This window comes from Heptranchias perlo, chromosome 27, assembly GCF_035084215.1.
Source record: "Heptranchias perlo isolate sHepPer1 chromosome 27, sHepPer1.hap1, whole genome shotgun sequence".
NCBI classification, from domain to species: domain Eukaryota; kingdom Metazoa; phylum Chordata; class Chondrichthyes; order Hexanchiformes; family Hexanchidae; genus Heptranchias; species Heptranchias perlo.
Window position 1 is genome coordinate 5498222 of NC_090351.1, and position 144179 is coordinate 5642400.

A 144179-nucleotide genomic window follows, 5' to 3' on the forward strand; every position below is an offset into this window, starting at 1 on the left:
CAGACAGACAGGTGTTACCTGCCAGGTCTCAGAATATACAAATCACCAAAAAAAACAACAAACAAAAAAAAAACAGAGATAGAGAGGTAGAAACATAGAAAAGACAGCAACTGACCCGTTATATTAAAAACAGATAACATTTGTTCGCTGGTGGGGTAACGTGTAGCGTGACATGAACCCAAGATCCCGGTTGAGGCCGTCCTCATGGGTGCGGAACTTGGCTATCAATTTCTGCTCGACGATTTTGCGTTGTCGTGTGTCTCGAAGGCCGCCTTGGAGTACGCTTACCCGAAGGTCGGTGGATGAATGTCCATGACTGCTGAAGTGTTCCCCGACTGGGAGGGAACCCTACCATAAGGCAGTTGTGTTGAAGGAGAGATGTTTGAAGGGAGCCTGCACCTGGGATGGATACAGACACCAGGGTGAAGAGAAGTGTAAATGCCACTCAGCTTCCTTCTGTGCTTTCTCCCTATAAACGAAAAGAATTCACACAACCAGAGACAGAGAAACACAACTCAATCACCTAAAGGGGCAAGGGAGGAATTTTCCAGATTTTTCCACCCTAATTGGCCTGATATTTTGTCTGCATCAGCCAGTAGATCTAATGGGTCCAGGTGGGGTGAGGGATGTCAGTATTGTGATTCCCTAATCCTCATAATGATATGTGACAGGCTAGATAGACCAGTGAGTCTTTCCCTGTACGTCATTTGTGTGTGTTCAAAAAGGACCACCCACTTTCCTCGGAGGAGGCTGATGAGGAACTGCAAACAGCTGTTCGTGCCTCCAGCTAAGGCCCTCCTCTGCTCTTAAGGGCCGATTAAGTAGGGTCAGCAGTCATGGATGCAGAGGAGAGCCCTCATCTTCTCAGAGCCACCCACCCAGTGCTTTCTGGAGAGCAGCATTAATGTGCATGATGATGTGTCTGTGGTCAGAGATCATTGGAACATGAATTGAGTGCAAACCGTTTCTCTTCATGAAGACCGTGGGGTTGATATGAAGACCACTGATGCCTAAGTGGGTCCCATGTGAGACTCTGCACTCCAGCGAACCCTGCCAGCCATTGGAAGCTGGGTGTCCTGTCGACCTGATACCTCCTTTTCACAGGGAAAGTGGTGATGATATTTCCCCTTTAAATATAATTTGATACGTGTATGTATTGTAGACTGCCTGATGTGGTGGATATCTCCTAGGGTGGCTCGAGAGGAAGCAGTGGTGCAGAGGTTTCATGATATGGCAACATTCACTTCTGTGGGAAGAGCCGTCCTGGATCCAGATGTTCTGTGCAGATCATTGGGCAACAGATGGCACAATTCTGTGGCAGTCTGTCAGGTGAAGTGGAGGTGGCAAAGACAGACTCCTCTGACATGACTAGGTGCAGGTCCTGTGATGGGCATGGCTGGAATGCCTGTAGGACCATTGCATTGTTGGGCACTAAACTCCTCTTCCTAATTTCTGTTATTTCGCATGTTTGGAACTCCCAAGATATACTCACCCTCACTTCTTTGAAAGGTGCCATGTCAAAGCAAATAGAAGCCAAGAATAATGATTGAGAAAAAAACATAAATGGAGGCCTTCTCAGCAAAACCAATTAATGCACAGAACAAAATGCAGCCAAGGGAACGTAAAAAAAACAAACAAACCCTGAGAAAAACCCTAAATCCTTAGCTTTCCTCTTTAAGAAGCCTGCTAAGTAGGCCTCACTGGTTCTGCTGCCTCTGCAGTCAGTTTTTCTGGGTAAGGCTTTCACTGTGGATGGAGCCTCCCCCAACTTTCGAAACTGTGGTTTTGACTCATTAAACCCTTATTTAAATAAAATGAAGTGCCTGCTGCATGCCAGTAGCACAGGCCTCCAAAAAGAGCCCAAAAAGTCAATCAGAAAATCGAACCCAACCGAGTTGGAGGCCCTGCTCCTGATGGTTGAAGCCTTGATAATAGGGCCCTAAATACCTACTCCAGGTCTGTATCTCCTTTATAAAACCAACTTTGTACAACTTTCAGAAAAATCAATGATATTTATCAAAATTACATTAAGAAAATGATTCATTATTTCCTTTAAGATACTATTGGAGGCCCCAAAAGATGCAGCAAGGAGAATTAGGGGATGTAATTTCATATTCACAATCCTTTAGGTCCTGACCTTCCATCCTTAGTCAGCGAACAAAGGCTTCCTGCGGAGAGGGACTGAGAATCACCAGGCTGCTCCCACACATCACTCTGCAGTTGATTATACAGCAGCCTGGGCAGAGGTCTGAGAGCAGGGCACAGACAGGAAGAATAAATACTTCACAAAAATAAATGTTTGCTCTCTTTATTTAAGATGCATTTCCCTACATTACAACACTGACTACACTTCAAAAGTATTTTGTTGGCTGTAAAGTGCTTTGGGACATCCTGAGGTCATGAAAACACAAGTTCTTAAGGAATAGGAGTTCAAAGGCACCCATTGGCATTTATAAATCACAAGGACGTGCTCTCCCGAATTTTGAGACTGCAGCAGAACTTCTCCACGAATTTACTGCTGTAAATCCAGCACTTAATGGGACATTTGAGACATACGGAACAGAAAAAGCCCACATCCCGTCCCTGGCCTGTGCAGAGTGCGCTGACCCCTGTTAGGGCAGTGGTGGGGTGGGGTGGGTGTGGGAGGTGGGCATTGCAATTGGCATCAGTGGGTTGGGGTCTGTAACTAACATAAATCACCATTTTCAGGAGGCGAGGGGAGGGAATGGGACGAGGGGATCACGTACTGCTGAGCAACTGCTTTCAGAGGTCTGTTATCTGACGCTGTCAAGAATCGAAGGACCGATTACAAAGAAGCAGTGTGTTACCATGAGCGAAGCTGAGAGGGTGAAGCCCAGAACATCCTTTGTTGTGATTCCAGAGCTGTATATTCAAATATTTACCTAAAAATGAGGTGCCAACCTGGTGAAGCTACAATTCAGGACTACTTGCATGCTAAACAACGGAAGCAACATGCTATAGACAGAGCTAAGCGATTCCACAACCAACGGATCAGATCAAAGCTCTGCAGTCCTGCCACATCCAGTCGTGAATGGTGGTGGATAATTAAACAACGAACGGGAGGAGGAGGCTCTGCAAACATCCCCATCCTCAATGATGGCAGAGTCCAGCACGTGAGTGCAAAAGACAAGGCTAAAGCGTTTGCAACCATCTTCAGCCAGAAGTGCCGAGTGGATGATCCATCTCAGCCTCCTCCCGATATCCCCACCATCACGGAAGCCAGTCTTCCGCCAATTCGATTCACTTCACGCGATATCAAGAAACGGCTGAGTTCACTGGATACAGCAAAGGCTATGGGCCCCGACAACATCCCAGCTGTAGTGCTGAAGACTTGTGCTCCAGAACTAGCTGTGCCTCTAGCCAAGCTGTTCCAGTACAGCTACAACACTGGCATCTACCCGACAATGTGGAAAATTGCCCAGGTATGTCCTGTCCACAAAAAGCAGGACAAATCCAATCCAGCCAATTACCGCCCCATTGGTCTACTCTCAATCATCAGCAAAATGATGGAAGATGTCATCGACAGTGCTATCAAGCAGCACTTACTCACCAATAACCTGCTCACCGATGCTCAGTTTGGGTTCCGCCAGGACCACTCGGCTCCAGACCTCATTACAGCCTTGGTCCAAACATGGACAAAAGAGCTGAATTCCAGAGGTGAGGTGAGAGTGACTGCCCTTGACATCAAGGCAGCATTTGACCGAGTGTGGCACCAAGGAGCCCTAGTAAAATTGAAGTCAATGGGAATCAGGGGGAAAACTCTCCAGTGGCTGGAGTCATACCTAGCACAAAGGAAGATGGTAGTGGTTGTTGGAGGCCAATCATCTCAGCCCCAGGACATTGCTGCAGGAGTTCCTCAGGGCAGTGTCCTCGGCCCAACCATCTTCAGCTGCTTCATCAATGACCTTCCCTCCATCATAAGGTCAGAAATGGGGATGTTCGCTGATGATTGCACAGTGTTCAGTTCCATTCACAACCCCTCAAATAATGAAGCAGTCGAGCTCGCATGCAGCAAGACCTGGACAACATCCAGGCTTGGGCTCATAAGTGGCAAGTAACATTCGCGCCAGATAAGTGCCAGGCAATGACCATCTCCAACAAGAGAGAGTCTAACCACCTCCCCTTGACATTCAACGGCATTACCATCACCGAATCCCCCACCATCAACATCCTGGGGGTCACCATTGACCAGGAACTTAACTGGACCAGCCATATAAATACTGTGGCTACGAGAGCAGGTCAGAGGCTGGGTATTCTGCGGTGAGTGACTCACCTCCTGACTCCCCAAAGCCTTTCCACCATCTACAAGGCACAAGTCAGGAGAGTGATGGAATACTCTCCACTTGCTTGGATGAGTGCAGCTCCAACAACACTCAAGAAGCTCGACACCATCCAAGATAAAGCAGCCCGCTTGAGTGGCACCCCATCCACCACCCTAAACATTCACTCCCTTCACCACCGGCGCACTGTGGCTGCAGTGTGTACCACCCACAGGATGCACTGCAGCAACTCGCCAAGGCTTCTTCGACAGCACCTCCCAAACCCACAACCTCCACCACCTAGAAGGACAAGGGCAGCAGGCACATGGGAACAACACCACCTGCACGTCCCCTCCAAGTCACACACCATCCCGACTTGGAAATATATCGCCGTTCCTTCATCGTCGCTGGGTCAAAATCCTGGAACTCCCTTCCTAACGGCACTGTGGGAGAACCTTCACCACATGGACTGCAGCGGTTCAAGAAGACGGCTCACCACCACCTTCTCAAGGGCAATTAGGGATGGGCAATAAATGCCGGCCTCGCCAGCGACGCCCACATCCCATGAATGAATAAAAAATATATTTACATTGGATAAACTATCTTGAATTCGAGATTGGCCCGTGGTTCCGTTCTGACATAAATATAAATACAATTAGTGATGGTTAATTATTTACTAAAATCGAGAGTTCAGAAAATGACATCAGTTGGAAATAGTTATAAATCAAAGTTAAGTCAATGGTTTCATTGTGAACAGCCCCTGAAGGAGGTAAGGTGACTTGTCAATCAGTCCCTCAGGTGAAGTACAAAGATTTTCTTTGAGCTGTGCTGCAGAGTGGTCCAGACACTGATAAGCAGTCTCTCTCTTTCTCTCGCTCTCTATCCATTATAACTGTTACAAAGTCTTTTTACCATTTGGCACTTTCACCGAATGTAGTGAAAATTTTTATCCAATTCCTTTTTTTGGCATTGGTGTGGATTTGTTTTTCTATTTTTCTCGACAAGATTTTTTCAGAGGTTTGTGTGTTTTTTTTAAACTTGTTTTGGTAATTAAAACTTTTGGAAATCTTTTGTATTTATTTTTAAACAGCTTTCCCTTCTCTGAAGTTTGTGTCTCCCGCTTTGCTCCTGCCTGGAAATGTCCATCTCCGTCACTCCCGTGGCTCAGTTCGTTGTGTGGGATTACGTGGTGTTCGTGGTCATGCTGCTCATTTCCGTCTCCATTGGAGTCTATCATGCGGTCAAGGCCAGGGGCCAGCAATCCAACAGCCAGTTCCTGCTGGGGGATAGGCAGCTGAGAGCAGTGCCTGTGGCCATGTCCCTTACCGCCAGCTTCATGTCTGCGGTTACGGTGATTGGGACACCGGCAGAGGTTTACCATTATGGTGCCATCTTCTTGACCTTCTGCATCAGCTACCTCATCGTGACCATCGTCAGTGCTGAAATCTTCCTGCCTATCTTCTACAGACTCAACATCACCAGTACCTATGAGGTAAGGACAAAAAAAAATCATTTGTAAATCTTACTGAACAAATCTTACTTGTTTGACAAGGGGTATTGGATGAGTAGAAATTTCTTCCAACAAAATATTGGGAAGATCGAAGCCGTTGTCTTTGGTCCCCGCCACAAACTCCGTTCCCTAGCCACCGACTCCATCCCTCTCCCTGGCCACTGTTTGAGGCTGAACCAGACAGTTCACAATCTTGGCGTCCTATTTGACCCTGAGATAAGCCTCCAACCTCATATTTTCTCCATCACCGAGACCGCCTACTTCCACCTCCGTAATATTGCTTGTCTCCGCTCCTGCCTCGGCTCATCTGATGCTGAAACCCTCGACTTGACTATTCCAATGATTTCCTGGCCGGTCTCCCATCTTCCACCCTTCGTAAAACTTGAGCTCATCCAAAGCTCTGCTACACGCACCAAATCCCGTTCACCGATCACCTCGAGCTCGCTGACCTACATTGTCTCCCGATCTGGCAAGGCCTCCATTTTTAAATTCTCATCCTTGTTTACAAATCCCTCCATTACCTCGCCCCTCCCTATCTCTGTAACCTCCTCCAGTCTTACAACCCTCTAAGGTCTCTGCGCTCCTCCAATTCTGGCCTCTTGCACATTCCTGATTTTCCTTGCTCCACCATTGGTGGCCGTGCCTTCAGCTGCCTAGGACCTAAGCTCTGGAATTCCCTCCCTAAACCTCTCTACCTCTCTCTCCTCCTTTAAGGCACTCATTAAAACCTATGTCTTTGACCAAGCTTTTGGTCACCTGTCCTAATATCTCTTTATGTGGCTAGCTGTCAAATTTTTGTCTGATGTCGCTCCTGTGAAGCGCCTTGGGACGTTTTACTATGTTAAAGGCGCTACATAAATGCAAGTTGTTGTTGTTGTTGAACAAGCAAGTACCCTTTTATATAGAAAGAAAAGAACTTGTATTTATATACCTCCTTTCACGACTCAGGATGTCCCAAAGCGCTTTACAGCCAATTAAGTACTTTTGAAGTGTAGTCATTGTTGTAATGTAGGAGAAGCAGCAGCCAAATTGCGCACAGCAAGGTCCCACAACGGCAATGTGATAATGATGGTTGAGGTATAAATATTGATCAGGGCACCAGGGAGAACTCCCCTGCTCTTCTTCAGAATAATGCCATGGGATCTTTTGTGTCCACCTGAGAGGGCAGACAGGGCCTTAATTTAACATCTCATCCAAAAGACAGCACCTCCGACAGTGCAGCACTCCCTCAGCATTGCACTGAAATGTCAGCCTAGACTTTGTGCTCAACAATAACAACAACAACTTGCATTTATATAACCCTTTAACATAGTAAAACGTCCCAAGGCGCTTCACAGGAGTGTTATCAGAGTAAATTTGACACCGAGCCACATAAGGAGATATTAGGACAGATGACCAAAAGCTTAGTCAAAGAGGTAGGTTTTAAGGAGCGTCTTATGGGAGGAGAGCGAGGTGGAGAGGTTTAGGGAGGGAATTCCAGAGCTTAGGGCCTAGGCAGCTGAAGGCACGGCTGCCAATGGTGGAGCGATTAAAATCGGAGATGCGCAAGAGGCCAGAATTGGAGGAGCGAAGAGATCTTTGAGGGTTGTAGGGCTGGAGGAGGTTACAGAGATAGGGAGGGGCGAGGCCATGGAGGGATTTGAAAACAAGGATGAGAATTTTAAAATCACTGCGTTCCCAGACCAGAGCCAATGTAGGTCAGCGAGCACAGGGATGATGGGAGAACGAAACTTGGTGCAAGTTAGGGTACGGGCAGCAGAGTTTTGGATGAGCTCAAGTTTATGGAGGGTGGAAGATGGGAAGCCGGCCAGGGGAGTATTGGAATAGTCAAGTCCAGAGGTAACAAAAGCATGGATGAGGGTTTCAGCAGCAGATGAGCTGAGGCAGGGTGGAGACGGGCGATGTTACTGAGGTGGAAGTAGGCGGTCTTGGTGATGGAGCAGATATGTGGTCAGACGCTCATTTCAGGGCCAAATAGGATGCCAAGGTTGCGAACAGTCTGGTTCAGCCTCAGACAGTGGCCAAGGACAGGGCTAGAGTTGGTGGTTAGGTATGGAGTTTGCAGCAGGGACCAAAGACAATGGCTTCATTCTTTATATGGACTTCCAGAAGGCATTTGATAAGGTTCCACATAAGAGACTGTTAGCTAAGATAGAAGCCCATGGAATCAAGGGAAATGTACAGACTTGGTTAGGAAGTTGGCTGAGCGAAAGACGACAGAGAGTAGGGATAATGGGTAGGTACTCACATTGGCAGGATGTGACTAGTGGAGTCCCGCAGGGATCTGTCTTGGGGTCTCAATTATTCACAATACTTATTAACGACTTAGATGAAGGCATAGAAAGTCCCATATCTAAGTTTGCCGATGACACAAAGATTGGTGGCATTGTAAGCAGTGTAGATGAAAACATAAAATTACAAAGCGATATTGATAGATTAGGTGAATGGGCAAAACTGTGGCAAATGGAATTCAATGTAGACAAATGTGAGGTCATCCACTTTGGAACAAAAAAGGATAGAACAGGGTACTTTCTAAATGGTAAAAAGTTAAAAACAGTGGATGTCCAAAGGGACTTAGGGGTACAGGTATATCGATCAATGAAGTGTCAAGAACAGGTGCAGAAAATAATCAAGAAGGCAAATGGAATGCTGGCCTTTATATCTAGAGGACTAGAGTACAAGGGGGCAGAAGTTATGCTGCAGCTATACAAAACCCTGGTTAGACCGCACCTGGAGTACTGTGAGCAGTTCTGGGCACTGCATCTTCGGAAGGACATATTGTCCTTGGAGGGAGTGCAGCGTAGGTTTACTAGAATGACACTCGGACTTCAAGGGTTAAGTTACGAGGAGAGATTACACAAATTGGGGTTGTATTCTCTAGAGGTTAAGGAGTGATCTGATCGAAGTTTATAAGATATTAAGGGGAACAGATAGGGTGGATAGAGAGAAACTATTTCTGCTGATTGGGTATTCTAGGAGTAGGGGGCACAGTCTAAAAATTAGAGCCAGACCTTTCAGGAGTGAGATTAGAAAACATTTCTACACACAAAGGGTGGTAGAGGTTTGGAACTCTCTTCCGCAAACGGCAATTGATACTAGCTCAATTGCTAAATTTAATTGTGAGATAGATAGCTTTTTGGCAACCAAAGGTATTAAGGGATATGGGCCAAAGGCAGGTATATGGAGTTAGATCACAGATCAGCCATGATCTTATCAAATGGCGGAGCAGGCACGAGGGGCTGAATGGCCTACTCCTGTTCCTATGTTCCTATGTTCCCAATATTTAGAGTTGGAAGAAATTTTTACTCATCCAGTCGGACAAGCGGTGTGACAAATGAGAGACAGTGGAGGGGTCGAGAGAGATCGTGGTGAGGCAAATGTCAGTCTAAATGTGGAATCTGACATGTTTTCGGATGATGTCGCCGAGGGGCAGCATGTAGATGAGAAATAGGAGGGGGCCGAGGATAGATCCTCGGGGGACTCCAGAGGTAACGGTGCGGGAGCGGGAAGAGAAACCATTGCAGGTGATTCTCTGGCTACGACTGGATAGATAGGATGGAACCAGGACAGGGCAGTCCAACCCAACTGGACAACGGAGGAGAGGCGTTGGAGGAGGATGGTGTGGTCAACCATGTCAAAAGCTAAAGATAGGTCAAGAAGGATGAGGAGGGATAGTTTACCATGGCCACAGTCACTTAGATAAAGACCGTTTCAGTACTGTGGCAGGGGCAGAAACCTGATTAGAGGGATTCCAACATGGTGTTGTGGGAAAGATGGGAACAGATTTGGGAAGTGACAACACGTTTAAGGTTTTTGGAGAGGAAAGGGAAGTGGAGATGGGGTGATAGTTTGCAAGGACAGACAGGTCAAAGGTGGGTTTTTTGAGGAGGGGTGTGCTGATGGCAGATTTGAAGAGGGTAGGGGACAGTACCTGAGGAGAGGGAACCATTAACAATATCAGCTAACATGGGAGCCAGGATGGGATGTCTCTGGAGTGGGAATTGAACCCACAACCTTCTGACTCAGAGGTGAGAGTGCAAGCGACTAAGCCACAGCTGACACCACCTGCCACGGGACTGACCCGAGGGACCTGTGAGTCGATGGTTCGATTCCTGGTCTGTGCTGAGTTAGCCAACCTCAGTCAGGAAGGTCCTATTCACAGTCAAATTACCCCATTTTGGAGCAAGACCCCAACAAGCCATGTCCCTGTCTGTCTTTTTCCCTTCCTGTGGAATTTCCGGCACCTTTGTGGGCCAGCACGTGCAGCTGTGAGAATGACATCATACGGCAGGATTCCCGCTTACGTCCTTAGCAACATCGGTCACATGGGTCGCGTATGGGCCCCAGCATACCCTAGGGCCGGGGGCCGTTCCCTCAGGTCCCTGGTGGCGTCCTCCTGCTGCCCGACATCAGGCTCCCCACTGGCCTCCTCACCATTCCCATCGGGTTCGGGTAGGAGCCAGCTCTCCATCAATTAAACGAGGCCTGGGTGTTAAAATTGCCCGGGCCTCCCGCTGATGGGGGTTTCCCGCCTGCCTCGGCCCCCACCTGCTCCCTGCCCAGAGATAAAATCGGGTCTCAGGTTCGTATGTACATGTTTTGCTGTCATCACAGCCTTCAATGGCTTTCATCCATGAGTTGATTGGGAAGCACCTTCCAATCTTCATATGTGCCATTAGGCTTTTGAACATTGTGCGTTTCCCATGTGAGGGGCGTGGTGGAAAGTTTTAAATTGGCCCTCCCACAGAGGCTTACTAGTAGATATCTTGCTGTTTATATTGTAAACTCCTTCCCTTTCTTCATTCGAAATCTCAGCCCCCATGCATTTTTCTTCGCCTCAAGGAAAAGAGAGAAGAAACCTCGGAAATCTCCTTACCCTTATAAGAATATAAGAATGTAAGAAATAGGAGCAGGAGTAGGCCACATGGCCCCTCGAGCCTGCTCCACCATTCAATCAGATCATGGCTGATCTTCGACCTCAACTCCACTTTCCTTCCCGATCCCCATAGCCCTTGATTCCTCTAGAGTCCAGAAATCTGTTTATCTCAGCCTTGAATATATTCAACGACTGAGCATCCACAGCCCTCTGGGGTAGAGAATTCCAAAGATTCACAACCCTCTGAGTGAAGAAATTCCTCCTCATCTCAGTCTTAAATGGCCGACCCCTTATCCTGCGACTATGCCCCCTGGTTCTAGATTCTAGCCATGGGAAACACCATCTCAGCATCTACCCTGTCAAGCCCCCTCATAATCTTATATGTTTCAATGAGATCACCTCTCATTCTTCTAAACTCCAGAGAGTAAAGGCCCATTCTACTCAACCTCTCCTCATAGGTCAACCCTCTCATCCAGGAATTAATCAAGTTAACCTTTGTTACACCGCCTCTAAGGCAAGTATATCCTTCCCTAGATAAGGAGACCAAAACTGTACACAGTACTCCAGGTGAGGTCTCACCAAAGCCCAGTACAATTGTAGTAAGACTTCCTTACTCTTGTACTCCAACCCCATTGCAATAAAGGTCAACATGCCATTTGCCTTCCAAATTGCTTGTACCTGCATGCTAACTTTTTGTGTTTCATGTACAAGGACACCCAAGTCTCTCTCTGAATACCAACATTTAATAGTTTCTCACCATTTAAACAATATTCTGTTTTTCTATTCTTCCTACCAAAGTGAATAACCTCACATTTCCCCACATTATTCTCCATCTGCCACTTTCTTGCCCACTCATAATCTGTCCATATCCCTTTGCAGACTCTTTTTGACCTCCTCACAGCTTACTTTCCCACCTAGCTTTGTATCTTCAACAAACTTGGATACATTACACTCGGTCCCCTCATCTAAGTCATTAATATAGATTGTAAATAGCTGAGGCCCAAGCACTGATCCTTGCGGCACCCCACTAGTCACAGCCTGCCAACCTGAGAATGACCCGTTTATCCCTACTCTCTGTTTTCTGTCCGTTAACCAATCCTCTATCCATGTTAATATATTACCCCCCAACCCCATGAGCCCTTATCTTGTGTAACAACCTTTTGTGTGGCACCTTATCGAATGCCTTTTGAAAATCCAAATATACTACATCCACTGGTTCCCCTTTATCTACCCTGCTAGTTACATCCTCAAAAAATTCTAATACGTTTGTCAAACATGATTTCCCTTTCATAAAACCATGTTGACTCTGCCTAATCATATTATGATTTTCTAAGTGCCCTGTTACCACTTCCTTAATAATGGATTCCAGCATTTTCCCGACGACTGATGTCAGTGTAACTGGCCTGTAGTTCCCTGTTTTCTCTCTTCCTCCTTTCTTGAATAGCCGGGTCAGATTTACTACCTTCCAATCGCTGGGATCATTCTAGAATCTAGGGAATTTTGGAAGATCATAACCAATGCATCCACTCTCTGCAGCCACCTCTTTTAGAACCCTAGGATGTAGGCCATCAGGTCCAGGGGATTTATCAGCTTTTAGTCCCATTAGTTTCTCAAGTACTTTTTCTCTACTGATATTAATTACTTTAAGTTCCTCACTCTCATTTGACCTTTGGTTCCCTTGGTTAAAGATTAAAGCAGACAGTAAGTGGCGTCTTGGAGATATCAAGGGAAGTTATCACCCTAATGATATGCAGAGTCACATGAAGCCAACTCCTGAAAGCTTGGCAAAGCATTAGAGGCTCATATCTTATCTTCAAAATCCCCTCACTGCGTCAGAGGGAATCTCACTGCGGAGAGCGTAGGAACAGGAGTAGGCCATTCAGCCCCTCAAGCTTGTTCTGCCATTCAATTAGATCATGACTGATCTGTACCTCAACTTCATCTACCTGCCTTTGCTCCATATTCTTGATACCTTTACTTAACAAAAATCTATTGATCTCAGTCTTGAAAATTACAATTGTCCCCCAGCATCCACAGCCTCTTGGTCGGGGTGGGTGGGGGGAGAGTTCCAGATTTCCACCACTCTTTGTGTGAAGAAGTGCTTTCTGATTTCACTCCTAAATGGTCGAGCTCTATTTTTAAGATTATGCCCTCTTATTCTGGATTCCCCCACCAGAGGAAATATTTTCTTTGTATCTAACGTATCGAATCCTTTAATCATTTTAAAATCTCGATAAGATCACTCCTCAACCTTCTAAACTCAAGGGATTTACAAGCCAAGTTTATGCAACCTGTCCTTGTGATTTAACTCTTTAAGCCCTGGTATCATTCTGCGTCATACCCCCTCCAAGGCCAATATATCCTTCCTGAGGTGCAGTGCCCAAAACTGAACGCAGTACTAGCAGGAAGGAAGGCCACGGAGAATAGGAGAAAAACAACAATCATCCCGTGAGACTCATACACAGGCACAGCCCCAGTCTCCCCTCTGGCCTGTGATAACACACAGAGCAGCTGGGAACAGATACTCAAGTTTCCTGCTGAAAGGGAAAAAAAGGGATTTCTGAGGAGAGTTGAGGAGAGTAAACCTTTGATTCCTGGTGTTTGCCCAATTCATCCATTTGTACGACCTATACGTGTATGTACACAATAAAACATTCCATACAAACCCAACCTAGTCTTTAGGCCAATAAAACCACCATAACAAATAGCTGCACATAATGCTTTGTAACTAATCCTCTCCCCGCCCTGCCTCCCATCTGAAAGCTGCACTGAATAAAAAGAGAGGTCAAACCTGATCTATAGGGAACGGTCGACACAGAGACTGACTGATGTTATAAAAGTGATCGCTATCTGCATTCGAAACATGTGGAGCACAATCTGAATTACCCAGAGTGTCAACAAAAACAACACATAAAATTTGTTAATCACTGCTTTAAGCAGGTAAGTACAACGGTTAAATAACTTGTCCACACTCAGTGTCTATGTACACAGGTGAGCAATGGTCACTTGGATGAGTTACTGGGGAGCTCCTTGCACCTGTGGAACTTCAATTCAGCAAGTGTCGCGCAGCCTTCAAGAGAGGAGGGGAGAAAACTCGAGGGGAGGCGGAGGGAGGGCACAATGGGGAAACTGAATGCTAAACAGCGAAAGACAGTGTTCATTAAGAAGAAGACTGCTATTAAAGAGTATCCAACCGTACCCAATCCACACCTGTACCCAATCCACACCTGTACCCAATCCACAACCGTACCCAATCCACACCTGTACCCAATCCACACCTGTACCCAATCCACAACCGTACCCAATCCACACCTGTACCCAATCCACACCTGTACCCAATCCACACCTGTACCCAATCCACAACCGTACCCAATCCACACCTGTACCCAATCCACAACCGTACCCAATCCACAACCGTACCCAATCCACACCTGTACCCAATCCACAACCGTACCCAATCCACAACCGTACCCAATCCACACCTGTACCCAATCCACAACCGTACCCAATCCACACCTGTACCCAATCCACAACCGTACCCAATCCACACCTGTACCCAATCCACAACCGTACCCAATCCACACCTGTACCCAATCCACACCTGTACCCAATCCACACCCGTACCCAATCCACACCTGTACCCAATCCACACCTGTACCCAATCCACAACCGTACCCAATCCACACCTGTACCCAATCCACACCTGTACCCAATCCACAACCATACCCAATCCACAACCGTACCCAATCCACACCTGTACCCAATCCACACCTGTACCCAATCCACAACCATACCCAATCCACAACCGTACCTAATCCACACCTGTACCCAATCCACACCTGTACCCAATCCACAACCGTACCCAATCCACACCTGTACCCAATCCACAACCGTACCCAATCCACAACCGTACCCAATCCACACCTGTACCCAATCCACAACCGTACCTAATCCACAACCGTACCCAATCCACACCTGTACCCAATCCACAACCGTACCCAATCCACAACCGTACCCAATCCACACCTGTACCCAATCCACAACCGTACCCAATCCACACCTGTACCCAATCCACAACCGTACCCAATCCACACCTGTACCCAATCCACACCTGTACCCAATAAACAATTGTACCCAATCTACACCTGTACCCAATCCACAACTGTACCCAATCTACACCTGTACCCAATCCACAACTGTACCCAATCCACAACTGTACCCAATCCACAGCTGTACGTAAACAACAACTCTATACAACCCACAACAGTTCACAATCTACAGCTGTACCTAATCCACAACTGTGCCAATTCACAACTGTACTGAATCTTCAACTGCACACAATCTGCACTGCACACAATCCGCAGCAGTACACACTCCACAGCTGTACCCAATCCAAAACTGTACCTAATATACAACTGGACCCAATCCACAACTGTAACAATGCAAAACTGTACACAATCCACAACCTTACCCAGGCCACAACTGTACCTATTCTACAACAATAAACATACCACAGCTGTACCCAATCCATAACTCTACACAACCCACAACGGTATCAATTCACAAACGTACCAAATCTACAACTGTACCCTATCCACAACTGTACCCAATCCACAACTGTAACAAACCACAACTGTACCCAATCCACAACTGTACCCTATCCACAACTGTACCCAATCCACAACTGTAACAAACCACAACTGTACCCAATCCACAACTGTACACAATCCACATCTGTACCCAATCCACAACTGTAACAAACCACAACTGTACCCAATCCACAACTGTACACAATCTACAACTGTACACAATCCACAACTGTAACAAACCACAACTGTACCCAATCCACAACTGTACACAATCTACAACTGTAACAAACCACAACTGTTACAATGCACAACTGTACCCAATCCAGAACTGTACACAATCTACAACTGTAACAAACCACAACTGTACACAATCTACAACTGTAACAAACCACAACTGTACCCAATCTACAACTGTAACAAACCACAACTGTAACAATGCACAACTGTATACAATCCACAGCTGTACACACTCCACAGCTGTATCCAATCCACAACTGTACGCTTTATACAACCGTACCCAATCTACAACTTTTACATAATCCATAACTGTACCCAATCTACAACTGTACCTGAGCCACACCTGTACGCAATCTACAACTTTACACAATCCACATCTGTATGTAATCTAAAACTGTACATAATCTGTAACGATACCCGATCTACTCCTGTATCCAATCTACAACTATACACGATCCATAACTGTGCAAAATCTACAATTGTACCCGATCTACACACGTATCCAATCTACAACTGTACACAAGCCACAACTGTACTCAATCAATGTAGCAAATCCACAGCTGTACACAATCCACAACGCTTCCTGATCTAGAACTGATCCCAATCCACAAATGGAGCAAATCCACAAATGTACACAATCCACAGCTGTATGAAATTGACAACTGCACCCAATCCACAACTGTACCTAATCTACAACAGTACCTAATCCACAACTCTACCTAATCTACAACTGTACACAACCCACAACTATAAACAATCTACAGCTATACATGACACACAACTGTTCACATCTACAGCTGTAGCCAATCTATAACAGTATCCAATCATCAACTGTACCGAATCTACAACTGTTCCCAATCCGCAACTGTAACAATCCAGAACTGTACCCAATCCACAGCTGTACTCAATCTAAAACTGAACCCAATCCACAAATGTAGCAAATCCACAGCTGTACACAATCCACAGCTGTATCCAATCCACAACTGTACACAATCCACAACTGTACCCAATCCACAGCTGTACACAATCCACAACAGTACCTAATCTATAACTGTACTTAATCTACAACTGTGCCAATCCACGACTATACCTAATGTACAACTGTACCCAATCTACAACTGTAAACAATACACAACAGTAACAAGCCATAACTTTACCCAATCCACAACTTTACCAAATCCACAACTGTACACAACCCACAATTGTACAGAACCCACAAATGTCCTGAATCCACATGTGTACTCAATCCACAACTGTACACAACCCACAACTGTACACAACCCACAACTATACAGAACCCACAACTGTAGACAATCCACAGCTATAACCAATCTACAGCTGTACATGACACACAACTGTTCACAATCTACAGCTTTACCCAATCAACAAACTGTACCCAATCCACAACAGTACCCAATCCACAACTGTATCCAATCTCAAACTGAACCCAATCCACAAATGTAGCAAATCCACAACTGTTCACAATCCACAGCTGCATCCAATCCACACCTGTTCCAAATCCACAACTGTACACAATCCACAGCTGTACCCAATCCACACTTGTAATCTACAACTGTACCCGATCGACACCGGTATCCAATCTACAACTGTACACAAAGCACAAGTGTACACAAACCACAATCACAGCTGTACCCAATCCACAACTGTACTCAATCCACAACTGTACCCAATCTAAAACTGAACCCAATCCACAAATGTAGCAAATCCACAACTGTACACAATCCACAGTTGCATCCAATCCACACCTGTTCCAAATCCGCAACTGTACACAATCTACAGCTGTGCAAAATCCACAACTGTACCAATCCACTACTGTACCCAATCCACAGCTGTACACAATCCACAACTGTACCAAAACTACAGCTGAACTTAATCTACAACTGTACCAATCCACAACTGTACCTAATCTACAACTGTACCCAATCTATAAACTGTAATCAATCAACAACTGTACCCAATCTACAACTATTCCCATCCACAACTGCACGCAAACCACAACTGTACCCAATCTATAAACTGTATCCAATCCACAACTGTACCCAATCTATAACTATGCCAAATCCACAACCGTACCCAATCTACAACTGCACCAAATCCACAACTGTACGCAACCCACAACTGTACACAATCTAAAGCTGTGCCCTATCTAAACTATAGCCAATCCACAGCTGTATCCAATCCACTGCTGCACAGAATCTACAGCTGTACCCAAACCACAACTGTACACAATCCACAACTGTAACAATCCACAACTGCACCCAATCTACAACTGTGCACAATCTGTAACTGTACACAATCTATATCTGTACACAATCCGCAACTGTAGACAATCTACAACTGTACACAATCCACAACTGTATACAATCTACAACTGTACACAATCCACAACTATACCCAATCTGCAACTGTACACAATCTGCAAACTGTACACAATCTGCAACTGTGTACAATCTACAACTTTACCAAATGCTCAACTGTAGAAAATCTGCAACTGTACAAAATCCAATCCACTACTGTACACAAGCCACAAAAGTACACAATCCACAACTGTACCAATCCACATCTGTACCTAACTGTACCGATCCACAGCTGTACCCAACTGTATCTAATCCACAACTGTACCCAATCCACAACTGTACCCAACTGCACTCAATCCACAACTGTACCGAATGCACAACTGTACCCAAATCCACAACTGTACCTAATCAGCAGCTGTACAAAATCCTCAACTGTACCCAATCTACAACTATACCCAATGAACAACTGTACACAATCCACAATGTACCTAATGCACAACTGTACCCAATGCACAGCAGTTCCCAAACTACAATTGTACACAATCCACAACTGTATCCAATCCACTACTGTACAGAATCTACAACTGTACCCAAGCCACAAATGTACACAATCTACAACTGTTCCAATCCGCACCTGTACCCAAGCCACAACCGTTCCCTATCCACAACTGTACCCAATCCATAGACGTACCGAATCCACAACTGTACACAATCCGATGGAAAATAATGTGAACTGGAATAAACTCAAAATCCTTGAACATTAACCTTTACAATATCTGGTGGTCAGCTGCTAATATCCAGCTGACCATGCATGGAGTCTTTTTGATTATCTATAGTTCTCCGATGAGTTCAGGCATACCACTCCATTTGAAGACGACAGGCTGAGAAATGCTTTTCAAAAACTGTCCAAGACAAAGGAAATTTAAATATTTCTCTTAAACAGCTACCAAACCCACAGGTTTATTGTATTAAATGCCTTGGCCCATCCCTCAGATACAGGCATAACATCTCTCTGTGGCAGTCCCTCAGGGTCAAGGACAACTTGGTAGAAGATGCCTGTGCATGGATTCTCTTAACATGGGGTGGTCCTTACACACCAACCATCACACAGTCCCAGCAGACCAAAGTCTTGGACCAATGGCAGGGAAATCCAAGACAATTGGAGAGCAGGCTCTGCTGTCGAACAGGGAGAGCACAGCACTTCACTAGAGTGTTAGCTTAGATTTTTGGACGCAAGTTTCTGGAGTGGGACTTGAACCCACTAACCTTCTGATTTCAGCAGCAAGAGTGCTACCTTCTGCGCCACAGCTGACACTGCCAGCATAGCATCAATTAGTCTGGGACTATAGTACATCAAATCAAACTGGACATTTTCTGTTAGTGAATCTGATTTTTCCCCTATATCAGTGACTGCATTTCAAAAGTATTTAATTGGCTTTGGGATTTCCTGAGATTGTGAAAGACGCTATATAAATGCAAATTCTTTCTCTTTAACCCCCGTTGGCACACAAAGAGAAAAGCCAATACTATGATACATCATAGAGAAGAAATGTTTCATTTTTGCTACATTTGGCAACACACAATCCCTATTGACTCCTGCTGGGATCCCACCACATGTTATATTCCAGTCAGGCTGTGAAAACATCTCATTTAATAATGAAAGAGTGCACATGATTTCCTACATAGATGACAGAATTGATCTGCCTCCCAGCTGAAGTGGAAATAAAGAGAAGTTCCATTTGTAAAGGAGTTTCTAAAGGAGCAGAGGCATTTTAAGCCATTTTTCTTCAATGGCTTTTAATTACTGCTAATTGATATTAATTTTCTGTTTTTTTCTCTCGGTTTATTTTGGATTGTTTGGGGTTTTGGGCCTCACAACATGTTCAGAGTGATAATTTGGAAACAAAAACAGCAGTAAGTTGACAGTAAAATACCAGGAAGCTTTCTGTATTTGATATCTTTACAAGAGCTGAGCAGAACAGGAAAAAGGTAAAAGTTTGGTTATGAAAAGGGGTTTTTACAAAATAACTGCTCCAGCTCAGGAGTGCCAAGCTAACTCACCGCATGCTACAGAATCCCGTGCTGATTCACAGGGCAATTTGGGTTCATTTAAAACATCCATATGGTAAAGGGAAACTGCCTCCGCAGGCTTTGGGTCAGCACCAAGCTTTGCCATCTACTGTAAGGGCACCATCGCCCAGCTCTAACATGGAGATGATACTGCCAGTAGCAGAGAAGGTCACCACTGCTCTCAACTTTTCTGCTTAGGCCTCCTTTCAAGTTAGCACGAGGGTCAACTGCGGTATCAGTCAATGAGGAGCCTACACATTTCTCAAGCAAGTGACTGATTCCTAGCTCAGCACGGCCAACACTTCCATTTCCTTTTCCACTGACTAGTAACAGCAACCTGACATGGCTGCCCAATGTCACCACACTGCTGCATTTCCCAAAGGGGCCACCACGATTTGGTCTTCGTCACCTGTGCATTGTGACTCACTCTATGCTACCTCCTGAATGTCAGGATGTACGTCGTTGTGCTGATGCTTGCACCTTTTGGTGAGAGGATGCTGTCATCAGATTGAGTGTCATGCTGCACCTCTTCCCTGGGTCAGTCACTACCCTCTCCATTAGACTGGCCAGAGCTCTCTCATTACTGTCGTCTGCGGGTGAGATTGGAAAACGACACTCATCACCGGCCCTGATCAGGAATTTGTTGTGTTTGACTGATGGAGAGAGATTTGTACACAGATCAATCTCAATCTCTTATTGCAGTGACAATAAACCAAGGGCAGAAAAACAAGCAAACCATTCAACCAAACGTTTCACCATTCTTGGAACATTTAGTGAATCATGTCCCGTTGTAAATATAAATTACAGGACACTAACAGGCTTTTTTTCTCCAGTATTTAGGTATGAGATTCCATAAAACTGCTCGCTACATTGGGACCTCTTTCTACATCGTTCAAACAGTGAGTACCAAATCTGACCTCACACAGCACCAATTACACCAAAGACACTTTAGATTTTACTTTGTCTGGGTTAGTGAGGGGAAAACCAGCCACGATTCCAAAACTGCCCATTTCAGTCAAATACCATGCTGACACTCACTATCTAGACTCACTCATAATGACTGACCAACTGGGCAAGAGACCAGGAGACAGGCAAGCTGAGTCAACACCTTCCAGAAAGCAAGTGAGGAGAAAATTGGAGGTTTGCAACTAACTCCTCATATTTCAATCAGCTCTCCCACCTCCAGCACTGAGCCTATGGCACAGTCTAGTGAGGCCTCATTAATATTGTCGAGTGGGTGAAGTCATTGATTTAATATCAGGTATGGCTGTGGGTGAATTGATTGATTAATAATATTGGATGTCTTGTTACAGGTCCTGTACACTGGGATTGTCATTTATGCCCCTGCATTAGCATTGAATCAGAGTAAGTACAGGTTTACTGTTAAATAATGCCAGGATTCCATACATATCTGTTAACCAGTTACTGCACAATCAAGCCTCAGCTCTACTCTACTTCATTATGTCTCTTACAATTGCTCCCACCTTGGAAATCAATGTCTAGACATGGGATGAGAAGTAAATCAACTACTGTGACATTATAACAGCAAACCCCAGCCCTGCAACACTTTCAATGTAGAGCTGGGTTCCACAAAGACAGGGTTATATTCACCCCACCCTGAGAGAATGGGCTATATTCACCTCTCCCTGAGAGACAGGGCTATATTCACCTCTCCCTGAGAGACAGGACTATATGCACCCCACCCTGAGAGACAGGGCTATATTCACCCCACCCTGAGAGACAGGGCTATATTCACCCTACCCTGAGAGACAGGGCTATATTCACCCCACCCTGAGAGACAGGACTATATTCACCCCACCCTGAGAGACAGGGCTATATTCACCCCACCCTGAGAGACAGGGCTATATTCACCCCACCCTGAGAGACAGGACTATATTCACCCCACCCTGAGAGACAGGACTATATTCACCCCACCCTAGGAAGCATGGACATGGGCTTGGGATATTATCACCTCAGCTCTGGGACCTCTGTGTTGCTGCCATGAGGGAAAACAGACTCAGCTACTTTGTTCTGCTTGAGCTGCATTCTATCTTAATCAGCTACTTTGCAGTTCTCTTGTGGGAAAGTGGGAGTTGGAGAAGAGACTGAAGAATGCATAGGAATATTAAATAAGAAAAAGCATACGTTCTCACAAACCCGCTGCAGGGACAGTGCCCCCCACAGCTCCATCCCCAACTGCCAGGTCAGAGTTGAAGCCAATGATTGCCATTCCTCTTCAGAAAGTGTTAAATGTTGGATGTTGGCCTTCCTCCCTCAGTGACTGCCGTTCCCTGGCATTGTGTGGCATCTTCTCCTGCTGGAGGAATGCACAGTGTTAATTGGCTGCTGCAGTCTCCAGATCCTACACTCATAATCTATCGGGATTGGTGGGATAGTTGGTACTAATGGTGGGTGTAAGGGAGCAGGGACCTTCAATGTACTAGCAGGCATTGCAGGATGTGAGACAATTGGCATGAGTGATGTCAAGTGTCTTTGATTCTGGGACAAGGAACACGTGATAAGGGGCAATGTTTGACTATTGTTCTAGGGAAAACCCATTTGTTTCTCCATGATTCAGTTATCTGCCTGTAATTCATCTGAAAACACTCTGACCTTTGCTGACCTAGTGAAGTCATTAAATTTCTTTTGACACTATAAACGGGTCCTTGGGGTTAAGGAGGTCCCACTCACTGCCACAGTCGTCTCCTTCCACATGGCCCACGCTGCTGCATGTGATAGCTTCTTCCCTGACCCTTCAACAATTAAAACCTTCCTTTCTCTAATTTGTGGCAACAGAACTTCCATATCAGCTTCAGAGAATTTAGATGCTTTTCTTTTCCCTTCTGCTGCACAAGCCATTTCACTCCCTCTTCCAAGAGCCTGCTCAGCCCTTTCAATTGCCTTTTTTAAAATGTGTGTGGCATGTCTGGAGTGCTGTTAATGCACTCTGAACGCAATGTTGGACCTGGCCCTAATTCACATTGTTACAGTTCTCCAATGAGCACAACAGGTATGTAGTGTTGGATAATCCTTATCCTTTTTAAGAACAGATTCAAAAAGGTAGAGACAGTAAAATGTCTGATAATTAACTACATTTCTTATTGTTTCAATACATTCATCTTAAAACTACATACAGAGTAGGATACGCAGTCCTAGGTGTAGAAACCTACGTATATCGAGTCTCCTGTTGACACAACTGCTGTCGTTTAGTTTATCAGCTGTTCCTCCTATTGTGTATACCCCTGATGTCCTTTATGACCTCTTTAAAACCTACCTCTTTGACCAAGCTTTTGGCCGCCTTATCTAATATCTCCTTATGTGGCTCGTTGTCCTATTTTGTTTGATGATCGCTCCTGTGAAGCTCCTTGGGACATTTTACTACATTAAAGGCGCTATGCAAATGCAAATTGTTGTTGTTGTTGTCTTATCTCTCTCAATCTTTATTGCAAAGGAAATGATTCCTCTTATCTACACTGACAATTGAGATTCCTTCTTCATAATCAGCCCTGCTGCAATAAAAGCCTGCCTCTTTTAACTGGATGTGTTTCTTTCTTTTAACCTAGCTCAATATTACATAATTTTATATAATGCCAATTAGCTTATTCTATTTAATAATCTACAAGTGTCTATCCTTACAGAGTACAATGTCTTTGGCCCTGACATTCTGCCACTTTGCCATCTCAGCAACCTTTGCTTCCTATGTTATCAGTTGTAAACAATTTTACAACACCAAGTTATAGTCCAACAATTTTTATTTGAAATCTACAAGCTTTCGGAGGCTTCCTCCTTCCTCAGGTAAATGTTCAGCAGCTCCTCGAAGCCTACGCATTTATACATATAGAACAATACATGGTGTTTACAGACTGCCCCTGCAACTGCCCGTTGCCAAGGCAATCACTGTGTTCAGACAGAGAGGTGTCACCTACAGAACCCCCGAATACACATTCAACAAAAAAACAAACAGGAATAAAAAACAGAGAGAGAGAGAGAGAGGCAGAAACATCCGGAAGGCAGAGAAAGCCAGCAAATGACCCATTATATTAAAAACTGATAGCTTTTGTTCGCTGGTGGGGTAACGTGTAGCGTGACATGAACCCAAGATCCCGGTTGAGGCCGTCCTCATGGGTGCGGAACTTGGCTATCAATTTCTGCTCGACGATTTTGCGTTGTCGTGTGTCTCGAAGGCCGCCTTGGAGAACGCTTACCCGAAGATCGGTGGCTGAATGTCCCTGACTGCTGAAGTGTTCCCCGACTGGGAGGGAACCCTCCTGTCTGGCGATTGTTGCGCGGTGTCCGTTCATCCGTTGTCGCAGTGTCTGCATGGTCTCGCCAATGTACCATGCTCCGGGGCATCCTTTCCTGCAACGTATGAGGTAGACAACGTTGGCCGAGTCACAGGAGTATGAACCATGCACCTGGTGGGTGGTGTCCTCTCGTGTGATGGTGGTATCTGTGTCGACGATCTGGCATGTCTTGCAGCGGTTACCGTGGCAGGGTTGTGTGGTGTCGTGGACGCTGTTTTCCTGAAAGCTGGGTAATTTGCTGCGAACGATAGTCTGTCTGAGGTTGGGTGGCTGTTTAAAGGCGAGTAGTGGAGGTGTGGGGAAGGCCATAGCGAGGTGTTCGTCGTCATTGATGACATGTTGAAGGCTGCGGAGAACATGGCGTAGTTTCTCCGCTCCGGGGAAGTACTGGACGTCGAAGGGTACTCTGTTGGTTGCGTCCCGTGTTAGTCTTCTGAGGACGTCTATGCGATTTTTCGTTGTGGCCCGTCGGAACTGTCGATCGATGAGTCGAGCGTCATATCCCGTTCTTACCAGGGCGTCTTTCAGAGTCTGTACGTGTCCATCCCGTTCCTCCTCGTCTGAGCAGACCCTGTGTATTCGCAGGGCCTGTCCATAGGGGATGGCCTCTTTGACGTGGTTAGGGTGGAAGCTGGAAAAGTGGAGCATTATGAGATTGTCCGTGGGCTTGCGGTAGAGTGAGGTGCTGAGGTGCCTGTCTTTGATGGAGATTCGTGTGTCCAAGAAAGAAACTGATTCTGAGGAGTAGTCCATGGTGAGCTTGATGGTGGGATGGAACTTGTTGATGTTATCGTGTAGTCTCTTTAGTGATTCTTCGCCGTGGGTCCATAGAAAGAAAATGTCGTCGATGTATCTGGTGTATAGTGTTGGTTGGAGGTCCTGTGCAGTGAAGAAGTCGTGCTCGAACTTGTGCATGAAAATGTTGGCGTATTGGGGTGCAAATTTGGTCCCCATGGCTGTTCCATGTGTTTGGGTAAAGAACTGGTTATCGAAGGTGAAGACATTGTGATCCAGGATGAAGCGGATGAGTTGTAGGATGGCGTCTGGAGATTGGCTGTTGTTGGTGTTGAGTATTGATGCTGTCGCAGCGATGCCGTCATCGTGGGGGATACTGGTGTAGAGTGCCGAGACGTCCATCGTGGTGAGAAGTGTTCCTGGTTCAACTGGTCCGTGGGTACTGAGTTTTTGTAGGAAGTCTGTAGTGTCGCGACAGAAGCTGGGGGTTCCCTGTACGATGGGTTTCAGGATGCCCTCAATGTATCCAGAGAGGTTCTCACACAGGGTTCCGTTGCCTGATACGATAGGACGTCCGGGTGTGTTGGCTTTGTGTATCTTTGAGAGGCAGTAGAAGTCTCCCACGCGGGGAGTACGTGGGATGAGAGTGCGTAGGATGCTTTGAAGGTCTGGATCGAAGGTCTTGATCAGTTTGTTGAGCTGGTGGGTGTGTTCTTTGGTCGGATCTGCGGGTAACCGTCTGTAGTGTTCCAGGTTGTCCAGTTGTCGGTATGCTTCTTTGCAATAGTCCGTTCTGTTCTGTATGACGATGGCTCCTCCTTTGTCCGCTGGTTTGATGACGATGTTGTGGTTGGTCTTGAGAGCGTTGATGGCGTTGCGTTGTGCTCGGGTGACATTCTGGACTGTCTTCTGAGTGCGCCTGATGAATCTGGCATTGACGCATTTCCTGACAGCTTGGGCATACATGTCAAGCAATACATGTTATCAGTGTCATTGTGATCAAAAGATAGGATTTGCGAACACACAGTTTAAACCAGTTCTGCCTACATTACTATTCTGTCCTCATCCTGTATTAAAATGATGTAAAAAACATATCTGTATTCTTACATGCAGGCATTTGTGGGGTATGTTATCGTGTGCCATGTGCACATCTGCCTTTTTCTATCTCTCTATATGTTTTTCTGTCTTTCTTTTTGTCTTTATCTCTCTATCTCTCAGTACTTCCTGTCTCTGTTACACTCTCTCTCTCTATTTTTCTGTCTCTCTTTTTGTTTCTATTAGTTTCTGCTTCTGTTTGTTGATTTTCCCATCGCTGTCTCTAAATCACTCTCTGCCCCTAACTTTCTGTCTGCCTCTCTCTCTACGTCTCTGTGTTACTTTCTCTGTCCTTTAGTCTGCCTCTCTATGTTTCCCTGCATGTCTCTCTGATGTTTCATTCTCTCTGTCGTCCTCTCTCCATCCATCTCTCTGAATTGCTCTGTTTTCCTCTCTTTCTCGCTCTGTTTCTTGTTCAATCAATTGCTTGTCCCTCAGTCTGCTCATCTGTTTTTATTACTTTCAATGTCTCTAAGTTTCCTTCTACCTCTGGTATGAGTGCCAATTCATTTATTATTTTATAAATCTATTTTATAAGGTAAGAATATTACTATGTAAAAGTTGGATCAACTCTAATTTTTTTCAGTAACTGGATTTGATCTCTGGGGAGTGCTTGTTGCAACAGGCCTTGTCTGCACCTTTTACTGTACTCTGGTAAGTTTACTGCAGTTACATTGCTACATGCTTGTTAGTGCATGTGTGTACTATGTGTGTTGGTGCAGATGGGACATACACGTGTGTTGGTAAAAATATGTAGGTATGTACTGGTGTGTTTGCACAGGTATTTTGGACAGGTGTCTTGGTGCTTCGTCCCAGACTCTTCCATCACCATCCCTGGGTATGTCCTGTCCTTCCGGCAGAATAGACCTATCAGAGGTGGCGGTACAGTGATATACAGTCAGGAGGGAGTGGCCCTGGGAGTCCTCAACATTGACTCCGGACCCCATGAAATCCCATGGCATCAGGTCAAACATGGGCAAGGAAACCTCCTGCTGATTACCACCTACCGCCCTCCCTCAGCTGATGAATCAGTCCTCCTCCATGTTGAGCACCACTTGGAGGAAGCACTGAGGGCAGCAAGGGCACAAAATGTACTCTGGGTGGGGGATTTCAATGTCCATCACCAAGAGTGGCTTGGTAGCACCACTACTGACCAAGCAGGCTGATTCCTGAAGGACATAACTGCCAGACTGGGCCTGCGGCAGGTGGTGAGAAAACCAACACAAGGTAAAAACCTACTTGACCACGTCCTCACCAATCTATCTGTCGCAGACTGTCCATGACAGTATTGGTAGGAGTGACCACCGCACAGTCCTCGTGGAAACTAAGTCCTGTCTTCGCACTGAGGACACCATCCAACGTGTTGTGTGGCACTATCACCGTGCTAAATGGGATAGATTCAGAACAGATCTAGCAGCTCAAATCTGGGTATCCATGAGGCGCTGTGGGCCATCAGCAGCAGAAGATTTGTATTCCAGCACAATCTGTAACCTCATGGCCCGGCACATTCCTCACTGTGCAATTACCAACAAGCCAGAGGATCAATCCTGGTTCAATGAGGAGTGTAGAAGAGCATGCCAGGAGCAGCACCAGGCGTACCTAAAAATGAGGTGCCAACCTGGTGAAGCTACAACTCAGGACTACGTGCATGCTAAACAGCGAGCAACATGCTATAGACAGAGCAAAGCGATTCCACAACCAACGGATCAGATCAAAGCTCTGCAGTCCTGCCACATCCAGTCGTGAATGGTGGTGGACAATTAAACAACTAACGGGAGGAGGAGGCACTGTGAACATCCCCATCCTCAATGATGGCGGAGTCCAGCACGTGAGTGCAAAAGACAAGGCTGAAGCGTTTGCAACCATCTTCAGCCAGAAGTGCCGAGTGGATGATCCATCTCGGCCTCCTCCCGATATCCCCACCATCACAGAAGCCAGTCTTCAGCCAATTCGAATCACTCCACGTGATATCAAGAAACAGCTGAGTGCACTGGATACAACAAAGGCTATGGGCCCTGACAACATCCCGGCTGTAGCACTGAAGACTTGTGCTCCAGAACTAGCTGCGCCTCTAGCCAAGCTGTTCCAGTACAGCTACAACACTGGCATCTACCCGACAATGTGGAAATTGCCCAGATATGTCCTGTCCACAAAAAGCAGGACAAATCCAATCCGGCCAATTACCACCCCATCAGTCTACTCTCAATCATCAGCAAAGTGATGGAAGGTGTCGTTGACAGTGCTATCAAGCGGCACTTACTCACCAATAACCTGCTCACTGATGCTCAGTTTGGGTTCTGCCAGGACCACTCGGCTCCAGACTTCATTACAGCCTTGGTCCAAACATGGACAAAAGAGCTGAATTCCAGAGGTGAGGTGAGAGTGACTGTCCTTGACATCAAGGCAGCATTTGACCGAGTGTGGCACCAAGGAGCCCTAGTAAAATTGAAGTCAATGGGAATCAGGGGGAAAACTCTCCAGTGGCTGGAGTCATACCTAGCACAAAGGAAGATGGTAGTTGGAGGCCAATCATCTCAGCCCCAGGACATTGCTGCAGGAGTTCCTCAGGGCAGTGTCCTAGGCCCAACCATCTTCAGCTGCTTCATCAATGACCTTCCCTCCATCATAAGGTCAGAAATGGGGATGTTCGCTGATGATTGCACAGTGTTCAGCTCCATTTGCAACCCCTCAAATAATGAAGTAGTCCGAGCCCGCATACAGCAAGACCTGGACAACATCCAGGCTTGGGCTGATAAGTGGCAAGTAACATTCACACCGGACAAGTGCCAGGCAATGACCATCTCCAACAAGAGAGAGTCTAACCACCTCCCCTTGATATTCAATGGCATTACCATCGCTGAATCCTCCGCCATCAACATTCTGGGGCTCACCGTTGGCCAGAAACTGAACTGGAACAGCCACATAAATACAGTGGCTGCGAGAGCAGATCAGAGGCTGGGTATTCTGTGGCGAGTGACTCACCTCCTGACTCCCCAAAGCCTTTCCATCACCTACAAGACACAAGTCAGGAGTGTGATGGAATACTCTCCACTTGCTTGGATGAGTGCAGCTCCAACAACACTCAAGAAGCTTGACACCATCCAAGATAAAGCAGCCCGCTTGATTGGCACCCCATCCACCACCCTAAACATTCACTCCCTTCACCACCGGCGCACCATGGCTGCAGTGTGTACCATCCACAGGATGCACTGCAGCAACTTGCCAAGGCTTCTTGAACAGCACCTCCTAAACCCGCGACCTCTACCACCTAGAAGGACAAGTGCAGCAGGCACATGGGAACAACAGCACCTGCACGTTCCTCTCCAAGTCACATAGCACCCCAATTTGGAAATATATCATCATTTCTTCATCGTCGCTGGGTCAAAATCCTGGAACTCCCTACCTAACAGCTCTGTGGGAGAACCTTCACCACATGGACTGCAGCAGTTCAAGAAGGCGGCTCACCACCATCTTCTCAAGGGCAATTAGGGATGGGCAATAAATGCAGGCCTTGCCAGAGACGCCCACATCCCATGAACGAATAAAAAAATACAGCGTTGTTACAAGTAGGTGTCTTGTTGCAGCTATGTTGGTCCAGGTGAGTCAGTGCAGGTGTGCTGGTGTAAGTGTGGCAGGGTAGGTGTGTTGGTACAAAGGGCAGTTGCGTTGGTTGTGGCGTGTTTGTGGGCTGCATTGGATGTATGTTTGTGGAGAGATGCTGGTGCAGATGTGTTGGTGTAATTATGTTCGTCATGTATGTGGAGGTGTGTTGTGGAGGTGAGTTGTGGAGGTGAGTTGTGGAGGTGTGTTGTGGAGGTGAGATGTGGAGGTGAGATGTGGAGGTGTGTTGTGGAGGTGTGTTGTGGAGGTGAGATGTGGAGGTGTGTTGTGGAGGTGAGATGTGGAGGTGAGATGTGGAGGTGAGATGTGGAGGTGTGTTGTGGAGGTGTGTTGTGGAGGTGAGTTGTGGAGGTGAGATGTGGAGGTGTGTTGTGGAGGTGAGATGTGGAGGTGAGATGTGGAGGTGAGATGTGGAGGTGTGTTGTGGAGGTGTGTTGTGGAGGTGAGATGTGGAGGTGAGTTGTGGAGGTGAGATGTGGAGGTGTGTTGTGGAGGTGAGATGTGGAGGTGAGATGTGGAGGTGTGTTGTGGAGGTGTGTTGTGGAGGTGAGTTGTGGAGGTGAGTGTTGTGGATCCACCCGATCAAGCCCCTTCACAATCTTATATGTTTCAATAAGATCGCCTCTCATTCTTCTGAACTCCAATGAGTAGAGTCCCAATCTACTCAACCTCTCCTCATATGTCCACCCCCTCATCCCCGGGATTAGCCGAGTGAACCTTCTTTGTACTGCCTCGAGAGCAAGCATGTCTTTCCTTAAGTATGGAGACCAAAACTGTATGCAGTATTCCAGGTGCGGTCTCACCAATACCTTATATAACTGCAGCAATACCTCCCTGTTTTTATATTCTATCCCCCTAGCAATAAAAGCCAACATTCCATTGGCCTTCTTGATCACCTGCTGCACCTGCATACCAACTTTTTGATTTTCTTGCACTCGGACCCTCAGATCCCTTTGTACTGCAGTACTTTCCAGTTTCTCGCCATTAAGATAATAACTTGCTCTCTGATTTTTCCTGCCAAAGTGCATAACCTCATATTTTCTAATATTGTATTGCATCTGCCAAATCTCCGCCCACTCACCCAGCCTGTCTAAATCCCCCTGTAGGTTTTTTATGTCCTCCTCACTCTCCACTTTCCCTCCCATCTTTGTATCATCTGCAAACTTTGATATGTTACACTCGGTCCCCTCCTCCAAATCGTTAATATAGATTGTAAAGAGTTGGGGACCCAGCACCGACCCCTGCGGAACACCACTGGCTACTGGTTGCCAGTCCGAGAATGAACCATTTATCCCAACTCTCTGCTTCCTGTTAGATAACCAATCCTCCACCCATGCCAGAATATTACCCCCAATCCAGTGATTCTTTATCTTGAGCAATAATCTTTTATGTGGCACCTTGTCGAATGCCTTCTGGAAGTCTAAATACACTACGTCCACTGGTTCCCCTTTATCCACCCTGTACGTTATGTCCTCAAAGAACTCAAGCAAATTTGTCAGACATGACTTCCCCTTCGTAAAGCCATGCTGACTTTGTCCTATTAAATTATGTTTATCCAAATGTTCCGTTACTGTCTCCTTAATAATAGACTCCAAAATTTTACCCATCACAGATGTTAGGCTAACTGGTCTATAATTTCCAGCCTTCTGCCTACTACCCTTTTTAAATAAGGGTGTTACATTAGCAGTTTTCCAATCTGCCGGAACCTTTGCTGAGTCCAGAGAATTTTGGAAAATTATTACCAAAGCATCCACAATCCCTACTGCCACTTCCCTCAAGACCCTAGGATGTAAGCCAGCAGGTCCAGGGAATTTATCCGCCTTGAGTCCCATTAATTTACTGAGTACCAATTCCTTAGTGATTTTAATCATATTTAACTCCTCCCCCCTTGAGCCTCCTGTTTGTCCAGTGTTGGGATATTCTTAGTGTCCTCTACTGTAAAGACTGAAACAAAATATTTGTTCAGCATTTTTGCCATCTCCATGTTTCCCACCATTAATTTCCCAGTCTCATCCTCTAAGGGACCTACGTTTGCCTTAGCCACCCTTTTTCTTTTTATATAACTATAGAAGCTCTTGCTATCTGTTTTTATATTTTTTGCTAATTTATTTTCATAATCAATCTTCCCTTTCTTAATCAATCCTTTAGTTACTTTTTGCTGTCTTTTGAAGGCTTCCCAATCTTCTATCCTCCCACTAAGTTTGGCTACCTTATATGTCCTTGTTTTTAGTCGGATACTATCCTTAATTTCTTTACTTAGCCACGGATGGCTGTCATCTCTTTTACACCCTTTTTTCCTCAGTGGAATATATATTTTTTGAAAGTTGTAAAATAACTCCTTAAATGAACACCACTGCTCATGTACCGTCTTACCCTTTAATCTATTTTCCCAGTCCACTTTAATCAATTCCGCTCTCATACCATCATAGTCTCCTTTATTCAAGCTCAATACGCTTGTTTGAGAACCAACCTTCTCACCCTCTAATTGGATATGGAATGTAACCATGTTATGGTCACTCATTCCAAGGGGATCCTTAACTAGGACATTATTAATCAATCCTGGCTCATTACACAGGGTCCAAGGTTGCTTGCCACCTTGTAGGATCAGTTACATACTGCTCAAGAAATCCATCCCTAATACACTCAATAAACTCTTCCTCAAGGCTGCCCTGCCCAATTTGATTTGTCCAGTTAATATGATAGTTAAAATCCCCCATAATTATAGCTGTTCCCTTATTACATGCCCCGACTATTTCCTGATTAATACATCTTCCAGCAGATTTGCAACTATTAGGAGGCCTATATATTATGCCCACTCGTGTTTTTTTCCCCTTATTATTCCTTATCTCTACTCAAACTGTTTCATTATCCTGATCCTTATCCTGATGTATTACAGTGATTCCTTCCTCCCCTTCCTTCCTGCCTGTCCTTCCTGATTGTTAAATACCCTGGCATATTTAATTCCCAGTCGTTGTCACCCTGCAGCCATGTTTCTGTAATGGCCACAAGATCATACCCATACGTAGTTATTTGTGCCGTTAACTCGTCCATTTTGTTACGAATGCTACGTGCACTCAGATAAAGAACTTTCAAATATGTTTTGTGACACTTAGTTCCTGCTTTTCCTTTTTTAACACTTTACCTTTTACTCCATACCTTCTGTCCCTTCCTGACACGCTTTCCTCTGTCTCCCTGCTCAGGTTCCCAACCCCCTGCCACAGCTTTCATGCTGGGTTAATCGCCTTACGCCTTCTAGTTTTTATTTTATCTGTCGTGCCTAAAGTACACTTTCTTTCTGCTGCTCTACACTTTTCCCTTTCACTTGTTCTTGAACAACTGTTTGTACTATTTGTATTGTAGATTTCCCCTGGGTCTTCCCCTCTCTTGCTGCTCTCAACTTTATTCTCTTCTGACTCCCCGCTCAGGTTCCCATCCCCCTGCCACTCTAGTTTAAACCTTCCCCAACAGCACTAGCAAACACCCCCGCGAGGACATTGGTCCTGATCCTGCTCGGGTGTAACCAGTCCCACTTGTACAGGTCCCACCTTCCCCAGAACCAGTCCCAATGTCCCAGGAATCGAAATCCCTCCCTCCTACACCATCCCTGCAGCCACGCATTCATCCTGTCTATTCTCCTGTTCCTATACTCACTAGCACATTGTGTTGTGGACGTGTGTGCTGTGGAGGTGAGATGTAGACGTGTGTGTTGTGGAGGTGTGTTGTGGAGGTGTGTGTTGCGGAGGTGTGTGTTGTGGAGGTGTGTGTTGTGGAGGTGTGTGTTGTGGAGGTGTGTTGTAGAGGTGTGTGTTGTGGAGGTGTGTTGTGGAGGTGTGTGTTGTGGAGGTGTGTTGTAGAGGTGTGTGTTGTGGAGGTGTGTGTTGTGGAGGTGTGTTGTAGAGGTGTGTGTTGTAGAGGTGTGTTGTAAAGGTGTGTGTTGTGGAGGTGTGTTGTAAAGGTGTGTGTTGTGGAGGTGAGTTGTGGAGGTGTGTTGTAAAGGTGTGTGTTGTGGAGGTGTGTGTTGTGGAGGTGTGTGTTGTGGAGGTGTGTGTTGTGGAGGTGTGTGTTGTGGAGGTGTGTGTTGTGGAGGTGTGTGTTGTGGAGGTGTGTTGTAGAGGTGTGTGTTGTGGAGGTGTGTGTTGTGGAGGTGTGTTGTAGAGGTGTGTGTTGTAGAGGTGTGTTGTAAAGGTGTGTGTTGTGGAGGTGTGTTGTAAAGGTGTGTGTTGTGGAGGTGTGTTGTAAAGGTGTGTGTTGTGGAGGTGTGTTGTAAAGGTGTGTGTTGTGGAGGTGAGTTGTGGAGGTGTGTTGTAAAGGTGTGTGTTGTGGAGGTGTGTTGTAGAGGTGTGTTGTAAAGGTGTGTGTTGTGGAGGTGTGTTGTGGAGGTGTGTTGTGGAGGTGTGTTGTAAAGGTGTGTGTTGTGGAGGTGTGTTGTAAAGGTGTGTGTTGTGGAGGTGTGTTGTAGAGGTGTGTGTTGTGGAGGTGTGTTGTGGAGGTGTGTTGTGGAGGTGTGTTGTAAAGGTGTGTGTTGTGGAGGTGTGTTGTAAAGGTGTGTGTTGTGGAGGTGTGTTGTAAAGGTGTGTGTTGTGGAGGTGTGTTGTAAAGGTGTGTGTTGTGGATGTGTGTTGTAGAGGTGTGTGTTGTGGAGGTGTGTTGTAGAGGTGTGTTGTGGAGGTGTGTTGTAGAGGTGTGTGTTGTGGAGGTGTGTGTTGTGGAGGTGTGTTGTAGAGGTGTGTGTTGTAGAGGTGTGTTGTAGAGGTGTGTGTTGTAGAGGTGTGTTGTAGAGGTGTGTGTTGTGGAGGTGTGTTGTAGAGGTGTGTGTTGTGGAGGTGTGTTGTAGAGGTGTGTTGTGGAGGTGTGTTGTAAAGGTGTGTGTTGTGGAGGTGTGTGTTGTGGAGGTGTGTTGTGGAGGTGTGTTGTGGAGGTGTGTTGTAAAGGTGTGTGTTGTGGAGGTGTGTTGTAAAGGTGTGTGTTGTGGAGGTGTGTGTTGTGGAGGTGTGTTGTGGAGGTGTGTGTTGTGGAGGTGTGTTGTAGAGGTGTGTGTTGTGGAGGTGTGTTGTGGAGGTGTGTGTTGTGGAGGTGTGTTGTGGAGGTGTGTGTTGTGGAGGTGTGTTGTAGAGGTGTGTGTTGTGGAGGTGTGTTGTAGAGGTGTGTTGTGGAGGTGTGTTGTAGAGGTGTGTGTTGTGGAGGTGTGTTGTAGAGGTGTGTGTTGTAGAGGTGTGTTGTAGAGGTGTGTGTTGTAGAGGTGTGTTGTAGAGGTGTGTGTTGTGGAGGTGTGTGTTGTGGAGGTGTGTTGTGGAGGTGTGTTGTGGAGGTGTGTTGTAGAGGCGTGTGTTGTGGAGGTGTGTGTTGTGGAGGTGTGTTGTGGAGGTGTGTTGTGGAGGTGTGTTGTAAAGGTGTGTGTTGTGGAGGTGTGTTGTAAAGGTGTGTGTTGTGGAGGTGTGTTGTAGAGGTGTGTGTTGTGGAGGTGTGTTGTAGAGGTGTGTGTTGTGGAGGTGTGTTGTAGAGGTGTGTTGTGGAGGTGTGTTGTGGAGGTGTGTTGTAAAGGTGTGTGTTGTGGAGGTGTGTTGTAAAGGTGTGTGTTGTGGAGGTGTGTTGTAGAGGTGTGTGTTGTGGAGGTGTGTTGTGGAGGTGTGTGTTGTGGAGGTGTGTTGTAGAGGTGTGTTGTGGAGGTGTGTTGTGGAGGTGTGTTGTAGAGGTGTGTGTTGTAGAGGTGTGTTGTGGAGGTGTGTTGTGGAGGTGTGTTGTAGAGGTGTGTTGTGGAGGTGTGTTGTGGAGGTGTGTGTTGTGGAGGTGTGTTGTAGAGGTGTGTTGTGGAGGTGTGTTGTGGAGGTGTGTGTTGTGGAGGTGTGTTGTAGAGGTGTGTTGTGGAGGTGTGTTGTGGAGGTGTGTTGTAGAGGTGTGTGTTGTGGAGGTGTGTTGTAGAGGTGCGTGTTGTGGAGGTGTGTTGTAGAGGTGTGTGTTGTAGAGGTGTGTTGTAGAGGTGTGTGTTGTAGAGGTGTGTTGTAGAGGTGTGTGTTGTGGAGGTGTGTTGTAAAGGTGTGTGTTGTGGAGGTGTGTTGTGGAGGTGTGTTGTGGAGGTGTGTTGTAGAGGTGTGTGTTGTGGAGGTGTGTTGTAGAGGTGTGTGTTGTAGAGGTGTGTTGTAGAGGTGTGTGTTGTAGAGGTGTGTTGTAGAGGTGTGTGTTGTGGAGGTGTGTTGTAAAGGTGTGTGTTGTGGAGGTGTGTTGTGGAGGTGTGTTGTGGAGGTGTGTTGTAGAGGTGTGTGTTGTGGAGGTGTGTTGTAGAGGTGTGTGTTGTAGAGGTGTGTTGTAGAGGTGTGTGTTGTAGAGGTGTGTTGTAGAGGTGTGTGTTGTGGAGGTGTGTTGTAAAGGTGTGTGTTGTGGAGGTGTGTTGTAAAGGTGTGTGTTGTGGAGGTGTGTTGTGGAGGTGTGTGTTGTGGAGGTGTGTTGTAGAGGTGTGTTGTGGAGGTGTGTTGTGGAGGTGTGTTTGTTGTTGGAGGCAGATGCAGTCAAAGAAGAGACAAGGTCGTTGCAAAGAGACAGTAAAGAAGAGCACACAATTTCAGCGATACAGACCTCCCACTATCCATTGAGTGGAATCACCCTAAATTGCCCGGATGCTTCCTGTCCCGTCTGAACTGATGGTGGAAAATTGGACAGGTGCAAATAGAAAGATCAGAATCCCATCGGAAGATTGGGCACTGCCCAATCGGAGAAGCCAGACTTATTAGGCAGTCAATGAAATGGTCTTTCCTAAATCTCTGCTGCACCATTTTATAAAAGCCATCACAGTCCGCAGCTGATGAAATCCCTCCTCGTCATTTACACCGATCGTAAAGTGTGAATGGAATGATATAACAACTGGGCTATTTTTGGTCAGTTTCCTTTCATTCTCACTCATGGATTTTCATTGCAAGAATTAATCTGTGGCAAAATCTCATCCACCCACCATTTTGATTTGGTAAGATGGGAAGATTCCACAAATGGGACTATTTTGCTGGAATTTGCCATAGATTACCCAGGGAATACACATGTAAAGATGTTTAGGCCCGTTCCATCCGGTGAGAACTGCCCGTACGTGTACATTAAGTTTCTCACAAAGCTGCAGATATTAAAGGAGATCAGAAAGTTGACTGACCTGCACTTTCTGTTTAGACTCGAGGTGGATCAGATACCATGCTCACAACCTCTTGTGTTTTTAGGGTGGTCTAAAAGCGGTGGTATGGACTGATGTGTTCCAGATGGGGATTATGATCTCTGGATTTTTGGCGGTGATCATCCGAGGCGCGGTGATCCAGGGAGGCTTCGAACGGATCTGGAATATCTCTTATCATGGAGGGAGACTCAACTTCTGGGAGTAAGACAGTAATTTATCTTTGGGGGTTTGGGAATAAGCTTTCAGGGAGAGGAGAGTGGTTTCATCAGAGGGGTTTGGTGATTTTGTATTCAGACTTGTACCTGTCTGGGACTGGGTTAGGGACAGGCAGTGCCTGTACTCAGACTTGTACCTGTCTGAGACTCAGTTAGGGACAGGCAGTGCCTGTACTCAGACTTGTACCCGTCTGTCTGAGACTCAGTTAGGGACAGGCAGTGCCTGTACTCAGACTTGTACCCGTCTGTCTGAGACTCAGTTAGGGACAGGCAGTGCCTGTACTCAGACTTGTACCCGTCTGTCTGAGACTCAGTTAGGGACAGGCAGTGCCTGTACTCAGACTTGTACCCGTCTGTCTGAGACTCAGTTAGGGACAGGCAGTGCCTGTACTCAGACTTGTACCCATCTGTCTGAGACTCAGTTAGGGACAGGCAGTGCCTGTACTCAGACTTGTACCCGTCTGTCTGAGACTCAGTTAAGGACAGGCAGCCCTGGTGTAAAGCGTTCACTACTCAGAGGCACGGTTTTAAATAACAGAAACTGGACGTGTTTCCGATGAACTGGAACTGGGAGCACAATGACTGATAAGTGAAAGAACAATGCTTACCGACCTGTGAGTGGTGTCAGAAGCTATAAATTCTGAACTCACCAGGTGTACAGGATGTTGATGTCACTTTGCTACTGTTTTCAGCCCTCTAACCAGTCACTCATCCACGTGATGATTCCCTTCGGAAGTTGGCCAGATCTCTCCATGAACCCTGCAGTGATGCTGCTGATTGACCAGGACAAGGGGCCTGTTTCCTACCCTACCCTTTGACCCAGCATAATGTGGGCGCTGCACATTTCGTGTGCACCCGATCTGGCCTCAGCTGGACCTGGCTGGTTTCTCAAGTTCGGCTAACCGCCGTGTGTTGGCTGAATGCACTATTGGAGGAGCTTTTGCCTCAGGACCTGCTCTCTCACCAGACACGGGGTGGGGGGAGGTTCAGGAAACACAAACCTGAGCCCATAGCACAGAACTGCCCATAATCCACCACAACGGAACTGACCCTGGCCATGAGGATGGGTGGGGGTGGGAGGTGAAAGGTCACATTGGTATGGTAGAGGTTCTTTAGAGATTGGGGATTAAGATATACTATTGGGCAGAAGTGTGCAAACCAAGACTCACACGGTGCACGTGACTCAGAGACCCTGGCTATCCAATCCGCTGAGACAGATTCTGATACCCGGTGTCTCCCCGCTCTATAATTCCACTCTCCGCTACGTGTCTCTCAGACCCTATAATCCACTCCACACTGTCTTCAGACCACCTGAACACTGGTTTTCAATTTCCTTGAAAGGAGACGGCTGAGAGGGAACCTCATAGAGAAACGTATGAAATATCAAACAGTGTAGGAAAAGGTAAACCCAGAATCCTGCTGCAAACTGAACCATGACAGTAGAATAAGAGGTCATTGGTCCAACTTAGAACTAACATCAGGAAGTCTTTCCTCACACAAAGACTGCTGAGTACATGGAATGGAGTCCCTGGTAATGTACGGTGGCAAAAAACCTTAGAATCATTTTGGAAACATTTGGAAGGTGGGATGTTGGCTCTCTTTGATTGGATGTGTGAGGTTGGGCTGAACGAAGTTGCTCATCTTAATTTCTCATTTAATCTTGTTCAATATCAATAAATAAATGGCAACAGCAGGATTCAGAACCTTGTCAGGTGTAGGGAAACAGGTGGACAATGCATTGCTGGCTGGGGTGTGGAGGATGATGAGATAACATTCACTGCCATTGATAGTGTGATCTGTTAAAGTTCAAAGTTTGCTTGCAGTTCACAGCACCTGATGTAAAACCAGTTAGGCCTGTTCACACATGGAGAATAGTTCCCACATAAGATTGTTAAAAGAATTTTAATTGCACTAAATTAGATCTGCCCTGGAGCCAAGGTTGTATGGAAATTGTCCAGGATAAGAGCAGAGTCTGGTCCAGGATAAGAGCAGAGTCTCCTCACAGACTTTGGGGCCGACGATATAATGGGATGGTTAGGGTAGTGTGGAGAGGATATAATGGGGGTGTTAGGTCACTGGAGGAATTATATAATGTGAGAGTTAGGGTATTGGAGGGATGATATAATGGTTGCGGTAGGGTATTGGAGGGATGATATAATGGTTGAGGTAGGGTATTGGAGGGATGATATAATGGTTGCGGTAGGGTATTGGAGGGAGGATCTAATGGTTGAGGTAGGGTATTGGAGGGATGATATAATGGTTGAGGTAGGGTATTGGAGGGATGATATAATGGTTGAGGTAGGGTATTGGAGGGATGATATAATGGTTGCGGTAGGGTATTGGAGGGATGATATAATGGTTGAGGTAGGGTATTGGAGGGATGATATAATGGTTGAGGTAGGGTATTGGAGGGATGATATAATGGTTGAGGTAGGGTATTGGAGGGATGATATAATGGTTGCGGTAGGGTATTGGAGGGATGATATAATGGTTGAGGTAGGGTATTGGAGGGATGATATAATAGTTGAGGTAGGGTATTGGAGGGAGGATCTAATGGTTGAGGTAGGGTATTGGAGGGATGATATAATGGTTGAGGTAGGGTATTGGAGGGATGATATAATGGTTGAGGTAAGGTATTGGAGGGAGGATATAACTGGAGAGTTAGGACGCTGGAGAGATGATATAATGGGAAAGTTAGGGTCGTGGAGGGAGGATATAATGGGAAAGTTAGGGCACTAGAGAGAGGATATAATGGGAGAGTTAGGGTAGTGGAAGGAGGATATATTGGGAGAGTTAGGGTATTCCATAGAATTACATAGAATGTACAGCACAGAAACAGGTCATTCCACCCAATAAGTCCATGCCAGTATTTATGTTCCACACGAGCCTCCTTCCTCTCTACTCCATCTAACCCTATCAGCATAACCTTCTATTCCTTTCTCCCTCATGTGTTTATCTAGCTTCCTCTTAAATGCATCTCTGCTATTTGCCTCAACTATTCCTTGTGGTAGCGCATTCCACATTTTAACCACTCTCGGGGTAAAGATGTTTCTATTGGATTTATTAGTGACTATCTTATATTTATGGCCCCTAGTTCTGGTCTCTCCCGCAAGTGGAAACATCTTCTCTACATCTACCCTATCAAACCCTTTCATAACTTAAAGACCTCAATCAGGTCACCCCTCAGTCTTCTCTTTTCTATAGAAAAGAGCCCCAGCCTGTTCAATCTTTCCTGATAAGTATAATCTCTCAGTTCTGGTATCATTCTAGTAAATCTTTTTTGCACCTTCTCCAGTGTCTCTATATCCTTTTTATAATATGGAGACCAGAACTGTTCACAATACTCCAAGTGTGGTCTAACCAAGGTTCTATACAAGTTTAACATAACTTCTTTGCTTTTCAATTCTATTCCTCTAGAAATGAACCCCAGTGCTTGGTTTTGCTTTCTTTTTTGGCCTTATTAACCTGTGTCGCTACTTTTAGTGATTTGTGTATCTGTATCCCCAGATCACTCTGCTCCTCTACCCCATTTAGACCCTTATTATCTAAGCAGTATTTGGCCCCCTTATTCCTCCTATCCCTAACTCTAACCCTAACCCTTGTCTATATTGAAATTCATTTGCCAATTACATGTTCATTCTGCAAGTTTATTAATGTCTTCCTGTATTTTGTCACAGTCCTCCTCAGTATTAACTATTCCCCCCAATTTGGTGTCATCCGCAAATTTTGAAATTGTACTTCCGGTTCCCGAGTCCAAAACATTTATGTAAATTGTGAACAACAGTGGTCCCAGCACCGATCCTTGTGGGACATCACTTCCCACTTTTTGCCAGTCTGAGTAACTATCTTTAACCCCTACTTTCTGTTTTCTGTTTTGTAGCCAGCTTGCTATCCATTCTGCTACTTGTCCCCTGACTCCACATGCTCTGACCTTAGTCATGAGTCTACAATGCGCTACCTTATCGAAGGCCTTTTCCAAATTCAAATATGTTACATTTACTTCACTGCCCTTTTCTACCCTTTCTGTTACTTGTTCAAAGAATTCAATAAGTTTGGTCAAGTATGACCTTCTCTTTTGAAATCCGTGCTGACTATTCTTTATTATATTTTTGGTTTCTAGATGTTTTTCTATCACATCTTTGAGTAAGGATTCCATTATCTTTCCTACAACATTAAGCTAATTAGTCTATATTTCCCTGGACTGCTTCTATCTCCCTTTTTAAATACTGGAATCACATTAGCTGTCCACCAGTCCTCTGGCACTATTCCCTTTCCTAGTGAATTTTTATGTATATGTAACAGTGCCTCTGCTATCTCTTCCCTAACTTCTTTTAATATACACAGATGCAATTCATCCGACCAAGGGTTTTATCCTCTCTAAGTTTGATTAGTTTATCAATTATCTCCCCCCATTTTATAGAATCATAGAATGGTTACAGCACAGAAGGAGGCCATTCGGCCCATTGAGCCCATGCTGGCTCTCTGCAAGAGCAATCCTGCTAGTCCCACTCCCCCTGCCCTATCCCCGTAGCCCTGCAAATTTTTTCCTTCAAGTACTTATCCAGTTCCCTTTTGAAAGCCACGGTAGAATCTGCCTCCACCACCCCCTCAGGCAATACATTCCAGATCATAATCACTCGCTGCGTAAAAAAGTTTTTCCTCATGTCGCCTTTGGTTCTTTTGCCAATTACCTTAAATCTGTGTCCTCTGGTTCTCGAACCTTCTGCTAATGGGAACAGCTTCTCTCTATCTACTCTGTCTAGACCCCTCATGATTTTGAATACCTCTATCAAATCTCTTCTCAACCTTCTCTGCTCTAAGGAGAACAACCTCAGCTTTATGCCTTTATATCTTTTTTGATCTCGTCTTCTAATGTCATGCCCATCATGTTAGTCTCCCTGGTAAATATTGAGTCAAAGTAATTATTTAATATTTCTGCCATTTCACTGTTATTACCTGTCAATTTGTCATGTCTATCCCTTAATGGCCCTATCCCTATCCTGATAAGTACTGGAGAGATGGCATAATGGGAGAGTTAGGATACTAGAGAGATGGTATAATGGGAGAGTTAGGGTACTAGAGAGATGGCATAATGGGAGAGTTAGGATACTGGAGGGATGGTATAATGGGAGAGTTAGGATAGTGGAGGGATGGTATAATGGGAGAGATAGGGTACTGGAGGGATGGTATAATGGGAGAGTTAGGATACTGGAGGGATGGTATAATGGGAGAGATAGGGTACTGGAGGGATGGTATAATGGGAGAGTTAGGATACTGGAGGGATGGTATAATGGGAGAGTTAGGATACTGGAGGGATGGTATAATGGGAGAGATAGGGTACTGGAGGGATGGTATAATGGGAGAGTTAGGATACTGGAGGGATGGTATAATGGGAGAGATAGGGTACTGGAGGGATGGTATAATGGGAGAGTTAGGATACTAGAGAGATGGTATAATGGGAGAGTTAGGATACTGGAGGGATGGTATAATGGGAGAGTTAGGATACTGGAGGGATGGTATAATGGGAGAGTTAGGGTACTGGAGGGATGGTATAATGGGAGAGTTAGGATACTGGAGGGATGGTATAATGGGAGAGTTAGGATACTGGAGGGATGGTATAATGGGAGAGTTAGGATACTGGAGGGATGGTATAATGGGAGAGTTAGGATACTGGAGAGATGGCATAATGGGAGAGTTAGGATACTGGAGAGATGGTATAATGGGAGAGATAGGGTACTGGAGGGATGGTATAATGGGAGAGATAGGATACTGGAGGGATGGTATAATGGGAGAGATAGGGTACTGGAGGGATGGTATAATGGGAGAGATAGGATACTGGAGAGATGGTATAATGGGAGAGATAGGGTACTGGAGGGATGGTATAATGGGAGAGATAGGGTACTGGAGGGATGGTATAATGGGAGAGTTAGGATACTGGAGGGATGGTATAATGGGAGAGATAGGGTACTGGAGGGATGGTATAATGGGAGAGATAGGGTACTGGAGGGATGGTATAATGGGAGAGTTAGGATACTGGAGGGATGGTATAATGGGAGAGTTAGGATACTGGAGGGATGGTATAATGGGAGAGATAGGATACTGGAGAGATGGTATAATGGGAGAGATAGGGTACTGGAGGGATGGTATAATGGGAGAGATAGGGTACTGGAGGGATGGTATAATGGGAGAGTTAGGATACTGGAGGGATGGTATAATGGGAGAGATAGGATAGTGGAGAGATGGTATAATGGGAGAGATAGGATACTGGAGGGATGGTATAATGGGAGAGTTAGGATACTGGAGGGATGGTATAATGGGAGAGATAGGGTACTGGAGGGATGGTATAATGGGAGAGTTAGTGTACTGGAGGGATGGTATAATGGGAGAGATAGGGTACTGGAGGGATGGTATAATGGGAGAGTTAGGGTACTGGAGGGATGGTATAATGGGAGAGATAGGATACTAGAGAGATGGTATAATGGGAGAGTTAGGATACTGGAGGGATGGTATAATGGGAGAGATAGGGTACTGGAGGGATGGTATAATGGGAGAGATAGGATACTAGAGAGATGGTATAATGGGAGAGTTAGGATACTGGAGGGATGGTATAATGGGAGAGATAGGGTACTGGAGGGATGGTATAATGGGAGAGATAGGATACTGGAGGGATGGTATAATGGGAGAGTTAGGGTACTGGAGGGATGGTATAATGGGAGAGATAGGATACTGGAGAGATGGTATAATGGGAGAGTTAGGATACTGGAGGGATGGTATAATGGGAGAGATAGGGTACTGGAGGGATGGTGTAATGGGAGAGATAGGATACTGGAGGGATGGTATAATGGGAGAGATAGGGTACTGGAGGGATGGTATAATGGGAGAGATAGGATACTGGAGGGATGGTATAATGGGAGAGTTAGGATACTGGAGGGATGGTATAATGGGAGAGATAGGATACTGGAGGGATGGTATAATGGGAGAGATAGGATACTGGAGGGATGGTATAATGGGAGAGTTAGGATAGTGGAGGGATGGTATAATGGGAGAGATAGGGTACTGGAGGGATGGTATAATGGGAGAGATAGGGTACTGGAGGGATGGTATAATGGGAGAGATAGGGTACTGGAGGGATGGTATAATGGGAGAGTTAGGATAGTGGAGGGATGGTATAATGGGAGAGTTAGGGTACTGGAGGGATGGTGTAATGGGAGAGATAGGATACTGGAGGGATGGTATAATGGGAGAGATAGGATACTGGAGGGATGGTATAATGGGAGAGATAGGATACTGGAGGGATGGTAAAATGGGAGAGTTAGGATACTGGAGGGATGGTATAATGGGAGAGATAGGATACTGGAGGGATGGTATAATGGGAGAGTTAGGATAGTGGAGGGATGGTATAATGGGAGAGATAGGGTACTGGAGGGATGGTATAATGGGAGAGATAGGATACTGGAGGGATGGTATAATGGGAGAGATAGGATACTGGAGGGATGGTATAATGGGAGAGTTAGGATACTGGAGGGATGGTATAATGGGAGAGTTAGGATAGTGGAGGGATGGTATAATGGGAGAGATAGGGTACTGGAGGGATGGTATAATGGGAGTGTTAGGGTACTGGAGGGATGGTATAATGGGAGAGATAGGGTACTGGAGGGATGGTGTAATGGGAGAGATAGGATACTGGAGGGATGGTATAATGGGAGAGATAGGGTACTGGAGGGATGGTATAATGGGAGAGATAGGATACTGGAGGGATGGTATAATGGGAGAGATAGGGTACTGGAGGGATGGTATAATGGGAGAGATAGGATACTGGAGAGATGGTAGAATGGGAGAGATAGGATACTGGAGAGATGGTATAATGGGAGAGATAGGATAGTGGAGAGATGGTATAATGGGAGAGATAGGGTACTGGAGAGATGGTATAATGGGAGAGATAGGGTACTAGAAGGATGATTTCATGGATATATTCTATGTTCCTATAAGTAACTGAACCAACCAAAACCTTGTTCCCCCTTCCTAGGCAGTCTGGTCTCTATAAGTCAAGCCAGTCATACGTAAGCACCCATGTTGACCCATATTGAGGCAAACTGACCCACACTAATGCAGACTGACACATATTCGCCCAAATCATCCGCTATTATACTTTATAAATGTGAGATTTAAGCTGATTTTAAATGTATTCATTCTTTCAGACACTGAGTTAGAACATGAGCACAGTTAGATGTCTCCAAATTCTTGGCTCCTTTTCCTTTCACATTCCATTCTATGTTCTGTTAACACGGGTATCTTTCATTGTAACATAAAGGGAAACAAAGAAAGACTTACATTGATATGGTGCCTTCTCTGATCCCTCAGAACCATCCACATTTAATTAGTTTGAAGTGCAATGAATGTTGTCATGTCGGCAAATATAGCAGCCATTTTGTACACAGCAAGATCCCACAATCAGTAAATTGAGGAAATGATCTGAGGGACAGAATCTACAGGCATTTGGAGAGGCAGGGACTAATTAGGAACAGTCAGCATGGTTTTGTGAGAGGAAAATCATGTCTCACGAATTTGATTGAGTTTTTTGAAGGGGTAACCAAGAAGATAGATGAGGGCTGTGCAGTCGACGTGGTCTACATGGACTTCAGCAAAGCATTTGACAAGGTACCACATGGTAGGTTGTTACATAAGGTTAAATCTCATGGGATCCAAGGTGAGGTAGCCAATTGGATACAAAATTGGCTTGACGACAGAAGACAGAGGGTGGTTGTCGAGGGTTGTTTTTCAAACTGGATGCCTGTGTCCAGCGGTGTGCCTCAGGGATCGGTGCTGGGTCCGCTGTTATTTGTTATTTATATTAATGATTTGGATGAGAATTTAGGAGGCATGGTTAGTAAGTTTGCAGATGACACCAAGATTGGTGGCATTGTGGACAGTGAAGAAGGTTATCTAGGATTGCAACGGGATCTTGATAAATTGGGCCAGTGGGCCGATGAATGGCAGATGGAGTTTAATTTAGATAAATGTGAGGTGATGCATTTTGGTAGATCGAATCGGGCCAGGACCTACTCCGTTAATGGTAGGGCGTTGGGGAGAGTTATAGAACAAAGAGATCTAGGAGTACAGATTCATAGCTCCTTGAAAGTGGAGTCACAGGTGGATAGGGTGGTGAAGAAGGCATTCAGCATGCTTGGTTTCATTGGTCAGAACATTGAATGCAGGAGTTGGGATGTCTTGTTGAAGTTGTACAGGGCATTGGTGAGGCCACACTTGGAGTACTGTGTACAGTTCTGGTCACCCTATTATAGAAAGGATATTATTAAACTAGAAAGAGTGCAGAAAAGATTTACTAGGATGCTACCGGGACTTGATGGTTTGACTTACAGGGAGAGGTTAGACAGACTGGGACTTTATTCCCTGGAGAGTAGGAGGTTAAGGGGTGATCTTATAGAAGTCTATAAAATAATGAGGGGCATAGATAAGGTCGATAGTCAAAATCTTTTCCCAAAGGTAGGGGAGTCTATAACGAGGGGGCACAGATTTAAGGTGAGAGGGGAGAGATACAAAAGGATCCAGAGGGGCAATTTTTTCACTCAAAGGGTGGTGAGTGTCTGGAACGAGCTGCCAGAGGCAGTAGTAGAGGCGGGTACAATTTTGTCTTTTAAAAAGCATTTGGACAGTTACATGGGGAAGATGGGTATCGAGGGATATGGGCCAAGTGCAGGCAATTGGGACTAGCTTAGTGGTATAAACTGGGCGACATGGACATGTTGGGCCGAAGGGCCTGTTTCCATGTTGTAACTTCTATGATTCTATGATTCTATGATTCTTAACACTGGGAGATATTCCTGTCAATATTCAAATTGTGTTATGTGATCGTGTCCCACTCCAGAGAATTTAGCTTGTAATCCGGGCTGACACTCCAGTGCAGTACTGCGGGAGTGCTGCACTGTCGGAGGTGCCTTCTTTCAGATGAGACGATAAACTGAGGCTCCATCTGCCTTCTCAGGTGGACGTAAAAGATCCCATTGTGCTATTCAAAGAAGAGCAGGGGAGTTCTCCCCGCTGTCCTGGCCAATATTTATCCCTCAACCAACATCACTAAAAACAGATGACCTAGTCATTATCACACTGCTGTTTGTGGGACCTTGCTGTGCGTGAATTGGCTGCCGCATTTCCTACATTACAGCAGTGACTGCACGTCAAAAGTACTTAATTGGCTGCAAAGCACTTTGGGACGTCCTGAGGTCATGAAAGATGCTAAATAAATGCAAGTCCTTTCTTTTAATGTCCACCTGAACTGTCAGAACAGGAGATAGGGCCTCAATTAAATGTTGCATCGGAAGGACAGCCCTTTGAACAAAGCAGCACTCCCTCAGTACTGCACTGGAGTGATAGCCGAGATCATACGCTCATGTCCTGGACTATAAAGGACTTGGCTGCTGTGATCGTTTTCTAGTAAGGGTGGTTGTAGCACTTTGCTTGTCCCTACTGTCTTACTGTTACATCAGTAAAAAGAAATGAACCTAAAGCAATTCCAGGCAAAGGCCCCTCACCACTGCGTCCTTGTCTCTTCCCAGCTTTGACCCAAATCCGTTACGACGACACACCTTCTGGACGATCGTGGTCGGTGGGAGTTTTATGTGGACGGCGGTTTATGGCATCAATCAATCTCAGGTGCAGCGGTACATCGCCTGTAAAAACCAGTGTGAGGCTAAGCTGTAAGTACCAGGACAGCACTTGCCTGGCTTTAGCGGAGAGTGAGGTACAGTGCCTGGAGGAGCTCTGCTGTAACTAGTGGGTTTCTCACAGGCCCTCAGGCAGAATGTTATATGGTAGAAATAAACAAAAACACCTTGTGTTGCACACAATCTCCACAAGTCCCCCACAACAGCCCTCCTCTGCCCGCGAACTCTTTCCTGTTTGTAATACAGTGCAGGAGATGCTGGAAACTCCAGCCCATGAATTGATTCAATTGGACTGCTTTGCCCTTGTGTTATGAATACAGAAACACACTCTTGTTTAAGGTTACACACACATTACCCTCAAGTCCGAACTGATGGACATTTGAAAAGCTTCAAACTGTTGCTTTAAAGATGTACAGCAGGGAGTAAACCTTCTGCTAACATTACTGTTACTTTTTATTTTACATCAACAAAAAAAGGGAAAGTTGGGGGACGGTATCCAGCGATATAAATAACTGAAGTCCAGTGGGGGCAGAATTTTCCACGAGGTGGATGAGGACATTGTGGTTCAGTCTCATAGAGCAATTGATCAGGACTCACTACTATGAGAGATCTGCACACAACACACATATTGATCAGGACTCACTATTTTGATGGATTACACACAACACACATATTGATCAGGACTCACTATTTTGATGGATTACACACAACACACATATTGATCAGGACTCACTACTGTCACAGATCTACACATAACACACATATTGATCGGGATTCAGTACTCTGACAAATCTAAACACAACACACATATTGATCAGGACTCACTACTACCTCAGATCGACACACAACACACATATTGATCAGAATTCACTGCTGTGATAGATCAACACAACTCACATATTGATCAGGACTCGCTTCCGTGACAGATCTACTTGCAACATACCTATTGATCAGGACTCACTTCTGTCACAGATTTACACACAAGACACATATTGATCAGGCCTCTTCCACTGACACACAAATTGATCAGGACTCACTTTCTGATAGATCTACACACAACACACATATTGATCAGGAATCATTACTTTTTTTATTCGTTCATGGGATGTGGGCGTCGCTGGCAAGGCCAGCATCTATTGCCCATCCCTAATTGCCCTTGAGAAGGTGGTGGTGAGCTGCAATCTTGAACCGCTGCAGTCCGTGTGGTGAAGGTTCTCCCACAGTGCTGTTAGGAAGGGAGTTCCAGGGTTTTGACCCAGCCACGATGAAGGAACGGCGATATATTTCCAAGTCGGGATGGTGTGTGATTTGGAGGGGAACGTGCAGGTTGTGGTGTTGCCATGTGCCTGCTGCCCTTGTCCTTCTAGATGATGGGAAGTGCTGTTGAAGAAGCCTTGGCGAGTTGCTGCAGTGCATCCTGTGGATGGTACACACTGCAGCCACAGTGCGCCGGTGGTGAAGGGAGTGAATGTTTAGGGTGGTGGATGGGGTGCCAATCAAGGGGGCTGCTTTGTCCTGGATGGTGTCGAGCTTCTTGAGTGTTGTTGGAGCTGCACTCACCCAGGCAAGTGGAGAGTATTCCATCACACTCCTGACTTGTGCCTTGTAGATGGTGGAAAGGCTTTGGGAAGTCAGGAGGTGAGTCACTTGCTACAGAATACCCAGCCTCTGACCTGCTCTTGTAGACACAGTATTTATGTGGCTGGTCCAGTTAAGTTTCTGATCAATGGTGACCCCCCCCCAGGATGTTGATGGTGGGGGATTCGGCGATGGTAATGCCGTTGAATGTCAAGGGGAGGTAGTTAGACTCTCTCTTGTTGGAGATGGTCATTGCCTGGCACTTGTCTGGCGCGAATGTTACTTGCCACTTATCAGCCCAATCCTGGATGTTGTCCAGGTCTTTCTGCAAGCGGGCTCGGACTGCTTCATTATCTGAGGGGTTGCGAATGGAACTGAACACTGTGCAATCTTCAGCGAACATCCCCATTTCTGACCTTATGATGGAGGGAAGGTCATTGATGAAGCAGCTGAAGATGGCTGGGATGAGGACACTGCCCTGAGGAACTCCTGCAGCAATGTCCTGGGGCTGAGATGATTGGCCTCCAACAGCCACTACCATCTTCCTTTGTGCTAGGTATGACTCCAGCCACTGGATAGATTTCCTCCTGATTCCCATTGACTTCAATTTTACTAGGGCTCCTTGGTGCCACACTCGGTCAAATGCTGCCTTGATGTCAAGGGCAGTCACTCTCACCTCACCTCTGGAATTCAGCTCTTTTGTCCATGTTTGGACTAAGGCTGTAATGAGGTCTGGAGCCGAGTGGTCCTGGCGGAACCCAAACTGAGCATCGGTGAGCAGGTTATTGGTGAGTAAGTGCCACTTGATAGCACTGTCAACGACACCTTCCATCACTTTGCTGATGATTAAGAGTAGACTGATGGGGCAGTAATTGGCTGGATTGGATTTGTCCTGCTTTTTGTGGACAGGACATACCTGGGCAATTTTCCACTTTGTCGGGTAGATGCCAGTGTTGTAGCTGTACTGGAACAGTTTGGCTAGAGGTGCAGTTCTGGAGCGCAAGTCTTCAGCACTACAGCCGGGATGTTGTCAGGGCCCATAGCCTTTGCTGTATCCAGTGCACTCAGCCGTTTCTTGATATCACATGGAGTGAATCGAATTGGCTGAAAACTGGCTTCTGTGTTGGTGGGGATATTGGGAGGAGGCCGAGATGGATCATCCACTCAGCACTTCTGGCTGAAGATGGTTGCAAACGCTTCAGCCTTGTCTTTTGCACTCACGTGCTGGACTCTGCCATCATTGAGGATGGGGATGTTTACAGAGCCTCCTCCTCCTGTTAGTTGTTTAATTGTCCACCACCATTCACGACTGGATGTGGCAGGACTGCAGAGCTTTGATCTGATCCATTGGTTGTGGAATCGCTTAGCTCTATCTATAGCATGCAGTTTCCTCTGTTTAGCATGCATGTAGTCCTGAGTTGTAGCTTCACCAGGTTGGCACCTCATTTTTAGGTAGCAAGGTGCTGCTCCTGGCAAGCTCTTCTACACTCCTCATTGAACCAGGGTTGCTCTCCTAGCTTGATTGTAATGGTAGAGTGAGGAATATGCCAGGCCATGAGGAGTCAGATTGTGCTGGAATACAATTCTGCTGCTGATGATGGCCCACAGCACCTCATGGATGCCCAGTTTTGAGCTGCTAGATCACAATGGATGGTGTCCTCAGTGTGAAGATGGGTCTTAGTCTCCACAAGGACTGTGCTGTGGTCATTCCTACCAATACTTTCATGGACAGATTGGTGAGGATGAGGTCAAGTAGCATTTTCTCTCGTGTTGGTTTGCTCACCACCTGCCGCAGGCCCAGGCTGGCAGCTGTGTCCTTCAGGAGTCAGCCAGCATGTTCAGTAGTGGTGCTACTGAGCCACCTTTGGTGATGGACATTGAAGTCCCCCACCCAGAGTACATTCTGTGCCCTTCTACCCTCAGTGCTTCCTCCAAGTTGTAAGTGGTTTTCTCGGGAGTACCGAAAACACACCTCTTACTATAAGTTCTGGAACGATAGGGATTCTAAGGACAGATCAGACCCGGACACACGATTTCAGGCTCAACCATATTGTGTTTAATAAGATTAACAATAACACCAGTAAACAGCACAAACAGTACAACCCTGGCTTGTCCAATAAGCCCGACCATGCTCAATTACCACGGCCTAATAAGAGAAACCTCCCCGTGAAATAAACTAACACAGGACCCCCCCCCGGCACTAAAACCCTCTAAGGTTTGGTTGGGACTTACAATCACCCCCTCACACAGCTCAGTGGTCTTGTGGATGTGTAGCGCAGGCAATATGCTCACCCTGATTGCCCATTGTTGATTGCAGTTTTTTCCTGCACGTTTCGCTCCTGGTTCCGTACCCCCGACGCAGTATCCAAGTTCCAGTTTGAGTCGAGGTCCGTTGATGAGGGATGAAGAGCAGCACTCAGCTTCTGGCGATGTTCCGTTGAATCGAGCCGAGCCCCACTCGGGAGACTCACTGTAGATTGATGCCGAGGAGCAGAGAGAAGAAGAGCAGAGCGCAGAGAGCAAAGAGCAGAGAGCGGAGCCGAGCAGAGCTGAGAGCAGAGACAGCAGAGAGCAGAGAGCGGAGCTGAGCAGAGAGCAGAGTGCCGTGAGAGCAGAGCCGAGAGCCATGAGAGCAGAGAGCAGAGCCGAGAGAGCAGAGAGCAGATAGCAGAGCCGAGAGCAGAGACAGCAGAGAGCAGAGAGCTGTGAGAGCAGAGTGGTGAGAGCAGAGAGCAGAGCCGAGAGAGCAGAGAGCAGATAGCAGAGCCGAGAGAGCAGAGGGCAGAGAGAAAAAGAGCAGAGAGAGCCGAGAGCAGAGAGCGCAGAGAGCAGAGAGCAGAGCCCACCAGAGCCGACCCGATACGATACTGATCTGATCAATTTATTGACTCGGGTGATTTGTCTGGCCCCCCACCCCCACCCTGTGGCCTAGAGTGACTCAGAACCTTTGAAATCTTTGTGAAAAATGCGATTTTGTTTTCCCGCTCCCAGGCCTTGCACCTGGAGAGACAGTGGGTGCTGATTACTGGGCGTCTGTCGTTTCCTGAGTTGATGGCCCCCATTAGCAGGTAATGGGTTTCGATTTCAAACCGACCTTGCTTAACTGGCTTCTCTCCTGGAAGACAATGGCCCGGCCATCTCCTGCCTTCCACCAGTTTCGGTTGGGACTGAGTGTCTCTGAGTTCCCTCTCGGGGTATTGTTCCCAATTATCATGTTAAATAGTGATGACGTCAATCGGCCTGGGTTCCCTCCCACCAGCCTGTCAGTGTGAAATGTCTGTTTTGTATATAAATACACCTTAGTCAGGTTAGTCTGGCTCGAAACTCCTGCCAGTCAATCCTGTTCTCTAAGCCACTCCCACAAGTTTGCCAAACAGTACAGTTCTTTCTTGGGGGTATTGGATTTAAAATATGATTCATAAAAATGTCCAGGACGCTGGTTCTACATTCTTTCCTTTGATATTTTGTCATCAAAACCAGAAATATCACAAATTTCATCGTCTGCACTGCGGGAGGTGCATTGTGGGCCTCAACCAAACTGTTAATTACTGATCAATTACACCTGGGGTCCCGTTTCTTATACCAGACAAACAATTCAATTCAACACACTTACAGGCAGAAAAACTCCTGGTTACCCTTTCATTAGGACCTCCCAGGGATTTCAGAGAGCTTTCCATCTCTTTTTACAGGATAACTCTAACAGATACAACACCATGATTAGTTGTACCATTACTATTGTGTGTGAAACTATTCAGATCCATGGCGGGATCTCAACATTCAAACCAAAGTCCCACCAGGACAGGGAAGACATTTCTTTTATTTCCTCCCCCTCTTCCCTGTTCCGTTGCTCGAGGGTGTAGAAGTGTTTTTGAGAGAGTTCAACTTTCCTTCAGCATTGTTGAACACGCCTCTCCTCTGTCTCCTCGAACCAACACAGCTGTTCGTATTCAGTGTATATAAACCCCTCCCGACTCTCATCCCCGTCACTTAGCTCGTAAAACTGGTGGAACATTTCTTTCAACAAGGTCTCGTAAAGTCTCTCCGTTTCTACCGGGGCAGCCCCAGAGCAGAGAGCAGAGCTCAGACCCCACCAGAGCCGAGAGCAGAGCTGAGCCAATACAATACTGTTCGATGTATTGAATCAAGTGATCTGTCTGCCCCCCACCCCCCCCGTGGCCTGGAGTGACTCAGAACCTTTGAAATCTTTGTGAAAAATGCTATTTCGTTATCCCGCTCCCAGGCCTTGCACCTGGAGAGACAGTGGGTGCTGATTACTGGGTGTCTGGGGTTTCCTGAGTTGACGGCCCCCATTAGCAGGTAATGAGTTTCGATCTCAAACCGACCTTGCTTAACTGGCTTCTCTCCTGGAAGACAATGGCCCGGCCATCTCCTGCCTTCCACCAGGAGACTGAGTGTCTCTGAGTTCCCTCTCGGGGTATTGTTCCCAGTTATCATGTTAAATGGTGATGACGTCAATCGGCCTGGGTTCCCTCCCACCAGCCTGTCAGTGTGAAATGTCTGTTTTGTATATAAATACACCTTAGTCAGGTTAGTCTGGCTCGAAACTCCTGCCAGTCAATCCTGTTCTCTAAGCCACTCCCACAAGTTTGCCAAACAGTACAGTTCTTTCTTGGGGGTATTGGATTTAAAATATGATTCATAAAAATGTCCAGGACGCTGGTTCTACATTCCCCCCTTTGATATTTTGTCATCAAATCCAGAAATATCACAAATTTCATCGTCTGCACTGCGGGAGGTGCATTGTGGGCCTCAACCAAACTGTTAATTACTGATCAATTACACCTGGGGTCCCGTTTCTTATACCAGACAAACAATTCAATTCGTGAAACTGGCAGCACATTTCTTTCAACAAGGTCTCGTCCGTAGAGGAAGGTCATCTCGGTGTCTCCTCTCTCCACGTGTCCCGTTCTGACCAGAATTATGAGCACGCTCAGTCTTAGGGTTGTCTCCATTTTACTTCTCCGGTTTCTTCTGATTTCTACCATTAAGACAAACAGATACAGCAACACCGTTCTGTGAGAGGTTTCTCCTCCACAGGTCTGGCTTTCGTTATTTACATATATTTACAGTTCGTTCTGCGCTATCGAGTGCCCCCGGTTAAAACCTTTCCAGCTGGGGCCTCTTGCGGCTCGCGGTTGGTGAGTATGGAGGTGTCCACGGCACCCTAGGCCGTGGTATCTGACTGCTTCTCCTTATTGCCCTGTCCTCCGGGTTATCATCATCGTCCCACACCATGGGAGGAAGGTCCACATTCCCCAGGCTCATTATCGTGCCCTGGTTTCTCTTTGCCTTTGTTTTCCCCTCGGGGTTAAACAACTTGCACTGGTTGATGTGATACCATTTCGTGCATTTCGGGAGTCTCACTGCATATACCATGGGGCTCACCTTATCTACGATGTTATAAGGCCCAATGTACAGTGGCTCGAATGCCCCTACGCGGGTATAGTTCCTGACCATTACCTGGTCTCCCACCTTCCACTCGGGGTTCTCTGGGGCTCCAGCAGCAACCGATTTTTCCGGTGCAGGCTCCCCAGGTACTGGCTGCCTGCCAGGGAATCTGTTTTAAAGTGTCAAACAGATTCTGGACAAACCTGTCCATGTTTACCTCCCTGACCTGAGCTTCTGTGAGGATTGACACCAACACGTGGGTTGGGGGGGGCGCAGAATCCTCCCGGTCATGAGCTGATGTGGGGAGTACCCTGTGCTTCTGGAGGGGCTGGCCCGGACACCCATTAAGACTAGAGGCAAGACCTCGTCCCATCTCTGCGGGAGCGGGCTTATCTCCTTCCTCAGTCTTTCTATCAATGTCCTGTTCATGCGCTCCACAATCCCCGATGACTGGGGGTTGTGAGCCACATGCCACTTCCATTATACTCCCAGAAGTTTTAAGGTGGCCTGCATCACCTTCCCCGTGAAATGGCTCCCTTGGTCGGACTCCATGACCTGTGGCAGTCCCCATCGGGAGGACACTTCCCTCACTAGGATCCTAGCTGTCGCTAGTGCCGTGTCTGCTCGGCATGGGAAGGCCTCCACCCACTTCGAGAATACGTCCACCAGGACTAAGCAGTACTTGTTACCTGCTTTAGTGGTGGGTAGTGGTCTGATGAAATCAACCTGCAGGGACCGCCATGGTCCCTCTACCATCTGGTGCGTCCTGTGGGGGCTTTTCTGCGCTGAGGATCGGGGTTGTTAGCTGCACACAGCAAACAATTCGCACAGAATTCCTTGACTTCCTCCCTGAGATGGGGCCACCACCCCGCCTCCTCTACCCTTTGCCAGGTAGTTTCTGGCCCTGGGTGTCCTGCTCCTGGGCCCCTGTGGACCAACTGGAGGAACTCCTCCTGGTGCTGTGCTAGAACTATCCGACGAGCCCCCTTGGAAAGCATCCCCTCCTTAACCGTGATGTCCGCTGCCCCGAACAGACCCTCTACCGGTTCGCCGATCTCCCTTTTTACAAGGACGGCCTTAAGTACGGGATCCTGCGCTTGGACTTGTGTTAAGTCTGGGACCAAAGCTACCCCCTGTGTGCCTCCCTTGTCCCGGATTGCTGCTACCGGACCTGCTCTGTACAGATCCCAGAATACTCTTTCCCTGGCCCCCTGTTTGGCCAGCTCATCTGCTCTTTGGTTGCCCTCCCACTTGGGCTCTGTCTTTGAATGGGCTTTGACCTTGTGTATGTAGTAATCTCCTCGGGTGCCCGTGACTTCTAAAATTCTCCCTAGCAACGGTGCTGTTGCTAGGGGCTTCCCATCTGTGGCGTTGAAACCGCGCCTGGCCCAAATGGCCAAATACTCGGTGCACGAATTACAGGTGAACATGGAATCCGAGCAGATGGTATGGGGGTGGGGAATTTGTCGGGGTGGGTAACCATGTACGCCACCGACGACAGTTCGGCGTGCTGAGTGCTCAGCGTGCCGGGGAGTTTAATGGCCTTCACTACCTCAGCTGTGGGGTCATAAATCCCGCACCCGGTGAGACCCTCCCCGTTCACCACCGAACTGGACCCGTCTACGTAGATGTCCTGGTCTGTCGGGTGTATCCCGGCCTGGAATCCCACATCTACATCCCACACCCCTTCTACAGTACGTGCATGGGCAGTCTCTGGGTAGATTAAGTTCATAGCCAGCTTTGGCTCTTTCAACCCCTGCACTCTCAGATTCATTTGTTCGAGCAATAAAATCCAGCGAGCAATACGGGCACTGCTCACTGTTCCATCCTTTATCCTCCCGTCTAACAACATGAGTGGGGGTGTGGTGAGTTAGTAAAGTTATCGGGGATGATCCTGTAAAGAGCCAGGAGTGCTTTACGGCCCAGTGAGTGGCTAGGAGATCCTCTCGCAGTTGGAGTATTCCCTTTCTACCTCAGTGAGAACTATTGAGGAGTAGCCCACGGGTCGTAGCTTGCCGTGCCGCTCCTGGAGCTCAAGCTATCCCCGCTGGCTGCTACCTCCAAAAAGAATTCCTCACTACTGTTAATGGCTCCCAATGCGGGAGCCGTCTGTAAATTCTCCTTGAGGCGGGTGAACGCTTCCTGGCAGTTCTGGTCCCACTCCCACCCGACTCCCTTGCGGAGGAGCTGTGGCAGAGGGGCTGCCATGGCTGTGTAACCCTCTATAAAGACCCTGTAGTACCCTGTGTGTCCCAAGAAGGATCTTACCCCGGTTACATCCTTGGGGACGGTAACTCCTGGACTGCCTTTCTTTTTGCCTCATCTATCGCTCGCTCACCAGCTCTTACAGTCAGCTCGAGGAATTTGACTTCCTCTCGACCGATCTGGGCTTTCTTTGGGTTCACTTTAAACCCTGTCTCCCGCAACAGCCTCAACAGCTCATCCAGCAGTGGCCCGTACTCCTCCCCCTCCCCCTGCGGAGAACAAAAGCAAGCCTTCCACATACTGGATTAACCGGTTGGGTTGGCTGAAGTCTTTGAGTGGGTTTGCTACACACTGGTGAATATAGAGGGGCTGTTATGAAACCCCTGGGGAAGGCATGTCCAGGTGGACTGTTCCCCTTTAAATGTAAAGGTAAATTTGTACTGGTCTTCCTGTTTAAGGGGAATCGACCAGAACCCAGTGGAGATATCGAGCACCGTGAAAGTGGTTGCGGTCGCTGGAATGCTCCCTATGAGGTCAGCAACAGCCGCGACTGTGGGCGCACAGGCTGGGACATTTTTATTGAGCACACGATAGTTCACGGTGACTCTCCACGACTGGTCGGGCTTCTTAACCGGTCAAAGTGGTGAGTTTACGTGGGTGGCGATCGGCCTCAACACCTCTTGTTCTATGAGGGATCCCAGTGCCATCTCTAAGTCAGCTTCTGCCTCTCTGAGGAAACTGTACCGTTTCAGTGGCCGTGACATGGGGTCCCCTCGTACCCTGACTTCAGCCCCTGTCACCCTGCCACAGTCGTGCTTGTGAGTGGTGAATGAGGCGAGGTTGTCCCACACGTTGGCCTGATATTTGGCTGGGGTATTACTGACCAACTGCTCTAGGTCGTAATTCTCCTTGGGCTTCATAGTACACACATTACCCCTTCCTCCCTGTCTCTTGGGATCACTAGCACCTCCTCGGCTCTATCTGAATCCACTGCCCCCTATAGGCAGTGATTCCTTAAATCCACAATCACTCGGTTGGTTAACATAAAGTCAGCCCTGAGGACTCCAGTTCCTGGCTGTTCCCATTGCACCAGGATGCACTCCCACGTGGTCTGGAGGGATCCTAGTTCTATGGCCAGGGGTTTTGAGATTGCCCGAGCCTGCTCATTCCCTGTGAACCCCACGAGGCTGAATGGGACCCTGCTAGACCAGGGTGAGTTGGTCGGGTTTTTTGAATGGACCACCGTGCTGGAAGCCCCGGTGTCCACCAGATAATTCCCCTGCACCATCACCACCCCCATCCTTACACAGGGCCTGCCCCACTCATCATACGTGAGCGGACACAGGTACTCAGGCTGGGCGCGTTCTATTCAGGGTGGGGGGCATACGGGTGCAGTGGGCACTTCACTGCTCACAGCAGCGTCTAACTTGCCTTTGTCCTTCCCCATAGCCTCCCATAGGGCGGCCACCAGAAGCTCGAACGACTCGTCAGTCGTCCCCTCTGCCTCTGTACACGTGGCTTTTGTACTGGAGGACCCTCTTGTGGCCTCCCCGCTTTTGGGAACGGGCAGTCCCGCCTCCAGTGTCCGTCTTCCCACACCTGAAACAAGTCCTGGACTTGTCGATACTAATCCCTTCCTGTCACCATTCCTTCCTATTACCCTCACTGGCTTTCATTTCATGGATCCTCCCATTTGGTTTGACCTCCTCCCCGGAACCGGCCTTAAATGCTGGACTCAGCTTTCCGAGCACGCCTGCCTCCATATTTGCGAGGGGTCAAACCATGCTTCTGTCCTGACCCTGATCCTTGGCAAGCTGTTTGCCACAAGGACCCTGAGCCAGTGATTCCTGGGGGCCCCCATTAACTGTGCGCGGTCGAGCATCCCTCCAGTTGCCTTTACGTACACGGGCCATAGCCTGTCCACGAATGCATCAGGTGCCTTGCCGGCCAGCTGACTAGTCCATTCTACTTGTAAGAATGGGCTACCCTGGGTATGCCCCATGGCCCTCAGGATCTCGTCTTTCAGCCCCTCTGTGGTGCCTCCTCCTGGCTTTGTGGCTGCGGATAAGCTCTGATACAATCTCCCGTCAAGGGAGAACAGCATCAGCCTCACTACATCCGTTGACCCCCCTATCTGTTCTACTTCCATAAAGTGAACTGAGGGGTCCCCATCCTGTTTGAGCTTGGGTGGTAGAGGTCGCGGGTTTGGGAGGTGCTGTCGAAGAAGCCTCGGTGAGTTGCTGCAGTGCATCCTGTGGATGGTACACACTGCAGCCACAGTTTGCCGGTGGTGAAGGGAGTGAATGTTTAGGGTGGTGGATGGGGTGCCAATCAAGCGGGCTGCTTTGTCCTGGATGGTGTGGAGCTTCTTGACAGGAGGATAGGAGGGCAGGAGAACAGGCAGGCAGGACAGGCGGACAGGAGGACAGGCGGACAGGCGGACAGGCTGGCAGGAGAACAGGTGGGCAGGAGGACAGGCGGGCAGGACAGGAGGGTGGGAGGACAGGCGGGCAGGAGGACAGGCTGGCAGGAGAACAGGTGGGCAGGAGGACAGGCGGACAGGCGGGCAGGAGGACAGGCGGACAGGAGAACAGGTGGGCAGGAGAACAGGTGGGCAGGAGGACAGGCGGGCTGGAGGACAGGCGGACAGGAGGACAGGCGGACAGGCGGACAGGCTGGCAGGCGAACAGCCCAACATTCGAGCTCTCTCTCAGCCTCTGAGAAGTGACTTTTCCCAGGATATGAAGCTAGTGTCTGGAGACTGTATACGAATGCCCCAGAGCTGAGGCTCCCTCTTTCTGTCCCTCCACTCCTGTTCTATCTTGGGTTTTTTGGTCTGTATTGGGTTGAACAAGCAGTGTTTCCCTAGCATTTGCGAGACATTCACTTTCTGTCCCTTAAAGCCATTGTTTCTCAGACAGTTTCTTTGAAATCTTTCAGATCTCTCTACTTCAACATGATTGGCCTGTGGATAACAGCCACATGCGCGGTGTTGACTGGGCTCACTATGTACTCAATTTATTACCAGTGCGACCCCTTGACATCGAAACAAGTCAGAGCTCTGGACCAGGTAAGCTCCCATCAGTGAAGTGGAAATTCATCTCCACTGCTCTGCCACAGGGTGTCCCGCGGGGCTCTACTGTTAGGGGTGGAGAAATCGGACCTCGTTGTGCCCATTTTTTGGGCACAAAAAAGAGCATTGGGGTGACAGATTTCTGGTTGCGATCTCTCATGCCCGAGCTGCCAAATTTGATGCTGGCCATTTCCAAGTGTCCCGGTCGCCCACCTGAAAGAGGTGATAGGGTGCCATCAATATTCAATTTGGGCTCCTAACGCCTGTTTTAGGACATGCTCGAAATTTGTCCACAACTGGGCGGAGCTTACCCCGTATTTTTCTCCTTGCAGTTAACCCGTGTCTTCAGCGGCTCTTAAAGGGACCACTGGAGGCCTCCCACAAAAACGCAGCTGAGCCTATTTTATGGTTTTGTTTCTGTAGAGCCAGAAGGAGCAGATGTGCCCCTCCTGGCCCCACAAAAATACGGCGGATTGCTGCCGGCCTAGGGTCACCTCCCCCTCCACTCTGGTTCGCCTCCCCATGTTCCCGCCATAGGGTGCATCTATGGGCTGACTTGGCTTCAATGCTGACTAAAATTCCGAAAGTCCCCGAATGTCGAGCTACCCAGGAATGTCCCTTGAGTACCGACGGCATAGACAGTATTTCCCCACGGATGTCCCTTCAGAACAGACTGGGATGGACAGGATTTCCCAGGGAAGACCCTTGTAAAGATTGAGATGGACAGTATTCCCAGGGATGTCCCTTTAGAACAGATAGGGTTGGACAATGTTCCTTTGGGATGTCTTTTGGAAAGACTTGGTCGGACAGTATTCCCCAGGAATGTCCTTTGGAAAGACTGGGATGGACAGAATTCCCAAGGAATAGCGCTATAATGTCAAGGATGGGCAGAGTTCCCTGACGATGTGTCTAAGAGTGCGCTGTCTCTGATTATGTTGTGTTGCTGTGTTTTAGTTGCTCCCGTACCTGGTGATGGATATTCTACGTGATTACCCTGGTGTCCCAGGACTGTTTGTTGCAGCAGCGTACAGTGGAACTTTGAGGTATGTCTGTCCCCATCAAGCAATCCCCAATTTCAATGCACTGATTCCATCCCATTGGTCTGTCTCTAGTACTGTCCCCTCCAGTATTAATGTACTGATTCCATCCCATTGGTCTGTCTCTAGTACTGTCTCCTCCAGTATTAATGTACTGATTCTATCCCATTGGTCTGTCTCTAGTACTGTCTCCTCCAGTATTAATGTACTGATTCTATCCCATTGGTCTGTCTCTAGTACTGTCTCCTCCAGTATTAATGCACTGATTCTATCCCATTGGTCTGTTTCCATTACTGTCCCCTCCAGTATTAATGCACAGATTCTATCCCATTGGTCTGTCTCTAGTACTGTATCCTCCAGTATTAATGCACTGATTCTATCCCATTGGTCTGTCTCTAGTACTGTCTCCTCCAGTATTAATGTACTGATTCTATCCCATTGGTCTGTCTCTAGTACTGTCTCCTCCAGTATTAATGTACTGATTCCATCCCATTGGTCTGTCTCTAGTACTGTCTCCTCCAGTATTAATGTACTGATTCTATCCCATTGGTCTGACTCTAGTACTGTCCCCTCCAGTATTAATGCACTGATTCTTTACTATTGGTCTGTCTCTAGTACTCTCTTCTCCAGTATTAATGCACAGATTCTATCCCATTGGTCTATCTCTAGTACTGTCTCCTGCAGTATTAATGCACTGATTCTATCCCATTGGTCTGTCTCTAGTACTGTCCCCTCCAGTATTAATGCACTGATTCAATCCCATTGGTCTGTCTCTAGTACTGTCCCCTCCAGTATTAATGCACTGATCCTATCCCATTGGTCTATCTCTAGTACTGTCTCCTGCAGTATTAATGCACTGATTCTATCCCATTGGTCTGTCTCTAGAACTGTCCCCTCCAGTATTAATGCAGTGTTTCCTTCCCATTGGTCTGTCTCTAGTACTGTCCCCTCCAGTATTAATGCACTGATTCTATCCCATTGGTCTGTCTCTAGTACTGTCCCCTCCAGTATTAATGCACTGATTCTATCCCATTGGTCTGTCTCTAGTACTGTCCCCTCCAGTATTAATGCACTGATTGTATCCCATTGGTCTGTCTCTAGTACTGTCTCCTCCAGTATTAATGCACTGATTGTATCCCATTGGTCTGTCTCTAGTACTGTCTCCTCCAGTATTAATGCACTGATTCTATCCCATTGGTCTGTCTCTACTACTGTCCCCTCCAGTATTAATGCACTGATTCTATCCCATTGGTCTGTCTCTAGTACTGTCTCCTCCAGTATTAATGCACTGATTGTATCCCATTGGTCTGTCTCTAGTACTGTCCCCTCCAGTATTAATGCACTGATTGTATCCCATTGGTCTGTCTCTAGTACTGTCCCCTCCAGTATTAATGCACTGATTCTATCCCATTGGTCTGTCTCTAGTACTGTCTCCTCCAGTATCAATGCACTGATTCTATCCCATTGGTCTGTCTCTAGTACTGTCCCCTCCAGTATTAATGCACTGATTGTATCCCATTGGTCTGTCTCTAGTACTGTCTCCTCCAGTATTAATGCAGTGATTCTATCCCATTGGTCTGTCTCTAGTACTGTCTCCTCCAGTATTAATGCACTGATTGTATCCCATTGGTCTGTCTCTAGTACTGTCTCCTCCAGTATTAATGCACTGATTCTATCCCATTGGTCTGTCTCTAGTACTGTTCCCTCCAGTATTAATGCACTGATTCTATCCCATTGGTCTGTCTCTAGTACTGTCTCCACCAGTATTAATGCACTGATTCTATCCCATTGGTCTGTCTCTAGTACTGTCTCCTCCAGTATTAATGCACTGATTCTATCCGATTGGTCTGTCTCTAGTACTGTCTCCTCCAGTATTAATGTACTGATTCTATCCCATTGGTCTGTCTCTAGTACTGTCTCCTCCAGTATTAATGCACTGATTCTATCCCATTGGTCTGTCTCTAGTACTGTCTCCTCCAGTATTAATGCACTGATTCTATCCCATTGGTCTGTCTCTAGTACTGTCTCCTCCAGTATTAATGCACTGATTGTATCCTATTGGTCTGTCTCTAGTACTGTCTCCTCCAGTATTAATGCACTGATTGTATCCCATTGGTCTGTCTCTAGTACTGTCTCCTCCAGTATTAATGCACTGATTGTATCCCATTGGTCTGTCTCTAGTACTGTCTCCTCCAGTATTAATGTACTGATTCTATCCCATTGGTCTGTCTCTAGTACTGTCTCCTCCAGTATTAATGCACTGATTGTATCCCATTGGTCTGTCTCTAGTACTGTCTCCTCCAGTATTAATGCACTGATTGTATCCCATTGGTCTGTCTCTAGTACTGTCTCCTCCAGTATTAATGCACTGATTGTATCCCATTGGTCTGTCTCTAGTACTGTCCCCTCCAGTATTAATGCACTGATTCTATCCCATTGGTCTGTCTCTAGTACTGTCTCCTCCAGTATTAATGCACTGATTCTATCCCATTGGTCTGTCTCTAGTACTGTCTCCTCCAGTATTAATGCACTGATTGTATCCCATTGGTCTGTCTCTAGTACTGTCTCCTCCAGTATTAATGCACTGATTCTATCCCATTGGTCTGTCTCTAGTACTGTCTCCTCCAGTATTAATGCACTGATTGTATCCCATTGGTCTGTCTCTAGTACTGTCCCCTCCAGTATTAATGCACTGATTCTATCCCATTGGTCTGTCTCTAGTACTGTCTCCTCCAGTATTAATGCACTGATTGTATCCCATTGGTCTGTCTCTAGTACTGTCTCCTCCAGTATTAATGCACTGATTCTATCCCATTGGTCTGTCTCTAGTACTGTCTCCTCCAGTATTAATGCACTGATTGTATCCCATTGGTCTGTCTCTAGTACTGTCCCCTCCAGTATTAATGCACTGATTCTATCCCATTGGTCTGTCTCTAGTACTGTCTCCTCCAGTATTAATGCACTGATTGTATCCCATTGGTCTGTCTCTAGTACTGTCTCCTCCAGTATTAATGCACTGATTGTATCCCATTGGTCTGTCTCTAGTACTGTCTCCTCCAGTATTAATGCACTGATTCTATCCCATTGGTCTGTCTCTAGTACTGTCTCCTCCAGTATTAATGTACTGATTGTATCCCATTGGTCTGTCTCTAGTACTGTCTCCTCCAGTATTAATGCACTGATTGTATCCCATTGGTCTGTCTCTAGTACTGTCTCCTCCAGTATTAATGCACTGATTCTATCCCATTGGTCTGTCTCTAGTACTGTCTCCTCCAGTATTAATGCACTGATTCTATCCCATTGGTCTGTCTCTAGTACTGTCTCCTCCAGTATTAATGTACTGATTCTATCCCATTGGTCTGCCTCGAGTACTGTCTCCTCCAGTATTAATGCACTGATTCTATCCCATTGGTCTGTCTCTAGTACTGTCTCCTCCAGTATTAATGTACTGATTCTATCCCATTGGTCTGTCTCTAGTACTGTCTCCTCCAGTATTAATTCACTGATTCTATCCCATTGGTCTGTCTCTAGTACTGTCTCCTCCAGTATTAATGCACTGATTCTATCCCATTGGTCTGTCTCTAGTACTGTCTCCTCCAGTATTAATGTACTGATTCTATCCCATTGGTCTGTCTCTAGTACTGTCTCCTCCAGTATTAATGCACTGATTCTATCCCATTGGTCTGTCTCTAGTACTGTCTCCTCCAGTATTAATGCACTGATTCTATCCCATTGGTCTGTCTCTAGTACTGTCTCCTCCAGTATTAATGCACTGATTGTATCCTATTGGTCTGTCTCTAGTACTGTCTCCTCCAGTATTAATGCACTGATTGTATCCCATTGGTCTGTCTCTGGTACTGTCTCCTCCAGTATTAATGCACTGATTGTATCCCATTGGTCTGTCTCTAGTACTGTCTCCTCCAGTATTAATGTACTGATTCTATCCCATTGGTCTGTCTCTAGTACTGTCTCCTCCAGTATTAATGCACTGATTGTATCCCATTGGTCTGTCTCTAGTACTGTCTCCTCCAGTATTAATGCACTGATTGTATCCCATTGGTCTGTCTCTAGTACTGTCTCCTCCAGTATTAATGCACTGATTGTATCCCATTGGTCTGTCTCTAGTACTGTCTCCTCCAGTATTAATGCACTGATTGTATCCCATTGGTCTGTCTCTAGTACTGTCCCCTCCAGTATTAATGCACTGATTGTATCCCATTGGTCTGTCTCTAGTACTGTCTCCTCCAGTATTAATGCACTGATTCTATCCCATTGGTCTGTCTCTAGTACTGTCTCCTCCAGTATTAATGCACTGATTGTATCCCATTGGTCTGTCTCTAGTACTGTCTCCTCCAGTATTAATGCACTGCTTGTATCCCATTGGTCTGTCTCTAGTACTGTCTCCTCCAGTATTAATGCACTGATTGTATCCCATTGGTCTGTCTCTAGTACTGTCCCCTCCAGTATTAATGCACTGATTCTATCCCATTGGTCTGTCTCTAGTACTGTCTCCTCCAGTATTAATGCACTGATTGTATCCCATTGGTCTGTCTCTAGTACTGTCTCCTCCAGTATTAATGCACTGATTCTATCCCATTGGTCTGTCTCTAGTACTGTCTCCTCCAGTATTAATGCACTGATTGTATCCCATTGGTCTGTCTCTAGTACTGTCCCCTCCAGTATTAATGCACTGATTGTATCCCATTGGTCTGTCTCTAGTACTGTCTCCTCCAGTATTAATGCACTGATTCTATCCCATTGGTCTGTCTCTAGTACTGTCTCCTCCAGTATTAATGCACTGATTGTATCCCATTGGTCTGTCTCTAGTACTGTCTCCTCCAGTATTAATGCACTGATTCTATCCCTTTGGTCTGTCTCTAGTACTGTCTCCTCCAGTATTAATGCACTGATTGTATCCCATTGGTCTGTCTCTAGTACTGTCTCCTCCAGTATTAATGCACTGATTGTATCCCATTGGTCTGTCTCTAGTACTGTCTCCTCCAGTATTAATGCACTGATTCTATCCCATTGGTCTGTCTCTAGTACTGTCTCCTCCAGTATTAATGCACTGATTCTATCCCATTGGTCTGTCTCTAGTACTGTCTCCTCCAGTATTAATGTACTGATTCTATCCCATTGGTCTGCCTCGAGTACTGTCTCCTCCAGTATTAATGCACTGATTCTATCCCATTGGTCTGTCTCTAGTACTGTCTCCTCCAGTATTAATGTACTGATTCTATCCCATTGGTCTGTCTCTAGTACTGTCTCCTCCAGTATTAATTCACTGATTCTATCCCATTGGTCTGTCTCTAGTACTGTCTCCTCCAGTATTAATGCACTGATTCTATCCCATTGGTCTGTCTCTAGTACTGTCTCCTCCAGTATTAATGCACTGATTCTATCCCATTGGTCTGTCTCTAGTACTGTCTCCTCCAGTATTAATGCACTGATTCTATCCCATTGGTCTGTCTCTAGTACTGTCTCCTCCAGTATTAATGCACTGATTCTATCCCATTGGTCTGTCTCTAGTACTGTCTCCTCCAGTATTAATGCACTGATTGTATCCCATTGGTCTGTCTCTAGTACTGTCTCCTCCAGTATTAATGCACTGATTGTATCCCATTGGTCTGTCTCTAGTACTGTCTCCTCCAGTATTAATGCACTGATTGTATCCCATTGGTCTGTCTCTAGTACTGTCTCCTCCAGTATTAATGCACTGATTGTATCCCATTGGTCTGTCTCTAGTACTGTCTCCTCCAGTATTAATGCACTGATTCTATCCCATTGGTCTGTCTCTAGTACTGTCTCCTCCAGTATTAATGCACTGATTGTATCCCATTGGTCTGTCTCTAGTACTGTCTCCTCCAGTATTAATGCACTGATTCTATCCCATTGGTCTGTCTCTAGTACTGTCTCCTCCAGTATTAATGCACTGATTGTATCCCATTGGTCTGTCTCTAGTACTGTCTCCTCCAGTATTAATGCACTGATTGTATCCTATTGGTCTGTCTCTAGTACTGTCTCCTCCAGTATTAATGCACTGATTGTATCCCATTGGTCTGTCTCTAGTACTGTCTCCTCCAGTATTAATGCACTGATTGTATCCCATTGGTCTGTCTCTAGTACTGTCTCCTCCAGTATTAATGTACTGATTCTATCCCATTGGTCTGTCTCTAGTACTGTCTCCTCCAGTATTAATGCACTGATTGTATCCCATTGGTCTGTCTCTAGTACTGTCTCCTCCAGTATTAATGCACTGATTGTATCCCATTGGTCTGTCTCTAGTACTGTCTCCTCCAGTATTAATGCACTGATTGTATCCCATTGGTCTGTCTCTAGTACTGTCTCCTCCAGTATTAATGCACTGATTGTATCCCATTGGTCTGTCTCTAGTACTGTCCCCTCCAGTATTAATGCACTGATTGTATCCCATTGGTCTGTCTCTAGTACTGTCTCCTCCAGTATTAATGCACTGATTCTATCCCATTGGTCTGTCTCTAGTACTGTCTCCTCCAGTATTAATGCACTGATTGTATCCCATTGGTCTGTCTCTAGTACTGTCTCCTCCAGTATTAATGCACTGCTTGTATCCCATTGGTCTGTCTCTCGTACTGTCTCCTCCAGTATTAATGCACTGATTGTATCCCATTGGTCTGTCTCTAGTACTGTCCCCTCCAGTATTAATGCACTGATTCTATCCCATTGGTCTGTCTCTAGTACTGTCTCCTCCAGTATTAATGCACTGATTCTATCCCATTGGTCTGTCTCTAGTACTGTCTCCTCCAGTATTAATGCACTGATTCTATCCCATTGGTCTGTCTCTAGTACTGTCTCCTCCAGTATTAATGCACTGATTGTATCCCATTGGTCTGTCTCTAGTACTGTCCCCTCCAGTATTAATGCACTGATTGTATCCCATTGGTCTGTCTCTAGTACTGTCTCCTCCAGTATTAATGCACTGATTCTATCCCATTGGTCTGTCTCTAGTACTGTCTCCTCCAGTATTAATGCACTGATTGTATCCCATTGGTCTGTCTCTAGTACTGTCTCCTCCAGTATTAATGCACTGATTCTATCCCATTGGTCTGTCTCTAGTACTGTCTCCTCCAGTATTAATGCACTGATTCTATCCCATTGGTCTGTCTCTAGTACTGTCTCCTCCAGTATTAATGCACTGATTCTATCCCATTGGTCTGTTTCCATTACTGTCCCCTCCAGTATTAATGCACAGATTCTATCCCATTGGTCTGTCTCTAGTACTGTCCCCTCCAGTATTAATGCACTGATTCTATCCCATTGGTCTGTCTCTAGTACTGTCTCCTCCAGTATTAATGCACTGATTCTATCCCATTGGTCTGTCTCTAGTACTGTCTCCTCCAGTATTAATGCACTGATTCTATCCCATTGGTCTGTCTCTAGTACTGTCTCCTCCAGTATTAATGTACTGATTCTATCCCATTGGTCTGTCTCTAGTACTGTCTCCTCCAGTATTAATGCACTGATTGTATCCCATTGGTCTGTCTCTAGTACTGTCTCCTCCAGTATTAATGCACTGCTTGTATCCCATTGGTCTGTCTCTCGTACTGTCTCCTCCAGTATTAATGCACTGATTGTATCCCATTGGTCTGTCTCTCGTACTGTCCCCTCCAGTATTAATGCACTGATTCTATCCCATTGGTCTGTCTCTAGTACTGTCTCCTCCAGTATTAATGCACTGATTCTATCCCATTGGTCTGTCTCTAGTACTGTCTCCTCCAGTATTAATGCACTGATTCTATCCCATTGGTCTGTCTCTAGTACTGTCTCCTCCAGTATTAATGCACTGATTGTATCCCATTGGTCTGTCTCTAGTACTGTCCCCTCCAGTATTAATGCACTGATTGTATCCCATTGGTCTGTCTCTAGTACTGTCTCCTCCAGTATTAATGCACTGATTCTATCCCATTGGTCTGTCTCTAGTACTGTCTCCTCCAGTATTAATGCACTGATTGTATCCCATTGGTCTGTCTCTAGTACTGTCTCCTCCAGTATTAATGCACTGATTCTATCCCATTGGTCTGTCTCTAGTACTGTCTCCTCCAGTATTAATGCACTGATTGTATCCCATTGGTCTGTCTCTAGTACTGTCTCCTCCAGTATTAATGCACTGATTGTATCCCATTGGTCTGTCTCTAGTACTGTCTCCTCCAGTATTAATGCACTGATTCTATCCCATTGGTCTGTCTCTAGTACTGTCTCCTCCAGTATTAATGCACTGATTCTATCCCATTGGTCTGTCTCTAGTACTGTCTCCTCCAGTATTAATGTACTGATTCTATCCCATTGTTCTGCCTCGAGTACTGTCTCCTCCAGTATTAATGCACTGATTCTATCCCATTGGTCTGTCTCTAGTACTGTCTCCTCCAGTATTAATGTACTGATTCTATCCCATTGGTCTGTCTCTAGTACTGTCTCCTCCAGTATTAATACACTGATTCTATCCCATTGGTCTGTCTCTAGTACTGTCTCCTCCAGTATTAATGCACTGATTCTATCCCATTGGTCTGTCTCTAGTACTGTCTCCTCCAGTATTAATGTACTGATTCTATCCCATTGGTCTGTCTCTAGTACTGTCTCCTCCAGTATTAATGCACTGATTCTATCCCATTGGTCTGTCTCTAGTACTGTCTCCTCCAGTATTAATGCACTGATTCTATCCCATTGGTCTGTCTCTAGTACTGTCTCCTCCAGTATTAATGCACTGATTGTATCCTATTGGTCTGTCTCTAGTACTGTCTCCTCCAGTATTAATGCACTGATTGTATCCCATTGGTCTGTCTCTAGTACTGTCTCCTCCAGTATTAATGCACTGATTGTATCCCATTGGTCTGTCTCTAGTACTGTCTCCTCCAGTATTAATGTACTGATTCTATCCCATTGGTCTGTCTCTAGTACTGTCTCCTCCAGTATTAATGCACTGATTGTATCCCATTGGTCTGTCTCTAGTACTGTCTCCTCCAGTATTAATGCACTGATTGTATCCCATTGGTCTGTCTCTAGTACTGTCTCCTCCAGTATTAATGCACTGATTCTATCCCATTGGTCTGTCTCTAGTACTGTCTCCTCCAGTATTAATGCACTGATTGTATCCCATTGGTCTGTCTCTAGTACTGTCCCCTCCAGTATTAATGCACTGATTGTATCCCATTGGTCTGTCTCTAGTACTGTCTCCTCCAGTATTAATGCACTGATTCTATCCCATTGGTCTGTCTCTAGTACTGTCTCCTCCAGTATTAATGCACTGATTGTATCCCATTGGTCTGTCTCTAGTACTGTCTCCTCCAGTATTAATGCACTGCTTGTATCCCATTGGTCTGTCTCTAGTACTGTCTCCTCCAGTATTAATGCACTGATTGTATCCCATTGGTCTGTCTCTAGTACTGTCCCCTCCAGTATTAATGCACTGATTCTATCCCATTGGTCTGTCTCTAGTACTGTCTCCTCCAGTATTAATGCACTGATTCTATCCCATTGGTCTGTCTCTAGTACTGTCTCCTCCAGTATTAATGCACTGATTCTATCCCATTGGTCTGTCTCTAGTACTGTCTCCTCCAGTATTAATGCACTGATTGTATCCCATTGGTCTGTCTCTAGTACTGTCTCCTCCAGTATTAATGCACTGATTCTATCCCATTGGTCTGTCTCTAGTACTGTCTCCTCCAGTATTAATGCACTGATTGTATCCCATTGGTCTGTCTCTAGTACTGTCTCCTCCAGTATTAATGCACTGATTCTATCCCATTGGTCTGTCTCTAGTACTGTCTCCTCCAGTATTAATGCACTGATTGTATCCCATTGGTCTGTCTCTAGTACTGTCTCCTCCAGTATTAATGCACTGATTGTATCCCATTGGTCTGTCTCTAGTACTGTCTCCTCCAGTATTAATGCACTGATTCTATCCCATTGGTCTGTCTCTAGTACTGTCTCCTCCAGTATTAATGCACTGATTCTATCCCATTGGTCTGTCTCTAGTACTGTCTCCTCCAGTATTAATGTACTGATTCTATCCCATTGTTCTGCCTCGAGTACTGTCTCCTCCAGTATTAATGCACTGATTCTATCCCATTGGTCTGTCTCTAGTACTGTCTCCTCCAGTATTAATGTACTGATTCTATCCCATTGGTCTGTCTCTAGTACTGTCTCCTCCAGTATTAATACACTGATTCTATCCCATTGGTCTGTCTCTAGTACTGTCTCCTCCAGTATTAATGCACTGATTCTATCCCATTGGTCTGTCTCTAGTACTGTCTCCTCCAGTATTAATGTACTGATTCTATCCCATTGGTCTGTCTCTAGTACTGTCTCCTCCAGTATTAATGCACTGATTCTATCCCATTGGTCTGTCTCTAGTACTGTCTCCTCCAGTATTAATGCACTGATTCTATCCCATTGGTCTGTCTCTAGTACTGTCTCCTCCAGTATTAATGCACTGATTGTATCCTATTGGTCTGTCTCTAGTACTGTCTCCTCCAGTATTAATGCACTGATTGTATCCCATTGGTCTGTCTCTAGTACTGTCTCCTCCAGTATTAATGCACTGATTGTATCCCATTGGTCTGTCTCTAGTACTGTCTCCTCCAGTATTAATGTACTGATTCTATCCCATTGGTCTGTCTCTAGTACTGTCTCCTCCAGTATTAATGCACTGATTGTATCCCATTGGTCTGTCTCTAGTACTGTCTCCTCCAGTATTAATGCACTGATTGTATCCCATTGGTCTGTCTCTAGTACTGTCTCCTCCAGTATTAATGCACTGATTCTATCCCATTGGTCTGTCTCTAGTACTGTCTCCTCCAGTATTAATGCACTGATTGTATCCCATTGGTCTGTCTCTAGTACTGTCCCCTCCAGTATTAATGCACTGATTGTATCCCATTGGTCTGTCTCTAGTACTGTCTCCTCCAGTATTAATGCACTGATTCTATCCCATTGGTCTGTCTCTAGTACTGTCTCCTCCAGTATTAATGCACTGATTGTATCCCATTGGTCTGTCTCTAGTACTGTCTCCTCCAGTATTAATGCACTGCTTGTATCCCATTGGTCTGTCTCTAGTACTGTCTCCTCCAGTATTAATGCACTGATTGTATCCCATTGGTCTGTCTCTAGTACTGTCCCCTCCAGTATTAATGCACTGATTCTATCCCATTGGTCTGTCTCTAGTACTGTCTCCTCCAGTATTAATGCACTGATTCTATCCCATTGGTCTGTCTCTAGTACTGTCTCCTCCAGTATTAATGCACTGATTCTATCCCATTGGTCTGTCTCTAGTACTGTCTCCTCCAGTATTAATGCACTGATTGTATCCCATTGGTCTGTCTCTACTACTGTCCCCTCCAGTATTAATGCACTGATTGTATCCCATTGGTCTGTCTCTAGTACTGTCTCCTCCAGTATTAATGCACTGATTCTATCCCATTGGTCTGTCTCTAGTACTGTCTCCTCCAGTATTAATGCACTGATTGTATCCCATTGGTCTGTCTCTAGTACTGTCTCCTCCAGTATTAATGCACTGATTCTATCCCATTGGTCTGTCTCTAGTACTGTCTCCTCCAGTATTAATGCACTGATTGTATCCCATTGGTCTGTCTCTAGTACTGTCTCCTCCAGTATTAATGCACTGATTGTATCCCATTGGTCTGTCTCTAGTACTGTCTCCTCCAGTATTAATGCACTGATTCTATCCCATTGGTCTGTCTCTAGTACTGTCTCCTCCAGTATTAATGCACTGATTCTATCCCATTGGTCTGTCTCTAGTACTGTCTCCTCCAGTATTAATGCACTGATTCTATCCCATTGGTCTGTCTCTAGTACTGTCTCCTCCAGTATTAATGCACTGATTCTATCCCATTGGTCTGTCTCTAGTACTGTCTCCTCCAGTATTAATGCACTGATTGTATCCCATTGGTCTGTCTCTAGTACTGTCTCCTCCAGTATTAATGCACTGATTGTATCCCATTGGTCTGTCTCTAGTACTGTCTCCTCCAGTATTAATGCACTGATTCTATCCCATTGGTCTGTCTCTAGTACTGTCTCCTCCAGTATTAATGCACTGATTCTATCCCATTGGTCTGTCTCTAGTACTGTCTCCTCCAGTATTAATGCACTGATTCTATCCCATTGGTCTGTCTCTAGTACTGTCTCCTCCAGTATTAATGCACTCATTCTATCCCATTGGTCTGTCTCTAGTACTGTCTCCTCCAGTATTAATGCACTGATTGTATCCCATTGGTCTGTCTCTAGTACTGTCTCCTCCAGTATTAATGCACTGATTCTATCCCATTGGTCTGTCTCTAGTACTGTCTCCTCCAGTATTAATGCACTCATTCTATCCCATTGGTCTGTCTCTAGTACTGTCTCCTCCAGTATTAATGCACTGATTGTATCCCATTGGTCTGTCTCTAGTACTGTCTCCTCCAGTATTAATGCACTGATTCTATCCCATTGGTCTGTCTCTAGTACTGTCTCCTCCAGTATTAATGCACTCATTCTATCCCATTGGTCTGTCTCTAGTACTGTCTCCTCCAGTATTAATGCACTCATTCTATCCCATTGGTCTGTCTCTAGTACTGTCTCCTCCAGTATTAATGCACTGATTGTATCCCATTGGTCTGTCTCTAGTACTGTCTCCTCCAGTATTAATGCACTGATTCTATCCCATTGGTCTGTCTCTAGTACTGTCTCCTCCAGTATTAATGCACTCATTCTATCCCATTGGTCTGTCTCTAGTACTGTCTCCTCCAGTATTAATGCACTGATTGTATCCCATTGTTCTGTCTCTAGTACTGTCTCCTCCAGTATTAATGCACTCATTCTATCCCATTGGTCTGTCTCTAGTACTGTCTCCTCCAGTATTAATGCACTGATTGTATCCCATTGGTCTGTCTCTAGTACTGTCTCCTCCAGTATTAATGCACTTGCTGCTGTCACTGTGGTGGACTTCATCAAACCTCACGCCACCTTCTCGGAGCAGAAACTTTCTTGGATCACAAAGGGACTCAGTAAGTGAGATTTCATACTTTCCAATAATTTGATGCATGTACGATCGACTTGATTCATTTCTTCACACAAATACAATCAGCACTACAATGTTCTTCCTCCTCTCTGTGTACCCACCACATGGAAATCAACACTTTACATATCAATGCTATTCTTTACCATGACCTCAAAACTGTGGAATTCCTTCTCGCTTTCAGTCTTTCCCTCCCCTTGCAAACTATAGGCTCTTAAAAGCAAACCTCAACCCCATATAATTGTTATTTCCTGATTTAGCTCATTAGCTTTTTTCAGCTTTGATGGTGGTCTGCACAATGTACCTTCACTCATTGGCGAGGTTTTCAATTTTTAAAAACCCTTTTTGAACCATCTTCACATACACACTGTCAGCTCTTGTATGTAGAATGCAGGTGATGTGAACCCTGTGTTATTGTAGATGAACCAGTGGGAAACTCAATATTAACTCAGGAGACCTATTGTTGGAGCCACTGCTAATCGCAATTTTGAATCAATTCAAAATGTCAAGTCTAGTACTGTACTTACTGTTATTCACACACCCTGTTTTAGCTATGGAGTGCTGTATAATGTGCCAGAGGAAGACAGCATCTCATGGAGAAACAGTGAGACCTGAGGTGTCATACTGCAGGAGTTACACTGGAGGGATTAATCTTCCCTGTAACTATGTAGAGTTTCCTATGACACCAATCCCCATAGGCATTTTTCTGTTTGAGTTGAGTTGCTGGTTCTGACTATCTACAATTTGTATATTATAGTGGGTAGGCTGTGCTCCTGATGGTTTTGAGTGGCACTGACTTGGCTCTGACAGATAATTCCCCCCCTCACCAATACTAATATCTCTAAATAAGCATGATGTAAATAGACACCATCATTATCTTTTAATACTGTACACAGACACCTTCATCACCTTCCTTGCTGTAGATGGACACCATTATCATCTTCTATGCTGTAGGAGAATCATAGAATCATAGAAAGGTTACAGCACGAAAGGAGGCCATTTGGCCCATTGAATCTGTGCCGGCTCTATGCAAGAGCAATCCAGCTAGTCCCACTCCCCGCCCTTTCCCCATAGCCCTGCAAATTTTTTCCTTTCAAGTACTTATCCAGTTCCCTTTTGAAGGCCATGATTGAATCTGCCTCCACCACCCCCTCGGGCAGTGCATTCCAGATCCTAACCACTCGATGTGTAAAAAAGTTTTTCCTCATGTCACCTTTGGTTCTTTTTCCAATCACCTCAAATCTATGTCCTCTGGTTCTTGACCCTTCCGCCAATGGGAACAGTTTCTCTCTATCTGCTCTGTCTAGACATTTCATGATTTTGAATACCTCTATCAAATCTCCTTGCAACCTTCTCTGTTCCAAGGAGAACAATCCCAGCTTCTCCAGTCTATCCACGTAACTAAAGCTCTCATCCCTGGAATCATTCTAGTAAATCTTTTCTGCACCCTTTCTAAGGCTTTCACATCTTTCCGGAAGTGTAGTGCCCAGAACTGGACACAATATTCCAGTTGTGGTCGAACCAGCGTTTTATAAAGGTTCATCATGACTTCCATACTTTTGTACTCTGTACCGCTATTTATAAAGCCCAGGATCCCGTATGCTTTTTTAACTGCTTTCTCAATCTGCCCTGCCACCTTCAACGATTTGTACACATATACCCCCAGATCTCTCTGTTTCTGTACCCCTTTTAGAGTTGTGCCCTCTAGTTTATATTGTCTCGCCTCATTCTTCCCACCGAAACGTATCACTTCGAATTTTTTGCGTTAAATTTCATCTGCCACGTGTCCGCCCATGCCACCAGCCTGTCTATATCATCTTGAAGTCTATCACTATCCTCCTCACTGTTTACTACCCCCTTCCAAGTTTTGTATCATCTGCAAATTTGGAAATCGTGCCCTGTACACCCAAGTCCAAGTCATTAATATATATCAAGAAAAGCAGTGGTCCCAGCACTGACCCCTGGGGAACACCACTGTACACCTCCCTCCAGTCCGAAAAACAACTATTCACCACTACTCTCTGTTTCCTGTCACTTAGTCAATTCTGTAACCAATTTGCTACTGACCCCTTTATTCCATGGGCCGCAATCTTGATGATAAGCCTACCGTGTGGCACTTTATCAAATGCCTTTTGAAAGTCCATATACACCACGTCAACCGCATTGCCCTCATCTACCCTCTCTGTTACCTCATCAAAAAACTCTAACAGGTTAGTTAAACACGATTTGCCTTTAATAAATCCGTGCTGGCTTTCCCTAATCAATCCACACTCGTCCAAGTGACTGTTAATTCTGTCCCGAATTATTGTTTCTAAAAGTTTCCCCACCACCGAGGGTTAAACTGACTGGCCAGTAGTTGCTGGGTTTATCCTTACACCCTTTTTTGAACAAGGGTGTAAAATTTACAATTCTCCAGTCCTCTGGCACCACCCTCCTATCTACGGATGTTTGGAAGATTATGGCCAGTACCTCCGCAATTTCCACCCTCAGCAACCTAGGATGCATCCCATCTGGACCATAGATAGTCACCATCATCATTCTTCCAAGCTGATATTGTCAACTCAGAGATAACCCTTTCAGACAACTTTTTGCAATATTGATAAATTTTAACAATAAAAATTATCTACCATTGTGTTTTTTCTAACCATTTGTGGTCCCCTATTCTATACTGACCTCTGATACAATGCATATCGTTTATCACTGCCTCTCTAACAGAGAATGATACAATTCCCATCCCCAAAATGCTTTTTTGCATTATCCCAAAAGAAAGCTTCAAAAAGAGAGAGGTTCATCACTACCCTGATCTGAAGGATTCCTGGCTCAGGTTAACAATAAACCCTGTGGACTCTGGTATTTCTGTTTTCGTTTTGCAGGGTTAACTGATTGGAAGTTGTTTTACAGATAACGGTGGTCATTCCTGCCTGAGGCTGGGGTGGGTTCCCTTGATGGTGTGTCTTGTTGCTAAGTAACCCAGTGCACAAAGACTTTAAACCAGACCTGCCCATTCTGTTTGTTGAGTGTGTACAGTCCGGGCTGTGTGTGGACTCCTGGCCACATTTCCCCACATTACAACAGTGACTACACTTCAAAAGTACTTCATTGGCTGTGAAGAACTTTGGGATGTCCTGAGGTGGTGAAAGATCCGATAGAAATGCATGTTTGTTCTTTCTTTTTCAACTTACCTATTCACCACTCTTGATTAATCAGAAGTGATGCTGTGGGAACACAAGACTCAAAGGTGACCAGTTAATTAATAGTGATTGTTTAATTAATTCAAATTTAGATGGCCTTAAAAGATTCAGTTAATTGGCGCTTTGTGAAGAACCAAAGGAATGTGAAAATATAACACGTGAATGGTTTGTGAGACAAAATCATGGGAATGGCCACTGTTTAACAATGACTCTAATTGGATGGATTTCCTCCCACTATACCTCCCAAAATCAGACAGGCAAGGCTGTCACAACATCCACACCTCGACTTGTCTTCCCCTCCCCCTCTCTCCATCCCAGTAGGGAAGACCAGGCTCCACCCCTTCACATCTAAATGACGGTGGAGAGGCAGCACTCAGCACCCCTATCAAATTCCATGCCTGCTACCGTTGACCTTAGGGACCGTGAGGAGAGGGGTGATGGTAGACCCTGGGACAGGGCAGGATGCCCAATCATGCCCCTTTTGGAGGGAGAGGACGTCCGTCTCTTCAGGCACCTTACCTGCCCCTAGAGGGCTTTTGGGTCAGTAAGAGCCTCTATCCCAGGAGTGCCACAGAAATCTTCAGGGCATTCTTGCCCCTTTATTGATGCCACCTTCTCCACGAGGTGTTGTATTGGGTGCCCTGCTACAGCTCTGCTGTGTCCTGTCCTGCAAAGTAAATGAGGCCCGGGGGTTGGGGCAGGATGCAGAAATCCCACTCTGATGCCCTCCCCCTCGGACAGGAGGAGGGAAATCCAGCCCAGTAACTCAAATTTCATTTTCATTACATTGGATTCCAGGATTTTACCAGTGGATTGAATTCCATCCATTTTTCTAAGAAGTCTTGGTCATGGTGTATGCTGGATTCGTCAGCGAGATGCTCTTCTCTACCAATTACTCATGTGTTTCCGTAGGTTTACTGTTTGGAGTCATCTGTATTGGAATGGCTGCATTATCCTCTCTGATGGGAGGAGTGCTCCAGGTAGGATTCACCAGCGTTACAGATGTGATTGGTTTTTTCGCTTTTCTTTTGGGGAATTTTGGTGTTCACCAACATGAGTGATGTTCGTGCTGGTGAATGGAACATTCTCCCATTTCAGGCAACCAGAGTCAGGTATAGAAAAACCCTGCTGAGGAGTCACAATCATTCTACTCTCCATCAATACACCTGAGACTCTCGCTCGAACAGTTCTCCCTAATGCACCACCCAAAGGGCTCTGCAGATACAGACCCCACCCAAAGGGTTCTGCAGATACAGACCCCACCCAAAGGGCTCTGCAGATACAGACCCCACCCAAAGGGTTCTGCAGATACAGACCCCACCCAAAGGGTTCTGCAGATACAGATCCCACCCAAAGGGCTCTGCAGATACAGGCCCCACCCAAAGGGCTCTGCAGATACAGACCCCACCCAAAGGGTTCTGCAGATACAGATCCCACCCAAAGGGCTCTGCAGATACAGACCCCACCCAAAGGGCTCCGCAGATACAGACCCCACCCAAAGGGCTCTGCAGATATAGACCCCACACAAAGGGCTCTGCAGATACAGACCCCACCCAAAGGGCTCCGCAGATACAGACCCCACCGAAAGGGCTCTGCAGATATAGACCCCACCCAAAGGGTTGTACGGATGCAGACCCCACCCAATGGGCCCTGTAGATACAGACCCCACCCAAAGGGTTGTACGGATGCAGACCCCACCCAAAGGGCTCTGCAGATATAGACCCCACCCAAAGGGCTCTGCAGATACAGACCCCACACAAAGGGCTCTGCAGATACAGACCCCACCCAAAGGGCTCTGCAGATACAGACCCCACCCAAATGGCTCTGCAAATACTGACCCCACCAAAGGGCTCCGCAGATACAGACCCCACCCAAAGGGCTCTGCAGATACAGACCCCACCCAAAGGGCTCTGCAGATACAGACCCCACCCAAAGGGTTCTGCAGATACAGACCCCACCCAAAGGGCTCTGCAGATACAGACCCCACCCAAAGGGCTCTGCAAATACAGACCCCACCCAAAGGGCCCTGTAGATACAGACCCCACCCAAAGGGCCCTGTAGATACAGACCCCACACAATGAGCTCTGCAGATACAGACCCCACCCAAAGGGCCCTGTAGATACAGACCCCACCCAAAGGGCTCTGCAGATACAGACCCCACCAAAGGACTCTGCAGATATAAGCCCCTCACAAGGGGCTCTGCAGATACAAGCCCCACACAAGGGGCTCTGCAGATACAAGCCCCACACAAGGGGCTCTGCAGATACAAGCCCCACAACAGTAGAAACCCATTCACAGAGATTCCTGTGGACTGTATTTCTAGTGATTCACCAAAAATGCCAAGGTTAAGAAATCTTTATGAATGGATTGACACCGTCACTACACAGAGAGCAGAGCCATTACGTCCCTGAATAAAGAAGTACCAGGTCCTGCCGATTGACACTTGCTGGGATGGTTGTGTCTGTTTTACAGACCTGACTGAAGTGTAGTTCAATATCTGTTGTGCAATTAGCAATAAAGTGAATGGGAATATCTAGAAACTGATTTCACCAAGCAACAATCTAACGGATAATGTCTTAAAGCACAGAGCAAAGGCCAGAGCATTTTATCACCATTATTTGAAACCTGAGATTAGATTGGATAACTCAGGGCTATCTCACTTTGTATTTCTGTGGTTTTATTCAGTTCTTTGTTTGTGCTGGGTCCAGCTCTGTACAATCAAATTGATAAAAAATATTATCAATTCTTACCTCAATACTGAATGGTTATCAAGATAAACTTTCTAATTGAGAAATTTCAATCCAATAAATATTCTGGACTATTAGTGGCAGTTACTTCATTGGAGTAAAGTTTATTTAATGGAGAATTGGAAAGTTAATTAACATTCTACAACTCCAGAGCAAGCAGCAGCACTTCAGAGCATGTAATTTATTAAAGGGTTAAAGGCAAGCAATTCTCCTGGTGATATCAGTGGCCATAGGGTTAATGCCAGTGTTAAAATAACAGGCAGAGGAATCTGAAATAAACATGTCCGCTGGTGTCCCCAAAAGCAATTTCTCCCTTTAAAGCTGTTCCACATCTCTCTATCACAGATATAATACAAATATACCAACTCGCCACTTTCTCCTTCCCTGTTTTCCAGGCTGCCCTCACTATTTTTGGAGTCATCGGAGGTCCTCTGCTAGGATTCTTCCTGTTGGGCATGATATTCCCTTGTGCCAATTCAATTGTAAGTACCTCGCACACATGTGATCTTGTGACACATAGGACACTAAATTGGGCCGTGTAGCGCCCGTTGTTTCAGCGCTACACGGCCACTCGAGCATCCAAGATGGCGTCTTGGCTGCACACGCACGTTTCCAGCGAGACCTACGCTGGACGCCATCTTGGTATAGGAGTCAGCGCAGGCGCAAATACCGAACTCTGGAATCATGTAAAGTAAAGAGAAAATGGATACAGTGTGCAATGCTGATTTAAAGTGCTAGACATCATTTTGGCACTTAACGCTCAACTCAACGCACAATCTTAACCACGGCCATCTGAACGTGCCTTAGAGTGCCTGGAGGACCCCCCACCAGCGCTATTTAAAGGGAGCATGCAGGATTTACAAATTAGTCGCTGGATTATTGCTTCTGGCTGCTGATGCATTTGTAACTGTTTATGGAGATCTCCTGTACTTGAATATTAGGACGCAGGGACATAGCCTAACATTTAGAGCCAGGACGTGCAGGAGTGAAGTTAGGAAATGCTTCTACACGCAAAGGGTGGGAGAAGTTGGGAACGCTCTTCTGCAAAAGGCAGGTGATGCTAGCTCACTTGTGAATTCTAAATCTGAGATTGATAGATTTCTGTGAACCAAGGGTATTAAGGGATATGGGGCTAAGACGGGTATATGGAGTTAGGTCACAGGTCCTCCCTGATCTCATTGAATGGTGGAACAGGCTCGAGGGGCTACTTGCTGTCACTTGCTGCCTCCTGATATGTGCCACTTTCTCCTGCAAGAAAGCGGGACGTGTGACTGGAGTGATGTGCCTGTCATAGTTGAATAGCTACCAGAGTGTGTGGCCTGTGAGTTGTGGGTGGGCGGCTTGCATCTGTGGTAATGTGTGAAGGTGAGAGAAAGCATCTGATTGGCAGAGATGAGTACTGATGGAAAGAGTTTGTTGGTATGTGGGTGATGGGGGGTGTAGTGTGTGGTGTAGTTGGTAGGAGACGCCACTTGATAGTTGGCCTCACTCACCTTGACTACTCGAGTCAAAGCGTTGAACTTGTTCCTGCACTGCATCCATGTTCGTGGTGCTGTGCGCCTGGCATTGACTTCATTCCCCGCTGCCTCCGACTGCCTTTTGAGCATATGTCTGGAGGATTTCTTGCAAACCCTCCACCCCCCACACGGATATAGGATGTCCCTCCTTCTGTCCACCTCTTGCACCAAGGCCTCTGGTGCATTATCAGAGAACCTTGGTGCACGCACTCTTCGCAGGCCTGGTACAAACTCAGATCGGCAGATTGGTGAGGTCTGGCATGCAGATTGGAGGATGTGGGATTTAGTAGTGCGCAACCTTTATTCAATGTTTTAACATAACTCATCAGTGTGTAAACATAGGGACAGGACCTGCATCTGTGTTTTACCTGTGCGAAGTCTGATCGCCGTTCAGACTCCGTGCAGACAGCAGACTGTTATTTTTAGCAAATAACAGGTACCGGCTACCTTTAGGAGATTTTAAGAGACATCCTCCCTTTAAGAGATTGGGGCTCCCCCTGCTGATGGAAAGTGCAAATTGCATTGAATCAACGTGCAAGGCCTGGATTTCAATGAAGCTTGATGGTGAGTCCTCAGGCCGGACGAAGTTCTCGTCCTGGCTGTACAGGGGCCACTGGGCGCGGGATAGTAGTGGATCACGCTACCGACACCCAATAATAGGCCCTAATTAATTTATCCCCCATATTGCTTTAGGAAACAAATGGTGTTTCTACTGCAGCACTGGATCCTAGTGAATACACAACCAGCACTACACCCTAGTGAGTAGACAATCAGCACTCACTGCAGTGCATTCGAGTGAATGTACACACACCCAACATTGCACTATATCCTAGTGAATACACAACCAGCACTCACGTCACTGCATTTCAGTGAATATACACACACCCAGCACTCACTGCACTGTATCTTAGTGAATCTACACACCCAGCACTACTGCACTGTATCTTAGTGAATATACACACCCAGCACTCACTGCACTGTATCTTAGTGAATATACACACCCAGCATTCACTGCACTGTATCTTAGTGAATATACATACCCAGCACTCACTGCACTGTATCTTAGTGAATATACACACCCAGCACTCACTGCACTGTATCTTAGTGAATCTACACACCCAGCACTCACTGCACTGTATCTTAGTGAATATACACACCCAGCACTCACTGCACTGTATCTTAGTGAATATACATACCCAGCACTCACTGCACTGTATCTTAGTGAATATACACACCCAGCACTCACTGCACTGTATCTTAGTGAATCTATACACACCCAGCACTCACTGCACTGTATCTTAGTGAATCTACACACCCAGCACTCACTGCACTGTATCTTAGTGAATATACACACCCAGCACTCACTGCACTGTATCTTAGTGAATATACACACCCAGCACTCACTGCACTGTATCTTAGTGAATATACACACCCAGCACTCACTGCACTGTATCTTAGTGAATATACACACCCAGCATTCACTGCACTGTATCTTTGTGAATATACACACCCATCACTCACTTCACTGTATCTTAGTGAATATACACACCCAGCACTCACTGCACTGTATTTTAGTGAATATACACACCCAGCACTCACTGCACTGTATCTTAGTGAATCTACACACCCAGCACTCACTGCACTGTATCTTAGTGAATATACACACCCAGCACTCACTGCACTGTATCTTAGTGAATATACACACCCAGCATTCACTGCACTGTATCTTAGTGAATCTACACACCCAGCACTCACTGCACTGTATCTTTGTGAATATACACACCCAGCACTCACTGCACTGTATCTTAGTGAATATACACACCCAGCACTCACTGCACTGTATCTTAGTGAATATACATACCCAGCACTCACTGCACTGTATCTTAGTGAATATACACACCCAGCACTCACTGCACTGTATCTTAGTGAATCTATACACACCCAGCACTCACTGCACTGTATCTTAGTGAATCTACACACCCAGCACTCACTGCACTGTATCTTAGTGAATATACACACCCAGCACTCACTGCACCGTATCTTCCTGAATGTACACACCCAGCATTCACTGCACTGTATCTTAGTGAATCTACACACCCAGCACTCACTGCACTGTATCTTAGTGAATATACACACCCAGCACTCACTGCACTGTATCTTAGTGAATATACACACCCAGCATTCACTGCACTGTATCTTAGTGAATATACACACCCAGCACTCACTGCACTGTATCTTAGTGAATATACACACCCAGCACTCACTGCACTGTATCTTAGTGAATCTACACACCCAGCACTCACTGCACTGTATCTTAGTGAATTTACACACCCAGCACTCACTGCACTGTATCTTAGTGAATATACACACCCAGCACTCACTGCACTGTATCTTCCTGAATGTACACACCCAGCACTGTATCTTAGTGAATATACACACCCAGCATTCACTGCACTGTATCTTAGTGAATATACACACCCAGCACTCACTGCACTGTATCTTAGTGAATATACACACCCAGCACTCACTGCACTGTATCTTAGTGAATATACACACCCAGCATTCACTGCACTGTATCTTAGTGAATATACACACCCAGCATTCACTGCACTGTATCTTAGTGAATATACATACCCAGCACTCACTGCACTGTATCTTAGTGAATATACACACCCAGCACTCACTGCACTGTATCTTAGTGAATATACACACCCAGCACTCACTGCACTGTATCTTAGTGAATATACACACCCAGCATTCACTGCACTGTATCTTAGTGAATATACACACCCAGCATTCACTGCACTGTATCTTAGTGAATATACACACCCAGCATTCACTGCACTGTATCTTAGTGAATATACACACCCAGCACTCACTGCACTGTATCTTAGTGAATATACACACCCAGCACTCACTGCACTGTATCTTAGTGAATATACACACCCAGCACTCACTGCACTGTATCTTAGTGAATATACACACCCAGCATTCACTGCACTGTATCTTAGTGAATATACACACCCAGCACTCACTGCACTGTATCTTAGTGAATATACACACCCAGCACTCACTGCACTGTATCTTAGTGAATATACACACCCAGCACTCACTGCACTGTATCTTAGTGAATATACACACCCAGCATTCACTGCACTGTATCTTAGTGAATATACACACCCAGCACTCACTGCACTGTATCTTAGTGAATATACACACCCAGCACTCACTGCACTGTATCTTAGTGAATATACACACCCAGCACTCACTGCACTGTATCTTAGTGAATCTACACACCCAGCACTCACTGCACTGTATCTTAGTGAATATACACACCCAGCACTCACTGCACTGTATCTTTGTGAATATACACACCCATCACTCACTTCACTGTATCTTAGTGAATATACACACCCAGCACTCACTGCACTGTATTTTAGTGAATATACACACCCAGCACTCACTGCACTGTATCTTAGTGAATCTACACACCCAGCACTCACTGCACTGTATCTTAGTGAATATACACACCCAGCACTCACTGCACTGTATCTTAGTGAATATACACACCCAGCATTCACTGCACTGTATCTTAGTGAATATACACACCCAGCACTCACTGCACTGTATCTTAGTGAATATACACACCCAGCACTCACTGCCCTGTATCTTAGTGAATATACACACCCAGCACTCACTGCACTGTATCTTAGTGAATATACACACCCAGCATTCACTGCACTGTATCTTAGTGAATATACACACCCAGCACTCACTGCACTGTATCTTAGTGAATATACACACCCAGCACTCACTGCACTGTATCTTAGTGAATATACACACCCAGCACTCACTGCACTGTATCTTAGTGAATATACACACCCAGCATTCACTGCACTGTATCTTAGTGAATCTACACACCCAGCACTCACTGCACTGTATCTTAGTGAATCTACACACCCAGCACGCACTGCACTGTATCTTAGTGAATATACACACCCAGCATTCACTGCACTGTATCTTAGTGAATATACACACCCAGCACTCACTGCACTGTATCTTAGTGAATATACACACCCGGCATTCACTGCACTGTATCTTAGTGAATCTACACACCCAGCACTCACTGCACTGTATCTTAGTGAATCTACACACCCAGCACTACTGCACTGTATCTTAGTGAATATACACACCCAGCACTCACTGCACTGTATCTTAGTGAATATACACACCCAGCATTCACTGCACTGTATCTTAGTGAATATACATACCCAGCACTCACTGCACTGTATCTTAGTGAATATACACACCCAGCACTCACTGCACTGTATCTTAGTGAATCTACACACCCAGCACTCACTGCACTGTATCTTAGTGAATATACACACCCAGCACTCACTGCACTGTATCTTAGTGAATATACATACCCAGCACTCACTGCACTGTATCTTAGTGAATATACACACCCAGCACTCACTGCACTGTATCTTAGTGAATATACACACCCAGCATTCACTGCACTGTATCTTAGTGAATATACACACCCAGCACTCACTGCACTGTATCTTAGTGAATATACACACCCAGCACTCACTGCACTGTATCTTAGTGAATCTACACACCCAGCACTCACTGCACTGTATCTTAGTGAATTTACACACCCAGCACTCACTGCACTGTATCTTAGTGAATATACACACCCAGCACTCACTGCACTGTATCTTCCTGAATGTACACACCCAGCACTGTATCTTAGTGAATATACACACCCAGCACTCACTGCACTGTATCTTAGTGAATATACACACCCAGCACTCACTGCACTGTATCTTAGTGAATATACACACCCAGCATTCACTGCACTGTATCTTAGTGAATATACACACCCAGCATTCACTGCACTGTATCTTAGTGAATATACATACCCAGCACTCACTGCACTGTATCTTAGTGAATATACACACCCAGCACTCACTGCACTGTATCTTAGTGAATATACACACCCAGCATTCACTGCACTGTATCTTAGTGAATATACACACCCAGCATTCACTGCACTGTATCTTAGTGAATATACACACCCAGCATTCACTGCACTGTATCTTAGTGAATATACACACCCAGCACTCACTGCACTGTATCTTAGTGAATATACACACCCAGCACTCACTGCACTGTATCTTAGTGAATATACACACCCAGCACTCACTGCACTGTATCTTAGTGAATATACACACCCAGCATTCACTGCACTGTATCTTAGTGAATATACACACCCAGCACTCACTGCACTGTATCTTAGTGTATATACACACCCAGCACTCACTGCACTGTATCTTAGTGAATATACACACCCAGCACTCACTGCACTGTATCTTAGTGAATATACACACCCAGCATTCACTGCACTGTATCTTAGTGAATATACACACCCAGCACTCACTGCACTGTATCTTCGTGAATATACACACCCAGCACTCACTGCACTGTATCTTAGTGAATATACACACCCAGCACTCACTGCACTGTATCTTAGTGAATCTACACACCCAGCACTCACTGCACTCTATCTTAGTGAATATACACACCCAGCACTCACTGCACTGTATCTTTGTGAATATACACACCCATCACTCACTGCACTGTATCTTAGTGAATATACACACCCAGCACTCACTGCACTGTATTTTAGTGAATATACACACCCAGCACTCACTGCACTGTATCTTAGTGAATCTACACACCCAGCACTCACTGCACTGTATCTTAGTGAATATACACACCCAGCACTCACTGCACTGTATCTTAGTGAATATACACACCCAGCATTCACTGCACTGTATCTTAGTGAATATACACACCCAGCACTCACTGCACTGTATCTTAGTGAATATACACACCCAGCACTCACTGCCCTGTATCTTAGTGAATATACACACCCAGCACTCACTGCACTGTATCTTAGTGAATATACACACCCAGCACTCACTGCACTGTATCTTAGTGAATATACACACCCAGCATTCACTGCACTGTATCTTAGTGAATATACACACCCAGCACTCACTGCACTGTATCTTAGTGAATATACACACCCAGCACTCACTGCACTGTATCTTAGTGAATATACACACCCAGCACTCACTGCACTGTATCTTAGTGAATATACACACCCAGCACTCACTGCACTGTATCTTAGTGAATATACACACCCAGCATTCACTGCACTGTATCTTAGTGAATATACACAGCCAGCACTCACTGCACTGTATCTTAGTGAATATACACACCCAGCATTCACTGCACTGTATCTTAGTGAATATACACACCCAGCACTCACTGCACTGTATCTTAGTGAATATACACACCCAGCACTCACTGCACTGTATCTTAGAGAATCTACACACCCAGCACTCACTGCACTGTATCTTAGTGAATCTACACACCCAGCACTCACTGCACTGTATCTTAGTGAATATACACACCCAGCACTCACTGCACTGTATCTTTGTGAATATACACACCCATCACTCACTGCACTGTATCTTAGTGAATATACACACCCAGCACTCACTGCACTGTATCTTAGTGAATATACACACCCAGCACTCACTGCACTGTATCTTAGTGAATCTACACACCCAGCACTCACTGCACTGTATCTTAGTGAATCTACACACCCAGCACTCACTGCACTGTATCTTTGTGAATATACACACCCAGCACTCACTGCACTGTATCCCTTAGTGAATATACACACCCAGCACTCACTGCACTGTATCTTAGTGAATATACACACCCAGCACTCACTGCACTGTATCTTAGTGAATATACACACCCAGCATTCACTGCACTGTATCTTAGTGAATATACACACCCAGCACTCACTGCACTGTATCTTAGTGAATATACACACCCAGCACTCACTGCACTGTATCTTAGTGAATATACACACCCAGCATTCACTGCACTGTATCTTAGTGAATATACACACCCAGCACTCACTGCACTGTATCTTAGTGAATATACACACCCAGCACTCACTGCACTGTATCTTAGTGAATCTACACACCCAGCACTCACTGCACTGTATCTTAGCGAATATACACACCCAGCACTCACTGCACTGTATCTTTGTGAATATACACACCCAGCACTCACTGCACTGTATCTTAGTGAATATACACACCCAGCACTCACTGCACTGTATTTTAGTGAATATACACACCCAGCACTCACTGCACTGTATCTTAGTGAATCTACACACCCAGCACTCACTGCACTGTATCTTAGTGAATATACACACCCAGCACTCACTGCACTGTATCTTAGTGAATATACACACCCAGCATTCACTGCACTGTATCTTAGTGAATATACACACCCAGCACTCACTGCACTGTATCTTAGTGAATATACACACCCAGCACTCACTGCCCTGTATCTTAGTGAATATACACACCCAGCACTCACTGCACTGTATCTTAGTGAATATACACACCCAGCACTCACTGCACTGTATCTTAGTGAATATACACACCCAGCATTCACTGCACTGTATCTTAGTGAATATACACACCCAGCACTCACTGCACTGTATCTTAGTGAATATACACACCCAGCACTCACTGCACTGTATCTTAGTGAATATACACACCCAGCACTCACTGCACTGTATCTTAGTGAATATACACACCCAGCACTCACTGCACTGTATCTTAGTGAATATACACACCCAGCATTCATGGCACTGTATCTTAGAGAATCTACACACCCAGCACTCACTGCACTGTATCTTAGTGAATCTACACACCCAGCACTCACTGCACTGTATCTTAGTGAATATACACACCCAGCACTCACTGCACTGTATCTTTGTGAATATACACACCCATCACTCACTGCACTGTATCTTAGTGAATATACACACCCAGCACTCACTGCACTGTATCTTAGTGAATATACACACCCAGCACTCACTGCACTGTATCTTAGTGAATCTACACACCCAGCACTCACTGCACTGTATCTTAGTGAATCTACACACCCAGCACTCACTGCACTGTATCTTTGTGAATATACACACCCAGCACTCACTGCACTGTATCCCTTAGTGAATATACACACCCAGCACTCACTGCACTGTATCTTAGTGAATATACACACCCAGCACTCACTGCACTGTATCTTAGTGAATATACACACCCAGCATTCACTGCACTGTATCTTAGTGAATATACACACCCAGCACTCACTGCACTGTATCTTAGTGAATATACACACCCAGCATTCACTGCACTGTATCTTCGTGAATATACACACCCAGCACTCACTGCCCTGTATCTTAGTGAATATACACACCCAGCACTCACTGCACTGTATCTTAGTGAATATACACACCCAGCACTCACTGCACTGTATCTTAGTGAATATACACACCCAGCATTCACTGCACTGTATCTTAGTGAATATACACACCCAGCACTCACTGCACTGTATCTTAGTGAATATACACACCCAGCACTCACTGCACTGTATCTTAGTGAATATACACACCCAGCACTCACTGCACTGTATCTTAGTGAATATACACACCCAGCATTCACTGCACTGTATCTTAGTGAATCTACACACCCAGCACTCACTGCACTGTATCTTAGTGAATATACACACCCAGCATTCACTGCACTGTATCTTAGTGAATATACACACCCAGCACTCACTGCACTGTATCTTAGTGAATCTACACACCCAGCACTCACTGCACTGTATCTTAGTGAATCTACACACCCAGCACTCACTGCACTGTATCTTTGTGAATATACACACCCAGCACTCACTGCACTGTATCTTAGTGAATATACACACCCAGCATTCACTGCACTGTATCTTAGTGAATATACATACCCAGCACTCACTGCACTGTATCTTAGTGAATATACACACCCAGCACTCACTGCACTGTATCTTAGTGAATATACACACCCAGCACTCACTGCACTGTATCTTAGTGAATATACACACCCAGCATTCACTGCACTGTATCTTAGTGAATATACACACCCAGCACTCACTGCACTGTATCTTAGTGAATATACACACCCAGCACTCACTGCACTGTATCTTAGTGAATATACACACCCAGCATTCACTGCACTGTATCTTAGTGAATATACACACCCAGCACTCACTGCACTGTATCTTAGCGAATATACACACCCAGCACTCACTGCACTGTATCTTAGTGAATATACACACCCAGCACTCACTGCACTGTATCTTAGCGAATATACACACCCAGCATTCACTGCACTGTATTTTAGTGAATATACACACCCAGCACTCACTGCACTGTATCTTAGTGAATATACACACCCAGCACTCACTGCACTGTATCTTAGTGAATATACACACCCAGCATTCACTGCACTGTATCTTAGTGAATATACATACCCAGCACTCACTGCACTGTATCTTAGTGAATATACACACCCAGCATTCACTGCACTGTATCTTAGTGAATATACACACCCAGCATTCACTGCACTGTATCTTAGTGAATATACACACCCAGCACTCACTGCAATCTGTACTGCCTGTTTTTCCAATTATAATTTTGTTCTTTCTGATTGGCAATTCTACCAATCCCAAAAACAACCAATCCAATTCTATCAAATGTTCTCCTTTTTGAATTCTCTGCTGCACCAACTGCCTGTTATAAAAAGTGACTGATCCCACTGTCCAAAATGATGCATGGTAATACCCAACTGAACTGATCCTCAAACAAGGGGCATCGCTGCCATGACAGAGCCCTGGCTGTGGTATCATGGTCTCTCACTGGGCTCAGCACCAGGCTACAAAGGACAGTTCAATCTGTGAGCAATGCCACGGGAGACACACTCGCCTTGGAGGAAATGGGCCGCACTTGTTCATCTTGAAACCTCTCACAATCAGTTTAGGGACGTTTGTGGAACTGTGCAGCAGTGAACCCCCAGAGCAGTGCAAACAGGGAATCTTTTTTCACGATAGGCTTTACGGAGGTTCAAGCCTCGTTTTATTCCTATCGCGGTTTGTGGCCTTTGCTCTGCAGCTCAGAATCCATTCATCTAATCTCGCTCTCCCGTTAGATCATCGTTGCACTGTCGACGGGCACAGGGGACACGTCATGCCAGCTGCCACCTATGTGTATGATATAGGTGTTAGCCGTGGCTCAGTGGCAGCACTCTCACCTCTGAGTCACAAGGTTGTAGGTTCAAGTCCCACTCCAGGGACTTTAGCACATAATCCAGGCTGACCCTCCAGTGCAGTACTGAGGGAGTGCTGCATTATCAAAGGTGCTGTCTTTCAGATGAGATTTAAACTGAGGCTCTATCTGTCCTCTCAGGTGGACATAAAAGATGCCATGGCACTATTTCGAAGAAGAAGTTCTCCCAGGTGTCCTGGCAAATATTTATCCCTCAATCAACATCACTAAAACACATTATCTGGTCATAATCTCCTTGCTTTTTGTGGGATCTTGCTGTGTGCAAATTGGTTGCCATGTTTCCTACATTACAACAGTGATTACACATCAAAAGTACTTAATTGGCTGCTAAGCATTTTGGGATGTCCTGAGGATGTGAAAGGCGCTATATAAATGCAAGTCTTTCTTTTTTTTCTGATGGTTTCATACAATCTATCAATGGATGGAGTGCAACCCTTTCCTATTTATAAAAGGCATCGCATTGCTGAAAGGCCGTAGCGAGGTTGATGGAGTCTTTCCATTTTCAGGTTCAGGTTGAAGATGAAGTTTACGTTTTAGACTTCCATCGGGTTGAGGCTGAATTTTGAATTCATTCTGGGGTTGTGGGGTAAAACCCTAAAATCAGAAACCCGGCTAAGTAGAGCAGCAAACGAGACCAGGACTCTTGGCTGGGTTCCTTGATACAGTGAGGGGGTGGAGCCTAGTGGCTGAGGTCAGTTATTGTTTGACACTGTGCGTGTCCAGCACCGCCTGTATCCAGCACCGCCTGTATCCAGCACTGCCCGTGTTCAGCACTGTCCGTGTCCAGCACTGCCCGTGTCCAGCATTGCCCGTGTTCAGCACTGTCCGTGTTCAGCACTGCCTGTGTCCAGCGCTGCCCATGTCCAGTACTGTCCGTGTTCAGCACTGCCCGTGTCCAGCGTTGCCCGTGTTCAGCACTGTCCGTGTTCAGCACTGCCCGTGTCCAGCGTTGCCCGTGTTCAGCACTGTCCGTGTTCAGCACTGCCCATGTCCAGCGTTGCCCGTGTTCAGCACTGTCCATGTTCAGCACTGCCCGTGTCCAGCGTTGCCCGTGTTCAGCACTGTCCGTGTTCAGCACTGCCCGTGTCCAACGTTGCCCGTGTTCAGCACTGTCTGTGTTCAGCACTGCCCATGTCCAGCACTGCCCGTGTTCAGCACTGCCTGTGTTCAGCACTGCCCGTGTCCAGCATTGCCCGTGTTCAGCACTGTCCGTGTTCAGCGCTGCTCACCTCCTGCGACCTGATGATTGTTGCTCTGTTTTTTTCCAGGGTGGGATCTCTGGTCTCGCTGTCAGTTTTGTACTGACACTGTGGGTAGGAATCGGTGGGCATGTCTATCCCCCACTATCTGATCAAACGCGACCTTTACCCCTCAGCATAGCAGGATGTTTATTCAATGAGTCCTCAGACCCAGTGACAGGAAGCCCCTGGACAACACCGATCCCAGTTACAGAGCTGAACTCCAGGTAAAGTGAGACACACTGAGCCTTTGGACCAGGAGCTAATGAGGATTGATATTTCTAGACTGATGTACTTTAGTTCTGCTGTTAGAATGATATCATTTTATTCATTTACTTTTTCCATTTTTTATTTTCGTCTCCTTTCCTTAAATAATCCCCCCTCCCCCCAATAGAGGTCAGGCTGTTCCCACATCTCTGTCAGAGTTACTCTTAAATTAACAACTGGAAGGGTTATGAGAATCATCCAGGCCAGCAAGGCTTCCATTTTCATTTTTCTTTACTCTCTGACATTGAGAGCCAGAACGTGGCGAATTATGGACGCACTCCCCTACTCCCTCACCCCCACGGAGCTGATGCACCGATTGGGTAGAGCTCTCAGGGAAGTTATTATTGACATCCAAAGTCCACCGTTTGCATCTGCCTGTGACCTCTGACACTTGACCCTGCTATGTGGGGTCAGGGGGAGATCACTATGTCTTAATATTACAGGCAGGTGCCCACGTGACTCGGGGCAGTTCTCAGACATTCACCATGGGGCGGGTGGGTTAGAGGCTGGAATTCCTGCTGATGGAATCCCAATGTGGCAGGGAGGGTGCCAGGAAAATGCCCTCGGTTTGCCCATTGTCCCCTTTCATAAAGGGGGCTGAAAAATAATGAGAAAAGTTTTATCAATCTTTGGGGGCCATGACCTTCGACCCACCTCCACCAAATGGTCTCACTCACTGTACTGGCAGTGTTCTCTGTCCAGGCCACGGGCGAGCAAACCCTGGTCTGGAAGCCCCCTCTCTTACTCTGCCGTCCTTGTTTGGGTGGGACAAAGGTTTCAGGTCCTGGCCCCAGTTCGTGGCCCTTTCACCACAATGTTGCCGGTCTTACGGTGGGAGTGTACCAGCACCAGAGTGTACCGAGGAGTTTCAGCACCCCCACCCCTCAATTTCCTGTCGGTGGAAACTATCTGCCACCGAAATCCACAGGAGCCAAGGAGGAGACCCTCCTCCCTCCACCCACATCACACTCCCTTCGATGCTCTCTCGGTCCGACTGCCAAGCAGTCACTCAATGCTGAGTTGTTGTTTTTAAACACCTCGGGGTAAAGTTTCCCCCCGGGCTCTCCCCACGCCTCACCGTAATTTTGGCGGAATCCCTGGAGTAACAACGTTAACACCCATTTACTCTGTTTCTCTGGGGGTCCCGCTGAAGTTACAGCAGGACATCGGGAAAATCCCAGTGGAAATTTTATCCCTGAAGCAGTAATGAACAAGTTACATAGTTACATTGTATTTACAGCTAAAACAGGCCATTCGGCCCAACTGGTCAATGCCAGCATTTATGTTTCACTCAAGCCTCCTCCTACCCCTCTTCATCTAACGCGATCAGCATAACCTTTCTCCCACATGTGTTTATTTAGCTTCCCATAAATGCATCTATACAATTTGCCTCAACTACTCCATGTGGTAACAAGTTCCACATTCTTACCACTCTATGAGTAAAGAAATTTCTCCTGAATTCTCTATTGGATTTATTAGTGACTATTTTATATTTGTGACCTCTAGTTCTGGTCTCCCCCACAAGTGGAAACATCTTCTCTATGTCTACCCTATCGAACCCTTTCATTATCTTAAAGACCTCTATCAGGTCACCCCTCAGCCTTCTCTTTTCTAGCAAAAGGAGCCCCAGCCTGTTCAGCCTTTCCTGACAGTTGTGTCCTCTCAGTTCTGGTATCACCCTTGTGAATCTTTTTTGCACCTTCTCCAATGCCTCTGGATCCTTTCTATAATATAGAGACCAGTATTGCGAGTATTGTCTAACCAAGGTTCGATACAAGTTTAACATAATTTCCCTGCTTTTCAATTCTATCCCTCTGGAAAGGAACCCCATTGCTTTGTTTGCTTTTTTTTGGCCTTATTAACCTGTGTCGCTATTTTTAATGATTTGTGTATCTGTATCCCCAGATCCCTCTGCTCCTCTACCCCATTTAAACTCTTATTATTCAAGCAGTATGTGGCCCCCTTATTCTTTCTTCCAAAATGCACCACCTCACACTTATCTATATTGAAATTCATTTGATAATTACATGTCCGTTCTGCGAGTTTATTAATGTCTTGAGGGGATGTGAGTGCTGCGAATGGAACACTTTCCCACTCCTGCCAGTATCGGTACAAACAGGCCCAGCCCAGTGGATCGACATCTTTTAGGGCTGAATGTTCAAAGTTCATGTGTAAAGAAGGTCGATGGGGGATGGGACCAATCTCCAGAACTGACTGTCTAACCCGGGTACCTGGAGGTTTCAGATCCCAGTCCGTGGTCCAATCCCATTACCTGGAGGTTTCAGATCCCAGCCTGTGGTCCAATCCCAGTACCTGGAGGTTTCAGATCCCAGCCTGTGGTCCAATCCCAGTACCTGGAGGTTTCAGATCCCAGCCTGTGGTCCAATCCCAGTACCTGGTGGTTTCAGATCCCAATCTGTGGTTTAATCCCAGTACTTGGTGATCATAGATTCCAGTCTGTGGTCCAATCCCATTACCTGGAGGTTTCAGATCCCAGTCAGTGGTCCAATCCCAGTACCTGGTGATTTCAGATCCCAGTCTGTGGAACAATCCCATTACCTGGAGGTTTCAGATCCCAGCCTGTGGTCCAATCCCAGTAGCAGGTGATTATAGATCCCAGTCTGTGGTGCAATCCCATTACCTGGTGGTTTCAGATCCCAGTCTGTGGTCCAATCCCAGTACCTGGAGGTTTCAGATCCCAGTCTGTGGTCCAATCCCAGTTCCTGGAGGTTTCAGATCCCAGTCTGTGGTCTAATCCCAGTACTTGGTGATTATAGATCCCAGTCTATGGTCTAATTCCAGTACCTGGAGGTTTCAGATCCCAGTCTGTGGAACAATCCCATTACCTGGAGGTTTCAGATCCCAGCCTGTGGTCCAATCCCAGTAGCAGGTGATTATAGATCCCAGTCTGTGGTCCAATCCCATTACCTGGTGGTTTCAGATCCCAGTCTGTGGTCCAATCTCAGTACCTGGAGGTTTCAGATCCCAGTCTGTGGTCCAATTCCATTATCTGGAGGTTCCAGATCCCAGTCTGTGGTCCAATCCCAGTTCCTGGAGGTTTCAGATCCCAGTCTGTGGTCTAATCCCAGTACTTGGTGATTATAGATCCCAGTCTATGGTCTAATTCCAGTACCTGGAGGTTTCAGATCCCAGTCTGTGGTCTAATCCCAGTACTTGGTGATTATAGATCCCAGTCTGTGGTCCAATCCCAGTACCTGGAGGTTTCAGATCCCAGTCTGTGGTCCAATCCCAGTACCTGGTGATTTCAGATTCCAGTCTGTGGTCTAATCCCAGTACCTGGAGGTTTCAGATCCCAGCCTGTGGTCCAATCCCATTACCTGGTGGTTTCAGATCCCAGTCTGTGGTCCAATCCCAGTTCCCGGAGGTTTCAGATCCCAGTCTGTGGTCCAATCCCAGTTCCTGGAGGTTTCAGATCCCAGTCTATGGTCCAATCCCAGTTCCTGGAGGTTTCAGATCCCAGTCCGTGGTCTAATCCCAGTACTTGGTGATTATAGATCCCAGTCTATGGTCTAATTCCAGTACCTGGAGGTTTCAGATCCCAGTCTGTGGTCCAATCCCAGTACCTGGTGATTATAGATCCCAGTCTATGGTCCAATCCCAGTACCTGGTAATTTCAGATCCCAGTCTGTGGTCCAATCCCAGTACCTGGTGATTATAGATCCCAGTCTGTGGTCTAATCCCAGTACCTGGAGGTTTCAGATCCCAGTCTGTGGTCCAATCCCAGTACCTGGTGATTATAGATCCCAGTCTGTGGTCTAATCCCAGTACCTGGAGGTTTCAGATCCCAGTCTGTGGTCCAATCCCAGTACCTGGTGATTATAGATCCCAGTCTATGGTCCAATCCCAGTACTTGGTGCTTTCAGATACCGGTCTGTGGTCCAATCCCATTACCTGGAGGTTTCAGATCCCAGTCTGTGGTCCAATCCCAGTACCTGGAGGTTTCAGATCCCAGTCTATGGTCCAATCCCAGTACCTGGAGGTTTCAGATCCCAGTCTGTGGTCTAATACCAGTACTTGGTGATTATAGATCCCAGTCTATGGTCTAATCCCAGTATCCAGTGGTTTCAGATCCCAGTCTATGGTCTAATCCCAGTACTTGGTGATTATAGATCCCAGTCTATGGTTTAATCCCAGTACCTGGTGGTTTCAGATCCCAGTCTGTGGTCCAATCCCAGTACCTGGTGGTTTCAGATCCCAGTCTGTGGTCTAATCCCAGTACTTGGTGATTATAGATCCCAGTCCGTGGTCCAATCCCATTACCTGGAGGTTTCAGATCCCAGTCTGTGGTCCAATCCCAGTACCTGGTGGTTTCAGATCCCAGTCCGTGGTCCAATCCCAGTACCTGGAGATTTCAGATCCCAGTCTGTGGTCCAATCCCAGTACCTGGAGGTTTCAGATCCCAGTCTGTGGTCCAATCCCAGTACCTGGTGGTTTCAGATCCCAGTCTGTGGTCCAATCCCAGTACCTGGAGGTTTCAGATCCCAGTCTGTGGTCCAATCCCAGTACCTGGTAATTTCAGATCCCAGTCTGTGGTCCAATCCCAGTACCTGGTGATTATAGATCCCAGTCTGTGGTCCAATCCCAGTACCTGGAGGTTTCAGATCCCAGTCTGTGGTCCAATCCCAGTACCTGGTGATTATAGATCCCAGTCTGTGGTCCAATCCCAGTACCTGGAGGTTTCAGATCCCAGTCTATGGTCCAATCCTAGTACCTGGCGGTTTCAGATCCCTGACCTCCACCTTCAAAAGAAACCTTTCACTGCAGCGGTGACATTTCCATTTCCCTAAAGAGTTATCTCCACAGCCTTTCCAACTAAGGGTGCCCATTCAGTCATGAGCAGTGTTATAAAGTGAACTAGGAGCCAAGTTAAAATTGACCAAACTCAGTTCACGTAGGACACTTACACCAAGCAGGGAGCAAAGACTTCCATCCCATCAGTCTGATCTGGATTTGAACCCAGTACAAGATTTGGAAGAACGATTACTCCCCTCAATCCCCTCTGTCTCCTCATTACTAACACATCCTACTCCATCGTAAAACTCCTTATAGTCTTTCCCATGCTTAAATATTATCCTTAAAACATGCAATCTTCTTCCATTTTAGGCCAGCGATTGCAGACACTTGGTATTCAATCTCCTATCTTTACTTGAGCCCATTAGGAACTATGGTTGCCTTTATTCTTGGGCTCATCATCAGCTTACTAACAGGTTGGTGTTTCCTCTTTAAGTATATGAATGTATAATAGGCAGGTCAGATCATAACACTTTATATTAAAGAGGCATAAAGAAGCAGTAACCCCAATTACAGCGCAATAAGCTACCAATTAAAGGAGCTGAGAGGGTTTGTCTTACCCAGCCCTGTCCATGCGTGAGCTGCTACTAGGTTAGTGAATCCGTCTTCAAACCAGATCCCCATCCCGAGAGGAATGGACTCGGAGCTCCACACTTTGCACCAGATCCCCATCCCGAGAGGAATGGACTCGAAGCTCCACACTTTGCACCAGATCCCCATCCCGAGAGGAATGGACTCGGAGCTCCACACTTTGCACCAGATCCCCATCCCGAGAGGAATGGACTCGGAGCTCCACACTTTGCACCAGATCCCCATCCCGAGAGGAATGGACTCGAAGCTCCACACTTTGCACCAGATCCCCATCCCGAGAGGAATGGACTCGGAGCTCCACACTTTGCACCAGATCCCCATCCCGAGAGGAATGGACTCGGAGCTCCATACTTGCTGTTGAGCCATTCAGCCAGCTCAGTGGGAACAATCTTACCTCCGAGTCAGAAGGTTGTGGGTTCAAGTCCCACTCCCGAGACTTGAGCACATAATCCAAGCTGACCCTCCAGTGCAGTACTGAGGGAGTGCTGCAATGTTGGCGATGATGTCTTTCGGATGAGAATTTAAACCGAGGCCCCGTCTGCCCTCTCAGGTGGACGTAAATGATCCCACAGCACTATTTCGAAGAAGAGCGGGGGAGTTCTCCCTGGTGTCCTGACTGATATTTATCCCTCAACCAATAACACTAAAAAAAGCAGATTATCTGGTCATTATCACATTGCTGTTTGTGGGAGCTTGCTGTGCTCAAAATGGCTGCCATGTTTCCTGCATTACAACAGTCACTATACTTCAAAAGTACGTCATTGACTGTGAAGTGCTTTGGGGCGTCCTGAGGTGGTGATGGTGCCAATATAAATGCAAGTCTTTCTCTTCTTCTTCAACATATTGTTGCTGAAGCCAAGCAGGAGTTAGTGTTTCCATCCAATACAAAGGGTCCCAACAGTGGTGGTGAGGGCTCACTGCACTCGTGAACAGGTTTATTTTAATTACCCATTTTGAGTCTTGAAAGACCCTGTTCATTTAAAACTTGTCTCCTTTCAATATTGTTTTAATGATGCACCAATTTCATTATAAATCAAAGTGTTCCATCATTGCACTATTTGTGTGTGACACCATCACATTAGAAGTGAAACACAACTCTTGTGACTCTCCTCACACCTCAAACAAAAAAAGTTTGTGAAAGTTCTTGTGAAGATGAAGCCCCTTTAAAGGCAGAAAGTGCCCTGTCCCAGGACTTTGCCAAAGCTGTGCTCCAGCTGACTGCTCGACTGTGGCGGAATCGCTCAGCCAGTTTGTTTCCATTCTCCCACGAGAGGGCTCGTTTGGCCTGTACTGCCGGTGATGCGGCTGGGAACGACTGTTTGCTGTGTGCAGACTCAGCCCTGATGTCGGGTCTCTGTTCCCCATTCTACGTGACTTTCAGGAGCTAATTTTGTTCCTGTCGTGAGATTGATGTGCACTGAACCCTGCTATTGATTTTCACAGGAGGGAGGAAAAACAAAGTGGACGAGAAGCTCCTGATCACAAAGAAGGATCTGCTGTGCTGCTTCTGCTTCACCGATCGCTCAGAGGTACTCGGCGAGGATGACAGGACAGTTTGAACTGTGCTTTCCCTTTATAGACTGTGCTTTCCCTTTATAGACTGTGCTTTCCCTTTATAGGTGTTATAGACTACACTAGACATTCTCTCATGTTCAGTGTCACTGGTCTCTCACATAAATGGACACTGTGTCCTTATGATCAGGAGTTGACCTTTACTGCCCAATATCCAATCGTATGATAGTGGGGGGTGGGGGGCTAGGGTTATTACACTGAAGCCCCTTATTGTGTCAACTGAATACTGTAAATTAACACGTGCCCCCACATGCTGATGCTGATAGGGGGAGATGAAGTAGGGAGGGAGGAGGCTTATGTGGAGCATAAACACCGGCATAGGCCTGTTGGGCCAAATGGCCTGTTTCTGTGTTGTAAATTCTATGTAATACGTTTCTCCTATCTTCTGAAAGGCAGTCTGATGAGCGCTTCAGTGAGATGAGGCCAATTATAATTCAACAAGCTGATTTATTTTTCACAGAGTAGGTGAACAGAGTAACGATTAGAATGAATTACAACTTGTTTTGCAATAATCCTCATAACATAGACAGTAATAAAAATACACCACACCATTCCTGCTAGTGCTTGAAATCCACTTTCCAGACCAGCATTCTCACTGAACCCAGTCAGCCTTGTGCTTAAGAAGAGAGTTTTCTCTCTCTAATGTTGGCTTCCTCAGTGAATTTCCCTGCCTGTTTGTGCAAGCTCCTCTTTGTCCTTTCTTAGCTGGACAGGAGGCCAAATGCTTGACCCCCTTACCCTCCCTAGCTCTCCCCCTCCCTAGCTCTCCCCCTCCCTAGCTCTCCCCCTCCCTAGCTCTCCGTGCCTGGGGTTTGACCAGTTGAACTGTGAAACACTGGACACAGTGTTGTCCATTGGGCCTCAGTGTCCAGCATTCGGAGAGTGTCTCCAGGGAGATTCCCAAGGGCAAGAACTGAAGGGGGGGGGGGAGCAGTGACCATTCTCAAAGTGCCCCATCAGCAAAAACTTTCTGAAGTAAAATGCCAGCTTGCTGACCTCCACTGGCGCATCAAATCACTGGGCAGGCATCTGTGTCCCGTCTGTAAACAACCCTGAGCCAGAGATATGGTGAATCTGGGGTGAGAGACATTCGAGCCCTGGAGGCAATTCAGAGAAAAGCCACAAGACTGATCCCGAGTGGTGGAGTTACCAAGTCCCGTTCACCCATCACCCCTGTGCTCGCTGACCTACACTGGCTCCCGGTCCGGGAACGTCTCGATTTTAAAATTCTCATCCTCGTTTTCAACTCCCTCCATGGCCTCGCCCCTCCCTATCTCTGTAACCTCCTCCAGCCCTACAGCCCTCCAAGCACTCCTCCAATTCTGGCCTCGTGCACATCCCCGATTTTAACCGCTCCACCATTGGCGACCGTGCCTCCAGCTGTTTAGCCCCTAAACTCTGGAATTCCCTCCCTAAACCTCTCCACCTCTCTACCTCTCTCTCCTCCTTTAAGGCGCTCCTTAAAACCTCCCTCTTTGACCAAGCACCTGCCCTAATACCTCCCTATGTGATATTTGATAATGCTCCTGTGAAGCACTCTGGGATGCTTTACTAAGTTATATAAATGCAAGTTCTTTTTTTGGAATTTGGGCTTTTCTACCTTGAAAGGAAGATTTATAATAGGCGGCTAATCCTAATCGTGAGTGTACCACAACATTATTTTAACGATATTCCTCACAACACGTGGCAAGTCAGCCCACTCGAGGGCAGTGAAGGGAACCTGATCGAGAGTGAGTGTGAGGGGCTGCAGTACCACCGTGTACCCAATGGTGGTGCTGCTGAGAACACTCGGTGGTACTGCGGTCTGTAATATTGGCTGGAATTTCCTCAGACCTTCTCCCAATCGGGAGAAGAACTTGAGGAAATTCCTGGCAGCATATATTTAGCAGGGCAGATTCCCGAATACCTGAATAGAAGGATCTTGTGGTTGTAAAAGGCTGCACATTGAACCTGATTGCCCACCCTACATGTATGGGCTCAGCGTTGGCCTGCGATGTTGCTCCATTAACCGGTTTCTTCTCTGTGCCCACAGGTGAAGGACACCAAGGAGAAGCTGGATGAAACAGCCGACAGAGGGAAGGCAAACCCCAGCTTCAGTCACCAGGAGCCCACCTATTCCAAGAAACAGGATCACATCCTGTCCATGACAAAATTATAGGGAGCATGTTTACCGTCTTCGATGAATGTGTATTTAACGTGATTCAGGTTATTTACCGGGCTTTGGGGTTTCATTTCCTCTGGGTAGCGCAGTGGGTGACATGCCCGTGTAAAATTGCCTTGTGCACTGTTTCAATGGTCATTTGCTGGAAAATTCCACGGAGCTGTTTCCACTCCCACCCCCGGTGCTAAATTTCCTGAAGTGCGACGTAAGTGGAGTTCTCTGTCACACTTCCAGCAAAGTGGGAGCAGCTTTGCGCAATTTCCCGGCCATTAACTATAAACACAAAGAAACTTTACACAAAGACATTATCGAACATACCGCCTGAGGAAATTCTTGCTCTCTATCCAGACCCTCCCCCCTCTCTCTATCCAGACCCCCCCCGCTCTCTATCCAGACCCTCCCCCCTCTCTCTATCCAGACCCCCCCCGCTCTCTATCCAGACCCCCCCCTCTCTCTATCCAGACCCCCCCCGCTCTCTATCCAGACCCCCCCCCGCTCTCTATCCAGACCCTCCCCCCTCTCTCTATCCAGACCCCCCCCGCTCTCTATCCAGACCCCCCCCTCTCTCTATCCAGACCCCCCCCGCTCTCTATCCAGACCCCCCCCCCCTCTCTATCCAGACCCCCCTCTCTCTATCCAGACCCTCCCCTCTCTATCCAGACCCTCCCCCCACTCTCTATCCAGACCTCCCCACTCTCTATCCAGACCCCCCCTCTCTCTATCCAGACCCCCCCCCCACTTTCTATCCAGAGGCCCCCTCTCTCTATCCAGACCCCCCCACACTCTATCCAGACCCCCCCACTCTCTATCCAGACCCCCCCCCCCTGCTCTCTATCCAGACCTGTCCCCCCTCTCTCTATCCAGACCCCCCCACTCTCTATCCAGACCCCCCCCCCCTGCTCTCTATCCAGACCTGTCCCCCCTCTCTCTATCCAGACCCCCCCTCTCTCTATCCAGACCCCCCCACTCTCTATCCAGACCCCCCCCCCTGCTCTCTATCCAGACCTGTCCCCCCTCTCTCTATCCAGACCCCCCCACTCTCTATCCAGACCCCCCCCCTGCTCTCTATCCAGACCTGTCCCCCTCTCTCTATCCAGACCCCCCCACTCTCTATCCTGACCCCCCCCCTTTCTATCCAGACCCTCACCCCTCTCTCTATCCAGACCCCCCCACTCTCTATCCAGACCCTCACCCCTCTCTCTATCCAGACCCCCCCACTCTCTATCCAGACCCTCACCCCTCTCTCTATCCTGACCCCCCGCTCTCTATCCTGACCCCCCACTCTCTATCCGGACCCCGGTTGGATGCTGCTCGCCCTTTGCCATGACCTGCCCTGTTGGAGATGCTCGTTATTGGTTGAGTTTGCTTTCTTCTGCTGGCCTGGAGTGGTTATTCTGATTAGTCGAGCTGACCACGATGACCGCTCCCCTCTCCATACAATATTTCCATGTCGCTGAAGTCCAGCATTTTCCCCCGTGATACGCCCCATTTTAGCAGATAATCAATAATCAGTAATCAAGGAAGTAAAGTGCACACAACGATTTAAAAAAACACTCACACATTCCGATTTTCATCTTAACACTTTACTGATAAATGCACAAAAAGGTTAAAGTTCACATTCATAAGCTGTGGAGATTTGAGCACTAAGATCACATGCCCAAGGACAGTGTCGAAGACTCATTGGGGCCGATTTTCGGATGGCGGAGCTGGTGCATTGGTGGTGGGAGGAGGCTCCTAAAATCGTAGAAATCCGGAGCGGGTTCGGAGCCCGGCTCCAACTCGCTGTCTTCCGGGTTCCCCAGTGACGCGTTCGAGTGCGAGCGCCTCCCGAATGCGGGACTCCCACCGGCAATGAAAGCCGGCGGGATGATCATTGACGTACCTTGACAGATAGTTAACGTACTTGACAGACCTCATTGAGTAGACATTTTGGCAGGGGTGCAATTTTGAAGGATCCTCAGCGTGTTTCCCGTGCTGTGAGAAACACTCCCTGTTGGAGCAGACGTGTTTCCGCCAGCAGCCAGTGGGAGATGCAAAGGATTATTTGACAGGTGGGGGGGAACCTCATTTAATGCAGCAGGGCACCCTGTCACTTCAGACAAAGTTTTGGCTGCAAGACCTTTGTGTTTTCACTCAAAATTCTTACTTTCCATCCAAAACTCTGCTGTGCAAACACATTTACCTACTTTGTGGACCCCCTCAAACTCTTACCGTCAGGATGGGGGAGCGCCATGGCTGCATTCATCACTACATCCGAGGACGAGCAACATCACCAGCCTCGCCAGGCACGGTGTCCACCTCCGCCACGTGGAGCTCCACAACACAGTGCTGCGCCACAGGCACCTGCACAAGAGCACAGAGGGCAACAACAGAGAGAGCGCGATGTCGCAGGAGGCACTACCCTCGCCACAGGGTCTACAGATCGAGGCTCAGCTTCCTGGACCTCTCTGAGGAGCAGTGCAGACGGAGGCTCAGAGTCAGTTGCCAGGTAGTCGCAGACATCTGCAGCCTCCTTCATGCCGAGCTGCTCCCGGCTGGGCCGAGCGGCATCTTCTTACCTGTTGCTGTCAAAGTCACTTCTGCCCTCAACTTCTTCGCCTCCGGATCATTCCAGGGTGCCACTGGGGACATCGCCGGGGTCTCTCAGTCATCTGCACCCAAGTGCATAAGGCAGGTCACCGACGGCTTGAATCGCAGGGCCTCGCACTACGTCAACTTCCCCATGGACGACCGCAGCCAGATGGAGAGAGCAGTGAGATTCCACGCTGTGGCTGGCTTCCCAAGGGTACAGGGTGGAATTGATTGCACCCATATAGCAATACGAGCACCTTCACACGAGCCAGGACTGTTCATCAACGGGAAGGGCTATTACTCCATCAACACTCAGCTTGTTTGTGACCACCGCAAGAGATTCCTTCACGTGTGCACCAGATACCCTGGCAGCTGCCATGATTCCTTCATCCTCCGGGAGACCAACATCCCGCCCCTCTTCCACGCACTGAACACCCTTAAAGGCTGGCTCCTCGGGGACAAGGGATACCCCCTGCACACGTGGCTTATGACACCTCTGAGGAACCCCATCACCGAGCAACAGCGTCGATTATAATGACAGCCACATCGTTACCAGGTCTACAATTGAGCATGTTATAGGGCTGCTCAAGATGCACTTCAGGTGCCTCGATCGTTCTGGGGGAGCGCTTCAATACGCACCAGACAGAGTGGGACACATTATAGTTGTGTGATGTGCCCTACACAACATGGCACAGCAGAGACGGGTGCCGCTGGAGGAGGCCCCATCCACATCTGCCACCCACATTGGGGAGGAGGAGGAGGAGGAGGAGCAGGAGGAGGAGCAACCCATGGGCTGAACAGCGGCTCACCTGGCTGCTCGTGAGGCCAGGGAGTCACTGATATGTGAACGGTTCTCCTAACATCAGAGAGTGTGAACAGTCCAGTCCTCACCACCTGGATAGAGCAGCGGCCACACCAGCCCCCGCCACCACCCCCGACTCCCTGCACAAAACAGTCCTGTAGAGTAACCCAATGGATGGCATCAAGTGTGGGTGTTCATGGTGAACCTCATGAAAGGGCCTTATTACAGAAGCCAGTCAAGAATGGCCAAGACGTGGCAGTGATGGTGACAATAATAATATTTAATGTGAGTTTAACAAAAATCAAATATAAATAATAAACATGACCAACCGTCAAACACCCTTGTGCATTCCCTTTGTGATCACAAAACCTTCGCCTTTTGCTTCCGACCACTTCTACGTGGTGCATCCCCTGTGGCTGCAGCAGAGGTAGTGGCAGGTTGCTCTTGTTCATGCCCTGACCGATTAGATGCTTTGGGCCTACGCTCTCTGGGTTTCGTTGCCCATGAGGGCCCCTCCAAAGACTGCTCCACCTGCAACTGTGCAGCGGCAGACTCGGCCACCTGGAGAGGAGGCAGCATTGCGGGTACTGGTTGAGAGGGGGACAACAGGTGAGACGTGGGAGCGCTTTGAGTGGTGTCCCCACTTCCATGTCCCCTTTCTCCATCATCCCACCCCTGGGCCAGGCCCACACCACTCCTTCCACTCTGCTGGACGACAGTTTGGAGGACATGTGTGAAGCCTTGTAAGGCCAGTGCTAGTGTATCTGTCTGCCTGTTTAAGGCGGCAGAATGTTGCTCACCCTGAGTATGAACGGCCATTGTCAGGGCCTGAATGGACTCATTGGTGAGCCGTGCTTGAAGCTCCATGGAGGCTAGCCGTCCCTCCACCGCAGACATTCCCGCACTTACCCGCGACACTATCTCAGAGATGCCCTCAGATGCTGTGGAAGCTACATCATTAGATAAATTTAAAACAGAAATAGACAGTTTCCTAGAAGTAAAGGGAATTAGGGGTTATGGGGAGCGGGCAGGAAATTGGACATGAAGCTGAGTTCGGATCGGTCAATGCCCTGTGGGTGGCGGAGAGGGCCCAGGGGCTATGTGGCCGGGTCCTGCTCCGACTTCTTGTGTTCTTTAGATTTGTGGTTGGGATCAGATCAGCCATGATCTTATTGAATGGCGGAGCAGGCTCAAGGGGCCGATTGGCCTACTCCTGCTCCAATTTCTTATGTTCTTATGTTCTTATGTTCCTGTGACAGTATCTCAGAGATTCCCCCCCGTACCTGTGCCACCATTCCACTCATGCAGGAGTTGGACTCCTCCATCCTCTGCGTGATTGCAGAGAGTGCGCATGGCACCTGTTCCAGCACCTCGCAAATGTGCTGCTGCCCCTCGATCGTTCTCCTTTTAAATGATAGCCCCCAGGGTTCAGCATCCGTGTCCAGCTGAGCAGAGCCCGGAGAGGAGTGCTCCCCCTGCAGACTCTCCACGGCTGCCCCTGCCACCAGTGTCTGCTCGTGCTCACATGTGTGTGGTAACTCACCATGTGCGATCTCAACTAACTGCGGACTGGGACCCACTGAGGTGTGTGTATCTGCGTTGGTGGATGGCTCGCTCAGATGTGACGGTGCATCCTCAGAGGCCGGTAGGTCCTCTGAGGAATCGCTCTCTGCCATCACAGTGGTCGCTGAAGTCCCTGTAAGAGAACAGAAGGCAATGTTAAGCATGATCACAGATGTGTCATGCTGAGGTGCTGAAGATGGCAAGGCATGTTAACATCAATTCTTATTGTGAGTGCTGAATGTTAAAGTTCTGTCACCAGACATTCGTCGGGTGCCAGTCTCGGCGTCCCCGACAGGCACTCGAGGGTGCGGCTCAACTCCAGTGCCTCCTTCTCCTCGTCTGTGAGGACAACGATCTGTTGTGGACCCCCTCCGGTCTTTGCCCTCTCCCGTGCATTCTGGGCTCTTCTCCTATAAACGGAGAAAGTACAGACATGTGAGTGAGTGATGGTGACGTGACCAACCGATGAATGCATTGGTTTGGGTGACACTGACCGTGAAAGAGATGCATCAGAGGGTGAGTATGAGACAGAGCCATGATATTGTATGAGGATTGGGTTGAGTGGTAGTGGTGGGGTGAGTAATGGGGAGGTGAGGAAGTGCAGGTAGGTTGAGGATGAGTTTTGAGTGGGTGTGAGGAGTGATGTGATAGAGTAGTGTTGGCACTGCAGAATGAGTTGGGGGGTGGGGGCGGGGATGAGGAAGACGGAATGTAGGAGAATGAGTAAGTGTACTCACTTTGGCTGACCCAGTTAGGTCATTGAAGCGTTTCCTGCACTGGATCCAGGTGCAGGAGATGTTGCTGCTGCTGGTGACCTCCTCTGCCACCTCGAGCCAGGCCTTCTTGGTGGCAGAGGCAGGCCACCTCCTCCCGTCCACCGGGTAGAAGTCATCCCTCCTCCTCCTCACCCCATCCAGTCGCACCTGGAGAGAGGCAACGCTGAATCTAGGAGCAGCCTGGCCCCTGTGCTGCTCCATTGTGGTTTGTAGGTGTTTGCTCCAGGAGCAGCCATTGGAGGATTGCCCCTTTAAATAGAGCTCCTCCAGCTGACAGCCTGTGATGCGGGTGCGCAATCTGCCCACTGCTCAGCTTTCGGACGGCAAACCTGGAAGCCACGTTAAATGGTTCCAATTGACCTGCGATCACGTGGGGAATGGACAGATTTTATTGGGCGGGTTACCCACGCACCCAATCGCCCCCCGCTGCCATCCCGCCTGCCCGCTAATATCGGGGCCATTATTCATTTACTGATCAAAATTGCAATTTGCCACATCTGGATCCTCAATTATCCACATGTGGTTAGTGGTTAATGTATTGGACAATACTGTGATAGATCAAGGTTCAGGCAATAAACTAGCAGACAAATTTACTTAACATTACGTTTCCCATAGAACTTCAAACTTTCTCCCCTTCAAGCATTTTTCCAATTTTTGGTCGTATTGTTTGAGGGAAGAATGTTGGTCAGGACTCTGGAAAACCACAAGTGGGATCTTTAATATGTAATTGAACCACTGAAACAGGCAAACAGTGATTTGGTTCAATGTTACATCTGAAGGATGGCAGTTCTGCCAATGCAGCACTGCCCCAGAATGTTCACCTACGTTCAAGTCCTGAAATAGGACTCAAACCCATTAATAGCTTTACTGTTAGATTGACCCTGTGACTGTCATGTTTCAGGATTTGTGACTATTTGGTCCAGGAGGGATTTCCGACTGATTCATATTAAGTTTACGCTGTTAAGTTAACTTCAACTCACAGGAGGTTAGATCCACAGGACGCACACATTCTGGGAATGCAGATTGGACCCAGTTGAAGCATCGATGGAGGATGGCGTTTCTCATTTACTGTATCAGTGTCAGACAATAATGTTCATTAACACTCCCAGAGAGGAAATTGGACATTATATTAGAATGGCCTCGCCTCAATACACAGCATGGGAGAAGGGGAGGGGCAGTTGCCAGGAGTCCACCACCCCCAGGAGAGGTCGAGCAGGTTTAACTGTCAGCTCAACTGGCCAATCCCTGGGCACAAGAGAGCTATGGGCAGGCCAGAGGTCAATTCTTTGGCTTCCTGTCTATTTGGGATTCTGGAGTAATCTGTGGAGGGAGTCGGACCCAGTGAGAGGGGGTTCCTGTTCTAAATTTTAGCACAAACTAAGTTCAGAGATTTGCTAATCAATAAAGTGAGATTAGCCCACTAACAGGGATAGTGCAGAGTCACTTTTATTTTTTATGTTATGAGGAGTGTCGTGAAATATATTGAAAATTACTGTAAACTTTGATCTGTTCATTCATATATTGGGTATAAAAATAAAGCAGTTTGTTGATTCACTGGTGTGTGTTATCAGGCCACCTTCCAGAAGATAGGAGAATAACATGAGATTATAGTGTCCATTGCACACAAGGGGTGACATTGCTGCAACCTTTGAGTCACGCTATTGTACGACCAGAGATTGGGCAGTAAAAGGTAAACTCCTGATCTTAAGGGATACAGTGTCTGCTTACAGGAAAGGTCAGAGGGCGTTGGGAAAAGGTGGGCACCAAGCAAGAGGGAGAAAAGGAAAAAAAAACGACCGGGAGGGGTGAAAGCAGAGTCAAAGAGAAGGGTCTTTAGAAAGCAGGGTGAGAGTTAACAAGGTTGAAGGAGGGGCTTTCAGAGGGTGGGGGAATAGTGCCTGAAGGAGGAGTGACGGGAGATAAGCCAATGTTGGATGAGAGGAGGGAGTAAGGCTGTAGGAGATTGTTGAGTTCGGGAGGGAGGAGGGAATAAGGCTGTAGGAGATTGTTGAGTTCGGGAGGGAGGAGGGAGTAAGGCTGGAGGAGATTGTTGAGTTCGGGAGGGAGGAGGGAGTAAGGCTGTAGGAGATTGTTGAGTTCGGGAGGGAGGAGGGAATAAGGCTGTTGGAGATTGTTGAGTTCGGGAGGGAGTAAGGCTGTTGGAGATTGTTGAGTTCGGGAGGGAGGAGGGAATAAGGCTGTAGGAGATTGTTGAGTTCGGGAGGGAGGAGGGAGTAAGGCTGTAGGAGATTGTTGAGTTCGGGAGGGAGGGGGGAGTAAGGCTGGAGGAGATTGTTGAGTTCGGGAGGGAGGAGGGAGTAAGGCTGTTGGAGATTGTTGAGTTCGGGAGGGAGGGGGGAGTAAGGCTGGAGGAGATTGTTGAGTTCGGGAGAGAGGAGGGAGTAAGGCTGTTGGAGATTGTTGAGTTCGGGAGGGAGGAGGGAGTAAGGCTGTAGGAGATTGTTGAGTTCGGGAGGGAGGAGGGAGTAAGGCTGTTGGAGATTGTTGAGTTCGGGAGGGAGGAGGGAATAAGGCTGGAGGAGAGTGTTGAGTTCGGGAGGGAGGAGGGAATAAGGCTGTAGGAGATTGTTGAGTTCGGGAGGGAGGAGGGAATAAGGCTGTTGGAGATTGTTGAGTTTGGGAGGGAGGAGGGAGTAAGGCTGGAGGAGATTGTTGAGTTCGGGAGGGAGGAGGGAATAAGGCTGTAGGAGATTGTTGAGTTCGGGAGGGAGGGGGGAGTAAGGCTGGAGGAGATTGTTGAGTTCGGGAGGGAGGGGGGAGTAAGGCTGGAGGAGATTGTTGAGTTTGGGAGGGAGGAGGGAATAAGGCTGGAGGAGATTGTTGAGTTCGGGAGAGAGGAGGGAGTAAGGCTGTTGGAGATTGTTGAGTTCGGGAGGGAGGAGGGAATAAGGCTGTAGGAGATTGTTGAGTTCGGGAGGGAGGAGGGAATAAGGCTGTAGGAGATTGTTGAGTTTGGGAGGGAGGGGGGAGTAAGGCTGTTGGAGATTGTTGAGTTCGGGAGGGAGGAGGGAGTAAGGCTGTAGGAGATTGTTGAGTTCGGGAGGGAGGAGGGAATAAGGCTGTAGGAGATTGTTGAGTTCGGGAGGGAGGAGGGAATAAGGCTGTAGGAGATTGTTGAGTTTGGGAGGGAGGGGGGAGTAAGGCTGTTGGAGATTGTTGAGTTCGGGAGGGAGGAGGGAGTAAGGCTGGAGGAGATTGTTGAGTTCGGGAGGGAGGAGGGAGTAAGGCTGGAGGAGAGTGTTGAGTTCGGGAGGGACTGCATTACTGTGCCACCTAACTTAGTGTCATCAGCAAACTTGGATATACGGCTCTCAGTTCCTTCATCTAAGTCATTTATAAATATGGTGAAATGCTGAGGCCCTAAACAGATCCCTCAGGACACCACTAGTCACATCCTGCCAATTTGAGTACATTCCCAATATCCCTACTCTCTGTCTCCTACCTTCTAACCAATTCCCTACCCATGTCAATAGGTTACCTCCAATTCCATGCGTCTCATTTTTGTTAACAGTCTCTTGTGTGGAACCTTATCGAATGCCTTCTGGAAGTCCATATAAATAACATCCATAGACACTCCCTTTAGTGACCCCCTCAAAAAATTCAATGTTAGTTACTCATGACTTGCCCTTTACAAATCCACGCTGACTCTCTGATCAGCTCATATTTGTCCAAGTGCTCAGTCACTCTGGGCGCTAAATTGGGCCGGCTAGCGCCCGTTGTTTCGGCGCTACACGGCCTCCTGGTGATCCAAGATGGCGTCTTGGATGCGCGTGCATGCTTCTAAAGTGACGTGCGCCGGACACCATCTTGGTAAAGGGTTTAACGCAGGCGCAGAGAACGAACACCCGCATCATTTAAAGTAGGGAGAAAATGCGTGCAATCAATGGACAACACTGATTTAAAGTGATAGACACCATTTTGGGACTTAATGCTCCACTCAATGCACTGTCTTAACCCCGACCATCTGAACATGTCTTAGAGTGTCTGGAGGACCCCCCACCAGTGCTATTTAAAGGGACCATGCAGGATTTACAGGTTAGTTCCTGGATTATTGCTTCTGGCTGCTGATGCATTTGTAACTGTTTTTGGAGGTCTCCAATATTTGAATACTAGGACGCAGGGACATAGCCTAACATTTAGAGCCAGGACGTGCAGGTGTGAAGTTAAGAAATGCTTCTGCACACAAAGGGTGGGAGAAGTTTCTGCAGACGGCAGCTGATGCTGGCTCACATGTGAATATTAAATCTGAGATTGATAGATTTCTGTGAACCAAGGGTATTAAGGGATATGGGGCTAATGCGGGTATATGGAGTTAGGTCACAGGTCAACCATGATCTCATTGAATGGAGGAGGGGCTAAATGCCACTGCCACTTGCTGCCTCCTGATATGCACCGCCTTCTCCTTCAAGAAAGTGGGACATGTGTCTGGGTGATGTGCCTGTCATGGTTGAATAGCTGCCGGTGTGTGTGGCCTGTGAGTTGTGGGTGGGCGGCTTGAAACAGTGGTAATGTGTAAGGGTGAGAGGAAGCATCTGATTGAAAGAGTTTGTTGGTATCTGGGTGATGGGGGGTGTAGTGCACGGAGCAGTGGATGCGGCTAGTGGTGTAGTTGGTCGGAGACACCACTGACAGTTGACCTCACCCACCTTGACCACTCGTGTCAAAGCATTGTGGTGCTATGTGCTTGGCATTGACTGCGTCTCCTGCTGCCATGAACTGTCTTTTGGGCATATATCTGGAGGGCTTCTTCCCCACCACCCCCCGTGGATATAGGATGTCCCTCCTTCTGTGAGAGGGTGAGGTGGTACAGTGGTGAGGTGGTGAGGTGGTGAGAGGGTGAGGTGGTACAGTGGTGAGGTGGTGAGGTGGTGAGGTGGTGAGAGGGTGAGGTGGTACAGTGGTGAGGTGGTGAGGTGGTGAAGTGGTGAGGGGGTGAGGTGGTGAAGGGGTGAGGTGGTGAGGGGGTGAGGTGGTGAGGGGGTGAGGGGGTGAGGTGGTGAGGTGGTGAGGGGGTGAGGGGGTGAGAGGGTGAGGTGGTGAGGGGGTGAGGGGGTGAGAGGGTGAGGGGGTGAGGGGGTGAGGGGGTGAGGTGGTGAGGTGGTGAGAGGGTGAGGGGGTGAGAGGGTGAGGTGGTGAGGGGGTGAGAGGGTGAGAGGGTGAGGTGGTGAAGTGGTGAGGGGGTGAGGGGGTGAGGGGGTGAGAGGGTGAGAGGGTGAGGTGGTGAAGTGGTGAGGGGGTGAGGGGGTGAGAGGGTGAGGTGGTGAAGTGGTGAGGGGGTGAGAGGGTGAGGTGGTGAAGTGGTGAGGGGGTGAAGTGGTGAGGGGGTGAGGGGGTGAGAGGGTGAGGTGGTGAGGGGGTGAGGTGGTGAGAGGGTGAGGTGGTGAGGGGGTGAGAGGGTGAGAGGGTGAGGTGGTGAGAGGGTGAGGTGGTGAGAGGGTGAGGTGGTGAGAGGGTGAGGTGGTGAGGTGGTGAGAGGGTGAGAGGGTGAGGTGGTGAGGGGGTGAGGTGGTGAGAGGGTGAGAGGGTGAGGTGGTGAGGGGGTGAGGTGGTGAGGTGGTGAAGTGGTGAGGTGGTGAGGGGGTGAGGGGGTGAGGTGGTGAGAGGGTGAGGTGGTGAGGGGGTGAGGTGGTGAGAGGGTGAGAGGGTGAGGTGGTGAAGTGGTGAGGGGGTGAAGTGGTGAGGGGGTGAGGGGGTGAGAGGGTGAGAGGGTGAGGTGGTGAGGGGGTGAGAGGGTGAGGTGGTGAGGGGGTGAGGTGGTGAGAGGGTGAGGTGGTGAGGGGGTGAGGTGGTGAGAGGGTGAGGTGGTGAGGGGGTGAGAGGGTGAGAGGGTGAGGTGGTGAGGGGGTGAGGGGGTGAGGTGGTGAAGTGGTGAGAGGGTGAGGTGGTGAGGGGGTGAGGGGGTGAGGTGGTGAGGGGGTGAGAGGGTGAGGTGGTGAGGTGGTGAGAGGGTGAGGTGGTGAGGGGGTGAGGGGGTGAGGTGGTGAGGGGGTGAGGGGGTGAGAGGGTGAGGGGGTGAGGTGGTGAAGTGGTGAGGGGGTGAGGGGGTGAGGTGGTTAGGGGGTGAGGTGGTGAAGTGGTGAGGGGGTGAAGTGGTGAGGGGGTGAGGGGGTGAGAGGGTGAGGTGGTGAAGTGGTGAGAGGGTGAGGGGGTGAGGGGGTGAAGTGGTGAGGGGGTGAAGTGGTGAGGGGGTGAGGGGGTGAGAGGGTGAGGTGGTGAAGTGGTGAGGGGGTGAGGTGGTGAAGGGGTGAGGTGGTGAGGGGGTGAGGTGGTGAGAGGGTGAGGGGGTGAGGTGGTGAGAGGGTGAGGTGGTGAGGGGGTGAGGTGGTGAGAGGGTGAGGTGGTGAGAGGGTGAGGTGGTGAGGGGGTGAGGGGGTGAGGTGGTGAAGTGGTGAGGGGGTGAAGTGGTGAGGGGGTGAGGGGGTGAAGTGGTGAGGGGGTGAGGGAGTGAGGTGGTGAGGGGGTGAAGTGGTGAGGGGGTGAGGTGGTGAGGGGGTGAGGGGGTGAGAGGGTGAGGTGGTGAAGTGGTGAGGGGGTGAGGTGGTGAGGGGGTGAGGGGGTGAAGTGGTGAGGGGGTGAGGGGGTGAGATGGTGAGAGGGTGAGGGGGTGAAGTGGTGAGGGGGTGAGAGGGTGAGGTGGTGAGGGGGTGAGGTGGTGAGGGGGTGAGAGGGTGAGGTGGTGAAGTGGTGAGGGGGTGAGGGAGTGAGAGGTTGAGGGGGTGAGATGGTGAGGGGGTGAAGTGGTGAGGGGGTGAGGGGGTGAGGTGGTGAGGGGGTGAGAGGGTGAGGGGGTGAAGTGGTGAGGGGGTGAGGGGGTGAGAGGGTGAGGGGGTGAGATGGTGAGGGGGTGAGAGGGTGAGGGGGTGAGGTGGTACAGTGGTGAGGGGGTGAGGGAGTGAGATGGTGAGAGGGTGAGGGGGTGAAGTGGTGAGGGGGTGAGGGGGTGAAGTGGTGAGGGGGTGAGGGAGTGAGATGGTGAGAGGGTGAGGGGGTGAAGTGGTGAGGGGGTGAGGGGGTGAGGTGGTACAGTGGTGAGGGGGTGAGGGAGTGAGATGGTGAGAGGGTGAGGGGGTGAAGTGGTGAGGGGGTGAGGGGGTGAGGTGGTGAGGGGGTGAGGGAGTGAGATGGTGAGAGGGTGAGGGGGTGAAGTGGTGAGGGGGTGAGGGGGTGAGGTGGTGAGGGGGCGAGAGGGTGAGGGGGTGAGATGGTGAGAGGGTGAGGTGGTGAGAGGGTGAGAGGGTGAGGTGGTGAGGGGGTGAGAGGGTGAGGGGGTGAGATGGTGAGGGGGTGAGAGGGTGAGGGGGTGAAGTGGTGAGGGGGTGAGGGAGTGAGATGGTGAGAGGGTGAGGGGGTGAAGTGGTGAGGGGGTGAGAGGGTGAGGTGGTGAGGGGGTGAGAGGGTGAGGTGGTGAGGGGGTGAGGGGGTGAGGTGGTGAAGTGGTGAGGGGGTGAGGGGGTGAGGGGGTGAGAGGGTGAGAGGGTGAGGTGATGAGGGGGTGAGGGGGTGAGATGGTGAGGTGGTGAAGTGGTGAAGTGGTGAGGGGGTGAGAGGGTGAGAGGGTGAGGGGGTGTGGTGGTGAGGGGGTGAGGGGGTGAAGGGGTGAGGTGGTGAGGGGGTGAGGGGGTGAGAGGGTGAGAGGGTGTGGTGATGAGGGGGTGAGAGGGTGAAGGGGTGAGGTGGTGAGGGGGTGAGTGGGTGTGGTGGTGAGGGGGTGAGGGGGTGAAGGGGTGAGGTGGTGAGGGGGTGAGGGGGTGAGGTGGTGAGGGGGTGAGGGGGTGAAGGGGTGAGGTGGTGAGGGGGTGAGAGGGTGAGGTGGTGAGGGGGTGAGGTGGTGAGGGGGTGAGGGGGTGAGGTGGTGAGGGGGTGAAGGGGTGAGGGGGTGAGGGGGCGAGAGGGTGAAGTGGTGAGGGGGTGAGGGGGTGAGGGGGTGAAGGGGTGAGGGGGCGAGAGGGTGAAGTGGTGAGGGGGTGAGGGGGCGAGAGGGTGAAGTGGTGAGGTGGTGAGGGGGTGAAGGGGTGAGGGGGTGAGGGGGCGAGAGGGTGAAGTGGTGAGGGGGTGAGGGGGTGAGGGGGTGAGGTGGTGAGGGGGTGAAGGGGTGAGGGGGGTGAGGTGGTGAGGGGGTGAGGGGGTGAAGTGGTGAGGGGGTGAGGGGGTGAAGGGGTGAGGGGGTGAGGGGGTGAGGTGGTACAGTGGTGAGGGGGTGAAGTGGTGAGGGGGTGAGGGGGTGAGGTGGTGAGGGGGTGAGGTGGTGAGGGGGTGAAGGGGTGAGGGGGTGAGAGGGTGAGGTGGTACAGTGGTGAGGGGGTGAAGTGGTGAGGGGGTGAGGGGGTGAGGTGGTGAGGGGGTGAGAGGGTGAGGGGGTGAGAGGGTGAGGGGGTGAGGTGGTACAGTGGTGAGGGGGTGAAGTGGTGAGGGGGTGAGGGGGTGAAGTGGTGAGGGGGTGAGGTGGTGAGGGGGTGAGGGGGTGAGGGGGTGAGAGGGTGAGGGGGTGAGGGGGTGAGGGGGTGAGGGGGTGAGGGGGTGAAGTGGTGAGGGGGTGAGGGGGTGAGGGGGTGAGGGGGTGAAGTGGTGAGGGGGTGAGGGGGTGAGGTGGTACAGTGGTGAGGGGGTGAAGTGGTGAGGGGGTGAGGGGGTGAGGGGGTGAGGGGGTGAAGTGGTGAGGGGGTGAAGTGGTGAGGGGGTGAAGTGGTGAGGGGGTGAGGGGGTGAAGGGGTGAGGGGGTGAAGTGGTGAGGGGGTGAGGGGGTGAAGGGGTGGACTCATTCTCTGGGCCTACAGCTGCCAGCTCTGAGGGACACCTTTGGAAACACAAAGAGGAACAAACAATACAATAATATCAGCAATCTGCTCCTGGTATCAAATGTGAATTGCCAAGTCATGCTGAGCTATGATGCTGGACACATGCTACATTAATGATTGACAGAATGCTCGAATGTCTGAGACATTAGGGGCAGGAGGCAGAAGACCCATTGATGGCTCCGAGCTGGAAGATGTCGGAGGCCCTCCTGTTTGACTTTCTCCGATTGGTTCCGCTACAGATGGATTACTGAGGGGACCCCCACTGGTTACTCACCTATCCCTTCGATAGGTATTTTCCTACAGTCATGAACAGATTGGTGAAGTGGTGTCTGTTTGTGGAGCCCTGACATTGCCGTGTTAATGACACTCCCGCCTGGAACAAAACATTAAACCTACAACAACAGCAGCAACAACAACTTGCATTTATTTGTATTTGAGTTGTACAGGAAACTATCTCAAACACGCTTCACAGTGATAGTCGGGCAAAACTGGATGCTGAGGCAAAGAACGACATCAGCAGCATGCAAATAGCTGTTGGTGGAAACACGATTAAGTCTACGATTTCCAATCAGTGAGAGGTTGGATTGGAGGTTTGTTTAGAAACTGGAAGGTGTGTCACGAATTACGGGTCGTCTTGTGATTATGTGAGAAAGGCTAAAAGGTTGTCCAATGACATTCCTGTGTTTAAAGTCAAGATACAGCTGGTTGAGGTGACAGTGTGTGTTACAGCCATGCCCTGGCATTCCTCATTCAAGGTGCATTTACTGTGGTAAACTTCCTCAATGGAGGTTAAAGGTTTTCTCACTCGGCCAGTGGCTGTCTCACATGGCGAATGGCATTCACCGTCTCATGGAGCAGCCTTTTGAGCAGGGCGCCCTGAAAACTTCCACCGTTAAAACTGTATCTGCCTCTTTAAGGTCCAGCAGCAGCCCTTTAATTCTGCTGCTGTATCAGGTATATTGCCTCCCAGCCTGCCTGCTCCCAGCACATGAACCAATCTGTGCTACGGCCACTGAATGTTTATTTAAATGAGCAGATCTCTTAAACTCTCAGATCTACTCCATGCACTTCTGCCACAAGGACCCCGCTATTTATGGGGAGGTGGAAAGGGAGCAGGGAGCGCAGTAACGGGGGGTGGGGGAGGAGATTCCTGAAAATCCCAGGGATACGGAGGTCCCGCCAAATTTAACAGCAGGACCTCATTATCAATTTTTTCATCCGTTTCCTGCCCGACACCGGCCAAATTGACAGGCTGACCAGCTGCCGGGTGGGAGAACCAATGGCAGGAGGCCACAGTAATCGGGAGGGAGGGAGGGAAAGATCGGGGGTTGGAAGCGGGGGGGTGGGTGTCGGGCGATCGTGAGGAAGGCTGGAGACTGAGGGTTGGGGGGGGGTTTGGCCAATCATGAGGAAGGCTGGAGACTGAGGGTTCGGGGGGTGGGGGTTTGGGCGATCACGAGGAAGGCTGGAGACTGAGGGTTGGGGTGGGGGTTTGGCCGATCGTGAGGAATGCTGGAGACTGAGGGTTGGGGTGGGGGTTTGGCCGATCACGAGGAAGGCTGGAGACTGAGGGCTGGGAGTGGGGTTTTGCCGATCGTGAGGAAGGCTGGAGACTGAGGGTTCAGGGGGTGGGGGTTTGGGCGATCGTGAGGAAGGCTGGAGACTGAGGGTTGGGGTGGGGGTTTGGGCGATCACGAGGAAGGCTGGAGACTGAGGGTTGGGGGTGGGTGTCGGGCGATCGTGAGGAAGGCTGGAGACTGAGGGTTGCGGGTGGGTGCCGGGCGATCGTGAGGAAGGCTGGAGACTGAGGGTTGGGGGGTGGGGTTCGGACGATCACGGCAGCAAGGGGAGGACTTGATTGCCTGGGGGAGGCCAAAGGTTTGCTTGAGGGGCTGGGGGGAGCACTCCCACTCCTCCTGGCCCACAAGGAGTGCTGTAAAACGCACCTTAGCTCCTGCAGCCAGCAGCTCCCATCTCCATTTCTCTGCCGGATTTCCTGACCCTGGGAAACCCACCCAACAACTGTTAAATTTAATCAGGCTCCCAACTGCACTGTGGGAGCCTGATTTAAATATCGCCTCTCCAAGATGGGACACATCGAAACCCGCCACCGTAAAAATGGCCCAGATTTTGCCAGAGTGTGGCATCTCGCTCCACTGGTGAGGGAGAGGGTTCCTCTGGGGAGTGCAGCTCGAGCCAAGTCCAGGATGGCTCAGCTGTACAGGGGGGGAGGAGAAAGGTCAGGAGAGCAATAGTGATAGGGGATTCTATAGTTAGGGGAGCAGACAGGTGTTTCTGTGGCCGCCGACATGCTCCCAGGATGGTATGTTGCCTCCCTGGTGCCAGGGTCAAGGATGTCACTGAGCGACTGCAGAACATTCTGGGGGAAAGAGTGAACAGCCAGAGGTCGTGGTCCATATTGGTACCAACGACATAGGTAGAAAGAGGGATGAGGTCCTGCAGGCAGATTTTAAGGAGCTAGGAACTAAATTAATAAGCAGGACCTCAAAGGTAGTAATCTCCAGATTACTCCCGGTGCTACGTGCTAGTGAGTATAGAATTAGGAGGATAGAGCAGATGAAAGATGGTGCAGGAGGGAGGGCTTTAGATTCCTGGGGCATTGGGACCTGTTCTGGGGGAGGTGGGACCTGTACAAGCGGGACGGGTTGCACCTCAACAGGGCCGTAACCAATATCCTCGCGGGAAGGTTTGCTAGTGCTGTTGAGGAGGATTTAAACTAACTTGGCAGGTTGATGGGAACCTGAGCGTAGATTCAGAAGGGAGAGAAGCTGAACTGGAAATGGAAGATAAAAAATTAGCAAGTGAGTTTGGAAGGCAGAGGAAACAAAGGTTAGAAACTAGACAATAAGGGAGTTTGGCAATGTTTAATGGTATACACCTCAATGCAAGGAGTATAGTGAATAAGGCAGATAAGCTAAGGGCACAGATAGACACGTGGAAGGACGGTATCTTAGCTATTACTGAAACATGGCTTAAACTGGGGCAGGAATGGCAGCTCAACATTCCTGGTTACAGGGTTTTCAGACGAGATAGAGAGGGGGGTTAAAAAAGGAGGGGGGGTGGCAATATTGGTTAAAGAAACAATTACGGCTGTGAGGCGGGATGATATGTTAGAAGGATCATCAAATGAGGCAATATGGGTTGAGTACTAAAGAACAAAAAAGGGGCAGTCAGACTGTTGGGAGTGTACTATAGACCCCCAAACAGTCAGAGGGCGATAAAAGAGCAAATATGTAGGCAAATTTCTGAGAAGTGTAATAAAAATAGGGCAGTAATAGTAGGGGATTTCAACTACCATAATATTAACTGGGATACAATCAGTGTAAAAGGTATAGAGGGCACAGAATTCTTAAATTGCATTCAGGAGAACTTTTTTTTAGCCAGTACGTAGCAAGCCCAACAAGAGGGAGGGGCAGTTCTGAATTTAGTTTTAGGAAATGAAGCTGGGCAGGTGGAAGGAGTATCATTGGGAGAGCATTTTGGTGGTGGTGATCATAATTCAGTTAGATTTAGCATAGTTATGGAAAAGAACAAAATTAGAACAGGAGTAAAAGTTCTTAATTGGGGAAAGGCCAATTTTACTAAGCTGAGAAGTGATTTAGCAAAAGTGGACTGGAAACAGCTACTTGAAGGTAAATCAGTGTCAGAGCAGTGGGAGATGTTCAAGGAGGAGATAGTGAGGGTTCAGAACAAACTTGTTCCCACAAAGAAAAAGGGTGGGAGTCCAAAATCTAGAGCCCCCTGGATGACAAGGAGCGTACAGGGTAAGATACGGCAAAACAGGGAAGCTTATGTCAAACACCGAGAACTCAATACTGCAGAAAGTCTAGAGCAGTATAGAAAGTGCAGGGGTGAAATTTAAAAGGAAATTAGGAAAGAAAAGAGAGGGCATGAAAAAATACTGGCAAATAAAATTAAGGAAAACCCCAAAATGTTTTATAAATACATAAAGAGCAAGAGGATAACTAAGGAAAGAGTAGGGCCTATTAGAGACCAAAAAGGTAACCTATGTGTGGAGGCGGAAGAGGTGGGTATGGTTCTTAATGAATACTTTGCGTCTGTCTTCACAAAAGAGGAGGATGATGCAGAGATTGTAGTTAAGGAGGAGGAGTGTGAAATATTGGATGGGATAAACATAGTGAGAGAGGACGTATTAAGGGGTTTAGCATCTTTGAAAGTAGATAAATCACCAGGCCCGGATGAAATGTATCCCAGGCTGTTAAGAGAAGCAAGGGAGGAAATAGCGGAGGCTCTGACCATCATTTTCCAATCCTCCCTGGCTACAGGCGTGGTGCCGGAGGATTGGAGAACTGCTAACGTTGTACTGTTGTTTAAAAAGGGAGAAAAGGATAGAATTACAGGCCAGTCAGTCTAACCTCGGTGGTGGACAAATTATTGGAATCAATTCTGAGCGACAGCGTAAATCGTCATTTAGAAAAGCATGGGTTAATCAAGGACAGTCAGCATGGATTTGTTAAGGTCATGTCTGACTAACTTGATTGAATTTTTTGAGGAGGTAACAAGGAGGGTCGATGAGGGTAAGGCATTTGATGTAGTGTACATGGATTTTAGAAAGGCTTTTGACAAGGTCCTACATGGCAGACGGGTCAAAAAGTAAATGCCCATGGGATCCAAGGGAAAGTGGCTAGTTGGATCCAAAATTGGCTCAGTGGCAGGAAGCAAAGGGTAATGGTCGATGGGTGTTTTTGCGACTGGAAGGCTGTTTCCAGTGGGGTCCCACAAGGCCCAGTACTAGGTCCCTTGCTTTTTGTGGTATATATTAATGATTTGGACTTGAATGTGGGGGGCTTGATCAAGAAGTTTGCAGATGATACAAAAATTGACCACATGGTTGATAATGAGGAGGAAAGCTGTAGACTGCAGGAAGATATCAATGGACTGGTCAGGTGGGCAGAAAAGTGGCAAATGGAATTCAACCCGGAGAAGCGTGAGGTAATGCATTTGGGGATGGCAAACAAGGCAAGGGAATATACAATAGATAGGAGGATACTGAGAGGTGGAAAGGAACAAAGGGACCTTGGAGTACATGTCCACAGATCCCTGAAGGTAGCAGGACAGGTAGATAAGGTGTTAAAAAGTCATACAGAAGACTTCCCTTTATTAGCCGATGCATAGAATGTAAGAGCAGGGAGGTTATGCTTGAACTCTATAAAATATTGGTTAGGCCACAGCTTGAGTACTGCATAGAGTTCTGGTCATCACATTACAGGAGAGATGTGATTGTACTAGAGAGGGTACAGAGGAGATTTACGAGGATGTTGCCAGGGCTGGAGAATTTTAGCTATGAGAAAAGATTGGATAGGTTGGGGATGTTTTATTTGGAACTGAGGAGGCTGAGAGGAGATTTAATTCAGATGTATAAAACTATGAGGGGCCTAGATAGAGTGGATAGGGAAGACCTATTTCCCTTAGCAGAGGGGTCAGTGACGAGAGGGCACAGATTTAAAATAATTGGTAGAAGGATTAGAGGGGAGCTGAGGAGAAATTTTTTCACCCAGAGGGTGGTGAGAGTCTGGAACTCACTGCCTGAAAGGGTGGTAGAGGCAGAAACCCTCAACTCATTTAAAAAGTACTTGGATGTGCACTTGAAGTGCTGTAACCTACAGGGCTACGGACCAAGTGCTGGAAAGTGGGATTAAGCTGGATAGCTCTTTTCGACCGGCTCAGACATAATGGGCTGAATGGCCTCCTTCTGTGCTGTAACTTTTTATGATTCTATGATTAGTTAGACTTTTTCCCTCACTCTTCAGCTGCAAATTGCTGGAAGTGCGAGCAGATAACGGTAACGGCAACAGGGCTTCTGGGATCTCTGTAAATGACGAGTCCAACAGTCTATCTCCTTAACCAATGTGATTTAAGGATTGAGAAATAAACAGAGGAAGGACGGAGAAGGAGGGCAAATGAGAGTCAAACCTGGTACAGACAGAGAAATAAAGAGAGAGAAAGAGGCAGAAAGGAAGAGTAAGAAAAAAAGTTTAAAAATTAAAATTTTAAATTTTAAAAATCTCTAAGGACAATTTACTACCTGTAGGAATGAGACTCCACCGTTTCTATTGTTCCCTTTCTGGGCCAGAGAGGTTGAGTAGCATTGCAGGAACATAAATCTCCTCATTAAACATGTACTTACGCTGTTAAATACCAGCCTTAACTTTCTACAGCGAGTTTAATCAGCATTTTTTGCACAAATGCAGCAAACTTCATGAAACTCTTGGGGAGGTTGAGGGTGAGCTGCCATTTTAGCGACGCTAACGACACAAATCGTTCAGCAACTTGTGGTGATTCACAACTTACTTATGACTCATAGAAATCCCCCAAAATGGCTGAAAGGTCACTGCCCACTGGATCTCCACTCCCTCTGTGGCCATTGTGTGGACAGAAGCCAACCTCTGTCCCTCTGGGAGTCTAAATGAGCCTTTCTCCTACACCAGAGCTTCTCCCAAGGGTAACCTGAGGGTCAGTATTGTGTGAGGTGGTTGGCTGTTCCTCCACTACAACAGACTCCTGGGACTGAGGTGGCCCTCCTGTCATGGCAGCCTGCTCCTTGGAGGGAGCTGGCTGGCTGTTTCTCTGGAGCTTCTGCCTGGGCAGCCTGGTGTCACCTCCTCCATGGCCCTGGCGTGCTGCTTTGAGGGGAAGGCCAAATGCCTGGTATGTGCTGCGGTGCTGAGAGATGGCAGCTTCAGGCAGGTCTAATCCAACGGTTTCACTCTCCTCTGTGAATCTCCTTGTGGGGAGCTTGGAGCTCAGTCTCGGAGTTGTGTGCTCTTCTTTTTTGCCTCTTTGCAATGCCCTTCTCCCTTCTTTGGCTCCCTCTGCCAGATCCTCCAGTACAAGACAGTCTGGAAAAGTGCCACCGAATCATACTGGATGAGCCATCCAGTACAGCAACCTGTCAGTGAACTCACTGAGTCAAGAATCTTCCTCCAGTTCCCCCAGCCTGCTGCTGCTGCAATCTTCAGTCTGACCTGGTTTTATTAAAGGCTGCACTCTAACTTCCAACACAGTGCTCCTATTTTACACAGGATTTGCGCTAGAAAAAGAAAGACTTGCATTTATATAGCACCTTTCACGACCTCAGAACATCCCAAAGCGTTTTACAGAAGTGTTTTTGAAGTGTAGTCATTGTTTTAATGTAGAAAACATGGCAGCCAATTTACACACGGCAAGGTGCCACAAACAGCAATGAGATAATGACCAGATAATCTGTTTTTTGGTGTTGGTTGAGGGATAAATATTGGCCAGGACACCGGGGAGAACTCCCCTGCTCTTCGAATAGTGCGATGGGATCTTTTACGTTCATCCGAGAGGCCAGACGAGGCCTCGGTTTAACGTCTCATCCAATTAGTAAACAGAATTGGATATGTAAATGAGCTGACCCCGTATATCATGGCAGGATCAGCTCTGCAGAGAATCAGCCGACCCAGGTCCAGCTCAGGGGTGGAAAGCCGACATAATTGACTGAGTGGAATCCTGGACTCAGAAGCTATTGAATGATTTACACAGCTCACGCACCAGTTGGGACATACCGGTCCTGCTAACTAATCCTGCTTTAGGACACTGTTTCTTCATCATCACTTGAAATATTGATGGTTTTGAAGCTCATTGACTCTTGCTGGGCTCTGGTTACATTTCTGCATTGTAACACTATCTATTTTCCTGGTGTGGACATACATGTAGATTTGAAAATGTCTCCACATTTACTGGATGGGAGTAATGTTACTAAAATCACGTCTCATCTAAAGTCTCTCCCTGAAAAACTTACAAATCCATTCATGTGTAAAGAGTGATGGCAGTGACTCTCCACATTCTCCCTCTGACTGGTAGCTGGACTGTCATTGGCCTGTGGGATTGAGCTGCCTCTTCACTGATTGGATGATCTGATGTAACGAACCAATTTCTGAAACACCATCTGGAGAACGGCAGACTGAGTGGATATTCTGACCTCACGATACACACTTCCATCTGTACATTTGTCACTGCTTTTCTACAGAGTTATAGCTTTTGCCCTTTTTGCCCTATTTCTGTTAACAGTCTGTCACCAATACCGCTGCTACACTAGACTATCAGCAGATTGGTAATATAAAACCACCTGAGTACGGAGAGGCAGAGGTGACGGGCTCCACTAATGGCCCCCACATGGTACAGGGGCATTGTCTCATAGCCACAGATTAGGAGGGGGAACATCAGCCAGAGCATCTGATCACAATCCAGAGACCCATTTTGGGAATTGGGTTGTATGGATATTGGGTGAGGACTGGGCTTGGTTGTGATGGCCTTCATGGTCAAATAGGCCACTGACACCTATCTCTTGAGGTCAGACATAAGGAAGGGATACAATGGCCACAAAGACCCCAGAGCCTCTACCTTCAGGATAGGAGAAGGGAACAGGTATTTTATTATCTGAGTGACTCATGTCCACCCATGAGGTTCCTTTGCAGATATTTATTATGATGAGATGCAGACACTGACCCAGGGAGACCCAGAGATCAGCAGTGCTCTTTGGCGAGTCCTGCTCTGCCAGCGTTACTGCAGCATAAACCGTCCCATGGATTTTCAGGCCCCTCGTGTGTTGATGGCCTGTTGGCAGGAATTCATGGCTCAAGTTGTTTGTGCAGCAGGGGTGAATGCAGCAGGATTTTGTTTCTATTTACAGCAGGAGGAAATTCCTGCCCGTTGTAGATAACACACGAGGATCAGGTCCTGAAGCTACTGAAGTTAGAGATGAGTGCACAGCCGGCCGAGAGGAAAGGACTCCAGCTACAACCCCACAACAATAACCTCATCATCACTATATCCCAGCGAGTGAGAGCAGTGTGTTCAACTTGATTTGCTTGCACTTTTGGCTCGGTTTCTCAGTGTTAGCATTGCGAGAGGTTGTTGACGTTGCCTATTCTGTGTTTTCATGGCTTCACTGACTGAAAGTTACAGACCAGCTAACCCAGTGCAGTGATGGGCACTTTATTAGTCTGACACTCCCAGTGAGGGAGTGCTGTACTGTCAGAGGTGCCGCTTTTCAGATGAGACGTTAAACCAAGGCCCCGTCTGCCCTCTCAGGTTGATGTAAAACATCCCATGGCACTATTTCAAAGAAGAGCAGAGGGTTCTCCCTGGTGTTCTGGTCAACATTCATCTCTCAACCAACTTCACTAAAACAGATTATCTGGTCATTATCACATTGCTGGGATCTTGCTGTGTGCAAATTGACTGCAGCGTTTCCTACATTACAACAGTGACTACACTTCAAAAGTACTTCATCAGCTGTAAGGTGCTTTGGGACGTCCTGAGGTTGTGAAAGGTGCTATATAAATGCAAGTTCTTTCTTTTAATTAGATGGGGACATTTATCACAAAGTGAGCAAACTCCTGAACCACCTCTACCCAGGATTGGACCTTAATATATTGCCTTTACACAAGTACATCAAATGTGATGAGTTATCGGAGAAGGTTTAAAACGGTGTTGAGGCCAATTGTGCTCAACTCCATCCTCTAGAACGTTAGGGTTCGGTAAGTGGTGTTTCCCACAGGGATGGAGTGTTTCTCCCTATCAGGAGACAGAGACTGTCTGTGAGCATTTCTCAGTAGTCTGATTTGGAGACTCTTGGTGTGGGATAGGTTTCCACAGGCTCAAGACACCTGGCATGAAAACCCTCGACCTCAGGGTGATTCCTTCCTCCTCCCTGACTTCCCCTCAGTAATACGCTGTTGATTGACACAAATAGCAGCTGGGCTATGAGAACATTGGCCAATTCACTCTCCGACTGTGGCTATAAACATGATGAATCAACCAAAGTGAGACCCACATCCTTTCACTTCACTGTGATGTAACTAAATGCCACCGGCCCACCGTTAAAAACACTGGTGGACTCCTCTCACCATCAGTCGCACTCGGCCTTACCATGACCAGTTTAAAGTGGACGGGAGGGGTTCCCCAGCCTGCGGGGAAGGGGAGAAATCTGTACATGTATCAGTGTGTTTTACTCACTCCCTGTTACTGTAATTTGTGCTGGTTGACGGGGATCTGAGGACATTATGGGGCAGATTTTTATCTTCACCGCCCGGGCAGTATTCTGGTGAAGCAGATCACCCGCCCTTTGTAGAATCCACACAAGTTTCATTCCATTGGAATCAAAACCAGACGGTCTCTTGAAAGGACAGGCGATCGGCTCCACCAAATTAACAGGTGGCCGGTGAAGATAAATTGGGGATCAGGGCAAATACAAGTCATAGAATCATAGAATGGTTACCGCACAGGAGGAGTCCATTCGACCCATCGAGTTCATGCTGGCACTTTGTAAGAGCAATCCAGTTAGTCCCATTCCCCCACTCTTCCCCCGAAGCCCTGCAAATTTTTTCCCTTCAAGTATTTATCCAATTCCTTTTTGAAGGCCATGATTGAATCTGCTTCCACCGCCCTTTCAGGCAGCGCATTCCAGATCATAACCACTCGCTGCGAAAAAAAGATTTTCCTCATGTCGCCTTTGGTTCTTTTGCCAATCACCTTAAATCTGTGTCCTCTGGTTCTCGATCCTTCCACCAATGGGAACAGTTTCTCTTTATTTACTTCATCTAAACCAGTCATGATTTTGTACATCTCTATCAAATAAATCTCCTCTCAACCTTCTCTGTTCCAAGGAGAACAACCTCAGCTTCTCCAGTCTATCCACCTAACTGAAGTCCCTCATCCCTGGAACCATTCTAGTAAATCTTTTCTGCACTGTCCCTAAGGCCTTCACATCCTTCCTAAAGTGCGGTGCCCAGAACTGGACACAATACTCCAGTTGTGGTCGAACCAGTGTTTTATAAAGGTTCATCATGACCTCCTTGCCTCTATGTACTCTATGCCTCTATTTATAAAGCCCAGAATCCCGAATGCTTTTTTAACCGCTTTCTCAACCTGTCCTGCCATCTTCAGCGATTTGTACACATACACCCCCAGATCTCTCTGTTCCTGCACCTCCTTTAGAATTGTACCCTCTAGTTTATATTGCCTCCTCATTCTTCCTGCCAAAATGTATCACTTCACACTTCTCTGCATTAAATTTCATCTGCCATGTGTCTGCCCATTTCACCTGCCTGTCTATATCCTCAGTCTGTCTATCACTATCCTCCTCACTGTTCACTACACTTTCAAGTTTTGTGTCATCTGCAGATTTTGAAATTGTGCCCTGTACACCAAGGCCAAGTTATTAATATATATCAAAAAAAGCAGTGGTCCCAGCACCGACCCCGGGGAACACCACTGTACACCTCCCTCCAGTCTGAAAAACAACTGTTCACCACTACTCTCTGTTTCCTGCCATTTAACCAATTGCGTATCCATGCTCCCACTGCCCCTTTTATTCCAGGGGCTTCAATTTTGCTGACAGGCCTCTTATGGGGCACTTTATCAAATGCCTTTTGAAAGTCCATATACACCACATCAACCGCATTGCCCTCATCGACCCTCTCTATTACCTCATCAAAAGACTCAATCAAGTTAGGTAAACACGATTTGCCTTTAACAAATCCGTGTTGGCTTTCCTTTATTAATCCACACTTGTCCAAGTGCCTGTTAATTTTGTCCTGGATTATCGTTTCTTAAAGTTTTCCCACCACCGAGGTTAAACTGACTGGCCTGTAGTTGCCAAGTTTATCCTTACACCCTTTTAGTACAACTTCATCGCTGTGCGCTATGAAAAGTAAGAGTAGAAGGCAAGACACAGTTCAAGGTGAATTCCTTGACCTTTGTTCCAACTTGTTGACATTGTTTTTTCCCTCTTGGCAGTTTTTTCCCTTCTGTGCATCTGTGAAATGGGTTTATTTCCTTTACATTTGGGGTGCAGCCTCGATTTGGGAGTGTTTACTTCTCCATCCCAGATTATCCAACCACCTTGCCTGCCCTAGTCAAGTAAACCCAATCCATGGTCCTGCCATTGGGCATTTTGCTGGCTCATTGTGAGACGGACGATGAGGAGGTCTTGTACCAGCAGGAGTGGAGTCAGGTGGCCTGGCCTTGCAGGAGGGTACAACACACACGGCCGTAACCCAGGATACCTGTTTAGAGATCAAGGCATCGTTTCCTGGGGAAGTTGGGGGAGCTGTATCTCAAGATGTTACAGATAAGCAGAGAGGTGGTAGTGGGTCTGTGTCACTTCTTGCAAGATGACATCAAGACAGGACATGTGGTAAATGTAACATGCTTGGGAGGAACAGGTGACTTTGGACCAATGGTGCCTAAAGATCTCCAACACTGGGGTTTTCCTCATGTCATTTCTGGGTCTGTTGTAGACTAATTTATAGAGATTGACTGTCATGATTAGTCAACAACTCCATTACCATTGTATCATGCAACTACCAGAATGGTAGAAGGCAAACTAGATGTAGGATTGGCACTGCTATGTCTGTGGCGGTAAAGATTTGCATTTTTACGCTGCTGACTCCTTTCAATTGCCACAGGCAACATCTGCCAGATAAGTCAGAGCATGCGATGAACTTGTTTTCAACGGTGTCTCACTAACTTACTGGATGCAGCAGTGCACTGCATGAGCAGGGGTCAAGAATCCCACAGGGTCAAGGCCTCATTAGTAACACTCCTGAGGCAATACAGGCTTCTTCCAGTAATGCCCCAGCATTCATCACCAGGAAGGCACTCCATTCAATAAAGGTGCAACCTATCTGCTACCAAAGGCATTTGATCATACATGTGGATGCCAAGAATCCAGGCAGCAGCCATATCTCCTTCATCCTTTTTTTAAATTCATTTATGGGATGTAGGCGTCGCTGGCAAGACCAGCATTTATTGCCCATCCCTAATTGCCCTTGAGAAGGTGGTGGTGAGCCGCCTTCTTGAACCGCTGCAGTCCGTGTGGTGAAGGTTCTCCCACAGTGCTGTTAGGAAGGGAGTTCCAGGATTTTGACCCAGCGACGATGAAGGAACGGCGATATATTTCCTACACTAATGCACATTACCACAGGAATAGGCCCTCTCAATAGATGGTTTCTGGGAGACTAAGGACATCAATTGGAGTAATGGATACAAACACCAGTCCACAACCCATGAACAATAACTGAGAGGAGGGACATTGAGGCCCGTTCTGCCACCAGGATCCAAATCGATCAGCTATCAGGGCTGCTGAAGCAAGAGTTGCACTGCCTGCATCAGGTGGGAGGGGGAGTGGGGGGTGAAGGGGGGTTCCTACTATGCTGCCCCTCAAAGGTCAGCAAAATGATTGTGATCTGTTCATACATCATAATTTTGCAATACATCGACCATGTAGCAGGTGTGGGCTCAGGATGGGGCCATGGGTACAGCGTGAGATCTGCTCCTACAGTTTGAGCACCAACGTGCTTGTGACTTGTGACAAAGATCAACCAGAAGCCACTTTACATAAAAAGTCATTGCTCCCCACACAAGTATTCCTGGATCAGCCCCCCTCCCCCCACCCTGCCTGAAGCACTAACACAATCTCATCCATCATCAACGCAGAGCCAGGCTTACAACCCCAGCAACAAACGGCAGTAAAACATAAATCTGTTGTCTGGCTTAATGGGGAGAAAAATACTCCGAGTCTGGCAAATGATTGAGGTCAGAAGTACCTTGTTACACACAGTTCATTCCAGGTTGGTGCATATCTCCAATGGTCTCAGTAAGGTGAACAGCAGGAGTTTGCTGTGATCATCTGTTATTCAAACTGGACAAAGTGCTGTAGCTAAATTGTTGTTTTATTTATTAAATTCTAATGGATTAAGATTTTTATTTATAATTCCCCAAACAGGAAGTTATTTGGTTGATCCTGTTAACGTGTTTCTATAAAGAGTTACTCAGTGAAGTTGTACTGTATAAGGTGGAAGATTTTCTGCCTCGTCCAGCAGTTCTAGCACATTGCAATATCTCGAGCTAATGTCGCCAGCACTCAACTTCTGATTTCACTTTCTGTCAGGCAAACATACGTCCCAGCCCCAAAAAACTTTCAGCGTTACAGAACCTGCCTCAAACAGATCCAAGTAACATTCCCGTCACTGACTCATAGCCAAGCAGACGCCCATCTCCTGCATGTTCCTTCAATTGGAGAGCAGTCATAACACGCACCTGAGGGCAGCCTGTAAGGTGCTAATGGAAATCATGTGTCAGACCCCTTCTGTAAGTGTTGTACTTCCTCCGTTGATGTGTGACTGAGACTCCCCCCAACCCCATGTACCAATCCTCAGAACACTAGGCTATGGAGACTCCAGTGCCCAGTGGTGCTGCCCAGCCCTGGTTCTCGTGTTATAGTCTCTGGCTCACTGCTTCCGTCATACAAGTTGGCTTCCAACAAATTGGATGTTGGCCAATAGACCACAGCTCCGGCCCAGATATCACAACCCCTGTGTTTTATCCATTCACAGCAGGAAACATGGAGGACTCAAAAAATATATGAACTCATGGACCATTCCAGAATGCCAAGTGCAACCTGATCAGATGGCTTGCATGGCCAGTAGATCAGGACACAGGATGCAGGGTGATGGGGCGCAAGGCAGAGGGTACAGGATGCAGGACAAAGGGCACAGTGCGCAGGGTGAAGGGCTCAGGACAAAGGGCACAGGGCACAGGGTGAAGGGCATGGCACAGGGCGCAGAGCGCAGGGTGAAGGGCGTAGGGTGAAGGGCACAGAGCGTAGGGCAAAGGGTGCAGAGCGAAGGGCATGGCACAGGACGCAGAGCGCAGGGTGTAGGGCACAGGGCGTAGGGCAAAGGGTGCAGAGCGAAGGGCACAGGGCACATAGCGAAGGGCACAGGGCGCAGGGCAAAGGGCGAAGGGCACAAGGCACAGGGCACAGGGCAAAGGGTGTAGGGTGAAGGGTGCAGGGCAAAGGGCACAGGGCGTAGGGCGCTGGTCAGTGTAGTTTAGGTGGGCCATCCGGTTAGAACTGGGAACTGGGTCACAAGTTGGGCATTGCATTCCTATACGAGCCTTTACCACTAGGGAGAGGCAAGTTGCTTTACAAGTCAGACCAAGAACACAATGAGCCTCTTCCAGTCAGTGTCTAACTGAAACGTTATCTCCTTTGTTCCATTATAAAATGATTATGATCATCACATTTTGGAGAGTGGTAATAAAGTTGCAAGTCCCTGCATGTTCCCCTGCTGTAGTTCCGGACTCGTTGCTATCTTTCTCTTCAATTGTTTTAATCAGGAGGCCACGCACAGAATTCCATTACACACTTTTCCAAAAATAGCCTGCCTGGTCCGGTGCCAGCCTCATGTGAGAGCCATAGTTGTCCTCGGTGAGAGTGAAGTATGCCAGAGGCATGTGATCTGTGGCAGGACAGGTTGTCAAGCAGTCTCCGCGAAGGGTTACCTGCAGCAAGTGCGCACGGGGGGGTCCCTTTCTGAAGAGACGAAAGTTTAAAACTCTGACTGCTGAATATTCAAAATAAAAGAACAGAATCTCATCCAGGAACACAGGTTCGGGTTTTGGGCCAAAACCTTTGTCAAGAAGGTACTGACAGAGTGTGATGTGGAAATAACCCACCAAAGATTGCCACAAGATCCTGAGAGTCCAGCTTAGCTTACTGTGAGTTCACTTGCACGGGGGCCCCGTATGTACCTCTTTCAATACACTGACAATTTGAACATTGTAATGCGTTACCATGGCTCCGAGAATTCTGCCAGAGTTAACCCAATAATGCCTGGGTTGCACTGCATGTGAAATCTAGGATCTGACAACTGAACTCCCAGAACTCAGTTCTTAGACTTTCCTTTCAATTGGTATCAAAAAGTATGTGTTTTGTGATAAAAAAGTGTTAACAATTAATTTTTATCAGATGCAATTGTCTATTTTGTTTAAGTAGATTTGTGTTTATTGCAATGCCACTTGATTTCATGAATGATTAGTTTGAATCAGTAATAAAATGCTGCAAGGAACCACAAACATATTGACCATCTGTCCATTAATGTGACCAAATAAGCCAGCACAAGTAAGTGTAAAATGTTTGATGCCCATTTAAAATAATAATGGTAAGATTTAAAAACTCTGCGCGGGACTACAGGCACAACTCAAACCAGGGGCTTTGAAAAAGTAATCAGGGCTTGGATCAGACGGATGTGGGATGAGGAGAGAGGGTGAGGAGCAGAGATCAGCTGTCTAAGGCTGAGAAGGGCAGGACCACCTGCCCGACCAGGAAGGAGAAATTAGTCGTGGAAGATTGAGGAAGGGGAGACTGACTGGCCGGCGAGGAGAGAATGTCAGCCTGAGTCTGGAAGGGAGATGAGGCAAGTCAGAGGCCCGAGGGGAGCCTAAGAATGGCGACCAATACCGGAACAAGGAGCTGGTTGAGCCCAATCACATGCTGGGAGCCTGGCATCTAAGTGGCCCACCGTACTGATGGGATGGGCCAATCAGATCGATGGTCTCGTGTTTATCATAAACCAATCAAATCCCAGGAAGCAGGGTTTCACCGACAGTCCAGTTACTATTATTATTATAATAATTATTATTATATGAACATATTAAAACAGCACCAGGTCCACCAAACGCTCCAGTACATCCAGAAATTGTGCAACCACATAGACACTGATCTACCCACTGACCACACAGTCTCCTGGGAGTTCAAAAAAACAGGAAAAAACTATTGGCCAATTCAGGAAACACTCTAGGAAATTCCTCTCAGACTCCGTAAGGTGATCAAGCGAAACCCCAGGAGACTGCCAAGGCCCTTGACTCATATCCCATTTAACTAGCAAGTTACCCTCTATAACTGGTGTTGTCCTCTTCATACAAGAACTTGTCCAGCTCCTTTTTAAAGGACTGTAGCGAATCCATACTTAACACATATTTAGATAGAGTGTTCCAGAGAGCGATGATTCGCAGAAAAAAAAATACAACAACAACTTGCTTTTATATGGTGCCTTTAATATCAACAACCTCTCAAGGTGCTTCACAAATTGACGTAATGAAAATGGACACCGAGCCAGGAAGGAAGAGATTAGGAGGGGTGACTAAAAAGCTTGGTTTTGAGGAGATTATTAAAGGTGGAGAGAGAAGTGCAGAGATGGAGAGGTTTAGGGGGGAGGTTCCAAAGAGTAGATCTGAGGTGACTAAAGGCTCGATCAGAAAAGACTGAGCAGACTGGGGCTCTTTTCTCTGGAAAAAAAGACCAAGAAGAGACCTGATAAAACTATGAAGGGTTTCGATAGGGTGGATGTGGGGAAATTATTTCCACTTGTGGGTGAGTCCAGAACAAGGGGATATAAATATAAGACAGTCACTAAAAGATCAAATAAAGAACTCAGGAGGAATTTCTGTGCACAGAGAGTGGTGAAATGTGGAACTCACTGCCATATGGAATAGTTGAAGGAGAGAGTGTTGATGCATTTAAGGGGAGGCTTGGAGCATATATGAGGACGAAGAGGATAGAAGGATATGGGAACAGGCAGGAAGAGGTAATTAGAGTGTGTAAGATTCTCAAAATTCACAGATCCCCCAAAACTCGGAGAAAAACCCTAAAGAAAAGAACTTTGGACTCTTTTCTAACCATTTCAGGGTGATGAAATATTGGGCCTAACAGTGGGTGATTCAAGGTCAAAAACCAAGATTTGGTATTTTAAAAAGGCATGTTTGGGCTTGTAAAGCAAAAAAGGCTGCAACAGAAGTTGGGATCAACCTCTGTAATAGACGGTTTGAGTATTGGAGTTAATCAAACTGTCTGGGGAACTGTGTGACCTCGCTCAGCCCCTACCAGACATTTACATTCAGACAATAGACCCACGGAAGAGCAGTCCCCACCCAAATTACAGGACCCATCCAAAACATGCATAAAACAAATCCAATCACCCCACTCCATAGAAATCTCAGGCCCAGTCAGGAAACTCGAAACCTGAGCACAATGACTACAATCAAGCAAGAGCTCAACAACTCATGAAACCATCCCGAAACCACTTCACACATTTCATAAACAAGTTACTCTTAACGAGCCAGCCAAAATCTTACAATAAACCAGGTCAGATTTGGCGCACAGATAAGGAGGCTTCAATTAGTATTATTGAAGGCTCATCTTCTCAAGAAGTTCAGTTCAGACAGGAGTTCGACAGCTTGGGAGACAACAGTTCAACAAGGCGAGGGGGCAACAGAAAGAAGTTCAACAGAGAAGGTCAGCAGCTCTCGATGCAGGCCGACACACAAGAAGAAACCAGAGCAACAGCCCCGGTGACCATCGGACACCTCGCGGCAACAAGGGCCTTACGAAACAACCAACCGAATATTACCACCAACCAACCACCACGACCAAAGAAAAACCAACTCGGGAGAAAACCGAAGATCCGCAAAGTTTCCACTCTACAATCTATTCCTGACTTACCCCTGTGTGAGTTTTCTACTCAAAAGACTCTAAATCCTATCACTTTACGAAGAAAAGTGGGTACTCACCCGATAGATCCAAGACGCACCCTACCGTATCAGCGGACTCGCGAAGACTGACCAGCTACGCAGTTGAAGTCCTCGACCGCGTCCGGGGTACGGCAGACACCAACCAACACATACAGCGAACCCCGAAATCACGAACCAGCTCAACTGTCAAGGATTCGTTTGGTGAGCATTATCTCTGGTCCTTTAGAGCCCAACTTAGCTAGTATAGCGGGATTGGGAGGGGTGAGGTATCTTTCTACTGTAATTTCCCTCGGGTGTACCGAAGTGTTCCCCATTTTATTAGAGTGTTAAGATTGTTGTGTTGTATTTCCTCTCTTGAATAAAGATCAAAGTTTCTTGCACCAAAACCAGTTGTCTGCTGCACTTTGTCACAACCCCCAAATAAGTCCAAGGTCTAGAACCCAGGGAGTGGGGGCGATTCGAACCGCTCAGAAGTCAGAGGTGAAGCTGGGGGGAAACAAGTGGGGGGAGACTCGTGTGGAGTATAAACATCGGCACAGACTAGTTGGGCTGAATGGCCTGTTTCTGTGCTGCAGATTCTGTGGGGGATGAAGTTTATTTTAAGTTAAATGATGTAGACAGAATAAATTGTGAAAAATTGCATCTGTTTTCATTACACGGAGGAAATTATGGGATAATTTCATTTCAGTGTTTAAAATTATGAAGGGATGGGATAGATTAGGTAGAAACAGAATGATTGTGGTGATTGGGAGGGTCTAGATCAAAGGGGGCATAGATATTACATTAAATGTCAGGGATTTAGGACAGAATAGGAGAAACTGTTTTACACCGAGGATTGTGAGGCTGTGGAATATACAACCAGAGTTAGTGATTGAAGCAGAGACCATATCAACATTTAAAAATAGGTTAGAAAGGTGACTGAAGGAAAGGGGTATAAAGAGATATGGGAACAGGATGGGTACACGGGATTAGGGCTACTGCTCACACAGATAAACACCAACACGGACTGATTGGGCTGAACTATCGGTCTCCATGTTATGGTTTCTACATAATTCCACGTTAATGGAATATAAAGCAAGCATCAGTGATACTCTGGTATTCTCTGTGAATTCCATTTGTGAGACTGAAGCTCTACTGATGGTGGCTACAGAAAGACACAAACACGGGCCTTATATAATTGTGATAAACATACGACGGAGTCTGCAGGAAGCATTTCTGAGTGAGTTCCTCAAGCACTTGTTTATTTAAACAAAGTAAGTATGGGCACAATGGGGTCAATTTTAACAAACGGGTGGAATCTCAGCCGGGGGGGGGGGGGCAATAGGTGGGTGGGAAACCGGGAATAAATTTTCATGCATTTGCTCGAGCGATCATGACTCAATTCAAGGCCCTTAGTGTGACTTCCGGGTTTCGCATCTCCAAGCTGCGCAAAGGGCATACAGCACTCCCGAATGATGTGCTGGGAGCTGGAGTATTTAAAGGGACATTGCTACAATGGATTTTGAAGGAGAAAGGAGGAATTTAAAGACATGGAGCAATAAAGGACGAGGCCAGCACCCTGCTTTACTGACTCCTCACTTGAGTTGCTACTGGCCTGTGTGAGGAGCAGGAGGGACATACTATACCCGGGTGACAGGAGGAAGCTCCCTGCCTCTGCCACCAAGAAGGCCTGGCTCGAGGTGGCAGAGGAGGTGAGCAGCAGGAGCATGGTGGCAAGGTCGTGGGTACAGTAAGTGCTTTATTGACCTAACCAGGTCAGGAAAAGTGTGTACAGTTACTCACTCACCTCCATCCTGTGCTGTACATTACCCCCGCCCCCCTCACTCTGTCTTGCCAAGTCTACTCCATCACATCCTCCTCACACCCATTTAAGTCTCATTATCAACTTACCTTCACTTTCTGTGCACTTCCTTACCTCCCCATTTGTGAACCCACCACTCCCACTCACCCCAATCCTGATGCAATGTCATGAATCTGTCTGATACTCACCCTCTGATACCTCTCTTTCATTGCCAGCCTCACCCAAAGCAATGCATCCATCAGGTGACCCCTCACTCACTCACACTTCTGATCTTTCTCCCCTTGTAGGAGAGCACAAAATGCACAGGAGAGGAGTAGGACTGGAGGGGGGGCCACTACAAATGGTGCCCCTGACAGAGGCGGAGGAGGAGACCTTGGAAATCAGCCGGGCACAGGAATGCCTGCACACAATGTGGACGAGGGCGATTCCTCAGAGGAGCTCCCTGCCTTTGAGGGCGCATCGTCACATCATAGCGAGCCATCCCCCAACGCAGATACTCACACAACGCAGAGTTAGTTGGGTTGTTACCTGGTGAGTCACCACACACAAGTGAGCATGAGCAAACACTGGTGGCAGGGGCAGCGGTGGTGAATCCGCATCGGTGGGAGCACTCCTCTCCAAGCTCTGCTCAGCTGGACACAGATGCTGAACCCTGGGGGCCATCCTTGAGAAGGAGAATGATTGAGGTACAGATGCACCTTTGCGATGTATTGGAAGATGTGCCACACTCACTCTCCACAATAGCGGAGAGGATGGAGGAGTCAACCTCCGGCATTAGTGGACTGGTGGCGCAGGTAAGTGTGGGAATGTCTGCGATGGAGGGATGGCGAGCCTCCATTGAGCTGCAAGCACGGCTCACAAATGAGTCCATTCAGACCCTGACAATGGCCGTGCAGACTCAGGGTGACCAATATTCTGCCGTCTTAACCGGACAGACAGATACTTTAGCAGTGGCCTTACAAGGCATCACAGATATCCTCCAACTTGTTGTCCAACATGGTGGTAGGAATGATGTGGCCATGGCCCTGAGGAGGGATGATGGCGAAAGGGGACATGGAAGAGGGGACTCCACTTAAAGTGCTCCCACATCTTACCCGTTGCCCCCCCACCCCCAACCGCAAAGCTGCCTCCTCTCCTGATAGCCGAGTCTGCCCCTGCACAGGTGGAGCAGCCTTTGGCGGGGCCCTCACGGACTCCAAACCCCAGAGGGCGCAGGCCAAGAGCGTCTCAGCAGTTAGGGCAGGACCTGAGCAACGTGCCCCTACCTCTGCTGAAGCCACAAGGGATGCACCCCGTAGATGTAGTAGGAAGAGGAAGGCAAAGGTTTTGTGATCATCAAGGGTATGTACAAGAGTCTAACTGAATGTCATGTTTTTCATTTCTCTTTTGTGTTTTGTTACATTCACAGTAAATGTTATATTTGTCACCACCACTGCCGCGTCTTGTCCGTTCTTGAGTCCCTTTCGTGAAAGCGCCCTCATCAAGAACAGCAAAACTTGATACCACCCATTGGGCATATTTACAGTGGGTGTATGTGTGGTTGTAGGACTGTTTGTGCAAGCGGAGGTGGGTGGGGGGCTGGTGATGGTGGTGGTGGTGTCGTTCCAGGTGGTCTGAGTACTTCACTATCTTCACTTTGCAGATCTCCTTATGAGCATCTAATAAATATGAGTGACTCCCTGGCATCACGAGCAGCCCGGTGCGCCGTGCTCTGTTGATGGGTTGCCCATCGTCCTCATCCTCCTCCTCCCCCTCCTCTTCCTTCTCCTCTTCCTCATCTTCTTCAGTGTTGATGGCAGATGCGGATGCTTCATGAGCCCACAGGACCTCATCCACCAGTAACCCTCTTTGTTGAGCGATGTTGCGCAGGACGCAACACACGACTGTTATTCTACACTCCCTCACCGGTGAGTACTGAAGGGATCCTCCAGATCGATCCAGGACACCTGAAACGCATCTTGAGCATTCCAACGGCTTGTTCAATGACAGACCTGGTGGTGATGTGACTGTCGTTGTACCTCGTTGGTGGGGTTTCTCAGAGGTATAATGAGCCACGTCAGCAGGGGGTATCCCTTGTCTCCAAAGAGCCAGCCCTTAAGTCTGTCTTGTGTATGGAAGAGGGCCAAAATGATGGAAGTATGGCAGCAGCCAAGAAATTTGGCACATACCTGCAGAAACCCCGTCCGGTGATCCAAACCAGCTGTGCATTGATGGAGTGATAACCCTTTCGGTTGATGAACAGTCCTGGTTCATGGAGGTCCTCGGATTGCTACGTGTGTGCAATCGATTGCGCCCTGCACCCATGGGAAGCCAGCCAGAGAGTGGAAACCCACTGCCCTCTCATGCTGGCTGATGTCGTTGATGGGGAAGTTGACGTAGTCAGATGTCCTGCAAAGCTATACCCGTCGTATACACTTATGTACAGACGACTGAGAGATCCTGGTGATGTCACTGGTGGCGCCCTGGAATGATCCGGAGGCGAAGAAATTAAGGGCAGTGGTGACTTTAACAGCGACGGGCAATGCATGGCCACCTGGCCCAGCTGGGAGCAGCTCTGCACGAAAGAGCCTGCAGATATCTGCGACCGGCTGGTGACTCAATCTGAGCTTTCGTAGGCACTGCTCCCCAGTGAGGCCCAGGAAGCTCAGCCTCTGCCTGTAGACCCTCTTACGTGGGGAATGCCTCCTGTGACCTCGGCCCCTCTGTTGGTCTCCTCTCTGCTCTTCTTGTGATGCACCTCTGTTTTGTGGAGCTGCAACTCCCAGAACTACACACCGTGCCTGCCACAAATGCTGATGTACCTCCTCCTCAGATGTACCGCTGAATAAATCCATTGAGGCCCCCATCCAGATGGTGTCAGTTTGAGGGGGTCCAAAATGTAGGTAAATTTGTGTGAACTCAAGAATTCTGAGTGTGAACCAAGAAATCTCAGACTAAACACAAAGAGCTCCCAGCCAGTGGTTTGTCTGAGTGAACTGACTGCCCTGCTGCAAAAACTCACCTTTTCTTCACGTGTCAATCACTGGTTTAAAGATCAAAATGGCTGCTGGCTGCAACTCGCCTCCGTTTCCATGGCGTCTTTCAGAGGCCACGGGAGAACATTCAGAAACAATTAAAACGGCTTTTGTAATTCAATACACAAAAATTTAACATCCTTAAGTAGCTTAAATAGCTCATTTGGCCCATTAAATATCGTCCCACCGGCTTTAAGTGCCGACGGGACTTCTGGGTTTCTGAAGTGCTCCTGGATGAGTCTGGGTCAAACCCGGAAGTCGGCAGTCTGGGGCCGGGATACGGTCCCGCTCCCAAAACTGAGAATTTTCACGGCCCACCCGCCCCCAACCCACCCGTTCTTCAGGTTAAAATTTACACCGATGTGTCAGCCAATGAGTTTGAGGTGGGCCGGGATTTACAGTAATCTATTTTACAGCAAACAGTCTATTCACTCAGCAAACAGAGTCTATTTGAACGACAGCAAACAGACCTCATGACCAAAATACTGCAAAATTTCCCGATAAAAGCAGGATTATTTCTCCAGCAAAATGCAGTGAGTGGAGGATAATTACAGAATACAATTTATGTGCGTAAAATCAGTCCCAGTCACTTACAGCGGTGCGGTCTCAAGGCGCAATTGACAGGGGAATTACCCAATCATCTCCATTCTGGCTGGGAATAGTGGGGGGTATTTTTAACCCCCAAGAACGGGGGGGTTGGGGGTGGGTGGACAGTAAAAATAGTTGATTTTTGGAGCGGGGCCACACCCCGGCTCCATCGCGCCCACCTCCGGGTTTAACCCAGACGCCTTTGGATGCGTGTGCACAACAGAAACCCAGAAGTCCAGTCCCCACTTTAAGCCGGCAGGCTGATATTTAAAGGGGCAAAGTACCTCTTTGCTATAGTTCAGCCACTTAATTTTTTGTGTATTAGAAATGTCAAACAAATTTAACCTTACCTGTTTGGGTTTCCCTTCCCTTCTGATTCTTGTCAGGTGAAAGCAGGTGAGAAGGGTCAGATCCATGAGGTGAGTGCTTTTATTGCACTGCTTGTGGGTCAGGAGGAGCAGGAGCGTTTCATCCAGGCCCAACAAGCTCAACTGGCCGACAGCGATCGACCGACCCCCCCCCGATGCTGGACCTCCCCTGATGGTGGACCCCCCTGATCTTCCACAAGGCCCACCCGATGTCATCCATGTCCATCCACATCCCCCCACCCCTCCGATTTCTTCCAGGACCCACAATCTCTCTCTACCTCCCTCCCCTGATTCACAACTCCTTTCCTTTCCGACAGGCAATCAGCCTGTCAATCTGGCTCCCTGGCACGTGAGAAACCCAGAAGCACAAATACTTATCTTCAAAAGAGTTGCGATCGCAGATTGCAACACACTCATTTGGCTTCCGTGTTCCTCACGCAAATATCTGCAGACGCGCTGGCTTCCCGGCTCCGAGCTAAAATCATGCTCGTGGAGTCATTATATGCAGCCTTATTTAAAAGTCACTGCATCACTCGTGATAAGACTAGTAGTGGAGATGCCGGTGATGGACTGGGGTTGACAATTGTAAACAATTTTACAACACCAAGTTATAGTCCTAGATAAGACTAGTTGTGGCTGTGGGCTCACCAAGGTGATAACTTTGGGCTGTGAAAATTCACAGCTGGCCCGCAAATGTAAACAGCTCATCAGCATAATTTAAATTAGGGTCTATCAGCAGGTCTGACAGCAAAAGAAAACAGAATCCGCACTCTGTAATCCTGAGGGATTGAGAATATCTAGCAGTCAAAGGCTGTGCTGCCTGACACACTGGGCCAATCAGAGCCAGCCAGTTGAGGGTGTGAGCTGGGTGTTGACCCTCTTTTGGGGTACAGAAGGAGCAGCTGTTGTGAGACAGGAGGCAGTTAGGATGGGAAAGCAGCAGTTATAACAACAACTTCCATTTATACAGTGCCTTTAATGTAGAAAAACATCCCAAAGCGCTTCACAGAGGTGTAATCAAAGCTGAGCCAAAGAATGAGATAGTAACAGCGTTGACCAAAGCTCGCTCAAAGTGGGGGGTTTTAAGTGGAGAGGAAGGTGGAGAAGAGAAGGGGCTTAGGGTCAGAGTTCCAGAGCATGGGGCCCAGGCGTCTGAAGGCACAGCCGCCAATGGTGGAGTGAAGGCGAGGGGGTGCACAAGAGGCCAGAGTCAGAGGAACAGAGAATTTGAGGGGGTGTTGGTTTAGGGCTGGAGAAGGCTACAGAGATAGGATGGGGCAAGGCCATGTTTAAATACGAGGATGAGAATTTTAAATTCGAGGTGTTGTTGGACCGGGAGCCAAAATAGGTCAATGAACACGGGGTTGGCTGGATGAGCGGGACTTGGTGCGAGTTAGGATACGGGCAGCAGATGAACTAAAGTTTATGGAGGGTGGAAGATGGGAGGCTGGCCAGGGGAGCATTGGAATAGTTGGGTCTGGAGGTGACAAAAGTCTGGATGAGGGTTTCGGCAGCAGATGGGCTGAGTTAGGGGTGGACACGAGCGATGTTACGAGGTGGAAGTAGGGGGTCTTTGTGATGGAGAGAGTATGAGTTGGAAGCTCAGCTCAGGGTCGAATAGGACGCCAAGGTTCATCCTGAGACAGTGGTCCAAGGAGGGGGACGGAATCTGTGGCTAAGGTACGGAGCTTGTGGCGAGGGCCGAAGACCATGAGTTCCGTCTTCCCAATGTTTATAAGGCAAGGAACCAAGAAGAGAAGTGTAAAAAGGCAGTGATCAGGGAGCAGAACCACTTGCTCTAGACAGGCAGATTCAGAGCTGTGCGCCATCTGCTGCAACGACACCTGCAGCTAACTTGTACCATGAGATTGGCCCGAACAGTGACAGTAATAGTCGGCTGTGCCCTCTTGTTCTGTGTCATTCCAGGGCTGCGATGCTGCCCTCTGTGGATGGTGGCCTGGAGTAGCAATTGGGAGTCCTGCCTTCTCAGGCAGTTCATTCAGTACCACCTGTGCTGACTAACAGTCATGGTGGCTGTAAACTAATGGACCAATCAGATTGCAGAAAATGGAGCTTCAATATTTCCAGATGTATAAAATGGCTATTGCCTGTACAGCCGTGCGATATCACTCTTCCACAGCATTTATTTCAACAGCTATATGTAGTTATGCACTATGTAGTTCAGTCATCTGTACCGTTAAGAACAATTCCTTTAATTGTAGTTATTCTCAGCTACAATCATTACTTCAGCGAGCAAACCAGCCAGATGATACAACATGAAGTTTCATTATTGGCTCAACTGTCAGAAAAATACAAACATTGTATTTAGCATCTTATCACATCACCCAGAAACTCCCAAAGCACTTCATGTACAAAGTGTTGTTATGGAGGCAAACACTGCTGCCATTTTGTACATAGTAAGATCCCACAAGCAGCAATAGGTGAATGAGGGAGGAGTGTTGGCCCAGACACCGCCATGCTCTTCTTTGAATCGTGTTATGGGATCTTTAACATCCACCTGAACCAGAAGACAGGGCCTCAGATCAACTTCTCAGCCTAAGGACAGCTCCTCCAGGGACAGCATCTCCACTCTCTCAATACAGCACTGGAGAATCAGCTTAAATGATATAATCAGGTACAAAAGTAGAACTTTCTGGCTCAGAAGGCAGGACTCCACCAACTGAGACTAGTTGCCGCTTCAAATTAATTGGCTCATGCTATTGGTTCATTTTAGCTGTCAAGTTTTAGTTTCATTTTTATAGAAATTCTAGTTTTCAGTTTACTTTCTGTTAAAAGAAAATTCAAATAAGAAGTAAAATAAAAAGAGGCAGGACAAAATCCATCTCCTCTCCCTCCGTTCTCTACACTGTTCTAACTCAAGGTATCATCGGCTGAGAAGCAATGCACTTTCTCTCAGTGATTCTCTCTCCCTGTCTCTTTTTTTCATAGTCCTCAGGACGGGAGGAGAGAAAAGGCAGATAAAAATATAAACAGCGTGGACTAGGGCCTGGACATGGGCTGTTAGCACAGCTTCTTGTTCAGGGGCTGACACGTCCCGAGGAAACCTGAGCAAGGTGAGAAAAGTTAAAAGCTTCATGTTTTTT

General features: G+C 47.5%; 1 protein-coding gene across 1 annotated transcript; it reads left to right on the forward strand.

Annotated features, from left to right (window-relative positions):
• Positions 1–5422: 5422 nt before the first annotated feature.
• Positions 5423–102963, forward strand: slc5a8l (solute carrier family 5 member 8, like). Its single transcript, XM_068007245.1, has 15 exons — positions 5423–5772; positions 20714–20779; positions 21194–21245; positions 26601–26668; positions 36832–36986; positions 47575–47715; positions 59815–59944; positions 60902–60990; positions 73912–74021; positions 78136–78203; positions 80366–80452; positions 93020–93216; positions 98381–98484; positions 100103–100188; positions 102264–102963. Exons 1-15 carry the CDS (start codon positions 5482–5484, stop codon positions 102387–102389), a joined length of 1770 nt encoding a protein of 589 aa, XP_067863346.1. The 5' UTR covers positions 5423–5481; the 3' UTR covers positions 102390–102963.
• The last annotated feature ends 41216 nt before the right edge of the window (positions 102964–144179 follow it).

Coding starts and splice junctions, on each gene's coding strand:
- slc5a8l (XM_068007245.1), top strand. CDS start 5,482: ATGCTGCTCATTTCCGTCTCCATTGGAGTCTATCATGCGGTCAAGGCC. Junction 36,987..47,574: donor GGGAGACTCAACTTCTGGGA/GTAAGACAGTAA, acceptor GTCTCTTCCCAG/CTTTGACCCAAATCCGTTAC. Junction 100,189..102,263: donor GCTTCACCGATCGCTCAGAG/GTACTCGGCGAG, acceptor CTGTGCCCACAG/GTGAAGGACACCAAGGAGAA.